Source organism: Neomonachus schauinslandi, chromosome 10, assembly GCF_002201575.2.
Source record: "Neomonachus schauinslandi chromosome 10, ASM220157v2, whole genome shotgun sequence".
NCBI lineage: Eukaryota > Metazoa > Chordata > Mammalia > Carnivora > Phocidae > Neomonachus > Neomonachus schauinslandi.
The window spans coordinates 127514591-127657044 of NC_058412.1; the positions used below are offsets into that span (position 1 = coordinate 127514591).

The 142454-nt window shown below is 49.0% G+C and overlaps 2 protein-coding genes and 1 long non-coding RNA gene across 4 annotated transcripts; all 3 read left to right on the top strand.

Annotated features, from left to right (window-relative positions):
• Positions 1–13665: 13665 nt before the first annotated feature.
• Positions 13666–27922, top strand: PARD6B (par-6 family cell polarity regulator beta). Its single transcript, XM_021685916.1, has 3 exons — positions 13666–13773; positions 18574–18796; positions 26756–27922. Exons 1-3 carry the CDS (start codon positions 13708–13710, stop codon positions 27577–27579), a joined length of 1113 nt encoding a protein of 370 aa, XP_021541591.1. The 5' UTR covers positions 13666–13707; the 3' UTR covers positions 27580–27922.
• A 23107-nt stretch (positions 27923–51029) lies between these two features.
• On the top strand, positions 51030–106561 carry BCAS4 (breast carcinoma amplified sequence 4). 2 transcript variants are annotated; one of them, XM_021685914.2, is made up of 5 exons: positions 51030–51209; positions 66084–66155; positions 75193–75294; positions 80197–80331; positions 106332–106561. In XM_021685914.2, the coding sequence occupies exons 1-5, from the start codon at positions 51030–51032 to the stop codon at positions 106449–106451; spliced, it is 609 nt and encodes a 202-aa protein (XP_021541589.1). In that variant the 3' UTR covers positions 106452–106561. The 2 variants fall into 2 exon arrangements, with proteins under 2 accessions (XP_021541589.1, XP_021541590.1); XM_021685915.2 differs by lacking the exon at positions 80197–80331.
• A 9535-nt stretch (positions 106562–116096) lies between these two features.
• LOC123325996 lies at positions 116097–121665 on the top strand. Its single transcript, XR_006540817.1, has 3 exons — positions 116097–121297; positions 121390–121475; positions 121551–121665. It is a non-coding gene; the product is annotated as an uncharacterized LOC123325996 (long non-coding RNA).
• Positions 121666–142454: the final 20789 nt, after the last annotated feature.

The window sequence follows — 142454 nt, forward strand, 5'->3', positions numbered from 1 at the left end:
TGCAGGACTGTAAGCAAGTCACTGCACTCAGCAGGCTCTCGGTTTCCCCATCCAGAAGCAGGAGACACTAATGGTTCCTATCTGTCATCTCCTGAGAAGTATATGACATCAGACCTGTGAAGGCCTTGGCTTTGCACAGTCACCTCTCCCTAAAGGGCCGCCATTACAGTGGGAAGGGAGGGCAGAGGGTTGGGCCAGGCATGGGAGAGCCCTGGTGTCGTGTGAAGGACGTGTCACCCAGGCAGCCGGCTCCGCTCCAGAGCAGCAGATCAGATTACCCCAGGCCCAAAGCTCAGACTGGGCCTCCCCAGACCTGCCTGGATGTGGTGCTTCATGCTGGCCAGCTGTCAGGAAGGTCTGCCCTGGGTGTGCTGCTGCCGGGCCACAGGGAAGGACCAGGGCACGACTTGCTGCTCATCCTGGATGAGGCAGCTGCGTGGATATGGGGAGTGAGGGGTCCAGGGTTCACAGTAGAGTTACAGTCCTGGAAGACCAGAGAGGCAGTGATGCCATGAACAGAAATGGAGCGCGCTGAAGATAGAGAAGTGAAGACAGATGATAATATTTAGAAGATGAAGAGTTCAGAGAGAAGTGAGAGCAGGGAGTGTCCGAGGAATTTTGGGATGTGGCCACTTCTTGTCCTTAAATCACCTCTTCAGAGCAGCTCACCAGTGATAAGTGCAAATGACTCTGACCTCAATTAAATCTCAACTCTGGGAACAAATTAGCACCGGGGAGCGTCTTGCAGATGCTCCTCAGTGTGAAGAACCAAGCTTCCAGCTCAGACTGCCCTCTGTTGGACGCCTCAGCCCCACATCCCAGTCCTTAAACTCCACAAGAGAAGGAAAACAAACATCCCGAGCGCCTCCCAACCCTTCCCATAAAATTACCGTTTTACTTTCACGACCGTCCTGTGAGAGGCTCCTGTTTCCAAGGTGGGGACACTGAGGCACAGAGAGGCTGAGCACCACACCCCAAATCCCAGTCGGAGTGGAGCTAAGTTTGGAGGCCATGTTCTATGCTTCACTCACTACACTCAGCTGTCCCTGGACGTGACAAGAATGACTTGGTCAAAAGGGACCAGATGTTCCCCCCCAAAGGGACTGCCAAGGCACCCAAGTCAGAGTCCCTTTCTTAAGCAACTTAAGACACGATCTTAAGGACCGAGGTTGAAAGGTGACACGAATATGCTCATTCAAAGCCTTTACTCCTGGTTCTGGGCAGGGCACGAGACCAGTCAAGGTAAATGACCATAGCGCTGTTAGGAGTTGATAAGAACACAAGGAGCTCCCCAGACAGAGTCAGGAGGCCGTGTTCTTGGCTGTGTCTTGAACTCACATGTGACTTCCATCAAGTTCTTCCCCCGTTCCGCCTGTTGATCAGCAAAAGGAGGCGTTAAGTTCAACAGCACATTTTCCAACTTTCAACTCTGCTGATGACTGGCACCATCCCTCAGGAAGACAGCTTTGGCAGTACCTGCACATTTAAATGTGCACACCCAGTGATTTCTTGGAATATGACTAGAGAAATACACACAGAAGTGCACAAGACAGATGCACAGGATGTTCACTGAAACATTGAGTAATGATGAGTTGAATGTCCACCATCACAAGACTGTCAAGATAAGTTACAGCATACCTTGGAAAGCAATGTAGCCTGGAGAAACGAATGAAGAAGGAATGTAAGTATTGAAATGGAAGTATCACCATGGTATATATTTTTTTCTTAGTGTGCGTGCGGCAGAGGGGGTGGACAGAGGGAGAGGGAGAGAGAAAATCTTAAGCAGGCTCCATGCCCAGCACAGAGCCTGAGGCCGGGCTTGGATCTTATGACCCTGAGATCATGACCTGAGCTGAAATCAAGAGGCAGACGCTTGACCCACTGAGCCACCCTTGCGCCCCCACCATGATATACTCGAGTGAAACGAGATATGTCCAATAAAAAATATGTATGGTATGCACACATTGCTGTATTTGTATAATGAAAGAGCTAGAAGGAAGGGTGAAAGGGAAAGTTTCCCCCTACAGAATGTTTTACTTTTTTTTTTTTTTAAAGATTTTATTTATTTATATGACAGAGAGAGACAGCGAGAACAGGAACACAAGGAGGGGGAGTGGGAGAGGGAGAAGCAGGCTTCCCGCTGAGCAGGGAGCCCGATGTGGGGCTCGATCCCAGAACCGTGGGATCATGACCTGATTTGAAGGTAGACACCTAACGACTGAGCCACCCAGGCGCCCCCAGAATGTTTTACTTTTATAATAAAAATTACTTTAAAATATTTTAACGTGTAGAGTAATATAAGTTAAGTCTATATGAATCTCATCTAAGCAGTTTGGAGTTCTTGAACTACCAGAAGAACCTGGTGATTTGAGATTTGCAGTGTTCCTCAGATTCGGTATGTCTAGTGCTTTGTGCATCAGCTCACCCACCAGCCTGTGGGGTGAACTATTTGGCAGGTGGGAAATGGAGGCCCCAAACTGGTTTTTCAAAGCTATTTCTACTATACACAGTATTGCCTCCTTTGGGTTCCTACAAACCTATTTCTGTTCCTATCTTTTGGGAGCTCATCCCTATGGGGACACTTAGCACGCTGTCTTGTAATCGTGGGCTCCAGCACAGTGCTGTTCAAAGTGGGGCCTCTGCCGAACCGTAACTAAAAAATCACGGCTTGCATTTGATAGGTCCTTGGGATTTTTAAATTTCATTTTTTTCTGGCCATTCATTTTTTATTATATTTTACAAAAATATGCATCTGTAATGATTGGAAAATTCTTTAAAAACTGGTCCTTCGGGGGTATCTCCGAGAAGCACCGGGAGGCTGGAGAGAAAAGAGTCGTCCACACCGCGGCAGGCACTCCACGTCTGGTGACTGAACGAGCACATCGCTGAATGGCTGAATGAGCAAGAGTAAGGCACAGTGGGGGCGGAAAATGCCCAGCACCTCGGTTTCTCATTCAGGGCCATGCAAAGGGTAAGAGCTTAGGACCTCAGGGTCACGGCCAGACTTGACAGGAGCATCACTAAATGCTCACTCTCCTGATCTTAAAGATGGAGCTGAGCGACCTTCTCCCCCAAGTCGTGGAGATGCCCACCAGGGAAAAGTGAGGCAAGGGCCACACACAAATAAAAAGCAACACTCACTGCTCATGATTACAAAATCAGACAAAGTTAGCAGACTAAGATAAACATTCTCCTTACCAGCCTGACCAAGGAACAGGAAACACAGGCCCCACGCACAAAGCACTTATTTGAAGCACTACTTTTTAAGAGGACGCTTTCGGACCATTTACCTCAGGGTGAAGGAAGTAAGGAGGGGGCAGGGTCCCACCCTGGGACCCAGGTTCATCCGTGAGGGAAACAACTTCAGCCTGGAAGGTTTTGCCTCAGAACACAGGCAAAAACTTCCCACTCCAGAAGGCGGCTGGGCCTACCTTTGCTCCATTTTGAAATTCCCCACAGGCACTCTGGCAGAGACAAATAGATCTTCCTAATACTTAGAGACCCGAAACGAGAAAAATGACTGCTCTTTTTGTTTTTAAGCATCCCTGTAAAGTCGTGCCATAGAAAGCAGGGTCAGAATGGACCTGAGTCCTAAGCCCTTCCCCTGTGTGTGAATCATTAGGCCATTTACCCTCAGTCCCCACATCTACAAATGGAATGATAACAGGACCCGAGTTCATGTGAGGAGTAAACAGGAGAATGTGTGTAGCACACTTAGCTCAGGCCTGACGCAGCGTGAGCCTTCCACACGTGCTAGCTCAGGGCTCTTTCTAATCACAGACCAAAGTGGAAGCCCAAAGGAGTCTTGAGCAGTGACAGGGACCATTAATTCAACATGTGGCATGTGCCAGAAGTAACGTTCAGTGACACATTTATAATCTGGTGGGATTCTTGGTACAACCTCTGAGGTAGCTACTCAGTAGCCCCTTTTAGAGACAGCACTTGGAGAGGTGAGGTCCCATATCCCAGCTGGGCCAGCTCAGAGGCAGCTGGGGGCCAGGGAACTGAACCAGACTCCCCTCTTGCGCTCCCCATCATCACCCACCTCTCGCCCTCTTGGCTTCCTGAGTCTTGCTTTCTTCTGTGTTTCCCAAGAGAGAGCATGAGATCGTGGGCATCGGAGCATCGGCTTTGGCTGGCTTTGTTGTTGTTCTCAAGCCTTCCTCATTGGTATGATTTTACAAAGATGTGGTGGGATTCCCTTAAATTAAAAAAAAAAAAATATATGTCCGGTCCTTAAATGTCTCCTGAGGGGCGAAAAGAAAGGTTTCTGTAAATGATTTCGTTCTCTTCTTCTTAATGTTGAATTTAATAAGGCTAAGTCACTGGGTCTCCACTAACAAGTTGGGTTGTTTGTTGGTTTATTTTCGTTTTGGAAACTCCTCTCCATAGTGAACCACCCTCCCTCTGCTGAAAAAAAATCCCATGAGGAATTCAGATCAGATGCCGGGGCTGTGGGGCAGATCCCCTGGAGGCTATCATGTTTCTAGAAGGCTCCTAGAAGGCAACAAGTCTTGCAACCTGACTCTTAACTGACTTCTTACCTGTTGGATTGTCTCAGGGCAAGGGGAAAAGGACATAAGCATGCTTTCTGCTTCCAAACAAATTATGTATTTTGTAAAGGAAGAAATCTTTTTTTTTTTTTTAGATTTTATTTATTTATTTGACAGAGAAAGAGATAGCAAGAGCAGGAGCACAGGCAGGGGGAGTGGGAGAAGCAGACTCCCCGCTGAGCGGGGAGCCCAATGTGGGGCTTGATCCCAGGACCCTGGGATCATGACCTGAGCCGAAGGAAGACGCTTAACGACTGAGCCACCAGGCGCCCCAGGAAGAAATCTTTTTAAACCGACAACTGACATTCACTTGACCCTATAAAAGGCAACAGAAGGGCGAGAGCCCTGGAACCTGACTACTTGGGCTTGGGCACCAGCTCTACTGTTATTGTGTGGCCCTGGGCAAGTTGCTTAATGTGTCTGTGCCTCAGTTTCCTCCTGGAAAATGCGAGTAATAACAGTATCTGAATCCATATATTTTTGTGAAGTCCAAAGTGGGTTTGCCAGACACTGAAGGATTGTCCCAGAACGCTCAGGGACACAACTGGGAAAGTCCCAGGCAAACCCACCCTAAGATGAAATAAGTGTACGGTGTAAATGCTTTAGGAACAGTCTCTGCACATTTTATTGCTCTGTAGTCTTAGCTGCTATTATTCACAGCTACCTCCTTGCCTTTGGTGGCCATGGTCCTCATTTATTTATTGTCCACTCTGTAGGGGCCTTATCCCTACAATGCCACTGATCCAACTCCCCCAAAGCCCTCAGGAAATGTTTCTCGCTGTTCACAGAACAAGCTTCCAGAGAACCTGCTATATGCCAGGCAAACAGCTTTTCTTTTTTTAAAGATTTTATTTATTTATTTGACAGAGAGAGACACAGCGAGAGAGGGAACACAGCAGGGGGAGTAGGAAGCAGGCTTCCCGCCGAGCAGGGAGCCCGATGCAGGGCTCTATCCCAGGACCCTGGGATCATGACCTGAGCCGAAGGCAGATGCTTAATGACTGAGCCACCCAGGCACCCCAGGCAAACAGCTTTTCAACAAATCTTGTGGTCTTTTCCCTCTTTATCTCCTCAACCTTCAGGCAGCATCTAACTTGAAGGTTAAAATAGAGAAAATGCCATGTGATGCCAGACTGACGTGTCCACATGCAAGGAACGCCCATGATGGCCGGCAACCCCCAGAAGCTAAGGAGAGAGGCCTGGAACCTTCTCCCTCACAGCCTCCAGAAGGAACCAACCCTGGCGACACCTTGATTTCGGACTTCTGGCCTCCAGGATCGTGAGAGGACAGATTTCCGTCAGTTTAAGCCCCCTGGTTGGTGGCACTTTGTTACAGCGGCCCTAGGAAACCGAGGACAACCCCCTTCGTGACCCGAGTCCAGACCTTCACAGTCTTGCATCCTGACAAATGCCAGGGCCTCTTCACTGGTCTCCCTGCCTGCTCTCTGTCTCTCCTCACGTCTGTCTGAAAATACCAACTCCTGACTCCCAGGTCAGAGACACCCATGACACCCAGCGCCTCCGTCAGCATTTCCCAAACTCACTTGAGGGTGAGAATCCCACAGATGATGGTTAAAATTACAGGTTCCCTGGCCCGGTTCCAGACCTCCAGAAATGGGCTTGTAGAAGGGGAGCTTTGGAATCTGCATTTTTAATGAGCACCCAAAATGATTCTTAACCTCAGGCACATTTGGGGTAGTCTGGCCCACGAGATGAAATCCAGAAGAGACCAAGGATCTTGGTTCAGTGATTTTCATACCATGACACCAACCTCCTATTCGAATGTCACTTCCCCAGGTTTTCCAGGGCCTCGGACTTCATCCCACTGTGCTGCCTGCCTTGCAGTCCTTCAGCTTGCTCATCCTCTACCCAAAGATGCTTGCATACTTTGAGAACCACTCTGGTCATGCCATATTCCTCCCTAGAACTGCTCTTCCTTTCCTCCCTCTTCTAAATCCAGAATCTGAATGATGCCACAGACCTTAAAGTTGTCTCTGATGACTCAGAGACAGCTTTTCAGTGAACTTGAAATAAAAACCAGACCCCACACCCCGGCCCGCAAAGAGCCAGCATGGCCTGGCCCTGCCCACCTCTCGCACTCAGCCTCTTTTGGAAACATTCTCCTTCAGTCTTGAAGTTCCAGGCATGGGCTTTCCTTTAATTCCCCAAACACACTGCGTTTTTCCCTGCCTGGATCCTTGGCACAAGCTCTTCTCTCTCCCCACCACCAATACCTTATAATACTTAAATATCATGTCCTCAGCGCTTTTCCTACAACCCATCCTAAGTAGAACGCACACAGACACACACACACTCTCTCTCTCTCACACACACACACTCCACTTATACTCAGTCACCACACTCTGATCAATTGCCAACATTTAAAAATCAGGAAGTGTCACATAAAAATGTCCAGCCAGACCTGCCACTACAAAGCCGGCGTTCTCCCACAGCCACCCAGGTGGGAGGTGAGCCCTGGCCTGGAACAGGAGTCCTGTGCAGGCCCCACCCAGCCTCTCACTCCCTTCCCTTACCCGCCTAGGCCATCAACAACTGTGTTTGGGACACTTCCCTGCCCCCTCCCAAGCTGGGTTCACTTATCATCTGTCTGCCTCGTGGAGAGAGATGGTCTTGGTCCCCAGTGCAACCCCAGCGTCTCGCCTGTGCCGGGCACAGAGCTGGACCTCACTAAACATGAACTGAATGAGTGAATGAAGGATGGATGGATGTCTTGCCTCCTCCCTGTGTCCCATAAGCCATACCATTCATTTTGCCTTTTAATTACACCCTTCCCCGCAACACTCATTAATTTGCTGCCCCCAGTGCCTCCCTCCTCCGCAGAGCTTATGAAAATACAAATCTGATCCTTTCATTGCCCAGTTGTAAACATTCGAGGAGTCTCCCAGCACCAACTGGAGAAAGCATATACTCCTCACGAAGGCATCTGAGGCCCTGCTCCTCTGGTTTCCACTTACTTCTCCAGCCCCCACCTCCAGAGAGAGCCCCCCCACCCGGCACATCCACGCCCCACGTGATGGCTTAGGGAACACACCATGTTCTTTCCCCGCCCCCACACCTCTGCTGCAAAGCTCCCTTTCCCTGGAATGCCTACCCCCCCCACACACACCCTGCCATGCCTCTAGCAAACTCCTACTCATTCTTCTGCCCTAGCGCTAACCAGAGTCACTTCACTGTGAAACACTCCAGACTGCCCCCCCAGGCTGACTTAGTCATTCTCTCTTTTCTGTTCCCACCCCCTCCCCTTTCATACCCCGGCCTCAGCACTGAGTAATGGCTCAAAATAGCAGCTGGCGTCTTCTGAGTACTTGCCGTGTGCCAGGCACAGAGTGAGCTTTATCGCCTTTAATCCTCACACTCATGCTGAGCCCCTGCCTGGAAGGAAGCCTTCCCCCTTCAGGGCCCCCCCCCACCCCAACACACAGAGATGCAGGAGGATCACTTTCTCACCTCCAGCTTCCCTGAGAGGCCACCCCTGCCACCCTATGTTGAATTTTCTTTCTCCTTCCATACCTTGTCCTACCCTCCCAGGCCTCCCCATCTCCCCTCCCTGCTTTATTTTATTCCATGACTCGTATCACTAACAAACTATACATTTTGATTAATTTGTGTATTCAGTCTCTACTCTGTGGAATGTCAGCTCCAGGAGGGCAGGGATGTTGTCATGCTTTCTCTACTACTGTATGTGTACCATCTAGAATAGCACCTGGCACATAATAGACAATAAATATTTATTAATTCAATGAGGATAGATATTATTACATCTTCAGTTTACTCCCAAAGTAAGTGGTCTTGAGAGAGATTAAGATGGGTTCCACAGGTGGTTGGTGGTAGAGTCAAATGTGATCTCTGGATGGTTAACTCCAACAACCCACCACCACCCTTAACTACAGTGGCCACCACTTCCTGAAGACATCTCTCCCTGGCTCTGACTTCTCAGCTGGACATGGGTTCCTCGGAAGCAAGAACTCTATTGTATTCAGATTTCTGTTTCCTTGCGTGATCCATGGTAGGGGCTCAAGGATATTTGCCAAACCAATCTAGATGTGAACTGTGAAATGCTAGATGGTAGAAATCCAGTCTTCAGTTTTTATCCTTTATCTCCATGCTAAAAACAGTGTTAAAGACATAGGCGAGCCTTTAAATACTACATTAACAAATTCTGTTATGGCAGTAGGTAATAAAAATAATTGTCAATTATGACAATAATAGGTAACATTTACAAAGTCCTGACTCTGTGCTGGGCCCTTTCCTAAATGCTTTGTACAAGAATGAAGACGATCAACTCTCTTACCATCCTCATTTTACAGATGATGAAATGGAAGCTCCGGTTAAGAGCTTACCTGAGGTCACGCAGCTAGGAAATAGCAGAGGCAGGATTTGCATGTAGGCACCTGAGAGTCACGTTCGTTAACTACTCTGGGCTGCATCTCAGCTAGGAGATGTCCATTACAAGGCCACCCTGTGTGAAGACAAGAAGATTGGTTTATTACACATTTCTGTTCTATTTCAAGGGATTTCTTGAAATTCCGCCAAAGGCTTTGGTAGGCAGTACTACTTGCTAAATAATAACCACTAGTATGCATATTGCACTTGATGGTTGGCAGAGCGGCTTCATGCACTGTTTCTCATCTGACCCCTGCAACAATGTGATGAGGTGGCCACTTCTGTCTCATCTCATAGAAGAGGAATCTGAGGCTCTGGGTGGTTAAACGAACAAGGTCAAGGTCACCCACCCAGTGAGGAGCAGAGCAAGGGCTCAAGTTAACATCTATCACTTCAAAAAAATTAAGATCTGAGTGTTTTCAAACATAAGACTCTTTCATGTCACTTAAAAGTAAGTAAGCTAATCCACGGGAAAGCACTCGGCATGGTGCGTGGAACCAGGTAGGACCCTCATAAATGTGAATTATCATCATCTTCATCAACACCTCTTAGGAACTGGAATATTTTAGCTGATGACTGCAGCCTGTCTGTTGAGCCTGATGGAAAGATTACCCTTTTCATTCTAGTTCATCCCTAGTAATGTTGAAATAATGATCAATCTCCATTATCCCTGGGGAACCATAGAATGTTAAGAGCTGGAAGGGGTTGTGGAGATGAGCTCATCCGGCTCCTGCATTCACAGATGGAGAAATGGAGTCCTAGACAGGGAAGAGGTCAGAGGGCAAACTTCTCCAGGGTAGGGCTCCTGCACCGTGCCTGGCACATACTGTCCCCCCCACGAAGGTAGGCAGTTACCTAAAAGGGCATCTAGCTTCTTAAAGGCTACAGGAGATAATTCATTAGTTTCTGAGCTTTGAGCACTCCCACCCCACCCCCACACGAAGTACCAAAGTGTTACAAGATATTAACCAGAAAACCGGTCATGTGACTTAATTCCACCTCTGCTTAAAATACTTTGGTGAGTAGTCTGAGATTCATAAATATACACTTCAACTCTTTCTCAAAGAATTATTAACCAGCTCCATCAAAACTGGAACTTGAGCAATCAAGGAGAAAAATTGCTGGCAAGAGAAACATCTTGAATAAAATCTCGCCACCAGTAGATATGACTTCTTGGCACCTCTTTTTTTTTCTGCAAGTTCGAGGGGGAAGGAAAGAAAGAGGTATTATTGTATAAGACATGAATCAATGAAACTAATCATGGAAAATTACAGCCCCTTTCCACCTCACAAGATAGATTCCAAATGAACATAACAGTCATGTTAAGTTGTAGAACTTGAAGACAGAAGTCTTGAAAAGGGGGATGCAGCACAGATGTAACCCTCACTGGCTTTTTCAGAGGGTGGAAACAGGCTGGAAGAACCTGACAGTGTGTGGGGGTGATAATCAGTGGTAGCCCATTCCCAACTAATGATTTTGAGAACCTATAATTTATCGAGTATCCGTGTCATACTCACCTTACTTATCTCACTAACTCACTGGGGACTAATTCTCCCGGGCATAGGACTAGCTTTTCATTCCACACTAAGGCCTTGATCAGCTTTGGCTTGAGGATTTGGGGGTGGGGAGGGATGACGGAGAGAAATGAGATTAGGGTTCAGTCTGGGAACTAAAGAAACAGAAATATAAACCCTCCTCTGCTGTGGCTCTGGGCTTCGTGCTTCTCAAGTACGGCTGAGATTCAGGCCCTTCCAACAAACTTGAGGCCACAACAGCTCTCAGAATGAAAAGGTTCCCCTCCCCCACAACACCTTTATCAAATTCAAACTATTTTCCACATTCCTTCCTTACACAGCTCAGGCGCACCTGTGACGCAGGGCTCAGGGCAAATTCCACTCAGGAGATCCAGGAAGCTCCGGCCTGGCCCTCCCTTCTAGAAAGGAAAGTCCAAGAGGGATACCACACCCGGAGGAGGGGAGAGAGGACATGACAATTCCTCTAGGAATGCAGGGCCCACGCAGGTGCGTTGGCATCCATGAACTTCCTCTTGAAAAGGGCCTGATAAATCAGTATGGGTAACAGTAATAAAGCTCAACCACACCATACTTGCTCCCACTGAACTGGGGCCCCGGCTTCCAGGGCATGGCCCTGGCAGTTGGGGAGTGGAGGGTCACAGCTGAGAATAAAGATTCCTAAAGGCTGTGACATGTTTTCTACTCAGCGGTTCTTCAAGTGGGGGCCCTGGGTGTCCCTGAGACCTTTTGAGGGGATTCTCAAAGCTAAAACCATTTTCACAATATTGACATGTCACTTGTTCTTCTCACCCTCATTGTCTCACAGGTATCCAGTGGTGTTTTCCAGAAGGGACATGGCATGTGATGAAGTCACCCTGATGACTCCTGGAATGTGTGCTTGTGTGTTCTTGCGTTTAAACATTCTCAGTTTTAATTCTCATACACTGAATATTAAAAGACGTAACACATAAACAAAATACTTGGGGGCCCTCCATAATTTTTAAGGGCCTTAAGGGGTCTTGAGACCAAACTGTGGAGCTGCCCCATCACAACACCACACTTCATGTCCAGCACAGCTTGAGTCACTTAGCAGGCGCTTTTGAACAGGGGGTGGAGGCCACAGCCTTATTCACCTTGGGATGGAGTCCTTTCCATCTGTACTTCCACCCCAAATGGCCAGAAAAACCTTAAATTCCCCCACAAACACTTAGTGAACTGAACCACACTCCCCGGGGGGAAAGATGGACTTCTCACCTTTGAGCCCAGGTGGGGCAAAGTTAGCATGAACTCCCTCAGCACCAGCACTGAGCAAAGCCGTATCTGAGTACCTGCTAGGAGTCAGGTACCACGCGCTCCCTGCTCAGAAGTGAGTTGATGCAGTCCCTGCCTCCTCAGTGCTTTCATTCTAGGGTGGAGGGCAGATGACTCCAAAAAAATGACAAAACTGAAACTTGTCACACAAGTGCTGGGAAGGATGTACAAGGCGTCAGGAGGGATTTGAGGTAGGCAGATGAGGGGAAGGAAGGCTCTGAGGATTCAGGTGGAATGAAGCGCCCTAACCAATTCCTCCTGGCCATCTCAGACATCCCCCAGCCCCCTCAAGCCCAGGTCGGCTCAGAGGTCCCCCCCCCCCCCCCCCGCATGGCCAATGCTAAACAGCGTCCCCGTCCCTGTTAGGAGAAACTTGACTCTGGGGCATTTAGAGCAAAGCGTTCAGGGCGCCTGGGTGGCTCAGTTGGTCAAGCGGCTGCCTTCGGCTCAGGTCATGATCCTGGAGTCCCTGGATCGAGTCCCGCATCGGGCTCCCTGCTCGGCGGGGAGTCTGCTTCTCCCTCTGACCCTCCCCCCTCTCATGTGCTCTCTCATTCTCTCTCACGCAAATAAATAAAATCTTAAAAAAAAAAATTAAAAAAAAAATAGAGCAAAGCGTTCAGTCTTGATAAGGACACAACTCTATCACTAAACTCGGAGAAAAGAACGTTATCCAGAGGCTGCCGTTGGTGGAAACAGCAATCAGCCAAGAAATGGCTGGAGGAGGGAGAGGAAGACTTCAGAGGTTAAAAATAAATACAAAATAAGCAAAGAAAAAAGAAAGCCCGGGCGGGCCGGCCTAGAAGTCCTCAGGGAAGCCGGACCTGAGGGGAGCCATCCTGGGCCTCAGCTCACTTTCCCTCCCCACTCGCGGCGCCCTCTCGACCTCCCAGGACCTGACGGATTGCAGAAAAATCTCTACGGACAAAACCAAGCCTGAAGAGCCCTGATGTTCTCCCCTAGTAACTGTTGCAGAGGCGGGAAAACTTTTATTTTGCAAACAGAGTCGCAGCCGGACGCCTAAACGACCCAACTGGGTGGTGGAGGGGCGTTGCTGCACGCTGCAGCACCCCAACGTGAACGTGGGGTGGGGGGCGCCGGGAACCGAACATATCCACCGCGCTTCTACGACCAGCGGGACAGCGCGATCCAACCCCAGCCGGGCGCGTTCTCGCCGAGACGGGCCGTCAGGCGCGTGCCTGCACTTGCGCAAAAGGCACGCGCCCCAGCTCCTCTCCAGGTGCGCTCGCGCTTCCGGCCGGCCTTCCCAAGACGGAAACACCAGAGCCCGCGCATGCGCTTTCCAGCTCTCCTGCTAGATCCAGGGAGGGGGCCCAAGGCTTCAGGTGATCCCGCCCCTCCCTCGCAGCGCGGAGCCAATCGCACGGCGGTGGGCGGGATTTTAGAGAAGGCGATCCGCCCACGCGCTTCGCGAAGCATGTATCGATTGGTTGGCGAAGCTGGCGCAGGTGCGCGCTTCCCATTGGGTGGGGCGGAGCGCGAGCCGCTGAGGCTTCGGCGGAGGCTGCAGGTGAGCGCGCGCGCGCGCCGCGGCTCCCGCCCGGCTCGGGTGCGCGCGCGCGGCCTTGCGGGGGAGGCGGACGAGAGCGAGATTGCGGCGCCTGTCGCCTCTGCTCCGCCCCCTCCTCCTCCTCCGCCGTCGCGGCCGCCGCCGAGGCCCGGAGGGAGGGAGTCGCGTCCCCGCCCGCCGCGCAGCCAGTCCGACCCTCGGTTCCGCCGCGTGAGGAGCCAGCCGAGCGGAGCTCTGCGCGGAACCCCGAGCCCCGGCCGAGCCCCTCTGCAGGTGCCTGTGAGGAGGCGTCCGGGCCGCAGCCGCGTCCCCAACGCGCCGGCCGCGCACTCGCTCCCTGCGCTCCCGAGGGGCGGCCCGGCCGGAGGAGGCCGCTGCGGAGCCCGGCCTCAGCATGAACCGCAGCCACCGGCACGGGGCGGGCAGCGGCTGCCTGGGCACCATGGAGGTGAAGAGCAAGGTGCGCGGGGCCGGGGCTGGGCGGAGCGGCCGGCTGATGGGGGCCGGGCCTGGGGGAGGCCGGGAGGCTGGCCGGGGCGGCCTGAGGGGCTGCCCGGCTGTCTGCAACGCGGGGGGGTTCGGCAGTGGGATTTGGAGGCAGGAGGTGGTGGATAGTAAACTGGCCGAGAAGGGGGCGAAGGAGGGGCCTTGTGTGTGTTCCTGGCCCAGGTGGGAAGACCAGTGGAGCACTTTATCTCCTTGAATCTCATTCCTGTTCAGGGATGGGAGGCGTCTGAGCGCAGTGGGCTACGAAAGCTTTGGGGGAAATTCTAGCTCCTGGTCTATGAGTAAAAGGTATTTGGAAGACGCGTGGTCACAAAATGTTACCCTTTTCTGTGGTTCAAGGGTGCATCGAGTGGTGAAAGGGAGAGGCCAGTGCACTAAAGAGCCCTTTTAAAGTTAGCTTTGCTTCCTGCTAGGGATTTCTTCGGCACTAACTTTGGTATGCGTTTAATCTATAAAATTAACACTATCATCTTTCGTTTGAGTAGCCCTTTACAGTTTGAGGCTGGATGCTCTTTTCATTCCATCGTGCTACCTTTTCACATCAAGTGTTTTCCTTCTTCGCCGACGGTATGCCAGTCTGCTGATAACTCTGTCCGGATCCGCTGAATTCCTAAATTGCAAGGCTCCCTGAGCAGGGTAGTCTATAGGGATTAGGTAAAGAATGCTTTCGGAAGGGGGGTTTGAGTGGAATTTGAAGGTGATCGGCAACCACAGCAACATTTTCAGCAAGCATTTCATGAGTTGAAGAGCCAAAGGAGTTTAGATGATCTAATTTGATTCTCTGGAAAATGGAGGGATCAGAAAGGGGTCGCCAGGCTCTGCTTTTATGACAAAACCTGGAAGCCTTTTTACAGAATAACTTCTAGAGGATAGAACTGGTTTTGAGAACACTTAACGTAGTTAAGAAAACCAAAGCACATGCAAGAATGGGAGAACAGTACGAGCTTATCAACTTCAAAAATGATGAAACATCATTGAATATAAGACTGCTTACGGCAAATCCAAAATCAGGGAGTGGTTTTGAGTGAAGTAGATAGAGTAAGGAGAGCTCCCTGGAGCCTGTGGGTGGAATGGCTTTATTATCTAGAGTTGATAAGCAAAGTTCTGTAAGCTGCTGTAACTGAGGTCTTCGCCTCAGGAATATCTACATGTATTTTGAGCATCATTTAAATGGTTTGTGACTTCTGTATCAGGGTAGGGGGTAGTTCCACAGAAACCATTCTGTTTTAATAAGAATAGAAATGTAATTATAGCAATTTAAGGAATGTGCTCTTCCCTGTGTTGTCCATGGAACTGCCAGAGCAAATGGAAGAGATGTGCTTGAGCTAAGGGTTAAGATGACTGCGAATATACCGGGTTTTCCCTCGAGCAGTATAGCCGCGGTAGTGGTTCTGTGCCCAGTGGTTGAACTTTCTGAGGCATTTCTGTCATAAATCTAGTTTGCATCTGTGGGGGTTGAGGTTAAGAAAAGAAAAACACTTAGGATATTGCATAATCTTAAAATTCAGTTTGTGGTCCTAATCTTGGTAGCAAGTCTTTAATTCTTCATCACGGGAAAACATGAGTAGAGATTCTAGGTGCACTGATAAATACAGTCAAACAGTAATTTATCTCCTGGACTAGAAACCTGGAGCACTCTGGGACTGGAACTTCAGGCTTTCTGCCCCTTCTCTTCTGTCAGCTGACCTGTGAATCTTCCCCACAGGTGTATCTGTACTACATGTTATGTATTTTGAGCTGCCATGCTGCACTTGTAAATAGAATCAAGGCATTTTGAGAACCTGCACTGAATGAAGTGTGGTTCCTCTGTTCCCGATGTTGGTGAATAGACAGAATATTAGGTACTGTTTTTTGTGTGTCTGTGACACTTTGTGTTTTAAATAGATATTGTTGACACGTTTATTTTTAGATTAAACAAAACACTTGTCATCTTTATCATTTAAAAAGTATTTGGACAGATGTTTCAAACAGTATTTCCCTTTGTCAGCTGCCTTGGAGATACCACAGCTTTTTACAAAACTGATGGTCCAGAGGTTGTAACCACAACCAGGTGATGTGCAGATCCACATTTCAGGATCTCTTTTTCTTCTGCATAGAAAACAGTGTCAGCTGTATTGTCTGAGCAGAGCTGGGAAAGTTCTTAATAATGAAGGTGGTATCCTTTAATAACCTTGGAACAGTCTTTGGGCTGTACATTTTCTAATTATTATTCATGGGCAAACAGTAGTAAAATTAACTTTGCGGTTTCTTGAATGTACCAACAGTGCCGGGAGAAGGGTATCCGTTGTCCCAGCAGATCCTGGGAGAACAGACACATCCTGGGTGCCCAAGACAACTAGACTGGCCTTCATAAGAGTTAGAAATGGTTCACGTAGTGAATAGTTGTTGACTGGGTCTTAATTTTGTCTCTTAGTATTTTTCTTCATGTGTAGTAAAACGTTCTCTTAATCCTATTGTTTTTCTGCAAGAAGCGTAACAGTTTCTCGTTTGGTTTTGTTTTCTGCTAACATTTGCAAAGGGCACATCTTCTGTGAAGCCACACAGTTTTTCATTGTTTTTATCATAACATTTAAGGAAGAGAAAAACATGTTGAGCAAAGGATTTTCACCCAAAAGCTTTAGCAGTCACGTTGGAGCCCTAAAATGTTCCAGTGTTAGATCGGGTACTCTCCTTGACGTACCTGGAGAAGTGGTAAAACCCTGGCGGGAATCCGAGCACTGGGAGCTTTAGGTTGTGATACCGGGATAAAGAATGTGGAGGAGAAGCTGTGACTTTTGATAACATCATAAGACTAGCTGTGATGTGAAGGGTGTTGCCGAGTTTTTATTTACTTTGAAACGTGAAGGTGTGACTAAACTTTTTTGAGAGTTTTAGGTATGAATCACCTTATATTCTTGACAAGTGTTGTTGTTTATGTTTCAGGAATGGGTTAATGGAAGCTCTTTTATTAATTAGAAGAGGTGGTTTTAGTGAATTTTAAATTTAATACTGATGAGTAGTGTGGGTATCAGCAAGGCAGATGAACTTCTGCCGTGTAACAGATGCAGTGACTCCAGATATCCCATAGGTCCTTGGGAGGAGAAACGACACATTTGTAACCTGCTCAAATTATTCTGATGGGGACTTTGTCTGCTTGATGCTTAAGGCTGTGTTAGTATTACATTAAAATACATTAGTATTTCTTTTTTTAATTTTTAATTTATTTGCGAGAGAGTGAATGAGAGACAGAGAGCATGAGAGGGAGGAGGGTCAGAGGGAGAAGCAGACTCCCTGCTGAGCAGAGAGCCTGATGTGGGGACTCGATCCCGGGACTCCAGGATCATGACCTGAGCCGAAGGCAGTCGCTTAACCAACTGAGCCACCCAGGCGCCCAATACATTAGTATTTCTTGTTAATAGTAGATATTTAGAGGAAAAACGAGTTCAGTGGTTGAGCATATTTGGCAAACATTTGTTTAAAATTAAAAAAAAAATCAACTGGAGGACTGAACTGAGTCTTTAATATCTGGTCTCAACAGTGATTCCTAAGAGTGTGATTATAGTTTTGTAGCATTTCCTAAACGTGGGTGGGACACTTTGTGAGGAAGGCTGATTAACCTTACCTAGGTTTGCACCTGGAGGAAATGCCACGCTGGGCCCATAGTAAGTCATAGATCCTGTTTATCAGGGAACAGATGAAGCCAGTCCTGAGTGCCACTTGAATAATCTGGCATTTGGAGAGCAGAGGTGTGATTCTAGAGGAGGAATCAGAATGGGGCATGATAGAGGTGTTTCTGTGGTCCCTTAATACCTCTCTGATGTCTTTGTCCTCTTTTTTTTTTTTTTTAAAGATTTTATTTATTTATTTGAGAGAGAGAATGAGATAGAGAGAGCATGAGAGGGGGGAGGGTCAGAGGGAGAAGCAGACTCCCTGCTGAGCAGGGAGCCCGATGCGGGACTCGATCCCAGGACTCCAGGATCATGACCTGAGCCGAAGGCAGTCGCTTAACCAACTGAGCCACCCAGGCGCCCCATCTTTGTCCTCTTTACCCACTCATGGGTGAGCTCCTGCTGTGGGCCTGAGCCTTTCCATCTGTAGGGCTCGGCTCAGGCACTGTGCCAAGCACACAAACACTTCTTGCATTAATTGGATGGTTGTAGGATGTATATTTTATGTATTAATAAAGCTTTTTTCCAGCATTCATAGGGAAGATGCTCCTTATCTCTAGACCTATTTCTTGTATGATCTACCTCCCGTTTGTAGTGTGCCTTAATGCGAAGAAGCTCAAAGTCCCTTTTTTATATGTTGCTATTAATTCTTGCCACTTCCTGTGAAATCGTAATTGCTTTTATGGGGGAAGAAACTTAGGTGCTTTTTGCTGATGGCCAAAATAAAGACTTGGGCACATCTTTTTTACCCCATGGCCTGAGGTGGGAGAGGACTGCTGTCAGGATCTGGGCTCCAGACAGGTTTGAGCTGAGTCACTGCAGGGCAGTCCCCAGTGAGGCCTGGGAACCCCAGGGATTGAGTGGAGCCTGCGTCTCTTGAAGGGAATGCCCTTCCGAGAGGTAGCAGTGAGAAGGCACATTCCTGTGTCTCTCTTACGCTGTTTTATCTCCGATAATGAGATTTCTGACAATAGACTGTGTCACTGCAACTGTCTTTTTTATTAAGGGAAGTACTACGCCTGTTAATTTTCCTGTGGAGTGCATTTTCAGATTGGGTCCTGTTACTTTTGTTTTGTTTTTAATTAATATGTTCATTGTATTTATAGTTTGGAGCTGAATTTCGTCGGTTTTCCCTGGAAAGATCAAAACCTGGAAAATTTGAGGAGTTTTATGGATTACTGCAACATGTTCATAAGATACCCAATGTTGACGTTTTAGTAGGCTATGCAGACATCCATGGAGACTTACTCCCTATAAATAATGATGATAATTATCACAAAGCTGTTTCAACGGCCAATCCACTGCTTAGGATTTTTATACAAAAAAAGGGTAAGTACTACTATGTGGAAAAATTGTTTTAGAAATAAAAGTAGTTTATTTTCCTCATTGATAAGAATATGCATTGAATCCTCACTTTGCCGAATAGAATTTTGTCCATTCAGAAATACAGGACAGAAAGACTGTGACTTCGGAATCAGAGAAAGATTCTCGTTTTTTGGTGGCAAGTGACTTTCAAGTGCCATATTTACTACTTAATAACTACCTGAAGGAGAGTTGACTTATTTAGAATGTTTTTCACAGAAATAAAGTTAGTTAATTATTTGGAGAATTAGATATCAAGTCATTACTGTGGAGGAATTTAAACACTGATATTAAGTCTTGCAAAAGAACATTTGAAATAACCATTCTATATGGCAAGCATTTTCAAATGTATTTTGAGTTTTAAAACTTTTTTTTTTTTTTTTTAAACTTCGTGGCCTCCTCCGTGTTGCCTGTCTGCACGTGGGCCTGATGTGTGCCATTTATTTCTTTGTCTTTGGTAAATGAAGAGGTTTAAGAAAGCCAGCATGACGGCAGCAAGCTCAGTATTGGTGGGATAATGAAAGCCTTAACTGTGTTTATAAACCAACCCAGAAAGCAGTTTGAGAGAATGGGTAGGGATTACCCTTGAAGGTGAAACTTTATTTCCAATCGGTTGATAAACCTTAGACCACTCCCAGGGCTTTGAAATTCCACTGATTATATAGCTTTGCTTTTCTGGGTTTGGAGGAACTAAAGTCCACCAACAAAAATAAACCTCCAAGGGTAACATGTCCATATCACTTGACTATTCACAGAATACTTAGAAACACACAAATTGATTTTCCCAGAGACCCCTGAGGTGGATTTCATAGATATGTAACAGTGGTGTGGTACAATGAGAGTGTTAATCTAAGGAGATTAATTTGGCTGTTGGGGATGAGTTGGAGTGAGCAGTGGTCTTAGAGGAGAGGGCCAGGACCCGGCGGTGAGGGGACAGCTGGGAAGCTGCCCCAATGGAGGAGGCCGGTGACGAAAGTGGCAGTGTTAGATAAAGAGGGCATATCTGATATTTGAGACTCACTGTGCTCCCCTGTGGATGGCGGGGAGTTGAAGAGGGACTCCAACAGAGAACACCTTTCTGGGTTCGAGTCTGATGCTGGGACAGTGCCATAAACAAGCAGAATTTGGAAGAGGGACGTTAGCTTGGAAAGAAAATGGGTTTGGTTTTAGGATATTTGGCTGGTGAGTTTTAACCATGCCACCTAGGAAATTAGAAATGGTAGACAGGAACTTTGGATCGAAATCTAGAGGCCCAGTCAGAGAAAATTGAAAGTCTGTGGGAAAGTGATAGTTGAGAAATTCTCTGGAGGAGACCTAAGTAAGGCCTCATAGGGATGAAGACCAGGGATGGACCCTTGGAAAGCTGTGTACAGACTGTTGGAGACAAAAGAACATCGGTAGAGGAGAGAAGACAAAGCATTCATGTGGAACTTGTCACTTTAAGCAGAATAATATCAATAATTATTGATGAGTAGGCCTTTCTTAGCAGTTGTAATTTTCATTAAAAACTTTGTTGCTCTTTGGAATGTGTATTCAAGTGTGGAATGACTATTTTTAAACTGCTGTTGTTGGATTATCTTTTTTGTTATATGATAGAAGTTGATTATACCACTACATGATTTTATTTATTATTGGCTTTGTAACACTTCATGATGGTGGGATTAACCCTCACATCTGTTAAGGGTGGTTATGTTCTGTTTTTTGCTTTTGAATATGTTTATATGTGAACAAAAGTTTTCTATGTCTTAGAAATAAATGTCCAATATAGTAAACAGCCCTTAGAATTTGATTTAGAAAGGGGTGCTTGGTGACTCAGTTAAGTGTCCAATTCTTGGTTTTTGTTCAGGTCATGACCTCACGGTTGTGAGATCAGGCCCTAGCCCTGGGTCAGCTCCCCACAGGGCGTGGTGAGCCTGCTTAGGATTGTCTCTCCCCTGCCCTTCCCCCATCTTAAAAAAAAAGTTTTATTTAGAAATAGGCGGTACATTCAACAGAACATTTTTGTTTTTAAAAATACAAATGTAGGGGCACCTGGGTGGCTCAGTCAGTTAAACGTCTGCCTTCAGTTCAGGTCATGATCTCAGGCCTTGGGATCGAGCCCACAAAGGGCTCCCTGCTCAGTGGGGAACCTGCTTCTCCCTCTCCCTCTGCCTTTCCCCCCCACCACTCGTGTGTGTGTGTGTGTGTGTGTGTGCGCGGCATACACCCACTCTCTCTCAAATAAGTAAATAAAATCTTTAAACATATATATAAACGTACAGGCGCCTCGGTGGCTCAGTCAGTTGAGCTTCTGCCTTGGCCTGGGTCATGATCTCGGGGTCCTGGAATCGAGCCCCACGTTGTGCTCCCTGCTCAGCAGGGAGTCTGCTTCTCCCTCTCCCTCTGCTCCTTCCCTTCTTTTTTTTAAGATTTTACTTATTTATGAGAGAGAGAGCACAAGGCCGGGAGAGGGAGAAGCAGGCTCCCTGCTAACATGGGGCTCAGTCTCAGGAAACTGGGATCATGACCTGAGCGGAAGGCAGATGCTTAATCGACTGAGCCATCTAGGTGCCCTGAAATCTTTAAAAAAAATAAAAAAAATAAAAATATAAATGTAATACAAATATGACTTAAGGAAAGCATAAAAGTAAACTGGTCAAGTCATTGCTGTTTAATGCCCCCCCCCCCAAATCCAGAATAAAATCACTTCACAACCTCATCCTTCTCTCTTCCCTCACTCCCTCATCATAGCCTACCAGGCTGGCTTGCTTTCTGTCTCAAACTTGGAAAGGGTGTTGCTGTCTTTCTCCTCGATCCTCCCCCCAGCTCCCTCCTCATCCTTCAGATCTTATCACACGGAAATAACTTTCTCAGAGGGGTCTCTTTGGACCACCCTAGCCAAAGCCCCTTGACCCTCCCACCTTTATCAGCCCTGGAATTACCTTATGTAAGTATGAGTTATCTTGTTTATTGTCTCTCTTAACAGACTTATGTGGTGCCCTGTGATTCACAGTGATACTTCTTTTAAAGCTCAACTGATGGCTTGAGCAGAAAGCTGATTTTAGGTAAACTTTAGTGGACATTAAATTCAGGAAAGTAATATAAAGCATGACATTATAGTAACATTTTACTGCTTAATTACAATACACTTTGTTTTCTTGGCTTGTTGATTCCAGTTTAGGAATCAGTAGGGCAGCAATTAAACTTATATGGTACCAAGTGATTTTAAAAAACAAAACTTTAAAATCATTTTCAATTTTGAAATCATGTGGTCTTTTAAAATCTGATACATCTACTAGAAGTTTCTTTGAAGTGAAAGTTCACAGTTGAATGCGTGAACTATATAGTGTGAACTCAAAAATTGTATCATTGCATATCTTGAAAGGTTTTATGTCTTACAACAATTTATTGTTAGAAGAAAAACCCATACTCGAGGGCTGTTATCACGGAAGCAGAAACCAAAGAAAACAAAATCCCTGCTATCTGAAAAGTTAGGTTCACAAAGAGGATTCCCAGATCTTTTGCCAACCCCATCCCCTGTTGGAGTTTAGAGGCTTCCCAGCTAGTCGTGAGGGGCAGCCAAGTCTGGGATCCGTGGAGGTGCATGGCCTCCTCACCAGATCTGATCAGAATACCCGCACCACAACTTCTTGTTGTGTTACTACCGTCTGTTTCTGTATGACATCAGACAAACGCATTCACACCTTGGACTTATTAGAAAGAGTTTGTTGGAAACCCTGGAAGGGCCTTGCTTGCTTCACACGTTGTTGTACTTCAGACATGGCCTGTGGCCCAGACGCCCGGCAGGCACCTCAGTCCCTAGAACTGTGCAGTGGACATTAGTTGGTAGGTGGACTTGAAGATTACTTTTTAATGAATCCGGGTTTGATTTAGAAATGCTCTAAGAGGGGCGCCTGGGGGGCTCGGTCGTCAAGCGTCTGCCTTCGGCTCGGGTCACGGTCCCGGGGTCCTGGGATCGAGCCCCGCATTGGGCTCCTTGCTCTGCGGGAAGCCTGCTTCTCCCTCTCCAGCTCCCCCCCGCTTGTATTCCCTCTCTCGCTGTGTCTCTGTCAAATAAAATCTTAAAAAAATAATAATAATAATAGAAGTGCTCTAAGAGATGCATCGTAATTGTCAGTTGAAATTTGAAGAACAGCATATGATACCAGTTGCTCACGACAGAAACGTGGGTGTCACATCCCTGTGACACATACCTGTTGTTCAGTCAGTCACCAGGCCTCTTGGAACCTTTTCTAATTATTTTTCGGATTTGTTTCCCCATCAGCACTGCCTTTTCTCCAGGCCAGGCACCATCCAGAATGACCTCAGTAACCCCCAATCGTCTCCCTCAGGGTCACTCTCCAGTTTACAGTCAGGGTGAGCTTAATAGAAAAACCCAGATCTTCAGTTTTCTTCCCATTGCCCTTAGGCTGAAGTCCATAATCCCTAGCACCCCCACCCCCCAGGCCCTGTTTGTCTGCATGACCCCTGGCTGCCTCTAACTGGGCTCCTGGCTCCTCTTCCTCCCTCCCCTCCCTCTCTCCCTAGTGGATTTCCTCATCTACCCCAACCTGCGCTCCTCTGTGTGTGTTGGACCCTGTGCCGGGAACATTCTTCCCTCCCTTCTACCTGATTAGCTACTGGCTGCTTTTTCAAGTCTCAGCACAAACCTCACTTCCCCTGGAGAACCGTACCCTGCAAGCGGCTAGGCTCCCACAGTGCGGTGTATCTACACCACGCCTCCTTGGCCCCTTTGTAATAATTTGATTGCAAGTGTTAATTGCCATCTCCTCTTGTAGACTGTAAGCACCATGAAAGCAAGCACCCCGCTTATCTCTCTTGTTCACCGAATCCGCAGCACAGGACACAAGGCCTGGCCCAGTTGCAGTGCTTCTGAAATGTTTGGTGGTTGGTTTTTCTTACATTAGGAAGTGAAGGGACTTGCATACTTTGAATATTGCTTTAGGTGATGTTTAATCCTTTTTGAAGTTGCCAGTTCAGTTCATTTAACCATTTTGGATTAGAACAGGGGTGTGCAAACAAGGCTTGCTGGCTGTTTTTGTAAATAAAGTTTTCTTGGAACACAGCCCTGCGTGTTCCTTTCTGTATCGCCGGATGACCTGCTGTACCCAAGAGTACTTACCATACAGCTCTTCGGGGAGAAGGTTGTCAGCCCTGAATAGAATAATTTCAAAAATTACTTCATTCTTCCCTGTCTTCTCACTGAACTTCGAATGGGTCATATTCTTGAACTTTCTTGATGACCCTACCGTGAACTGTTACTGTTCTGTTACTGTACAGGGATGATGATGGGGTTTATATGAGGGTTAGGTTTTTGGTGTCTTTTTTTTTTTTTTCCAGATTTGCTTTAACACTGTAGGCTTTTACTTCATGTATCTGTGCCTGCCACTCAGTAGTGGACCCTTACCCCCTGCTCTGAATCTGTGACTTGCAACTGTGTGTGTGTGAGTTAAGGAATGAGATAAACCAGGCTTTTCGGAATTAACTGTTGAAAGAGTAAGAGGTCCAGAGGGAGTGGCTGCAAGGCTCCTCTGTAAGTAAAGCACAGGAGCTTTCTGCTTGTAAGGAATTGAGACATGCAGTTTGGCTCCTCAGAGGCATTCCGAGTGGATCCTTGTTGATTGCAGTCCTCTGAGATTGTGGCTGAGGGACAGGCTTGGGATAAGGGAGGGATTGCTGTCTAAGCCTGTATCATGCACTGTTGCATAAGCCTGGGTTTTTACAGTTGGGGAGGTTGCTGTGAACCAGGTTTGCAAACTTTTCATCTTAGAATCTGAGTTTAGGGCTTCGACACACAGACTCAGGTAGAAACTGAACTCCCAGTTCCCTGTGGACACTCACCTTTACACTTTAACACTCTGCACCCTGGCTTTCTGCCAAAATACTTCTTTTCCCAGTGGCTGGAAACTGATTAGCTAGATGGGGGAACAAAGGTGCCTTTGTGCTGGGGCATATTGCTTTTGAGAATTTAGCAGAGAGCATTCAAACAGTCTGGATGCGATGCCAAATTATGCAGATTGGGGGTTGTTGTTGTTGTTGGTTTTTGGTCAGGTTTCCCATGTAGGCAACTTAATTTTGTTCTCAAGTGTGTATGGTCTGGAATTTTCCTTATAAATCTTATGTGGGTTTTCTTAATTGATTGTTTTAAAAGGAAAATACATACTTCTGAGAAAACACATTCAGTAGAAGACTATCGTTGATAGGCTTTTGGTCAAATGTTGCCAAAAAGATTCTTGTATCAGTGAGTTAATTTCCAAAGCCAAATTATAAATTTGTCTCTGTAAGAACAGGGTATACATACTTCATAAATGAAGAAAGAATTATCCCCAGAGGGGAAAAAATGCCAAAAATTAAGGTACCCCTAGTCTTGTACGTTTCTCTGCAACTAGCTTGTGAAGAATGTTGAAGCAGCATGAGAAGAGAAAGTTCTCCATACTCACACACCTGACACTTAATACTCATTCTGTGAATGTGTAAGGTATTGGCCTAGTAAGAAAATTAAGGTCCAGTCTTTTCTCTGTATTTTGTACTCTTAACCATTATTTTGTACCCTTAATTTCCTGGTTTTTATAAAGATGATAATATTTATCAATAGAGTGTGAGAGTCAAGGGAAAGAATATAAACTGAACCCTTGTACAATCACAGTATGGTCATAGTACTATTATTCTGGAGCAGGAGCTGAGACCAGGATTTTGAACTAGTTCTTTGAGGGAGGGGGTTTTTGTCTCCTTTGTTCTTAGGAAATATATTTTTATCCTTGAAGATTCTGACTTCTTCCTTTCTCCTCCTTTGTTATTTTTGAAACATGATTTCAAGTTTTGTGCCTGATGTTAATTTCATTTTTTTTTTTTTTACCTCTCATTCTCTAATGAGGTGTTTTGTTTGTAGGTATTTTCCTTCAGCAGTATGATTTCAGAAGGCGGATCTGGTTTTAGGTGCCCTGTTTTCCCTTAGTTTACATCAGATTATAGATTGCTGGCTGGAAGCATGTCTGTAACCCTCGCTTGTTGTTTGACTCAAACTGGTTTTTGTTGTTATTTAATTAGGAGTCAGCATTTAAAAGCGAGAAAATTTTTACTTAAAAAACAGGGCTCCGTGGCAAATGGGATTTGGCCACACAGATTCCTATAGTGGAAGGAAGACTGCCTGGAGCATGGCCCGCGGTGCCATTACGTGAGGCCTGAGCACTCTAGTTGGCCAGTCCTCCCGCTCCGGGTTGTCTGCGGTACCACCGCTGAGAAAGGGCCCTCTGCACTTCTTTGTTTTTCACACAGTGAAGAAAAAAGTGAAATCTTAGACTTCAGCCTCTTTCAAAAGTGGGGAAATGGAAGAGTAAGAACTCCCCCGGAAAACTGAGGGAGAATGTTTATTCTCAGAAGACCAAAATTCCTAAGTTGTAGATATACATTCATCTAATTTACATTATCATTTCATGCATACTGTCTGTTTCATTTAATTGCATTATCTGCCCCGCCAGCCTGTAGTAAGGTTCGTTCCTTTGATTTACCTTGGGAATCAGGTGTCCCATTTTGTATCATTGAGTTAAGAAATAGGCAACCTGGAGTTTCTTAACAAATGAAGGAAAGATAGTTTTAAGTAACTCATTTGAAATGATGTTTAAAAATGTGTGTGTAAGCTTATCAGAATTTCATTTTCCCCTCTTAACTGTTAAGTAGTCCTTGAGCTTTATCAGATTCGACATTTGGGATTTTATGACGTGTGCTTGAGAGGGCCACCTAGTGGTTTCCTTCTGGTACAGCAGATCTTATTACTGCGCTACATTTTGATCTGATTAGAATAAGCTAATATTTAAATTGTTTATGTACCAAATACATGTGAGTTACCTCTTCTGTATAGATTCAACTGTAGATAAAATGGGTGTTTTTACATCATTTCCATAATTACTTTATTTTATTTTTAAACAGAAGAAGCAGACTACAGTGCCTTTGGTACAGACACACTAATAAAGAAGAAGAATGTTTTAACCAATGTATTGCGTCCTGACAACCATAGAAAAAAGCCACATATAGTCATTAGTATGCCCCAAGACTTCAGACCTGTGTCTTCTATTATAGACGTGGATATTCTCCCAGAAACACATCGTAGGGTTCGTCTTTACAAATACGGCACTGAGAAACCCTTAGGGTTCTACATCCGGGATGGCTCCAGCGTCAGGGTCACACCGCATGGCTTAGAGAAGGTCCCAGGGATCTTTATATCCAGACTTGTCCCAGGAGGCCTGGCTCAAAGCACAGGACTATTAGCTGTTAATGATGAAGTTTTAGAAGTTAACGGCATAGAAGTTTCAGGGAAGAGTCTTGATCAAGTAACAGACATGATGATCGCCAACAGCCGCAACCTCATTATAACAGTGAGACCAGCAAACCAGAGGAATAATGTTGTTCGGAACAGTCGGACTTCCGGCAGCTCTGGCCAGTCCACAGATAACAGCCTCCTGGGCTATCCCCAGCAGGTAGAACCGAGCTTTGAGCCAGAGGACGAAGACAGTGATGAAGATGACATTATTATTGAAGATAACGGAGTGCCGCAGCAGATTCCTAAAGCTGTTCCTAATACCGAGAGCCTCGAATCATTAACGCAAATAGAACTCAGTTTTGAGTCTGGACAGAACGGTTTTATTCCTTCGAATGAAGTGAACTTAGCACCTGTAGCAAGTGGCACAAATACAGAAACACATGCTCCGGATCAAAAACTCTTAGAAGAAGATGGAACGATCATAACACTATGAAACTTTGTCTGAATGTCTTTGGAGTGAGGATGCCATTGGGACTTGTAAATCTGGCTAGTTTATTAAAGCATACATACCTCTGAACCAGTGACCTGGAGTAGGCATGAGAAAAATAATATTGCAAGCTTAAAATGTTATTAAAATAGTAGTTTGATAATTGTTAATATAAACTTCAGTTTGTCACAGGTGAGTTTAAGTCTAAAAGGGGCCTTTGCTAATGAAATTATGGCTTTTGCTATTTTGTCTCTAGAGAACTGGATGTTAGAGCACATTCTCAGAACTATGAGAGGACCAGATCATTTCCGTTCGAAGTGGTTGCATATTTAACCTGCTGTGCAGAGCCCAGTTAGCTTTTCCTTTAACTATATTTTTTTAAATTCTAATGTGAAGAAGTCTGATCTGTCCTTTGGTACCTTGGGGACCTCAGCTCCTATGTTCCCTATATTTTGATTTTTTAATGTTGTTCCTCTGTTGCTAATTGTTACAAGTAACTCTTTCAAATGTTTTTTTTTTTCCCTCTAATACCTAAGAAATCAAACCAACTGCCTGTTTTTGGGAGTTGCTTCCTATGTCATAAAGCATTGAAACCATGTTCCTGAATTAAGAAACCGTAACAGTTGTTCAAGTTCAAAGCTTGTTCATCCTATAGCTTTCACATTTACAGACTCATTCCATACGCATATAACTTAATGTTGCAAAAGGCAGTTCCATCAGCTCGTAATACGTGAGACTCCCTTAATCTCCTCTCACCCACACTCCATCTCATTGGAAATCATTCCTTTTGTTGTTGGTGTGTGTTCTGTTGGTGTGCTTTTATATTCCGCTATTATATTTGAGTAGTAGGAGTCATTTTGGATTAAAAAATGCACCCAAATTAAGAGATTTTTACACACAGGACAAACTTGTGCACTTTTTTACATGAGGTAATTTGGTTTTTCCTTAAAGGGATTTTTAGGAACACTGCCTACACTTTATGAAAAAATATAGAGTATTCACCTTGGACAGGTAGAGTTTATTGCTATAAATTTTATGAGGCTATTTATTACTTTCCAATGCATCCACTTAGAACAAGTGAAGGGTAAGGCTGCTGACTTCCATTCCTCGCCTGATTTCCCTGTACAATGTGCATGAGCACTGCAGTATGCTGTATATAGAGACCCAGGATCGTGTGAAGCACGTAAGTTCCCTGTGGCTTATGGCTGTTTCTCTCAGAGTTATTTATTAATTTTATGATAGGGCTAGAATGGGTACCTTGGTAACAGTTGCGTGCTATAGAAACAATGAAGAATTAAGTGACTCCGTTTTGAAGGATATTTTCGCTCTATGGTAAAGATATATGAAGAAGTCTTGGACTGAAAGAAGGTCACTTGACTCAGAATACTTAATGTGTTTTGTTCACTTTACCACCAAACAGATTATCACTGAACTATTAACTGCACAACACTACGTAATGCAATGTACTTTTTTGTTGACTTCACCCAAGTTCTTCCACTTCTGTACCACTATTTGTTAAATGGCATTCCAGCTTTAACCTTCTGTGAGGTAGAAATTTGAGTCTAGGATGGCAAAATGTTAACATGTAGGTTAAATTTCATTTATATTATAAGTGGTGCAGGGGTTCAACATTTTAAGTAAAAATCCTTTCACACACTACCTCTCTCTCTCTCTTTTTTTTAACAAAGTTTTAACATCCGAAATTTTCTCTTGGGGGAACATACTTCAGGGCTTGACTTTTTGTACAAATTTTAACTCTAAAGTACAGATTTGTGTTGCATGTACTCATAAAAATGGGCATCAAAGCTGCTAGTGCTTTTTATTTTAATTATCCTGCTAAGGGTATATGTCAGTGATGTTAAAACTAGATTTCTCATTTAAATTATTGGTGAAATAATTGATTACTAGACGTATTGTAAAACCAATAGATCTTGGTTATACAATAAAATGTCAGTTCATTGGTAGTCTGAATCAATTATTCCCAGTGTACCTTATTAACAGAAATACCAGTGGATTCAGCATAAAATTTTATAGTACTAAATGTCAAGCCTAACTGTGAATTTTGTTCTGTATCTTGAGTAAATTTATGATAATGTTCTCATGAGCTGTCAACAAAATATATGTACTTTTGTGAACTACGAATTTTCTAATTAAATTTTACATGCGACATTTTTACATGAATGATACTTTAAACTATCAAATGTCAGTATTTTACTACAATTTTATTATAAAATGTACATTATCACTAAATGAACTTTGATTTTAAAAATCAAATTAGCTCTAGTTGTATATTATTTTTTACAAATAAAGATAGACTTGTATAAAGGCTACTTTCTTGTTTGCAAATACATGCAAAGTCACCCAACAAATATTTACCAATCACCCATGATACAAAATGAGTAGGAAGAAAACTGCTAAGTTACAACAATATCCTGGCTTCCTTAACTTTTAATTTTTAAAAGATAAACACCAAATTCTGTATACATTGACTGCAACTCTGTATGAGCATATGATTATGTACAGGAAGATAGCATTTAAATGTAGTTACTCTGATTGTGTGAGAGGTTATGTGTGATGCTCATGCAGAGTTCATTTGCAGTAAAACGATTTGCAACATAACAAAGTAGTTTGTAGTGGCACAGTTTATCTTCTGAGATTCAAATTCACTTAGTCCTGCTATTTATTACCACCCTGTGTGGCATTGCCCGTACAGATTGGGTTCGGTTTATACTGGACGAAGGAAAAGCCCTGAGATAGATCAGACCCTCCTACTGAGCTATTTCTAATCCCAAATTCATCACTGTCATTGGCTTAGCTGATCTCTGCACTAACTCCGTCAACCAGGGTGGAGGATAATCCTGATGCCTTCCTCCAATTTAAAACCAGATTGAAAATCCTCAGAGTAGGGCACCTGGGTGGCTCAGTTGGTTGAGCGACTGCCTTCGGCTCAGGTCATGATCCTGGAGTCCCTGGATCGAGTCCCGCATCGGGCTCCCTGCTCGGCAGGGAGTCTGCTTCTCCCTCTGACCCTCCCCCCTCTCATGTGCTCTCTCTCATTCTCTCTCTCTCAAATAAATAAAATCTTTAAAAAAAAAAAAAATCCTCAGAGTAAAAATTCAGTGTCATCTACATTGAACTCTTCACATCACTGATTGGTACAGATTATGTTGCATTCAGTACCTGATACTTACCTCTGGGTTTCAGGATCCATGAAACAATGGTATGGAACTAAAACATTCCATTCACCGCCCCCAATGGGGTTTATCTGTTTAGATTCAAGTTAAGTGTTTTGGGCAAGAATACCGCATATATGATGTTACATCTTCCTTGTACCATGTCAGGGGGCACAGCATGTTGGTTTATTTCAACACTGCTGATGTAAAAACACTTTTTTAAGTTTTTATTAGCTCGAGAGAGCAAGCGGGGGCGGGGGAGCAGAGGGAGGGGGAGAAGCAGACTCGATGCTGAGCACACAGCCTGATGCGGGGCTCGATCCCACGACCCCGAGATCATGACCTGAGCCAAAATCAAGATTTGGAGCCTTAACTGAGCCACTCAGGTGCCCCAAAACACATTTTTTAAAAAAGATTTTTATTTGAGAGCAGAGCAAGTAGGTGAGAACACAGGGTGGAGGCAGAGGGCAGAGGGAGAAGCAGGCTCCCCGCTGAGCAGGGATGACCCTGGGATCATAACCTGAGCCAAAGGCAGCCGCTTAACCGAGTGAGCCACCCAGGCGCCCCGCACATTTTTTTTAAAGTTGATTTTTTTTCTAGTAACCTCTACACCCGACATGGGGCTCGAACTCATGACCCCGAGATTGAGTCGCATGCTCTTCCGACTGAGCCAGCCAGGTGCCCCGTAAACTTGCTAGTGGGGGAAACTGCTTTCGTTCTAAGTCGTCCATGATGCTAATTATTCTTAGGCTGATAAACACGGACGGGTGCTTAGAAAAGACATCTGTGTCCAACATCCATCCGTTCTACATCTTTGCTTGTCTTCTAACTGAAGAAATGTTGGGAATGGTGAACCGGCAAGAGTATTCCTGGGTGTCATCTGCCTAACCACGCTTCTGGACCCAGGGAGGATTTTTTCTGGCGCTGACTCCAGGGAAGGAAAACACCCCAATGAAACCTAAAGCATGTGCACGGTCATGTCTGGAGAGTGCTAATTGGACGCTTCTGCCTTTGGATTCTGTGGATTATGAATAAACCCAACTCCAGTTGCTGAAATACAAAGCTTTATTGGCCACATAGCTGAAAAACCAAGGCTAGAACTAGGGCACAGATACGATCTCGCAGTGCTGTCCGATAGAACTCTGCAGTGATGGGAATGTCCTATATTTGCTCATTCCAAACAGTCATCACTAGCCTACACTCGGCCGCTGCATGTTCCCCGTGATTTACACGTAGCCACATGGAGCTAGTGGGTACCAGATTTTACAGCACGGGCTAGAATCTCTCTCCATTTCTTGCTCTGCTTCCCTCTGCTCTTTTCCCAGGCAAATGACCCACTTGTCTTGGCAAAAGCGGCCTCCAGTATCTCCAGTGTACTTTCCATCATAGGAGCAGCTCACTCGGGAGGGAGCCTCTCCTCCCCACTGATCACAACCAAAGCCTCAGAGCCGACTTTCACCGGCCCTGGCTGGTTCATGGGCCCAAATCTGGCCTGGGTTGGCGGTTGTGGTTCCTCAGGGAAGGAACCAGGGTGCTGCCACCTCACAAAAGAGGAAAGGCCCCAGGAAGTGAGCGCAGTGATTACCCCTTGCAGCTTTGTTTATAAAATATTTGGGTTGGGGTGCCTGGGTGGCTCAGTCGGTTAAGTGTCTGCCTTCAGCTCAGGTCATGATCCCGGGGTCCTGGGATTGAGCCCTGTATCGGGCTCCCTGCTCAGTGGGGAGCCTGCTTCTCCCTCTCCCTGCCCCCCTACCCATGCTCTCTTTATCCCTCTCTTTCTCTCAAATAAATTTTAAAAATCTTTTTAAAAAAGTATTTGGGCATCCGGGTTTAGTAAGGGAGAGAGTCAAAAGCATAAAGTACTGGGGCACCTGGGTGGCTCAGTCGTTAAGCGCCTGCCTTCGGCTCAGGTCGTGATCCCAGGGTCCTGGGATCGAGTCCCGCATTGGGCTCTCTGCTCTGCGGGAAGCCTGCTTCTCCCTCTCCCACTCCCCCAGCTTGTGTTCCCTCTCTCACTGTGTCTCTCTCTGTCAAATAAATAAATAAAATCTTAAAAAAAAAAAAAAGCATAAAGTACTTTGCAAAGGTAAATGGGGACAGAGAGCAGTCCTCTATCAAAGGGAACGGTAAAGGTGAAATTCTATTTGGGGTCTAATGGCAGTGTTGTGAATTTGAAGGACAAGTTTAAATCTAATAATGACAGCATCTAGACTTGTGTTTTTGGTACTGTTGTTTACTTTGATTTGATTTGATTTAAATCTGATATTAATCTCATATATAAAGAATACATAAATCCAATAGAAACTTCAATCTGAAATGGCAGAAAGTTCAAAGTTGATTATTTTTGAAATATAGAAACGAGAGAATCATGGTCTTAGAGCAATGGGTAAATTCAAATGCCCAAGGGCCCAGGGTGGGGCAGGGCCGGTGGGCTGGTAAATCACAGTTCCCTTTTACACATGCGTGTGTGTGTGTGTGTAACACTCCGTAATTGCCATGTGGGTATGTGTGGCCCCAATGTCGCCAGCTCTTTGAACTTTGCAGAAGATGCCAGAAACCCAGAATTTCACATGAGACAGTCTGCCCATTCGCCAGCCCTGTCTCAGAACCCTCAGCGACCGCAGACCTACCAACAGCTCTGTTCCCTCTGCTGTTTCCCCCTTCCCTCGAAGGTCACTGTGAGGAGGGACCGAGGTGATGTGTACCAAGGGTCTGGAACGGTACCTGAGGGTTAAGAAGCACTCCGCCAACGTTAGCTGTTCTGTCCATTTCTCGGGGCACTGGCCGAGGCCCAGAGCGGTTGAGTGAGTGGCCCAAGGCACTCTCCTAGTTCATCGTGACTCCAGAGCACGGCCCCTGGAACAGCATCATCAGCATCCCCTGGGCACGTGTTAGAAACGCAGGTGCTCGGGCCCACCTCACGTCTACTGACTAGAAGCTGCACTGGTGGGGCCCAGCCTTGTGCATTTCAACCCGATCCCCCCAAGTGCTTCCTGAGCATGTTAACGTCTGGGGAGCTCTGAAATCCCGCTCATTCCCTCTGTCTCTCTCCTTCCTGCTTAGCACTGCAGTTAATGCCCCACACAGATCCTTACAGGTGTGCCCAGAATAAGCCTCTGACAACTCCAGGCTGGATTTCTGTGCTGGGTTATCTGCTGAAAGAAAGGACGAGAAAGGCTGGAATTTGGCTTGTGGTGCAACCCACTGATTCTATCTGTGCAGCATTCCTCGCCCGTTTGGTCTCCAGCAACGCACGAACCACAAGGATATGGCATTCACCCATTGTTTCTAAGAGCAGGTTACACTCCAAGGAAACACGGTGCTGTTCTTAAAGAACATAGGGGTTCTGTTCCAGAGCCTTCGGCCCTGCCAGCCAGGCTAGCCTTCCATTTATGGGAGCTAGTGAGTTGCAAATCAGGTTTTCTCCAACATTCCCAGAGGCCTTCAGCTGCTGTCTCAGGTATGTGCCCGCGGTGACTCAGGCAAAACCCTGTATGCTCAGTGATTCAGAAATGAAATCATTAACTTGGGAAATGCCTGCAGAGCGTGGGTACAGGGAACCTGGAGAGGGCTTGAGAATGTGGGTCTTCTGGTAATGTCAAGGAGGATGGCCGCATGGGAACAGCGATGCCGAAACACGCTGCCTCTCGGGTGGGCCAGGGACTAACCCCAAAATCCCCTGGAGTCAGAGGGAATCTCCAGTCAGTCCGTTCGAGGAGCAACAACCCACGAGGATTACAGAATGGACGCACAGAAATGAAGACTCCATTTGTCTGAGTTCCTATCTGGTAGAGCAGAAAAATGTGCAAAAGCCTTCGTGACTTAAAAACACAGACAACTTTTGACTCGTTGATTTTAAATCGGGTAGATGCATGTCCACACACACACATCTGGTCTGTCTGAAGGTGAAATTAAATTTCTGGCACACACATACACAAAATGCCAGGCAAGACTTGAGAAGGGTTTCCAAATAAACCTCACCCCCAGATGGCCATCGTCATAATCTTTCAGTCCCCCCGTGGAAGGCAGCCGTGAAACCTTGGCCATTCAGTTGCGACACCAGAGGGTTTTTCTAGTGAGCCAGCCTGGCTGTCCTTACCGTACCCCCAGGGTGTCTTGGCTGGAGTTCTCGGGCCTGTGCCCAGTGGGGCTGGCACGGGCCTGGAGCAGCCAAGCAGCCAGGCCCAGAGGACAGGGAGGGAACGGTGAAAGGAAAGAGCCAGGAGAGGAGGCAGAACTGCTGGGGAAGCTGGCCAAATGGCCAAGGGCTGAATGGGTTCCATCAGCTCCTGACACCCCCTTAAATCTCTTTCTTGTCCTTTTCCACTCACTGCATGGATACAGAGGAACACAAAACCCCTTCACATGGGCACCACCAAGAGCTCATAAACATTCATCCTTCAAACAGTATGTTAAGTCGAGCAAAACGTTCATGGTTTTGAGGGATGACAACGCAGGAGGTGAGGTCAACTTGACATCCCTTAACCACGCCGTGAAGTTCCAGTTGGACCTGCCGAGTCATCTCTTATTTTAATCATGGTCAGAGCTTTTCCTCTTTAGAAGGGCTTGTGTTTGAATGTTGGTGGCCATTCTAGGATGGAGGATGGATGACCGGACCGATAATGCTTATGATGTCTTTCCTCTTTTAGCCATGCGAAGACAAATAATGGTTAAGGACGGATGAAATATTTAACAGTGGCCATGCATAATTTATTTCTGAGTGGATGCTCATTTCCAGCCCAGTGGTTGGCTCTCAATTAGGGCTTCTCAGAACATCAAACCACTGTCTCCTGGGCAAATAGACATTCTGCTTATTTTTACTCCTTTCTTCCTAAGGTTGTTTTTGCATTTTTCTTGTTGAAGGACTCATTCCTAGATGTTGTTCCCATCAACCAGAAACAAAAGTAAAAACTGTAGGCAAAGTTTTTTTTGTATATTCATTTCTGGGCTCAGAGCTTCTCCTACCCAGGAAGGAGAAACACGTATTTGTGTATGTAACTTTGCTTCTGAAACGTAGACTGTTTAAGGAAGCCGAGGGTCCACCGAAGCGATAGAAGATTTCAGGAGAAATTGTAGAAAAAAGGTGCATCTACAAAAGAAAAAAGTCACCTCCCCCCCAAAATCAGTTTTCAAAGATAACCTCTCTTAAGTTTTTCGGTGCATATGTACATCAATATATATATATTACCTGGTATGTATTTTGACAAAAACAGGATCATAGCAACATCTAAATTATTCTGTAGTTTGCTTTCTTCAGAGGACAATATAAATGTCTCTGCTCTGTCAAAATAGCTTTGCATCATTTATAATGGCTTCATCGTATTTCATTGTATAGATGATGCATTGTTTGGTAAAACCAATACCCTATCGTTAGCTGCTTTCATTTTTTCTTGATTATAAAGATTTTATTTATGTATTTATTTAAGGGAGAGCACACACAGGGGGAGGTGCAGAGGGCAGAGGGACAAGCAGACTCCCCGCTGAGTGTGGAGCTGGAAACGGGCTGGATCCCGGGATCATGACCAGAGCCGAAAACAAGAGTCAGCCGCCCAACAGACTGAGCCTCCCAGGTGCCCCCATTTTTTCTCAATTATAAACAGGGCTGTGGTGAACAGCTTTGTAAATATATCTTTTTGTTCTTTGTTTGATTATCTCCTTAGGATAAATTCCCAGAAGAGGAATCATCAAGTCAAAGCACACGTGTTTTTTGGAAAAGGAGAGGATTTGGCTCAAGAAAATATCCACCTTTCTTTCGGAAGGGTTGTTCTCCTTTACATCCTTACCCAGGGTACATGTGTGAGTCTTTTTCCCTCCAAAACACCAGATTTATTGTTTTTATGCACTGCCTTTTTTTTTTTTTAAAGATTTTTACTTATTTATTTGACACAGAGAGAGACAGCGAGAGAGGGAACACAAGCAGGGGGAGTGGGAGAGGGAGAAGCAGGCTTCCCGCTGAGCAGGGAGCCCGATGTGGGCTCGATGCGGGGCTCGATGCGGGGCTCGATGCGGGGCTTGATCCCAGAACTCTGGGATCATGACCCGAGCCGAAGGCAGATGCTTAACGACTGAGCCACCCAGGAGCCCCTATGCGCTGCCTATTTAGTAGGGGAAAAAAGCATTTCGTTATTTTACTTTGCAGATCTTTGATTATTAGGACAAGGGTTTTTTTTTTAATTGTTTACTTGTGTTTTGTTTATTATCTTCTTTATTTGGGCCCGTTGCATGACATTTAACAATTTGAGGTACTGGCCTTCTTTTTTTTTTTTTAAGTAGGCTCCATGCCCAACATGGGGCTTGAACTCATGACCCTGAGCTCAAGAGTCATGCACTCTACTGACTGAGCCAACCAGGCTCAGTCTTTTCTTGATATATACAAGTGTTTTCTATGTTCAGGAAGTCAACATTTTGGCTCTCACTTTTTCCTAATTAGTCATTTGCTTCTTACTGTGTCTATCCTTGGTTTTTGTATTTATTGCATAGGAATCTTTTATTTCCTATAGTAAAATCCTTTATTCTTCCCTCTTATAATTTCACTCTCAAATTATATAAATATTTACCCAGATTGTATCCCAAGTGTTACAGTACTTTTATGATTTTTTTTTTAAAGATTTTATTTATTTTTTGACAGAGAGAGAGGCAGGGAGAGAGGGAATACAAGCAGGGGGAGTGGGAGAGGGAGAAGCAGGCCTCCCGCGGAGCAGGGAGCCCGATGCGGGGCTCGATCCCAGGACTCTGGGATCATGACCTGAGCTGAAGGCAGACGCTTAACGACTGAGCCACCCAGGCGCCACCTTATGATTTTTTTTTTAACATTTAAATATTTAATCCACCTGAAAATGATCTGATGGTCAGGTGAAAAAAAGAGGTCTGGTTTTTCAATGCTCCGTCAGTTATTATAACATAACGTATCGAATAAGACCCTACTTTCTCACCGAATTGAAATTTCACCTTGATCATGGACTCACTTCTTCGATGTTCTGAATGGGCTTGTTTTGGCCAGATCATTCTGCTTTACCGATCTCTTTGTCTCCTTTGGAAGCATTTCATGCTGTTTTGATTCCTGAAGCTTTAAAATACACTTTAGCATCTACAGGGCAAATCCTCTCCTTCCTACAACTGTTCTTTACTTCTTACATAATTCATCGTTGGAATGGTAAAGAAATTCACGTGGCTCAAACCACAAAAAAAGCTTTAGAAAGTACACAGTGAAAACACTTTCTCTTTTTTTTGTCCCCAGTTCACCCACGGTCATCCCCATCTCTGGCATCTCTTATCAGGACACTAAAGACACTACTGCTATGGGATCAGGGCCCCACCCAATGAGAGGTTAGGTCTTCAACATATGAATGGGGGGAGGGGGGAGACCACAAATATTCCATCCATAGCATTACTATTGACTAAACTTTAGACTTTATTTGGACTTTACCAGTTTTCCACGAATGTCTGTTTTCCTGTTCCAGGATCTAATCTGGGATACCACCTTGCATTTAACCCCCACTCACTTTTACAGCTCCATGATATGTAACCAGTTTCATATATTAAACAATCCCCTAGGGATGATGGGCCTTTCATTTACATCAATTCTTTTGCCATGGCAGCTATGTGGCAATCAATAATTGTACTCATAGGTCATTTCGCATAGATGGAAATATACTGATAAGGTAAATTCCTAGAAAAGGAATTATGGAGGGAAAAGGCACGTGCACTTGTAATTTTGAGAGGTACGGCTGGTTTGTCCTCCTTGGGGGTGCGTCAATTCATACTCCAATCAACAAAGGGTATCAGCACCTGGTTTCCCCAGAGCCTTGCTAATCCTGTGCATTTTCACCAATCTGGTGGTTGAAGAATGTATCTCATTTATCAATGAGATTTTCATAGGATTATGAGCTTCTTGAATTAACTTTTCTTCCAACTATCTTTTCTTATACTTTGCCCATTTGGTGTTTTTCTTATCAATTTCCAGAAGCCCTTTGTAGATGACGGAGAGTACCCTTCGACTATGATATGTGGTAGGGACAAATAATTTTTCCCAGCTGGTCATATTACTTTTCCTAACAACCAACTTCATTGAGGTATAATGTATTTCAATAAAATGTACTTTGAACATACAGTTCAATGATTTGCAACAGATATACTACATCCATATAACCTCCACTACAGTGGAGATATAGGATATTTCTAAGGCCCTTATATTATTTTAGAATATGTAGTTTTGACATACAGAAACTTCTAATTTTTCTTTTTTTTTTAAGATTTTATTTCCGTACCATTTTTTTTTAAAAGATCTTATTTATTTATTTGAGAGAGAGAGAATGAGAGAGAGAGAGCACATGAGAGGGGGGAAGTCAGAGGGAGAAGCAGATTCCCTGTTGACAGGGAGCCCGATGCTGGACTCCATCCCGGGACTCCAGGATCATGACCTGAGCCGAAGGCAGTCGCTTAACCAACTGAGCCACCCAGGCGCCCTTCCGTACCATTTTAATTATTGAGGATTTACAGCAGGTTTTAATATTTGGGAGCCCTAGTCCCCTGCCTTAGTTTCCTATTGTTTCTGTAACAAATTACCACCAACTTGGTGGCTGAAAACAACACAGATTTATTATTTTATAGTTCCGGCGGTCAGAAATCTGAAATGGGTCTCATGGGGCAACCATCTAGGTGCCGGTGGGGCCATGTTCCTTTCTGGAGACCTTTCTGGAAGGTTCCAGCTTCTGGAGGCCACATGCATGCCTCATTTCCAGAGCCAGCAGGTTTCTCACGCCACGTCTCGCTGACACTGACCCCCTTCCCTCCCCCTTTCACTCTTCAGGACCCTGGTGGTTAGGTTGGGCCCTACTGGATAATCTAGGATAATCTCCCCACATCAATATCAACTGATTAGCAACCTTCCAACTGCAGCCTTAATTTCTCAATCTTTTATAAGTGTATGAAATCTTTTATAAGTTTGTTTTTTTAAAAGCAAACACCTTTAATATGGTGACATTTTGATGAGTAACAATCAAAACAAAACTACATATTCACAGGTTCTGGGGATTAGGACACAGGCATCTTTGGGGGGATCATTCTGCCGACCACATCCCCCTCATTGTGCGCCCCCCTCCGGGTTTTCCTCTTTTTGCTCATTAGATTTTCATATGAATGTGAGAATCACTTTGTCTTGTTAAAAGCAGAGACAAAAAGCTGTTGAGATTGTCACTGGGTTTGCATGAAATCTCTACGTTAATTTAGAGAGACTGGCATCTTCTGGATCCTGAGTTGTCCAAGCCAAGATGCGATAAGCATTTTCTGTTGTAGACTCCTGTCCTCCAGTGTGTGCGATTCTCCTCATGTACATCTTGCTCCTCACTGGTTAGGTTTGTTCCTAGGTATTTTTATCTTCCACTATGTCTTCTTGCCTGTTGTTGTTTGCATATAAGAAAACCATTGTATTTCTAGACACGAGAGAAAGCGTGTGTGGGTATGGCTGAAACAAGTTTGACCATGAACTGGCAATTTTTAGAACTTTTTTCTTACTTTTGAAATACTTTTATTTATGTTGGAAATTCTCCATAATAAAAAGTTTTTAAAAATCCATCAATTCCTACTATAGTGTGTGTGTGTGTGTGTGTGTGTATTTGTATTTGTGTATGTTTGGGTCTTTGGGGTATGTGTTCATCAAACGAGGATGCCAAATCTTGTCAAATGTCTTTTCAGCTTTAAAAAAATCATGATTTTTCTCTTTGGATCTATTAATATGATTAATTATCTAAGAGATTTTCTAACATTGAACTAGTCTTCCTCGAATAAGCCTCATTGGGTTATGCTATATTATTATTTGTTAATGTGCTACTGGATTCTGTTTCCTAATATAATATTTTTGCATAAATATTCATAAGAGAAAATTTTCATTTCCTCTTTGTGTAACTTTTATCCAGCTTTGGCATCAATGTTATGCTTACTTTGAAGATAATCTGAAGGAAAAGAAATTTTTATGTACTCTAAGTAAGTTCAAATAATGTTGGAATTTTTTTATTCCTTAAAGATCTTGTAGGATTCCCTTTTGAAACCATTTATACCTGGTGCTCTTGGGGCATAAATCTCTGACAACTATCTCTGTTTCTCCTGGGGAAATCGGTCTGTTTAGATTTTGTTTTGTATTTTTCCAAGTTATATTTTCCTGGGAAACTGTCCATTTGTACCCAAGTTTTCACATTTTAAATGTCAAATGTGAGCAAAATTTTGGGGGGCTTTGATCTTTTACATCCTTCTGCCTTCTTACTTATTTCTGTCTACTTGATCAGCCGTGGAACGAGAAGGGTAATTATTATAATTTTGTAATTTCAATTACTCTTATTCAAAACTTGGCTAGTTAATCTTGACACTTTAGTTCAGTCGATCTAAGATGTGTCTTGGTCTCAAAAATGTTAAAATGTGAAAGAAAAGTGTGTTTGAGGATCAATAAAATATATGTTTATTCTTGTAGGTGGACGTTGGGAACTTTTTCTTATATTTCAAAAGAAAAATTCCACTGCAGGCCTAGATCAGGATTTTGTTAAATGTGTAGATTATTTTACGGGAGAACAGCTTTATGATGTGGATTCTCCTCTTCAGTGAAGACGGTGTCTGTCCACTCATTTGCTTCCTCTTCTATGTTCCTTACTAGAGAGTGACAGTTTCCTTCTTCAGGTTCGTGCACATTTTCTGTTAAGTATCTTCCTAGGTAGTGTTCTTTGTTCTCTTAGGAAGGAGTTATTGCAACCACTATATTTTCTTTTTTTTTTTAAGATTTTATTTATTTATTTATTAGAGAGAGACAGAGATATCGAGAGAGAGCACGAGTGGGGAGAAGAGAGAGGAGCAGACTCCCCATTGATCTAACGCGGGGTTTGATCCCAGGACCCTGGGATCATGACCGGAGCCAAAGGCAAACGCTTAATGGACAGAGCCACCTAAGTGCACGACAACCATTATATTTTCTAACTAGTTATTTTTGGAGGTTTTTTGGTATAAAGGTATTCAGTAAATAGCTTGGTCACTATTTCTAATTGGGTAATCCTTCCAGAAGGATAATTCAATGACGATGCTTCCTTTTAGAAAAATGTCACCAGTATTTCATGGTTAAGAATAACTTCTTTATTTTTTTTTAAGTTTTATTTAAACTTTATTTATTTAAGTCATCTCTACACCCAACATGGGGCTCAAACTCATGACCCCCAGATCAAGAGTTGAACGCTCCTCTGACTGAGCCAGTCAGGCGCTCCAAGTATAACTTCTTTAAATAAAACATTTGTTTTTCTCATTGCAAATTTAATGTATGTTCACTGCAGGCAAAATCTAGAAGAAGAAAATTAAAATCACTGCATTACCACCCCTTGAAATTAGCCACTGTCAGCATCGTGTTGTGTGTGCATACATAGAGTTTTCTTTTTTACAAAAGTGAGATCCGACTGCACAGTCCTATAACTTGCTGTTTTTACTCAAGATATTGTGAACAGTTCTTCACCTCATTAAATCTTCATCTACAACTCCTCTTTTATGGCCGCACAAGGTCTGTATTTTTACAGGACATTGCCTGATTTATCTTCTCAGTTCCCCTGTCGGTCACCATGTACATTATTTCTAACGTTCTCTTATTGTAACTCCTCAAGGATTTGCACACAACCACGATTAGTTTCTTAAAAGGTCTTAGAATTGGAATTTCTGGATCTAGGGTTGTGCGCAAATTATAAAATGGGTATTTTATACGGATTTCCAGATTTCCCTCGGGGGAAGTTGTTCTGAGTTTATATTCTGCTGAGCAGTCCAGGTCCTTCTCCGTCTTCCGGTCAACACCAGACAGCATCCTTTCTCAATCTTTTATAAGTTTGTTTTTTTAAAAACAAACACCTTTAATATGGTGACATTTTGATGAGTAACAATAGCCGAGAAAAGGTGAGAATGAAGAAAACATGAATATAGAGATGGTCTACTAAGTGGTAATCATTGGCGCCATTAAAAAGTGATCCATAAAAAAAAAAAGAAAAGAAATTTAAAAAAGTGATCCCTAGCCAGCCCAAATGGCCATCAACTGAGGAATAAATAAACAACTGGTGGAACATCCATATAATGGAGTAGGACATAAAGGCATGAAGAATGGATACATGCCATGACAGGGAGCATATCTGAAGACATTACGCCACCTGGAAGCGCTCAGACACAAAAGGCCACATACTTCATGCTGCATTTCTATGGAAGGTCCAGAAGAGACAAGTCCAGAGAGACAGAAAGCAGACTGGTGGTTGCCAGGGGCTGGGGGGAGGGGGACAGAAGGGAGGACTGGCCAACGGCTGCTAAGGAGTGTGGGGTTTCTTTTTTGGGTGATGAAAATATCCTAAAATCGATTGTTGCACAACTCTGTAAATACACTTTAGTATATTCCATTGAATTGTACGCTTTAAATACACAAATTGAACGGTATGCAAATTATAGCTCAATAAAGCTATTAAAAAGTGATTCACAAACCTCATTCATTCCAAATGTATCAACCGTCTACAATGCGGACCCAGGTGGTGGGGTCATAGCAGTGGACAAGAAAACGCGGTTCCTGTCCTCATGGAACTAATATTCTAGTGGACTCGATATCACACTACATCCTTGGAAAGAAAATAAAAGGCAAATGCTTGAAAGAGGAAACACTTGGAGACCATCAGAAATCCTGCAGGCTTCTAGTTCACATCGCTTGAAGAGGAGCAGTCTCTGGGTCACTGAACAGACCCCTGATCACGATCTGCTCTTTCACAAAATCCACAGGGGGTGTGTCATTCACCGGGTACATTCCAGTTTGACAAGCACTGATCTACACGTCGACCCATGTCGTTGTAAGCAGAAACATCGTCTACACCACTCCCATGTCAACCCTCTACCCCCAGCAGAAACGCCATCTATACTATCCCTATGTGCCAGGGACAGCGACAGGGACATGGCAGCCCGACGGTTTGAATGGTCCCATCAGCGGAGACTCACTACTTGGAAACTTCTCCCCTCACTTCCGGGTACCCCTCACGCCCCCGCACCTGTCTCCTCTAGCTACATAACACATTCCCACAATCTGAGAGGCATGAAACAACACGCATCTGTTATCTCACTCTCCGTGGGTCAGGAGTCTGCCTAACGACGGGTTACCCGGGTCCTTGACTCGGCGGGGGCTCTCGGCAGCTTCGGGCGGCGTCCGAACGCATTCAGGCTGTAGTTCCGGCAGGTGTAGGTCCGAAGTGCGGGACTCCTGGGGGCACCCGCAGCCCCCTGCCCCGTGGCCCCCACGGACAGCGTGCAGCCAGCTGTCTCTCCCTGGAACTTCTCTCATCTCTGACCTCCAAACTCTCCTTCAGGACCCACCTGATTAGGCCAGGCCCACCCAGGATCATCTCCTTTGATTAACCGAAAGCCGACTAATCAGTGACCTAATCACAGGAGTGCTATCCCGTCATGTCCACTGATCCCACCCCCACGCGGGGGCCACACAGGGTGCAGACACCAGCGGCCAGGCGTCTTGGGGCCAGCTTAGTACCCTGCCTCCCTCAGCTGCTGCGCAGTGCCAACACCAGAGGGCGCCCTTCGCACAGTGGCGTTCCAGCGCTTTGCAAAGACCCGGCCGGCGCAGCCCGGCGGGTGGGGTTTCTCTGGCTTTTTGTCTCTCTGGCCCAATTCACTGACTCCTTCCTCGTGATCTTCCTTTCGCTAATCCAGGCCTTCTGCGTGCAAAACAGCGGCGGCTCCTTCAAACTGGCATCACATGACAGGACTATAATTATATTCGGTTTGTCTCAACAGAGATTTATCAAGTGCCTCCTCGGTGACAAAATACCTTGCTTGGCGGTTTCATCTGTTAGTTATCTGGCCATTTTCTTTGCCCTCCCTTGGAAACCCTCTACTTTGTCAATATTCCACTTATAATGTAGCATTTATTAAGCGTTAGCTGGATTCCAGACCCTGAAGCAGTTTGCATAGTTTAGCTCGTTGAATCTTTTCAGCAATAGGAAGTGGTAGCATGCCGGTCTACTGATTAGAAAACTCAGGCACAGAGAAGTTAAGAAACGCCACCGAGGTCACACAGCTTTTAGGTGGGGACCAGGATTTGAAACCGGACAGTTTGGCTCTGAAGTCTGTGCGGTTAGACACTGTGCATTGTTCCCTCTCAAAGTTACCCTCTGGACCCAGCAGCGGCCACCGGGAGCCGGAGAATAGTCCGCTTTTAGCTCTTTGCTCTGCATTTTTCAGAAAAGCATCCTCTTTCTCATTTGCCTTTTAGCAGGTGTGTTATTTCACTGTCTTAAGTTAAACTCCAAGTTAATTTTAAAATTCCCTATGTTTGTCAATTGAACTGCTAAAGACAGGGTTTCCGACATCGTCATTAAGGGAAATGCCTTTTTTCCCCCCCCAAATTTCATTGTGTTTCTTTTTGGCCATTGTTACAACCTGAGGCCCCTCTCAGCTTTTCTGTTTGCTGCTGAAATGCGTGCAGGCTTCATATAGAGCAGTTAAACCCTTTATGGAGTACCTACTGTATGCACAACGCTATACCACGTACTCCAAGCACAGAAAAGGACCTTCGAATCCTAGTGCAGAGATACACATTCCTGAACCAGAAAAGCAAATATATTCAGATGTCCCAAATAGTGTAAAGAATACTGTTTTTGCCTGGGCACTTAACTTTCTAACATCTTCTGATGTGTTCTGATCCATCTCCGTGTGTGATCCTAGGAAGCCTGTGGGTCCAAACCTCGACTCCGCTTCACCCTTACAGGTGTGGGCCTGGGCCACAGAGCCGAGATGTGAAATAGGAAAATGAGTCCACAGTTCCTTTTTTTGTAATTTTGAAAGCCAGGAAACTCTAAAAACCATCAGTCCCCTGCCCGCTCCCCATCAGGTCAGCAGACATTCATTGGCCAGCAAAGCCCAAGCTGAACTGACATGAGGTTTATTTAAGGCCTTTATTCAGCTCACTTGAGGTGAATATTCACACATTTTGCTGGGAATGCCAAGGGTGATAACTGGGTGCTGCCCCAGCTCGCCCTGGAGTTCTACCTGGGCTGTTGATGTGCTGGGCGTTAGCATCCTGAAACCCACCAAGCTCTCCTCCTGAGACCCGGCTGTCCCCAGAGCTTTAGCCTCCGGCCGGTGGGGCTCAAATAGCTGGAATGTTCGGGGCGGCTGTGAGCCCTGGATGAGAAGTCACTGGAAGCACTCAGCTCACGCCTCAGTAACCCAAGTCCTGCACTTTGGACCCCCTTGCATCTGGCAGCATCTTCCACCCACGCCTGTGGGGATGGAGCCGGAGAAAATGACCCAGGACCCCCCCCATCTCAGTAGCTAGAAGGGGGAGAATCCCTCATTCCTCCAAACCCGTGATTCTCCTCTCGCTTCTCAAATCCAGGTTGGCTCTCACTGTAGAGCTAAATGTGGACATGCACAGAGCAGTTTGAACCTTGACCCTTTCCTCCCAGGCTGTGAGACCCTTTGTGTAGCTCTGTTCTGGAAAGGAAAGAGGTAGGAAAAAAAAAAAAACTATCGAATGACTGCAGAGAATTCGAAGCTTTCCTTTGCAGGGAAAGAATGGGACCGCGTTCTTGCTGTGTCCTGCCCCTCTGGAATGACAATTTCAAAACCTGGTTTTTCCACTGTGCTTCTTTGAAGAGGGGTTGTGTTCTAAATTAGTTTGCTAGTGGGAAACAGAGACGCTAGGCAGGAGAGTGACTTCAAATTTTACATATATGTGTTTATCGAGGTCTTCCTATGTGCAAAGGCAGCCTGCTGGACCCCCACAGCGAAAAAGAAAAAAAAAAAAACAACACATGAAACATGTTCTCTGTCCTCCAGGAACTTGGTGTCTGGGGGTGGATTTACAGTTTAGAAGGTGGAAGGTCTCAGGCAGCAAGCCTAAGGGGCACATCTGCTTGCGGGTGGGAACACGGGTCCTTGCAGGCTGGCGGAGGCCGCTCCGGGGAAGGTAGGGCATTGTAGACTGGAAACGCTGGACGCAGATGGGGGGCCACGTCCAGGGGACCCCGGGGTCCGAAACCCGGATACCTTCAGGGGCCAACAGGTCAGTTAGAGACGGGGGCCGGGCGCGGAAGACTGGCAGACTGGGGCAGCTCCCTAACTGGCCAAGTACTGGTCTGCCCCAGTGCAGGCTCGTGGTTTCCTGATCTGTCCCCTCTTCTCGGGAGGAGCCAGGAATCGGAATGTCCACATGAACTGTGAAGGACTACCTGTCGGGGCGCCGGGGTGGCACGGGGCGTTAGGCGTCCGACTCGTGGTTTGGGCTCGGGTCGTGATCTCTGGGTGGTGAGATCGAGCCCCACGTGGGGCTCCGTGCTCAGCGCAGAGTCGGCCAGAGATTCTCTCTCTCCCTCTGCCCCCCCTCCCCGCACGCTCTCTCTAAAATAAATAAATACATCTTAAAAAAATACAAGTGTACCATATTAAAAGATACACATGTTTAAACATGATGTTATCCATATCAAACACGTTTGCAGACATCTTAGTCCATTCAGGCTGCTCTAACAAAATCCCACAGACCGTGACTTATAAACAACAGTTATTTCTCGTGGTTCCAGAGGCTGGAAAGATGAAGGCACGAGCAGATTCGGTGTCTGGTGAGAGTCTGCTTCTGGGTTGTGGAATTCTCAGTGTGTCCTCATGTGGTGGAAGGGGTGGGGCAGGGGAGCTCTCTGGGGCCTCCTTTATAAGGGCATTAATCCCATTCACAAGCGCTCTAGTCTCATGACCCAATCACCTCCCACAGGCCCTACCTCCTAACCTTGGGGGTTAGGTTCAACGAAGGAATCTGGGGAGGGACGGGACTCAGGTAAGACAAGCAAGACACCCAGGGCACGGAATGTGAGGACACCCCGAGAGCGAGGTCCCCTTATAGTTCGTACTCCACATGCTTCTCTTGCCTCCCCCGAGTCCTGGCCCCATGGGATCCCATTTGTCATTTCGGGTCCAAAGAGAATAGCAGTGAAAACAGATTGTCAAGGCAGGGCCAGGGGTGTGGTCTTTGAACTTCACTCGGCGGGCACTGGGGAGCCACTGAAGGTTTAAGAGCAAGAAGGGAGATGGCTAGAATGTGCTGTAGAGGGAAGGCAGTGAAGAGGGTAGGCTGGCACAGGGGCAGGGCAGCAAGGCTTTCCTAACAGGCCAGGCCACGAGTAGGGAGGCAGTAACAGGAACCCAAAGGGGTTATCTTGTCGGAGGCAGTGTGGTGTGAGAAGCAGGTTAGGAGCTGGGTTCTGGAATCAGATTGTCCGAGTTTAAATCCTGGATCTTGTTTATACTAGTTATGATGCTGGGCAAGCGGTTTAACCTCTCTGTCACAGTTTCTTCATCTGTAAAATGGGCTCACAGCAAGGCCCACCTACCTCTCAGGGTGTGGTGGAGATTCAGTGGGGCCATCTCTGTGAACAGTGCCTCAGGACACAGTAGCCGCGAGGACTGTTGTAGACACGGAGGGACCCTAAGGTCACCAGCGCCCACATAGTTAAGCAAGCACTGGAATAGGACAGATTAGAATCACTTGGGGGGATCTTTTAAATGTCCCCAAACAAAAGCCACACCCCAGACCAATTAAATCACAATCTCTGGGGTGGGGACTGGGCATCAGTATTTTCTGGAACCTTCCCAGGAGTTTCCAATGTGCAGCCAAGCTTGGGAACCATTGCTAATCTAGAACCTTGTATGCCTGAGGCCTGAACTGGGAGAATTGACCTTGAAAAGACACAGGCAACCATTTTGTAGCTGGAGGTGAAGCCAGATGGGGGGGGTGGCAGGGTGTGTGACCCTGGGGCCCAGCTAAGGGACTCCTACTATGGCTCCAGGGGGCCTCGCCGGCCTGGCGGCCACTGGTACCCCCACCCCCCAGGCTGGGAGAGAGCCCGCTGCCTGCACCCGCGGAGGACTCCCAAGCAGGAGACCAGAGGCGCAGCTCTGAGCAGGGCTTGGGCGCCAGAGGGAGCTCGTGGGGACACGCCACGGCTCCATCCCTACAGCTGGTTCAAACTGGTTTGGGCAGGGTGCGGCCCTGGCAGGCTGCATGCCAGGCCTCAGGCTTGCTGCGTGCCCCTGGGTCTCCCCAAGAGCTGGGGCACAGCCAAGCACCACTGAGAGGCCCGGAGATTTTTACAGTCAGTCCCCTTTGTTGAAAACCATTGATGTGGCCTCCCACGGGGGTCCCCGGGTAATGCCCGCAGCAAGAGAGAGCCCCTAAATAGGGGTCATTCCCAGACTTTGGCGAGCATCAGAATCAACTGCAAAGCTGTTAAGAGGCAAATGCCTATAGCTCCCCAGAGATTCTGATTCAGAAAGTTGGGGGAGGGCTCCGGGCATCTGTATTTTTAGCAAAATGTTTCTAAGGCATAATCACACATTTAGGGGGAAGAAAAAAAATCCTGACAGCAAAATGACTGTTGGCTAGCCAACTCAGCCCAGGGTAGAAATCACTGAGAGGCTGGTGAAGAGCACAGATCCTTCCCCAGATATCCCATCTCCGGGGCAAGGGGGTCTGAGCAATCTGCACTTTTAGATAATATCCCAGGCCTTTTATTTGCCTTGCTTTTAATGAGTCATTTTGGGCATTCAATAGGTTTAACTCTGACAGCAAACATCAGCAGAAGAAAGAAAACGTTACAAATATAATCGAAACCCCGTTCATAAGCCTTCTCCATCCCCTCCCCCCACCGCTTTCCTGCATGTGGCCTGCACGGTTCCCAGGCGCCGCATTATACGTGTTCTCCATATGGTTGTATCCATACACAATCTACCGTGCGGTTTTGCATGTTTTTAAAAACTTTATGTTAATGGCAGCGTGCCCTACGGAGCCTTCTGCAACTTGTCTTTTTTTTTTTCTTTCTTCTTAGCATTATGTTTGTGAGTCTCATCCACCAGGGGAAGTTTGCTGAAGTCATCTGAAGTCAGTTCTGGGCTTTTCTGAGAGAGGGTCCCAGCCCACCTGCAGGGGTGAGGGTCTGGACTTGGTTCCTGGGTGTCTGTGTGATGAGAGGCAGGGCTCTGAGCATCAGGAAAACCACGACGGTAATGAACGGCCAAATTCAGGTTCCGTGAGTTCCTATCAAGTCCTTTAACGAACCACCTGTGGCCCAAATCTTTGCCAAGATTTTTCCAGAAAGCGACCCTGACCTGAGGGCCCGCATGTTTGGGCAGAGATATGGAGAAATGGGCGGGAAGCAGATGTGGAAGTGGGAATTGTACAAATCGTACGGTGACAGCTCACCCACAAGACGGATCGAGCATGTGCTTACGTCCCCTACCTAGGGTTGTCAGATAAACTCTGCATTTAGATTTAACCGGGGGCCGGGCGGGGAGGGGGGCGAGGGGAGGGGAGCGAGGAACGAGGGGCGTGGCGTATATTTATTTACAACCCTAAGCCCAGCCTGATTTTGCTCCACGAATGCAACATAAAAAAAAAAAAAAAAGGACGTCATAGGAAAAATTAGAACTCTGGACTTCCCTATACCTCTTCACCATTTTTAGGATTTTCCTCATTCGGATTTCCTCATTGGGTCTACACAAACCTCCCAGGGGTGTGTGTGTATGCGGGGGAGGTGGGTCAAACTTAGAGCATTTACGAATTCCCTGGGGGGGGGGGGTATTTTAAAAGCTGCTCCTGGGAGGAAAAGGACCACTACACCCGGTTTCCCTAATTCCCAGGACTCTCCGCCTGGCGCAAACAAGATGCTGGAATTAGGGCGGCCTTGGGGGCGGGCGCTTTGGTCTTTAAATGAAAGGATCCCCTGGACGGCCGTTCTCTATCCTGGATGCTGGAATCACCCGCGGAGCTTTAAAACCTACTGATGCCCAAGCCCCACCCCCGGGATTCCGGCTGAATCGGCCGGGGTGAGGCCTGGCTTCCGGGCTTTTGAAAGCTCCCCGGGGCATTCTAAAGTGCTGTGGGGGCTGGGAACCGTGGCTCTGCCCGGATTCCAACGAAAAGGGGTGGTCTATACTGGCGGTTCTCAAACTCGGCTGTATGTTGGCATCACCAGGCGAACTTCAGAAAATACTGGTGCCCAGGCCCCAACCCTAGAGACTGTGTGTGAGCGGGACTTTGGAGGGTTTAAGGGTCCCAGGTGATTGCGATCTGCAGGCGGGTTCGAGAAGCTTTGCTTTACCAGGTGCTGCGAGGGCCGGGCGCAGTGAGCGCCGCGTGCCACTGGGTGGCGCTGCCCACTAGGCCCGGCGCTCGGGGAGGCGCGCGGGGCCGCGGCCGGGTGCGCACCTGCCCCGCCTCCTCCAGGCGGGCCACGGGGCATGCAGCCCGTCGGGGGCGGGGCTCCGAGGCCGGGATGCGGCCCCGGGTTCCCGGGCAGCCTCCGCCAGCTGGACCCCGTCGCGCTCCTGATGCTGCTCGTGGACGCCGACCGGCCGGAGCCCGTGCGCAGCGGGGCGCGCGAGCTCGCGCTCTTCCTGACCCCCGAGCCCGGGGCCGAGGTAGGGGACGGGGGATGGCAGTAGGGGAAGCCGGGTCTCGGGGTTGGGGGGTCTGGGCCCTCGCACCCCGGGGCAGGAAAGGGTGGGTGCGGCCTCCGGAGCGCCGGGACCCGAATCCTTGGCGTCCGCGCCGCATCCTCTCGCACCCGGCGCAGGGGCCCGAGGGTCGCCTCCTTTGCGGAGAGGTGATGCCTGGCGCCACCCCGAGATACGCGGCAGGTCGCGCCGCTCCCTCCTCCAGCCGACAAGGCCCCCGGGGACCCAGACTCGCGTCGCATCCCGACCAGGGCCCCCAGCATCGGCGGGGATGGGGGAGCGAGGCGCGCTCGGAGCTGCTGCCCTTTGCCAGGCGAGGCCCTGGGGAGGCCGGCCTCGGGTCCTGCCCCCGGCCGGGCGCTCAGCCCTCTCGGCTCCGAGCCGGGTGCAGAGGCCCGGGAGGAGGCGGGCAGGCTGCGTCTGTGCGGGGAAGCCCCGGGCCTTGGTCCTGCTGTTGCTAAGAGGGAAAATACCTCGTCTCTATCTGTACTTTCTATTTTAAAAGCACAGAATAAAAAGTGGATCTGAAACTAGGCCCTTCATCTTTCAGCTGAAGCCAGTCTGTTAACAGTGCCGTGAAAAAAGTTATTTATCCAAGTCCGCCAGGAGTTATTTAAGGCTTGAATTCAACTCATTCTCTTTTTAAATCTCAAAAGCAGGACGGAAGTACAGCCAATAAAGGGTGAGCACCCTCTCCTTTTTCTCTGCGTCCCCAACTCCAGTCCCCAGAGATAACCATCACCAACAATGTGGTGTACCTCATCCCAGACACTTAAAAAATGCATTTACAAACGTGGGTATGCATATATATTAATAATACTGTGTGTTATTTTTTGTAAAACCCCACTTGATACTGTAATACTGTTCTGCAATTTGCTTTTTTCCACTCAAAATAGCATGGACAAATGGGGAGTGACTGCTAATGATGAGGTACAGGGCTTTTCAGGGTGATGAAAATGTTCTGGAATTAGTGGTGATGGTTGCACAACTTTGTGAATATACTGAAAACCACAGAACTGTACACTTCTAAAGGGTGAATTTTATGATACGTGAATTACATCTCAATTTTACAAAATAGCGTGGACATATTTTCATGTCAGAATGTATCCATAAGAGCTGTCCAATAGAAATATAATCTGAGCCACAAATATGAGCCATTCATGTAATTTGAAATGTTCTGGGAGCCACATAAAAAAGGAAAAAGAAACAGGTGAAATTAGTCTCAATATACTTAAAGTAACAGTGCCTCCAAAATGTCAATCGTTTTAACATGTAATCAATGTAAAAAAAATTTTAACGAGATTTTTACTTTTTTTTTGGTACTAGGTTTTCAAAATCAGGCTTTTTATTTTTTTATTTTTGAAAGCGAGAGAGAGAGAGAGAGATGGGGAGGGGGAAGGGCAGAGGGCGATGGAGAGAGAATCTTAAGTAGATTCCACTCCCAGCCCAGAGCCCGTCTTGGGGCTTGATCTCTGGATCCCAAGATCATGACCTGAGCTGAAATCAAGAGTTGGACACTTAACCGACTGAGCCACTCAGGCAGCCCCAAATCAAGCTTTTATATTGAACTTACAACACATCTCTGTTTGGACCAGCCACATTCTAAGTGTTCAATAGTCCTGTGAGGCTGGTGGCTTCCGTGTGGGAGAGCGCAGGTCTCTATCGTTCTTTGTCTTCCTAGTATCCCACAAAGAAGTAACAATTACTCCTGTTTCCTGGGCACATACTATGTGCTAGCAGTGTCCCAAACCCTGTTCCCACTGACCCAGTGGCCAGGAGGTTTTTAGGTCGATTTTACAGCTGAGGAAACAGAGGCCCTCACAGGATCAGTGCCATCCGCTGGAGGGACTGTAATTTATGACCTCTGCCCCCAGGGACGGGCGTTCGGGTTGTCTACAGTTTTTCACTGGTTTAAGGAATGTGAGTGTCTTTCTCGTTCCTTCTCTCCCTTGCTCTCAGCAGAGAGATGTCATTGTGCCCAGCGGCTGAACCTCAGCTTCATTTTGTCTCTATTAGGGACAGCCTTCAAGAGAAACTGCATGTATTAACTTCATTTTCTCACTCAGGGCTCTCTTTAACTCAGACACGGGCTGGCTCACACTCATTTGTGAGGGATGTAATGAAGAGCCCAGCTCCCTGTAGCTCGGTGCAGCAATAAACCCACTTAGAGAGCTGTCTGAAGTTTATTTACCAGAAGAAGCAGAAACTGCTGGAGCAGAGTCACTTGCAACCTCTACTTAAAGATTAATTCATTAGTGGGTCCCCACACTGAGGCTGTTTGCAGCTGGGTCAATGAGCTGGAAAAGGGAGATCTGGTTTGGGAACAGGCCTGGACAGCTGGGCCCTTCTCCCGGGGCCACTTCTGGCTTTTAAATGGATCCCAGACCAGCCGACTCCAGTCCTAGGGGTGTCCTGGGGTTCCCAGTGAATGGGCCTGCTGCATGCAACACCTTGAACCTCTACTGCATACGTGCCAGGAGCTGGGGACAGCAGTGAAACATGCAGGGGCCCTGCTCTCAGGACACCATTGGACCACAGACACGTCACACACAAAAGCTCTAGATGGTGATGCGGTGGTGTGGTAGAGGGTATCAGTGTGAGTCAGCAAGACAGAGGGCGGGCAAGGTCTCTCCAGGGAAGCGGAGACCTGAGTGGTACCCACTGAAGAATGTGCAAGAAAGAGGAAGCCCAGGGACCTGACTTTTTTGGGGTGCAGTCAGGGAGGGCTTCCTTGAGGCGGCAGCATTTTAGGTTGAGCCCTAAAGTGTGAATGAGACCTGGCCAGGCTAGGAGGAGAAAAATCACCCAGGCAGAGGGAACAAAACCTGCAAAGGCCCTGGGTTGGGACGAAGCAGGGTGCCCTTCAGGATAGAAGAACAGCAGGTGGGAGGGGGAGCCATGGGAGGTGTGGCTAGCGAGGAGGGCAGAAGCCGTGCCCAGGACTGCAGTCTGTCTCCCAGGATCCAGGCGCTGCTGCAGGGTTGCATGCGACATCAGCGGGCAGGTGAGTGTTCTACTGTTTCCGGTGCCTTTAGGGTATTCTGTTCAACCAGTTTTTTGTGTGTTTTACTTTCTCTCTTTTTCTGGTTTGAACTTCCTCTTTCAGGAGGAGTTTCAGGGCAGTCTCCAGATGGCAGAGAGAGAGAGAGACGTTTGCCTCTTGGGTGCGCTTGATTTATGGGGGCAGGTCGCTCAGGGCGCTCCCGAATGGCTGAGCGCTAATACCCACCCACGGGTGAATTCCTGGCCAGGCTCTTTCAAAATCCTATTTGATTCCTCTGCTGGGACACAGGACAGGCTTGTGAGGTTCATGGCCTGGATGGAAGGAAGTCAAGTCAGCACTTTCTCAGGCCCAGGGTCTCTGCTTGAGTGAGCAGAGGATGATGGCGGAGAAAACACCTGGGTCTATTTTTTTTTTAAGATTTTATTTATTTATTTGACAGAGAGAGTTAGCGAGAGCAGGAACACAAGCAGGGGAGTGGGAGAGGGAGAAGCAGGCTGCCCGCCGAGCAGGGAGCCCGACACGGGGCTCGATCCCAGGACCCTGGGATCATGACCCGAGCCGAAGGTAGACGCCCAACGACTGAGCCACCTAGGCGCCCCAACACCTGGGTCTTTTAACTGCATGTGGACTAGATCAGTGGTTGCAAACTGGTGGCCCCCAGTGCTGAATCTGGCACTCTGATGTGATTGGATCTGTCAACGTAGGGTTTCTTAAAGGGAGGATTCTCATGAAAAACTCTGAGTTTCTGGTTTATTTAAAATATTAGGCAGTCTATTGTTTTGTTTTTAAGTAAGCTCTATGCCCAATGTGGGGCTTGAACCCACCACCCCGAGTTAAGAGTCACCTGCTCCACCAACCGAGCCAGCCAGGCGCCCCTCAGTCAGCAGAGCAGGTGACTCTTGATCTCAAGGTCATGAGCTCAAGCCCCACGTTGGGCGTAGAGTCTACTTAAAAAAATGAAATAAAACATTAGCCGGTCTGGTAGGTCTGGGTCCCTGTTTGCCACAGTCCGCACTCCTCCCTGTTGTCTTCCCCGTACCGAAGCTAGCATCAGTTACCATTTACTTTTGTGCTTGAACTTTTGATTTTTCTGTCGTCTTGTAGGGGAAAAAACGGAACGACTTCTCCAAACCATGTGTTTGGACTAAAGTAGGAAAACAAACTAGCCAAAGATGCCCTGGAGTTTCATGAAAAAAGACATCAAAGAGGCTGTTTCTTTGTGAAAGCAAAGGATACTCTATTATGTCCATCCTGAAAACACCATGTGCTTATGCCCACCCCCCCCCAACATGTGTCCTGCCCTTGTGACCTGCTGGTCCACTTTCCGGGTTCAAGTGGGGGATGTTCAGATGCCCTGTCTCCAGATGTAGTTCTGTGTTCATTTATTCCTCAGATCTTCATGGTGAGCCCGCTGTGTGCCAGGCACTGTGCTGGGTGGGGTACCAGGGAGAGGCCTGCAAGGCCGAGGGGGTGCCTGCCCTCAAGGACTGGTGTTGCAGTGAGGGAGGTGAGCAGACAGTCATGATCAAACAGAGTCATTAAATGGTGCTCAGTGCCATGAAGGAGACAGTGGAGGGACGATGACAGACGCACAGGGAGGCTTGGAGGGAACCACCAGGCAAACCTCCAGCAGCGCGTGCGTGGCCGAGGGGCAAACGTGAGGAACGGGGAGTGGGTGGACCTCGGCGGCCAAGGGCGAGAGTGGGCAGGGCGAGGCCAGGGCCTAGGGCCAGGGGGAGGGCTCTGGACTCGATCCTAGGGTCCTGGCCGTGAGCAGGGGTGCGCTGGCCCTCAGCAGGGGAAAGCCGTGATCGGGTTCCTGCCCTCACGGCTGCAGGGCTGGAATGTGTTTGCAGAGGCTGGAGCGGGAGCAGGGGAACCACAGATGCGGTCGTCCAAGGGCACGTGGCCTGAGCTGGCCATATTCCCTGAATCAGAACCTTTGGAGGTGTGAGGGGCCAAGGCCAAGGTGGGTACTTGAAGGGGGCAGCCTCTCTCAGAAGGAAGTTCCTGTCTTTCTACCCAGTGGAAGGGGTCATCCCTGGGTCTGAACATCCTGTGGAGGGAGTCAGCTCTGGGTGGCAGCGCCCGGCTCCAGGGGAGAAAGGCGAGGTGCACGGAGGTGTGCGTGGTGTATACAACAACGTAAACAGCAAAAAACCCACACCTATTTCATGCATCTATAAATAGAAGATGAAGTCAAAGCAGTCTCCAGGGGTGGGGCAGGGCATAGCCAAGGTCGAGAGCGCCGATAGAGGGCATGGTACCCAAACTTTGCGGAAGGTTGGAGTCATCTGGGGATCTTCAAAAAAATCATTCTGGGGCGCCTGGGTGGCTCAGTTGGTTAAGCGGCTGCCTTCGGCTCGGGTCATGATCCTGGAGTCCCGGGATCGAGTCCCGCATCGGGGAGCCTGCTTCTCCCTCTGACCCTCCCCCCTCTCATGTGCTCTCTCATTCTCTCTCTCAAAAAAATAAATAAAATCTTTAAAAAAAAAAAAAAATCATTCTGGTGCTTGCCACGTGTACCACCCCCAGCAGCCCCCCCAAACCCCAGGTAGTCTGATTTCACTGGTATGAGTGCCACCTGGACACTGGCATTCTGAAAGCTCTCCAGCAGGGTTTTAAGCCTGGAGTGACCTAGACTGATGGGTGTGTTGGAAAATCAGTGTGGTTGCTGATTATGGGGGGCCACCTGTGAACAAGGCCCAGGGCTGGGGGGCTGGGCTGGTAAACACCCCCCTGGGGATTCTGATGGCCAGCCTGCTTCCAGCGGCAGCGCCACGAGGGAGCCCGTCTGTCCTGCCTGCTGCTTTGTCCACAGCACCGAGTGACTTGGTCCATATCAGTTAAAGAAACATCCTTTATGGCTATGTGGACCCCCCCCCAATCCTGCTCCTGCCCAGGCCTCGTGGTGGGGTGGGGGGGGGGGCGCGGGCTCTGAAGCCACTTGGCCTGGGGTCGGACCTCGGCCCTGTGCTCAGTGCCCCTCTGCGCCTCGAAGGCTCATCTCATACGGCGGTTGGGGGTTTGGATGAGCGAATCCACAGGTGATGTGTGGCATGGGGTCTGGCCTGTGGTCAGCAGGCTGGGCACATCAGCTGCAGTTGTTCATTCACTCATTCTACAGGTGTTGGTCGAGCAGGTGCTGGGTGCAGACACCTTCCCAGGTGCTGGGAGGGAGAATACGTGAGAGATACTTTTGTCCTTAGGGACAGCATGTGTGGGGGTTGATGCACAATAATTGTTCCGTACAGTGTTGGGCAGTGGGGATTTCGCCCCTTTTGAGCGCTTCCCTGGTGCTGAAGATCCTGAGTTTTCACTCACCAGCACGGCCTCGTGGAGGCCTGGAAACCTGGTATTCACTCTTTGCCCTGTGTACGTGATTCCAGTTTTGGGTTTGCAAAACAAGGTTGCTGAGCCCATGGTCCGCATGAGCCATAAGTTTGCCTAAAGCTGCCTTGGGTTCTGAATCATTCCTTGGTGCAAGTGTGACGGAAATGTGGCCTCAGTGTTCTTTTCAAGTGAACTGCAGTTCGTTTTGCTCTTAAAATAAGTTTTGTTTTAAAAAATAAAACGTGGGGCGCCTGGGTGGCTCAGTCGCTAAGCCTTCGGCTCAGGTCATGATCCCAGGGTCCTGGGATCGAGCCCTGCATCGGGCTCCCTGCTCGGCGGGAAGCCTGCTTCTCCTTCTCCCACTCCCCCTGCTTGTGTTCCCTCTCTCGCTGTGTCCCTCTCTGTCAAATAAATAAAATCTTTAAAAAAAATAAAATAAAAATAAAAAAATAAAAAATAAAACGTGTCTGCATACATCACAAAATTCCAAGGTCCCAGTGGCCAAGGAGTGGTTAGGGAGCTTCCTCCCGCCCAGTTCCCCCGCCCCTTGCTGCTTGAGCGGAGACCACCGCTGTTCCTGTCCGTGTCCCCTTCCTGCAGGCATCACAGGTCCTTCCCCAGCCCACCTGTAGCCTTCCATTGGTGTATCCTGCTTCTTTCACTCAGTATGTCTTGGAGATCTTCCCATATGAGCACATAAAGAGCTGCCCGATTATTTTTAGCTGCTCAACAGAATTGCATTGTCTGGATTTCAGTTCAGGCAGCCATTTCTCTACTGATGGATGATTAGGTTATGTGGATTCTTTACTCCCACAAAACCTGTTGCAAGAGGAGCTCTGTCCACACATCATTTTGCATTTGTGCAAATATGACTGTCAGATAAATACCTCGTGGGGGAATTCCTGGGTCCAACGGTACGTGCATTCTAAATTTTGGTTGCTGTTGCCAAATAAACCCTTTTAGAAACCAGGGTCAGGGCAAGCGTGGTAGAGTGGCTCAAACCTTGAGGTCAAGGGTCCCTCAAGGCCTGGATAGGAACTCTTTTTTTTTTTTTAAGATTTTATTTACTTATTTGACAGAGAGAGAGAGAGCGAGAGAGGGAACACAAGCAGGGGGAGTGGGAGAGGGAGAAGCAGGCTTCCCGCCAAGCAGGGAGCCTGATGCGGGGCTCGATCCCAGGACCCCGGGATCATGACCTGAGTCGAAGGCAGACGCCAAACAACTGAGCCACCCAGGCACCCCTGGATGGGAACTCTTGTTTGCCCCGTTTTGGGGCCTGAGAGGAAGGAGTTCCCGTGTCCCCTCTTGGGAAGTGGGTTGTCTCCAGATGCGTCGGGTCTGTCCAGGCCCCAGCTCCCCGGGGGCCCTTCATCCTGCGCACAGAGACGAGGCTGTTCTTTCTGCCTCCTGTCGGGCTGGCGGAAGAGTGGACGCCGACATTAACAAGGCCTTTACTTTGCTGTCATCTGAAGGGGCCCCCAAGACTGCTTTGGGAGAAGAGGTGACATTCCTGTTTGCGTGCCCAGGGCGAGGGCAGGCCCTATGGTCCTTCATTTTGGCCCCGGCCAGTCGTGTCCTTGGGGACCCTGAGCCCACCCAGCCGGAGGAAGCCCAGGGGGCAGGCAGCAGGCGTGGTGTCGGCAGAAGCCGAAAAACCCGCCCTGGAACTCGGCTCGGCTGCAGGTGGGTGTCCTCTGGCTGGCACTGTGATTTGATTTGAAAAATGCTAAGTAGTTGCCAAATTCTAAAAAAGAGGAGTTTTCTCATAAAAAATCCAATGTCTGTCTTCTCTGAAATATTGCAACAGAAGAGGTCTTCAGTGGCCCTGTTCCTGGCCTGGCTGAACGGGCCTTGTGCTTTCCTAGGAGGGTTCTTGTGTGCACGTGTGCGTGGGTGTGTGTGTAAACCGCGTTATTGCGATATAATACATATACCATACAATTAAAGTGTGCAACTTAATGGCTTTTTGTGCAGCCATCAACCCAAATCAATTTTAGAACATCTTCATTACCCCCAGAAGAAACCCTGTATCCCTCAGCTCCTGTTCCCTGATGACCCTCATTGGTCTACTTTCTGTCTCTATAGATTTGGCTATTCTGGACAATTCATATATGCTTACTTTTTATTTATTTTTATTTTTTAAGATTTATTTATTTGAGAGAGAAAACATGAACAGGGGGAAGGGCAGAGGGAGAGAGAGAAGCAGACTCCCTGCTGAGCGCAGAGCCCCATGCGATGCAGGGCTCCATGCGGGGTTCGATCCTACGACCCTGAGATCATGACCTGAGCTGAAGCCAAGAGTCAGACGCTCAACCAACTGAGCCACCCGGGTGCCCCATATATCCTTGTGTTTTAAAGACACAAGCCAGAGGTTTAAAGGCCACACTCAGCCTGCAGACAGGTTTGTTTGGCTGTCATACTGTGTTTTAATTTGGGGGGTTTTGAATTCTCAAACTGGGAAAGGTTGCATAAATTCCTGGGTCACTGTCTGTCTTGAACGAAACAGGTTTGGCACATTCCCACCTGGTTCACTCTCTGGGGTCCAGTAGCAGCCGCCCTCTTTAAATGGGGAAGGGGTCTCCTGTTATCCACAATCCCCACCCCTCCCTGTTGTCTTTCTGCCTGGAAACTGGGTATTAGCTGCCACTCACTATCCTGTGTTTGCTCTGTGTTTCTTAGAGAAAAGTAGAAGGTCTCTTTCAAAAGTGAGAAACCGAAAATAAGCAGTGTGCAGAAAGCATATTCCCTTGTAGTCATTTCCTGCCTGGCTTCTGTGTCCACTGCATTGGAAGGCAGTAGGGTCCCAGTTACAACCGTCTTTTGTATGGGTATGGCATCTCACCGAGAGTAACCCAGAGAAGTTACTTCATTGACCCTTCTCAGCTTCCATCTCAAGACAGAGTCTGAGGATTGTTTTCCCCCAACTTTCAGATGGTAAACCAGGGCATGGAGATGTCAGAGTATAGTTAAGACCACACAGCATAACATGCAAGGGTGGGGCTGGAGCGCGGTCTGGGCTGCGGTTCTCAGGCTGTAGCCCCGCCAGCAAGGCTTGTTTCTTCCTCCTTCCCTTGCTCATTTTTCTTTTCTTCCCTCCTTTCCTGCAACAGGTGTTCTCTGGGCACTGTACTGGTTACCAATTGCCAGGTAACAAACTAGCCCAAGTCTTCGTGGCTGAAAACAGCCACCATGTTATGGTACGTGATTCTGCAGGTCTGCGGGGCTCCCCTGAGCGGTTCTGCACCCATAGTGCTGGCTGGGCTCAGGGGGCTGCATTCTGCTGGAGCCTGGCTGTACGCAACATGGCCTCACTCATGTCAGGCAGTTGGTGCTGGCTGGGGTGCCTCAGTCCTCCACGCGGCCACTCTCGTCCTGTGGTCTCTCCAGCAGCATTGCCTACACTAATTCCCATGGCCATTGTCTTCCGAGAGGGTGAATCAGATGCTGCAAGGTCTCTTGATGTCACAAAGCATTGCTTGCAGCCGTTTTATTGGTCAGAGCAAGTCACGGGCCAGGCCAGATTCGGGGGGAGGGAAGAGTGGATCCCACCTCTTCCTGGGCAGGGTGGCAGAATCAGATTGCACAAAGGTATGCAGACGGGAGAGAGTCAGAGGGACAGCTCCGCAAGCGTGAGCCACCTACTAGGTGTCAGGCATTGCTCTAGGCCCTGGGAATGCAAAGGTGAATGAAAGGCACTAAGACCCCTGCCCTGTATGGGCTTTTATTTGGGTGGAGGAAGATGACACGAAACAGGCAAAATGTATAAGATGTTAGACAGTGATGGAGGCTGAAGAGAGAAATAAATTGGTGCAGGACAGGGAGTGGTGGGCACTACAAGGCCAGGGAAGGCCTCGCTGAGGAGAGATGGTTGAGCAAAGACCGAAAGGAAGTGTGCAGTGAGCTTTGTCAATAATGGGAACAGCAGGTGCAAAGGCCCTGGGGTGAGGATGTGGTTGGTGTAGTTGATGGGGAGTGAGCTGTGGACAGTGAGGTCAGAGAGCAGATGGAGGGTCCAGATGGCGTGGGGCTGGTGAGGCATCTATTAGGTGTTTGCTGAGGGAGGTGGAGGACAGGGGAGGACTTTTTTTTTGTTTCTAATTCAGATATAATTCATGTAACAAAACATTTACTATTTTAAAGTATACGGTTCAGTGGGTTTTAGTCCATTCACTATGTTGTGCAAACATCACCATGACCTCGTTCCAGAGCATTTCTGTCCCCCAAGAAAGGAACCCCATGGCCGTTAGCACTTCTTCCCTCATTCTCCCGCTGCCCAATACCCCCTAGCCAGTGATCTGCTTTCTGTCTCTGTGGATTTGCCTCTTCTGAACATTTCACCTAAAATGAATCCTGTGATACTTTGCCTTTTGTGTCGGGCTTCTTTCACTCAGCTTCATGTTTTCGAGGACTATCCATGCTCTAACATGTATCAGGTCAACATTCCTTTTTATTGCCACATAATATTTCTTTTCTTTTCTTTTTTAAAAGATTTTATTTATTTGTTTGACAGAGAGCACAAGAGGGGCCGAGGCAGAGGGAGAAACAGGCTCCCCGCCGAGCAGGGAGCCCAATGCAGGACTCGATCCCAGGACCCCAGAATCATGACCTGAGCCAAAGGCAGATGCTTCACTGACTGAGCCACCCAGGCGCCCCTGCCACATATTTCCATAGCGTGGACGTGGCACATTTTGTTTGTTCATTCATCACTTGATGGACCTTAAGTTGGTTCCACTTTTCGGCTCTCATGAATAATGCACACGTTTTCGTAAGAACATCGTGTTCCCAGTTCCCTGGGCTATGTTGCTGGGTCATGGGGTAACTTCATCTCACCTTCTGAAAGAGTGCCAGACTGGGGTCCACAGCAGGGCGCCGGGTCACACGGCCCCCAGCGGCGTGCCAGGGGCTCCCGACGCTTAGTGGCATTTGTCATTGTCCAACTTGCAGCTGTAGGGGGTCCGGTGGCCGCGAGGCCGGACGGCGGAAGACTTCCCGCCGACGAGGGCTTTGGTTTCGACAGAGGAGTAAGCGGAAGCGGGGGCCAGCGAGCGAGGACTGTGCCCAGTTCCAGGGTGGCGGCGAGGGGGGCGGACAGAAGTGGTGGGCTTCGGGCCACGGTCCGAAGGCGGCCAGAGAGGATTTGCAAACACACCGGATGGGCCGGGCTGAGGAAGGAAGGTGCGTCAAGGATGCTCCCAGGTGCGGGCGCCTGGGTGGCTCAGTCAGTTAAGCGGCTGCCTTCGGCTCAGGTCATGATCCTAGGGTCCTAGGATCGAGCCCCACATAAGGCTCCCTGCTCAGTGGGGAGCCTGCTTCTCCCTCTTCCTCTGCCTGTCTCCCACTCCCCCTGCTTGTGCTCTCTCTCTCTCTCTCACTCTCTCTCTCTGTGTCAAATAAATAAATAAAGTCTTAAAAAAAAAAAAGGATGCGCCCAGGTGTCTGGCCTGAGCAATGGACAGTGGGGTTTCCACTTGCTGAGTTGGAGAAGCCCATGGTGGAGGGTCTGTTTGTGGGGTTTTGGGTGCCCGTCACTGGTGGGCCAGGGCTGGCCCCGTTTTGGCTCCCTGGCATGCCCAGCTGGGAAGCTGGGATTGGCACTTGGGGAGTTTGATGTAAGAAAGGAGATGCCATGATTCACGTGTGTTAAAAATGCCCACCCACCGGCCCCGCTGGCCGTGCCCTGAATGTCACTCCAGGCGAGCCATTTGCCTTCCCCTCGGAGTGGGACAGTTTATGCCCAGGGAAGTGCACAGGAGGGCGAGGGCATTCATTTCACTGACGGGCTGGTGAACAAGGCGTGTGGGCTGCTGCCTGCAGGACTCTCATTTCTGAGGCCACTTAGGGGATTATCTTGAGAGAAAATTGTCCTGTGAATGATTTGTGGGCATGATGGGGTGGCTAATCCTGAGCTCCTTCCTGTTGGTTGGGAATGTCTCCGGGCTCGTTTCTCCTTAGCTGGCCAGTCAGCAAATGCTTTCTCAGCTCTCTCCTGCACTGGGGCCCTGCCCCAGGATTGGGGGGGGGAGAGGTGGGGGATGGAGACTGTAGCTGACAGGAAGCAATAAAGGGGACACATCTCCCCTCCTCTCCAAAGAGCCTCTTCGTAGTTATAAACTTCAGCTCTTCAGAGTGCTCAGGGTCAAATCTGGCTTCAGAGTTTATTAGCTGTGTGACCTTGAGCGAGTGACTTAAGCTCTCTGGCCCTCTGTTTCTCAGTCCATAAAAAGGGGGAAATTATAGCCCCTACTGTGTAGAGGTCTTGTGAGAACCAAATGAAATAATCCCTATATTAGCAATTAGCCATTGTTTTTATTATCTAGTGAGAGAGATACATAAAGCAACCACTTATTACGCACCTACTGTGTGTCAGCCCTCTGTCAACTGATCAGACCACATTCATTATGTGAGGTTAACGTCCTAACAACCTGCCAGACCGCTGTGAAGGCAATGTCACAGGGGAGCCGACCGAAGTGCAGAAGTCACACCCTTGAATGAAGGTCCCACGGTTGGCAAAAGAGAGGATGGGATTTGAACCCGGGACTGACTAGCCTCCTTCCCGAACCCTCCAGGGTAGGGGGAGATGTGCTTCCCCTGAGCAAAGAGCTTCAAGCCCCGCAGGGGAAGGAGGTGGCCCGTCCAGCTGGGGCGAGGGCATCCGTGTCCCTCTGCAGTTTTTGCCTTCCTCGGCAGGTCTGGGGTCTGGGGTGTCTGCACCTGCACCCTGGGGGGAGCCTCCATCTGTGCCCATCTGTGCCCTTCTCCCGCTTCATCCCCCCCTCTGCGAGCAGAAGGAAGCGACCAGAAGGAAGCGACCAACCTTCCTGTCTCCCATCTCTCTGGCCTCTTGTCTCCTTCCCTCCTTAGCGCATTAAAGGCTTCTTTTCCCGTGATCTTACTTTTTGGGGGGCGGAGAGAACTTCCTGTGTGTCTCTCAGTCCTCCCTCTGCTGTGGTCCCCTTCCTTGTCAAGCCTCCCCCGTGCAGGCACAGAAATAGTCCCAGCTGCGAGATGAAGGTTCCAGAGTTTAAAATTGCAACTCAGTACTATTTTTACTCCAGCCAGAAAGATTTTTTGTTGTTGTTGTTTTTTTTTTTGCACAGCCATTGATTTTGTGGTGTTAGCAACAGCTCCTCTCACAAGCAGCGGGCCCCAGCAGGGTATCACCCTCTGTCCCGGGACAAGCAGGCGATGAGGGGAGGTGTCAGGGGCAGGTACCAGGCCTGCCCAGAAATGTCTGGGGTTGCCTCCCTGGAGTGGAACCGTCCAGCCCGGGTAAGCCCGAGCAAGTGGCTCACGTTCTCGGCGACCTTTCTTGCTAGATGCCTGGTCATTACAGAAACAAAACAAAACCGAAAAGAGGTATTTTAGAAGTCCTGAACACGGTACATACTTGAGCGGGGAGAAAAAAGGTTCAAACTAATTTTTGCACAAGTGATTTAAACGGGGTTGTAAACTGGCGGACCCTTTCAAGGTCATGTTTGGCTTGGCCCGTGCTTGGCAGGACATGAATCCATGCTACCATTTAAAAATTGGGACATTTTCCATAACATTAAAATTTCTGGCTTCTCTTGAAAAATGGAAGGCTCTGGCAGCCCCGAGTCTGTGTTTACTGATGGCTGCTGGATGTTCTAGATTTGGGCAAGCACTTTCAGATCGCCGCAAAGCCCCGGCAGCCTGCTTTACTCCTTGATGTCACTCATGACGTCACTACCCAGCCCTGGTACCTCGAGGTTTGAACCCTTCAGATAACATAAAGCACTCGAGTCTCCCTTTGTTAGACACTGTTCCCCAATTCCTACTCCCCAGGGCCAAGGAAGCACCATTAATAGGTTGCCAGATAAACTACAGGATGCCCAGTTCAATTTGAATTTCAGATTGAATGATCATTTAGTGTAAGTACATCCCCTAACTATTAGCAGTTTGGTCTGTATGGTTCCAGGCCTTTCTGGTAAACCACGTACGTCCTTCGTGTGTTGGTATAAGGATGGGTTTCTATTTCTGCCTCTTCTATCTCTTGTGTTAACTCTCCGTGGTGTTTGTTAGGGGGTGTTTCTCACGGTTTGTAAGAGCTTTGAGGCTGTGGACTCAAGCCCAGTGGGAATCCTGGCCCCACCACTTGCTAGCTGTGTGACCTCGAGCAGGCTTACCTCACCCCTGAGCCTCAGTTTCCTCTTCCGAACAATGGGATAATAAGGGTAGCTTTGTCCTGTTTCCTGCTAGTTTTCATTCTTCTCCTCTCTTGTGAAATCTGCACGGGGTGGATGGGCCATGGTGGCTTTAACCAGGCCTCGGTCCACAGGCTGAGTCAAGATTGTGGCCAGCTTATGATGATTTTAAATGAGGCTAGGAGAGGTTTTGAAAAGGGAAAGGAGGTCTGAAGGGAACTGGGCAGATAATCTTAAGATTTAGTTTGCTTTAAAAAAAAAAAAAAAAAAAACAACAGTGAAGGGCGTTTGTCTCCCTGGAAACCACTTGCTAATCTCCAGGATATTGTCTCTCTTCAGGCGAAGGAGGTGGAGGAGACCATCGAGGGGATGCTCCTCAGGCTGGAAGAGTTCTGCAGTCTGACTGACATGGTGAGTGTCTGCCTGGGAGGCGTGGATTTAGGCCCAGGCCAGACTCCAGGCCCTTCCTGGAGTTTTCTGGGGAAGCCATTTTGGTGGTGATTTAGCAACCAGAAGGAATGGGGCAGCGGCCAGCGGTGAGGGGAAAACCACGCGCACACTCTCTCTCACACTCTCTCGCGCTCTCTCAACACCAGGGCTTCCTGAGGCGGCCATCTTGATAACGCCCATCCCCCCCAGATGGCTCTTATTCCACCGAGGAGCCCGGAGTGGGCCACCAGGTGGCACTCTCGGGCACCGATGCGGGGAGCCGTTCAGCGGGGATGCTAAGACTATATTTAACTTTCCTCGGCTCTGCGCGGTCCGCCAGGCAAACATGGAGACGGCCAGGAAATGGCTTCAGGCCTGCAAGGCCTAGAGGAGCCTCTGGCCCAGGCTGTAGCCCGAGGCAGGGTTGGGCGTCAGGTTCCTTCCCGAATCCTTTTGCTCTCTCGGCTTTTGCCTCCCACTCTGTTCTGTTGGATCAAATCCCCTTGGCTGGGTGGAGAAGAAGATGGAAGATGGTGCCTTAGGCCCAGAAGACAAGGTCTCCACTCCAAATCCTGTAAAAAAAAAAAAAATCTCCTCTAGATCCTCGTGTCCCCAGAACTGTAGCCAGCCAGGTGTGGGGCCCTGAGGAGCCATGATAGAATTTTCCGGAAGCTCCCAGCAGCCTGGGTTTAAGGCTTCTGCCCGAAGACCCAAAAGGTAGAGCTCCATATTGTGATCAGGCCCTGCCTCTCCCTGGAGCAGAGGAAGCCCAGCTGGACCCAGTGGGGTAGATTTGTGCCCCTGTGAAGCACGTGTCTGGAGGCGTGTTTGTGAGAGCCCAAGGGTAAAACACTAACAGCAGACTGGACGTTTATTGAACACCTACTTGGTGCCAGACACGGTGTGAAGTGTGATGTCCGTGTCACCCCATTTCTCCTTGAAGCAGCACAAGGCAATGGGCACCGTGTCATCCCCATTCATTCAACAAGACCTACCTCGTGCCATCCTATGGGGACACAACAGTGACCAAGACAGAAATGTCCTCAAGAGAACATGTGTGTGTTTTTCTCTTGAGAACCAATTTTCTAGTTTGGGTGTGGGTCCAGGTGGGAGCCAGGAATGAGACAGACTTTGAACAGCCCAGATAGTCCTTTCTTCATCACCAGCCATTGGGCACCTTCCCTGACTGGGCGCCATGGTGAGCCTGAGGGTGCAAAGAGAGTCAGCTTTGTCTCCGTTCCCCCTGCTGCGGGAGCCCCCTGTGTGTGACCAGGGCTGTCACCCAGGGTTGAAGCACCAGCCTGAAGGTGTGTTCCAGGTGCAAAGGGAGACTGCAGAGGTCTTGAAGAGGGAGAGAGGGTCTAGAAAGAACTGGGCACATGATCCTAAGACTTAATTTGCTTAAGAAAAAAAAATGAAGAGCAGAGGCGTTAAATTCTGCCTGGGAAATTGGGAAGGCTTTGCAGAGCAGGTGGCGATTAATTTGGGGCTTGAAGAAGGAACAGAAATAATTCAGCCGCTGGGGAGGGCGAGCGTCCAGACAGAGGCGCCGACCCGTGGGTATGGTGTGCTGGGCACAGTGTGGACCCTGGGGGCCCACAGGCAGGGGGCGGATTTGGAAGATGGGTGAACTGGTGACCCAGGGACACTCTGTTCTCAAGTTCAGCCACCCTCCTCCTGGAAAGGAGACCCATTACCTGCCTGAGGGGAGAGCTTGGGGCAGGAGTCAGCCTGGATGGGGAGAGGTGCCCGGCCACCCTGCCTTAGAAATCGCCAAGGCTTCTGTGTGTGTGTCACCTGGAGGCCAAGGGGTCAGGCAGCGCTGACAAGGCCCTCCTCGAACCAGAAGCCTGGCGATGCATTTCTGCAAAGATTTTAAGACTGAGATCATGCACATGACCCATGGACCCAGTCCCGCCTACAGATATGTTGGATGTTTCTGGAAGGAAAAGAAAAAGGAATTTGCTGCTGACATTTATAGAATGTCATGCAAAAAATCAGGATTTCTGGCTTCTTTTGGAAGAGCAAAGGTCTGGCTCCCCTGGGGTGCATGGGCCCACCTGGCCGGCATCGGCCAGAGTGGTGTCGTGGTCACCCTGCTGTGGACAGCGCATGAGCTCTCCAGCGGTCGCCGTCCACTGCTCCTGTGAGGGCCTCCCCGACTCCAGGGCCACCTGCCAGGTACATCCATCACGTGCTCGTGTGTTTTATGGCAGAGTGTGTTTCTCAGTACTTTGGGCCCTACTGAAAGCCGGCAAATGAAACAAGACCAAGAGGGTCCTGTGTTTTAAGAAAGGGAACAGAGTGGGTTTCCCATGGCGGGGACAACCATTTCATGAGTGTGTATGTAAACGAGTGCACCTGCATTAAGAGAATGTGTCTGGTACGATGCTTTTGTGGCCCCCGCAACAGTGCTCAGTGCTGACGCCGTTTAGATTCTGGAAATCCTCCTGCCCCAACAGCTGAGGCTCAGTTTACCTGGTGCATCTGTGCACGTGGCACGGAGAGAGGCGTCCAGCTCTCAGCCTTGGCTTGGAACCTCCTTTTCTCGTTTGATCCAAGCTAGGGATGAGTGGGGACCTCTGGGGAGCAGGTGATGTCACACCATGGACACTGTCCCCTGGGTCCCTGCGTTGGCCTTTGGAAACACTGATCAAGTTAGAGGTCTGAGAGAGGCCAGGCTCCCTGGTACACAGTCCAGAGGGAAGCCGCTCCATTTCCGATCACATCAGGCTGTTAGGAATGAGAGTCTGGCTTCCTGTCTGATGAATTAACTCCACAGCCAGCCTGTCCTTGATCGCTCTATGTGACTGGAATTCACGACCCTGTGCCTGCCACCTGTTTAGACCTTAGATATAATGCTGGTAGCTGCCACTTTGAGCTCTGACTCTGCCTGCTGTGGGGCCTTGGGCACAGCCCGTCCCCTCTCTGTACCTTTCTTTTCTCTTCTGTAAAATGGACATAATGGTCGATTGTCTATGGCTGCATCGAACTACCCCAGAACTTAGAGGTGTGTGTTATGCGGTCCAGGGCAGGGACTCGCTGGGGCAGGGATGTCCAGGTGGCTCCTTCTCTCACTCGTCTGACATCTGGGCTGGGAGCGCTGCGTGGCCGGGGACCGGTTGGTGTAACTTCTCCCCACGCAGCCTCTCCTCGGGGCTGGCCTGGGCTTCCGTAGCGTGGCGTCTGGCCTCCCGAAGCAAGCATTCCAACAGAGGGGAAGTGGAAGCCGCCAGGTCTCCGGAGGGTTGGGTATGGAAACTGACGGTCTCACTTCTGTCATATGTTACTGGTCACAACAGTCAACACACCCAGATCCAAGGGGAGAGGACACAGACCCCACGTGTCCATGGAAGGAATGGGAAGAATTTGTAGCCCTCTTTAATCTACCGCAAACGGTATCCTTCTCCTCAGAGTTAGGGTGCGGACTCGATGAGGCGGGGATGTGCTCGTTCCGTCCTCAGACTGACCACAGTGAAGAAGACCGACGGTAGCAAGTGCGGACAAGCGTGGAGCAGCAGAAACACTCGTTCACGTGCTGGTGGAAACGCCAAATGGCACAGCTGCTTTGGAAACGGTGTGGCAGGTTCTTACGAAGTCACACGTGCGCTGACCCTACATCCCAGCAATTGTAAAGCGAGGTAGTTACCCAAGAGAGATGAAAGCGAGGGTCCACAGAGACCCGTACACAAATGTTCCGGAGCAGCTTCGTTCACGATGCCCCGAACCAGAAGCAACCCGAATGCAAAAGAACAAAGCGCCCCGAACATCATGGGTGCCTCACAAACGTGAAGCCCGGGGGAAGGAGTCAGACACAGATTTGCACGGTGGTGGAAGCCGGATCGTGGTCCACTCTGGGAGGGCGGTTGTGACCGGAGCCTTCTGGGCTGATGGGATGTTCTACACGTTGGCTGGGGTGCTGTTGATGCAGATGTGGGCACACATACACATTCGTCCAGCTGCCCGCTTAAGGCCGAGCCCTTCGCCGTCTGTCATTTCCTACATTCAAATGAAAATAACTGCTTAGCAGGGTGCCGGCTCTGTGGGAGGTGACCCATGCACGGTGCCTCGTCGTGACGCCGGTGAGGATTTGTACGGCTTCCAGCTCAGTGCCCTCTGGAGTTTGGGCACCTTGTCCGAGCCCTCAGAACCCCACCCCTGGCAGGGAGCAGACTCTTACTTTGCTCACATGGATGGAGAAAATTCTTTGTTGGCCTTGGTCCAGCACTTGCATTTGGCATTGGTGTGTGTTCTTGGGTCAAGTGCATTTGGCTCTCCTTCCTGGAGGCCCTGAATCATCCTGGACAGCCGTCTCTGCTCAGTGATAACCCCCACATCCGCTGCCCAGACTTCTGGGCTCTGGAGGCCAGCTCTGGGGAGGTGTGGGTGACCAGGCTGGGGAAGGGTCTGCCAGGTCCTCAGGCCAATAAACCTGGCTGGGCGTTCGTCCTGGCAGAGGCTCAGCCAGCATTGATTCTTCACTGACCTCTCTTTGCTCAGATGCATGTGACATGATGGTGTGAAGTGGGTGTGAGGAAAGAAATGTGTTGCTTTCCTTTGACTCCCCTGTAAGAAGCGAAGCGCCCAGGGCTGCCACGGACGCCATGCTGGGAGACTCTAGGGAGCGGTAGGGACTATGGTTAACCAAAGGGGGCAGCTGTACCCAGCTCTAGCCGATTGCTGTCACATGGGACACAGACTCAGGGCGGCCAGGTCCTCTGCTTTTTCACAAGAAGCTAGAAATCTGGGCTTCTCGGGAAATATCCTTCGTTTCCGATCGTGGCACCTGGTGTGCGTGCGCTTTGGTTTTTCTCAGGCATGACGCAGGCTGACTCTGCAAGGCCTGGCAGAACATGTGCACAGACCTCTGGTGTCACTGGTGGCCTCAGACCAACCTGGATAGGAACCTTCCATCTGCCGCTTGGTAGCCTCGTGACCGTGGGCCGTCGCCATTTCGTTTCCCTGTCCTTGCTCATTGTCCTCAGCCACGAAAGGTTGAAGACAAAATCGTTTGATTCACAGGGCCTGTTCTCAGCACGTGGCGAAGGTTCGTGGGGTGCTGCTCTTGTGCCCCTCCCACCCTATTTTCCGCCTTCCCGTTCCCAGCTCATGGGGAACCACAAGAAAGGTTTGGGGGCCTTTCAGACCCCCGGGATTACTCTCTACTTTCCCCCCACGCACGTGCAGCCTGCCATCCGGGCAGCTTTAGCTAGCTCCCCATGGCCTGCAATTCCAGTAATCGGAGAGGAGCCTTCAGAGAGGGGCCTTCTTGCCCGGCCCCAGATGCTCTCTTCCTTGGTTTCCTTCAGAGCTAGAGGAAGGGAAGGACGTGCTCCGTGAATCTCCTCTCTGCAGCATTCCCTTCTCTCTGGTCCGTGGGTCACTAGGACCAGGCCCTCCTGATTTTCTTTGTTCTCACCCTATTCGTTGTTTTAGAAATTAGCAGAAAGAAAAGATTTGCGTTTGATCCGCTGTGTCCCGACCCTGCTGTGAGTTACCTACTCTTCGTTGAGTCACTGAACCTTGGTGATTTCTCCAGTTTAGCCTTGTGGGGGGGAGGGGATGGGTCTGTCTCTAGAGATTTGGCCTTGGGGGAAGAAAGGGAAACTATTGAGGGCTTTTTCCTGACAAGGGGCAAAAATGCAGGTGCCTACAGGAGCCAGGCAGGATCTGGACCTGAGTGAAGGGGGCAGGGGGTGAGGCATTAGGGAGGGGTGGTGACTGTGTCACCAGGGAGCTCATGCCCCACCTGGAAGTTGCCGCCACTGCTCAGCCCAGCCTTCCGTGCCGGGGAGACTTAGGCGCAGTGTTGCCAGAGGGGCTGACTTTTAAGACACCTTGTAAAGCCCCACTTAATCACTTGAGTATTTTATTTATTTATTTATTATTTTTTATTTTTTAAAGATTTTATTTATTTATTTGACAGAGAGAGAGAGACAGCGAGAGAGGGAACACAAGCAAGGGGAGTGGGAGAGGGAGAAGCAGGCTTCCCGCCAAGCAGGGAGCCCGATGGGGGCTCGATCCCAGGACCCTGGGACCATGACCTGAGCCGAAGGGAGACGCTTAACCACTGAGCCACCCAGGCGCCCCTCACTTGAGTATTTTAAAGCCATGTTTATATGTTTTGTTTTGCAATAGTTTTAGATTTACAGGAAGAGAGCAGAGATGGTACAGAGGGTTCCCACACGCCCCTCAGCCAACCCCCCCCCCCCCAGGGTGAGCATCTCACGTGGCCACAGTACCTTCGCCAGAACTAGGAAGCCCACATGGGTGTGTTGCTCACTAAGCTCCACACTTGATTCTCCTTTCGCAGGCTCCCTACTGATTTCCTCTTTCTGGCCAAGGTCCCACGGTGCATTCGGTTGTCCTGTCCACTTGGTCTCCTCCTCTGTGACATTTTAGTCTTTCCTGGCTTTTCGTGACCTTGGCAGTTTTGCGGAGCTCTGGTCAGGTATTTTGTAGAGGGTCCCTCAGCTTGGGTTTGTCTGATGGTTTTCTGGTGGTTGGACGGGGGTGGCGGGTTTCTGGAGAGAATCCACAGAGGTGGCATCATGTCAGGGGCGCTTGGCCCCCGTGGTCCCCTTCCCGTGGCCTGTGTCCCGTCATTTCTTCCTGACAGACTCTCATGGATTCCTGTTGTCCTTCGAGTTATAATCCCATATCGCCTTATGTATTCTCTTGTCCAGATTATTCCCGCTACGGCCATTTGGCTCTTTCCGGTTGGCTCCTGTGTAAACACTCCCTTACAGAGCGCCTGGCTGGCCCCATCACTGGAGCAGGCAACTCTCGATCTCAGGGTCGTGAGTTTGAGCCCCACACTGGGCATAGAGATTACCTAAGGAAAAATATGTTTAAAAACAACCAAAAAACACTCCCTTACGTTCTGGAACTAGAAGATTCTCCAGGGGCTTGTTTTCCCTGCCCCACCTCTAGAATCAGCCATTTCTCCTAAGAGCCCCGCTTGAATCTTAAAGTTGGAAATCAAGTCAAATTAAAAACCTCAGACACTTTGTGAACCACACGAGGTGCATGTGTGGGCCCCATCCAGTCAGAGGTGGTCTTGTTTAACCTCCAAAGCATTCTTTCAAGAGAAGTACTGTATGGTCCCCATCTTATAGACTAGGAAACCGAGGCACGGGGAGGTCAGGGCAGAGACGGAGGCCAGGCGGCATGATGCCAGATGCCACCCTCTCAGGACCTGTCTGTACCCTTGTGGGGCCAGGACGTGGGACAAGAGTGTACCCAGGACAGTGACTTGGAGCCAGGTGCCCAGGGAGATGGCAGCACCGTGACCAGAGGAGGGGACCAGGAGGGAAGAGTTTGGTTTTGACACTCAGGGAATGGGGTCGCTTCTGAGACCCAGGGCACATCCTGAAGGACGATGGGAGCAGAATTCCAGGAGAACCACAAGAAGCCTCATGTGTTAGGCAGAAAAAGGAGGAAAAACAGATAGTTTTGCAGGCATTTTTGAAATTAAAATTTTGTGCTGAGTTGTCACTGTGTTAGTTATCGATTGTTGGTTAACACACTGTCCCAAAACTTGTGGTCCTCACTACTTGGCGGCGCCTGGGGGTCAGGTGTCCGTGCGGCCATGCTGGGTGGTCCCTGTGGTCCTCCTGGCCAGGTGTTGCTTCTGCTGGGGCAGGACCACGTCCAGCGAAGCCAGCAGTTATGTGCCTCAGCTCCTCTGTCCCTAGCCACGCAGGCCTCACTGCCATGGCAATTGGCTGGTGATGGAGAGGCCTGGTGAGAAAGAAGATGGGGGAGGGAGAGGGAGCGTGCATGAGCTAGAGAGAGAGAGAGAGAGAGAGAGAGGAGGCCAGCAAGCTGGGGGGACAGTCCTCTGGAACCCTGTCCCCAGAGTGACCGCTCTCCTTTTGGCTGAGTCGTCTCTGTTAGAAGCGAATCGCCAGGGCCGGTTCACGGGCCAGGGGAGGGGATCCCACAGCGGGCTTGAATACAGCAGGTGTGAATACCAGGAGGCAGTGGTCACTGGGGACCATGTCAGGAGCTGTGCCAAACACTGGTGCCAGATGTTCTCTCCTCACCTGCGTGCCAAGGAAGCAAGAAGCAAAGGCAGGCTCAGAGGAGTGTGGTGACTTGCCCAAGGTCACACAGCTCACAGTGGGTAGAACCGAACTCAGACACCAGGCTGAGTCCTGCGCCCAGCTCCTGGTGTTCCCACTGGTGTTCTGTGACTGTCCCCACACCCCCACTCCAGCATGGCTTTGGAGCTTAGCTGAAAACAGATTCCCAGCTGACCCCAGACATAGAAGGGCCTGGGAATCGGCATTGGAAAGGTCTCCCGCAGGGGGTCCCGATGCTCCCTAGCATCTGAGAGCAACTTTTGCCGCCTCCCTGCACCATAAGGAGATGCTAACGTGGAGATGGAATCTCTCTCTCCCACACACCGAGGGGTTAGGCTTGGTCCTTTGGCTCTTAAAGAAAATCGAGGCATAGGCGTCTGATTTCAGTGCCCAAGGGAAGGATGTGGCTTCGTAAAGGTCATAGCCACTTTCGGAGCCCTTCCAAGCAGAAGCAGTGGAAACTTAAAAGAGATGCTGTGTGGGGGGGGATGCTTAGCGCAGCGTCCACAGAGAAGGGCGCACTCGGATACAGGAAAGCTGTGGTTTTCATTCACATTATTAATGAATGTTAGTAATTATTATCGACTTATTAGTATCATTAATTTCAGGGCAGTGAAAACTTACCTCAACTTGGGTTTAGAGAAGAGATTTCGATTTCTTTCCATTTGCTCCAGTTGAGTGGTTTGGAAAATGGGTCTCTTTCGTTTGGGCCTGCTGTTGTCAGGTGTTTGTGGGGGTAACAATCGGCGGTTCAGTAAGTAACACCTGAGTAGGTCTGGGGGCCCGAGAGGCGGTGGGCTATCCCTGTGCAGGATGCCGCTCGGCCTCTTGGCCATCTGCGAGGTCTCTGCAGACCCTGGGCGACCTGAGAGACCGGCCGGAGCCTGGGGTACCAGGGCAGGGGGCCTGATGAGCTGTTTTGTTTCTTGCAGATCAGGAGCGACACTTCGCAGATCTTGGAGGAAAACATCCCGCTCCTTCAGGCCAAAGTGACAGAAATGCGTGGCATCTATGCCAAAGTGGACCAGCTAGAGGTGTGTCTGGGATCGTGAGCTTTCTTTGCGAGATCCGTGGGCTTGTTCTGGGTCTTTCATCCTCTCTTCTGAAATGCCAATCCGGTCTCGAGCACATCAGGCGTTAGACCCAGTGCAGGGGGTTGTTGGCCAAAAAGGGGCTGTGCTTACTTGGTATTTTTTTTTTTTTTAAGATTTTATTTATTTATTTGGCAGAGGGATAGAGAGAGAGAACAAGTAGGCAGAGAGGCAGGCAGAGGGAGAGGGAGAAGCAGGCTCCCCGCCGAGCAGGGAGCCTGATGCGGGGCTCGATCCCAGGACCCTGGGATTATGACCCGAGCCGAAGGCAGCCGCTTAACCGACTGAGCCACCCAGGTGCCCCTTACATGGTATTTTTAAAAATATGACAAACACGAATTTATATAAAGTACCCCACTTAAAAATTAGGGTACTTTTTAAAATAAGAATCTGACTTCTAAGCCGCTTTTGGAAATTCAGAAGCTTTAACAGCACTTAGCCCACATTTCTTTAAATACTTTAAATACTTTAATCTCAGGGTTTATTTCTCGAGGTCTAAATACATGAAGTATACACATCGTAAGTGTATGGCTCAGTGCATTTTTACACACATCAACTCCCATATGAGGATGACCCAAATTGAGAAGTAGAACATTTCCAAGCCCTGGGCTGTGTTTTTGTAGAGCTAATGGCCGCTGCCCCTCAGATGGGGCCCGTGTCCTGCAGCTTACCACAATCCCCACCATGCCCTGTTGCCTCATTGCTGACTTACTTCACCCACATCTTATTTGTGGGAGCCCCAGGCTAAGCCCAGGGCATCTCATTTTTCTCCTTGCTGCACTACAAAGTTGACACCCTCACTGTCCCATCTCCCGGAGGAGGAGCATAAACTCCAGGAGGGAAGCCACTTTCCCGGGGTCCCACCACTCATGCCTTGAAGCTGGGACTTCAGCTGGCATCCGCTGGAGCCCAAGCTCTTCATCGTTCCCGGTGCCCTCAGCCTGGGGTCCTGGCTCCTTACACAGTGAAGAGCCCGGGAGGCTGGGAGGAGCTTGCCATTTAATTGCGGTCACCTGGACAGAGGGGATGTGAGCCCCTCCGAGCCGTGGAGGAAAGGAGCGTGGCAGTCCACACTGGAGTTAGCAGAGAGTTAACGTTCTTGTCAGGAGAGAATGAGGCAGGAATATAATTAAAACTTTGCCCTTGGAATAGCTGATTCATTTGAATTTTATTCCACACGTTTGACAGAGGAAAGAAAATGTGAGGATTTGAAGCCCTGGTTCTCGCCTCGTTGGGTTGGCCCAGCCCTTCCCATGGCAGGCAGTCTGCTCATGCTGAGGGCCTACTGTGTGCCACTGCGGGGCTCTCACAGTGAGAGAGACAGGGGCCGTCCGTGGCCGTGTTCCAGCAGGAGAGACCTGGCCACAGAGCATTCCTATAACCGTAACAAATAGCCACAGACTTAGGGACTTAACACAACACGGATTTGTATCTTAACAATCCTCCTGAGGTTGGAAATCCAAGATGTGTCTTATAGGCTAACACTGAGCTGTCAGCAGGGCTGGTTCCTTCTGGAGGCTCTGGGGAGCCTCCGGGTCCGGCCCTTGCCCACCTTCCAGAGGCTGCCGGCATTGCTTGGCTCATGGCTTCCACCCCACGCGTAGCTTCTTCCAGACTCTTTTACTCTGCCCCTCCTGCTTCCCTCTGACAAGGACCCTGCGATGACATGGGGCCCACCTGGATAATCCAGCATCATCTCCCCATTTCAGGATCTTTAATCCCATCCGCAAAGTCCCTCTGGCCCTAGAAGGTAATACGTTCATAGGTTCTGGGAGTGAGGATGTGGACCTCCGTGGGGGCACATTTAGGTGCTTGGTGAGGACCACTCTACTCTTCTGGTCGTTGCTGCCACAGGCCGAGAGGTGAGTCTGGCCGGGGCGGCTGCTCGCCGCTCTGCCCAGTTGGCTGTGGACCCCGGGCCCTTCCAGGGAGCTCAGGACCACCCTCAGATCAGTGCCGCCTGCCAGGAGGGGCTTGGGGACCACAGGGTGACCACTCGGGCAGGCACTTGGGCCTTTCTCAGTTTTAGTATGAAAAACGAATGCATACAGGGCACCCGCTGTGAGCCAGGGACTCGAAGTGCTTTCCTGGTAAGAAGGTGCTCCACCTGGCACCGCCCCGGGAGGAAGGTCCCGTTATGGGTCCCCTTTGGCAGAGGGAGCAGGGAGGCACAGAGAGGTGAGGTGATCTGCCCACGGCCACACAGCTGGGCGGGGGTAGAGCTGGGGTGGCAGATGTCTGCTCCTGACCGCTCCTCAGTGCCCAGCGTTGGCTCTCCTGCCTGGACCGCGCCCTGGTCTGAAGCCGGGGCGCCTCTTGCCAGAAGTGTTCGCACCCGTCAGTACTTGCCAGCATGTTTGGGAACAAGGGGGCTTTCCTCTCTCCTCCCTGTCTTCCCTCCCTCCTCCTGATCATAAAAGTCGCACAGTTTCATTGTAGAAAAGACGAGGTAGGTAGGAGTCCCCCCTACTCCCAAGGCGCGGCCACCAGCGCGACAGAGGAGGTGGCCCTCCCGCTGTCCCCCCCCCCCCCGCCCCGTCTGTGTTGGAGCCTCCCCGAGTCAGGCCTCTCGCTGGCTGGCGGGCCCTTCGGAGGCTCTTCCAACGCCGGCAGCGCGCTTCCCCAGCGTCGCCTCACACTCCCCAGCAGACTGACGCTAGCACGGGGAGCACGGGGAGCACGGGGAGGACGGGGAGGACGGGGACCGTGGGACCCTCTGCTGTGTTTCACAAGCAGATGTGCCTCTGCTGGGGGGCAGCTCCCCGGCCCCGTGGCCCCTTGTCTCCCGTCCGCCCCAAATCTCGTGCGGCTCATCGGACCTTCCAGCTCTGCCCCCGCCAGAACCCTGGGGCGGCAGCGGCGCAACGGCATCTTTTTGCTCGGGCTGCTCGCGTCCGTGCCCTCCATCCAGCGGAGCCCCTGCGGGCCCGCCGGGCTCTGGTGTGGGCCTCGGGACCGCCTCGGACTCCGCACCTGATCCTTCAGGACCTACATTCTGGAGGCTGACGGATTGTGAATAAGCAGACAGGAAGTTCGGAGGCTAAGGAGGGCTAAGAAGAAGACAGGGAGGGCGCCTGGGTGGCTCAGTCGGTTGAGCGACTGCCTTCGGCTCAGGTCATGATCCTGGAGTCCCGGGATCGAGTCCCGCATCGGGCTCCCTGCTCGGCGGGGAGTCTGCTTCTCCCTCTGACCCTCCCCCCTCTCATGTGCTCTCTCTCATTCTCTCTCTCTCAAATAAATAAATAAGATCTTTAAAAAAAAAAAGAAGAAGAAGACAGGGAACCCGGGGGTCGCCACGGTGCCGGGGGCTGTGGTAGATGAGGCAGTGAGGGAAGGGCCTGAGAGATGGACAGAGAGCAGGACCCGGCCTGGAGAGAGCAGGTGGAAGGGCCCTGTGGTGAGTGGGGCCTGCGTTTTCAGGGAACCCAAGGGAGGCCGGTGTGCCTGGTGTGTGGGAGGGTGAGCAGGCAGGGCTGGGGATGGTGGGCTCCTTGTCGGCCTTGGCGGGGGGCGGGGGGGTGTGGCATGAGCTTCCTTCTGGTGAAGGGAGGCTCCCTCGTAGGGCCCAGCCCTGAGATGTCCTCCTTCCTCTTCCTGGTGAGAGAAGCTCTCTTCCAGTCCACTGTGGGAACAAGGCAGGTCCACAGAGGTGAGGCTTTTGTGACATGGCTCTTCGGTGGCCTTAGCCATGTATGCATGCAGCACACACACACGTTCACACACGTGACCACGCACACACACTTAAATACATGCGCATGCAGACACACACGAACACACGCAGGAACACGTACATGCACGAACACGGACACTCACGTGTGCTCAGTGTGGAGGAAGGCATGAAGAGATACCACAAAAAGGAGGCAGATGGGTGGGTTGAATTTTTCTGGGCCTACACAATATTATTTTTTTTTAATTGTGAATTTATTGCTAACATTGATAAAAACTGGAGACTTTTCATAAAATCTACAGGTTTTTGTTTTTTTTTTTCAAAATGATACCTGACATTTATTGAGGTCGATATGTGCTAAGCACTTAACTGCTTAGCAGGGTTGGTATTATTTGTCTTCAGTATAGTGGTACCATCATTATTATCATCTAATGGGTAAGAAAATTGAGGCTCGTGGAAATTAAGTAAGTTGCCAGAAAGCACACAACTAGTAAGTGACGGAGCCTGGATTCTAATCCACAGAGTCTGACCCCAGAGTGTTCTCTCCCTCTTCTCTCTCTCTCTCTCTCTCTCTCTGTTTTTGTTTTTTTTTGCACCTGGGAATTTTGTATCAGAGGCCTGGAGCGGAGTGGCCCCCATGGGCTTGGACCCAGCTTTCTGGGCCATCCTAGCCTCCACTCAGCCCTCCTTCACCTGCTGGTCACCTGCCTGCGCCTTAGCAGCCTCTGAGTTTGAGACTCTCTGCTATCCCCATCAACTATTAAAGTGAGCATTTTGGCAGTTTCTAAAGAGCTTATCTTTAATAAAGAAGGCTCTGCAGTCTGATGGATATGCACCTGACTCCTCTCTCGGCCACTTGCTGGCCGCATGACTTCAGTCAGACAACCCGACCCCTCTGAGCCTCAGTGTCCCTCCTCTGTAACATAGAGGCTAAAACTAGGGTCCCCATGGGGAGAAGGTGAGAGGACACAGTAGACGTCTGGCCAAGGCCCCCCCGGGGAGCTGTTACTGTTACGGTCAGGGCGTCTGAGGATGTCCCCGCTGAGCAGGCCCCGTGTGACCTCCCCGGGAGCACACACCGAGGCCAGCCCCTCTCCGCAGGCTGGAGCAGTGCGGCCAGGACTGTGTTCCAGTCTGTGGCAGATGTGGCATCCCCGGCTCTCCCTTCTCTCCGCCAGGCCTTCGTCAAGATGGTTGGGCACCACGTCTCCTTCCTGGAGGCCCACGTGCTTCAGGCCGAGCGGGACCACGGGGCCTTCCCGCGGGCTCTGCGGAGGTGGCTGGGCTCCGCCGGGCTTCCCTCCTTCAGGAATGTGAGTATCTCCCCACCGCCCGCCTCCTGCCAGACCCCAGAGTGGGGAGAGGGGCTCAGGAAGTGAGAGTTCAAAGGGCATGTCTCACTTCCACAGACAGGAAATGGTGTCTGGCTGGCTGGCTGAGGGACTGCTGGCCCGGCTAGAGTGTCTCCGTCCCTCCCTTGGGCGCCTCTTCTTGCCCTGAGCTTTGAGCTTTGGTGCTGTGACCGCCTGCTTATTCATCTAGCATTTATTGAGCGCCTGCTGTATGCTGAGCACTATGGTCCTTCCGGGGTTACCGCAGTGAGCAGGGACAGCCCCTGCCCTCCTGTCCTTATACACCTAAGGATGTGCTCAGGGTGACATTCAGAACTCAGGGTGGGTCCTCCTTCTGAAGGCACGAGTTAGCCTCCAGCTGACCAGAGGGGCTGGGGACGGTGCAGGGCCAGCCTGCACGTGGCCCTTTGTAACTTGCAAAGGCCTCTTCCCTCCACATCTCTGCTTCCCTGGGATCCTCCCTACAACCCCAAAGAAACCATCATTGTATCCGTTTTGCTGATGGGAAGACTGAGGCCAGACTGATTCTGCAGCGGAGACCTTCAGTGTTTAAGACACATCTGTCTTTGCAGCTTATTATCTGCTGGTCCCCTAGTCCAGGGGACACTGGGCAATGTCGAGATATTTTGGTTGTGAGCTGGATGTGAGGGGGCTGTTGGCATCTAGTGGGTAGAAACCAGGGGTGGTGGGGCCCCTCGGTGGGCCAGTCAGTTAAGCGTCTGCCTTCAGCTCAGGTCATGATCCCAGGGTCCTGGGATCCAGCCCCGCATTGGGCTCCCTGCTCAGCGGGGAGTCTGCTTCTCCCTGTATGCACGCTCTCATTCTCTCTCAAATAAATAAATAAATAGATCTTTTTTAAAAAAGAAAGAAAGCAGGGGCGCTGTTATACACTCCGCAACGTACAGGACAGCCCCCCACGACAGAGGATTCTCTAGCTCTGCACACGAGTAGTTCCGAGGCTGAGAAACCCCGTCCGAGGCTGCATTCGGTCATTTAACAGTGGTTCCTGTCAGGTCTGTTCCAAGCGCTCCGTCTGCTGGTTTCTGTGGCACCTCGATCTCACACCAGTCTCTGGAGGAAGGATCTTCATCATCGCCCCCACTTTACAGAGAGGGAGACTGAGGCTCTGGGAGGTGAAGGGACTTGTGGGAGGCCACACAGCCTAGTGTGATAAGGCAGGGTTGGACCCGTCACAGCTCAGCCAGCTGCCCTGTCCCGCCCCTCAGCGGGGTCTCTCACTGTTCCTAGGGTCTGCCTGGGGGTCCCCCCTCTGCTCTTCCAACCCTCTGCCTGCCCGCGCATCTCCACTTGGTTGACCGTGTTCCAGGCGCTGCACCAGGCACTTCGTGTGTGTGGACTCATTTACCTTTCCCAGCCATCACGTGCACTGGGCATCAGCGTGATTCCGATTCGGTAGGAGATGCAGTGGAAGTTTGGAAGGTTTCAGTGGTTGTGGTCTTGCAGCCCACAGACAGCATTTAGCTGGTGTACTCATTCTATTTGGTCAGGCAATGTTATTTCAACGGTGTGACTTGGGATGCCTGACTGGGCTTCCCTGTCTGGTCCCTGCCGGGAACCCGTTGCTCCGTCTTGTCTTACACCTGTGCTACTCACTTACCTGCCACCTGGTGAGTCACTGGCCCAAGGCCGGTAACAGCTAGACAGTGGCCTCACAGATCTCATGGTCTTGAAACTCCTGTTGATCCTTCAGAACCGAAGTTAATGCCACCTCTTCTGAGAAGCCCTCTGGGATTGCCCCATCTCCAGACAGATGCAATCTCTCTATCTTCCAACAGTGATGATGTCAGGAGCTGCTTCTCTGTCCTCCTCTCCCTTGAGCTATGGTGACTGTTCCTTGGTAAATAGGAACCTCCCCCCCCCCCCCGCCTCCAGTCACACAGTGCTGATGGTTTAGAAGCACATCGGGGGGAAAATCAGAGGACCTTGGCTGCCCATGCCTCCAGCAAGTCTCCTAACACTGGGGCCTGTTGGGCCCTTGGTCTTTGCACTTTCCAATCTTTTTCTGTGATCTGCAGTTGTCCCCATGTGGTTGGCACTAGTGTCCCCATTTAGAGGCAGAGACTAAAGCTGAGAGACAGAGAGTTGTATCTGAGCTCGGTGCTAGGTTTGGAACTCAGGCCTGCAGGCCTCTGAAACTGGGGTTCCCCTGCCCACTCCTGAAGCTGGGCATGCTGGGACCTGCGCTCTTTCATCTCTACCAGACCTCGGGAGGTGGGGCCCCCCCTAGGCCTACCTGCGGTGACTTGTTCCAGGAAGTGCATTCCAGCCAGGGGTGGTGAGTCATTCAGCAACCCAGCATGTTAAACTTGGCCCCAGGAGGGCTTTGTCTGGGGCAGGTGGTGCCCGTCAGTGTGTGCACGCGCGTGTATGCAGACCCAAAGATGTCCAGGGCTGTACCTGCACTGAGGGTGTGAGCTGGAGGAGTCCTTCTAGAATAATGATCGTCACAGCTTGTGGTGGGGCCCTGACTGCAGGCACCAGCCATTCCCACCCTGTGAGGTAGGTCCAGTCGTTGTCCTGATTTTACAGAGGAGGAAACTGAGGCACCAAAGAGTTGAATTGCTTGTCCACCCAAGAAATTGTGAAGCCGGGATTCAGATCTGCGAGTGAGGCCTGGGCTCAGGGCCGGTAACCTGCACCACTTGGCCCTGCATCATCGCTGTGCCTAGTTCTGCCCCTGGGACCACTATCTGGGAGATGGGGGTTCTCCTAGAGTGCAGGGGTGGATTCCCCCAAAGCCAGGATTCCACACTGGCTCCAGCCGATTCCTCTCAGTGAGTCCACAATAGGCCTTCCTCCCCTCCCCTGACAGTGTGAAGTGCCCCCAGCCCCAGATTCCATCTCCTGCCCTTACCCACCCTCTTCAGACTCCCTCCGAGGGTCCCCGAGGTCCCCATGGAGTGAAGGGTTGGGCAGGGGTTTCGGGGCTCCCTTGGCCCCGTGGGAATGCTGGCAAGGGATCTTGTCCACGTAGTGTGAGCTGTAGCACTCCCCTGAAAGCCCACCACCCATCACTGCGCCCCCATGACCCTTCCAGAGTCAGGGGAGGGGTGGGGACCCTCTCGTGGGGCCCAGGAGGGAGGGCCCTCAGCTTTCACCCCTGGAGCTGGGCAGGGGCCTTTTGGGGTATGTTTTTCCCCCTTCCTGCTAGCCCATGAGCTGAAGCAGGAGTTCCTGGGGAGGGCGGGGGGGCACGGAGAGAAAATTGGTCCTTGTTTTTATTAACTTGGCCAGCCCCACCTTCCCTCCTTCCTGCCCTCCTCCTTCTCCCTCCTCCCTCACTTTGCAGATGTAGTGGGAGGCCCAGGGAGGGTGCAGGGCAGCTGGGCCGGGGTCTCCCCGCACCCCAGGAACAGGGCCAGGAAGTAGTCCGCCCAGCCCCGCGCCCAGCACCAGGGACCCGGACCGGCGCCTGCCCATGTGACAGTGCCGGGCTGTGGCCTGGGCTGGCCTGGCGGGGCCTGGGGGTGCCAGCCCGAGGATATACCACCTCCTCACGAGCTCCCCTGAAACCCAGGCCTTTTCCTCTGACCTGAGCTGCCGGAGAGGCAGGCCGTCGGTCCACAGGCTGAGATGAGGGCTGGCCTGGGACCCCAGGCCCTCTGTGCCCAGGTACAAGAATGTACGTGGTCCGTGCCATGATTTTAATGCTGATGCACGTGTGTTTATGAGACATTGGTCTCTATCTTCGTGCTGTACTATGTAAAAGTTTCCCGTTACCCTTTTATATTGTTTTTTACGGTGTTCCAAGATTTTTAACTTGTAGCCTTTAAGCATTGGACTTCTCTCTCGCTGTAGCTGGACCCCATCTCCGGCATGTTTTAGTTGTGTGTCCGTGGGCAGGTCCCTTAGCCTCTGTGAGCCTCAGGCCGCTCAGCTGTTGGGTCACGGGCGGCAGCACGACCAGGGAAGCTCAGCTTGACGGGAAACGGGTTTGGTGTTTGATGCAAAGTGACGAAGAATAGTGGTGGGAAGAGAAAGGAAGGGAGAGACTCCAGAACTCTCCGAAGGACGGTTCTGATGCTGAGCATCGGCAGATCCGAAACGCCAGCTTTGCCTGGAAATGAATGGAGTGACCCGGGACAGACTGTCCAATCGTTCAGTGGTCCGCAGGTATCGTGGCGATGGTGACACAGAGCCAGCCCTGCGGTGGCAGGCACCGTTCGCAGCTGGTCAACGCCCCAGAAGGTGGGGGGAGGGGTGCTGCTTTTATCCCCTTTGCACAGGCGAGCAAACTAAGGCACAGAGAGGTTAAGTAACTTACCCAAGGTTACACAGCTGGGCATCAGGATATGAACCCGCTTTCTCAGCGCTGTCCTCCGTTGCCTTGGGAGAGAGCTGTGATCTCCTCCCCCAGAAAGCTTGTGTCTAGTGGAAGAATACAGGCAGTGACCAAATCCTAAGAAAATTCAGTACATAGGCATTTCAAAAGGGGACCCTGGCTTGCCCTGAGGGAGCCAAGGACGGCCTCCGAGGAAGGGCCCCATTAGCTGGGACCTGGATGATGAGGAAGTCAGTGTGACATTAGGAGAAAGGGTGCACAGAGGCCCTGAGGGGGGGCAGGGGACAGCACGCACGGCAGAGCAATGGCAGGATGTGCAGTGTGGCTTGGCCTAGTGAACAAAGGGGAGAGTTGGGGGACATGGGGTCACGGCCAGGTTAGGCAGGGTCTCGGGCCACACACAGGTGTTTAACACAATTTTGAGGGCAATGGGGAGCCATGGAAGGGTTCATAGCAGGGGAGTGACGTGGTAAGTCCGTTTTGCTTGGAGAACCGCCAGGCTCCTTCTCTCCCCTGAGCTTGGGCTGGCATCCAAGGTCGGCCGTGCCATGTTGAGACCTGAACAGTGTCGTGTGAGAACCGAGTGGGGTGAGTGGTACCCTCCGAGCTCCTGGGTGCAGTTGGTAGGAGTGAGAGTCCTCAGCCTAGAAACGTCCCATGCGGTATGCCCTGAGCTCGCTGGAATCCTCACCTCCCTGGGCCTTGTGGGGTTCCAGAGACCCCACCTGAACAGGTGGCTGTCGGCTCGGGTCAACACAGGGGGCCCCCCACACCTGGAGATCTTTCTAGGCATGTGCAGAACTGGAAGTGTGAGCTGGAGCCACGGGGCCTTGGGCCTCGGCAGGGCATGGGAGACCATGTCAGGTGTCCCCTTGGCCCAGGCCCCGTCACAGCCCCCTGGCCACCCTCCCTGTGTCCTGCTGACCAGGCCTTCCTGTCTGCGCCCATGCCCGGAGGCACAGAGAAGCCTCGCTAATTTGTTTGGTTTGTTTTCCGTCGAGCCAAAACGTCGTGTTCAGGAGGTGTCATTTTGATTAATTTTCTGGTGGATAAGAGTGTGATGCTTTCCAAGGAAATCTCTTTGGCTAACAGCAAAACCACTCGGGGCCAAGTGGTAACACCCACACAGAGCCAGGCTGTCCGGGTGGGCTTCAGCCCAGCCCGGCCCCCCGGCCCCCTCCTCGGCCAACAAAGGCCCACGGGCAGCCTGGCAGCGTGCAGGAGCGCGTTTGCCGCCGAGACACCGTGAGGACTAGCGGGACCCGCGGCGACTGTGGAGCCCGCGCCTCATCAAAAGGGGCACAGATTGGGACGCCTGGGTGGCTTGGTCATTAAGTATCTGCCTTCGGCTCACGTCATGATCCCAGGGTCCTGGGATCGAGCCCCACATCGGGCTCCCTGCTCAGTAAAGAGCCTGCTTCTCTCTCCCTCTCTGCTGCTCCCCCTGCTTGTGCTCTCTCTCTCTCTCTGACAAATAAATAAATAAAAATCTTTAAAAAAAAAAAGGGGGGGGGCAGATTGTCTGGCAGCTCACCGGCATCCTCGCTGGAATGAGGTGATGGCCAAGTGTGACCCGATTTTCCTATTTTGGAGAGAGAGCTGGACCTCGAGAGTCTTCTACGAACCTTCTGGTGTCTAAAAGTCAGCAGCAAATGTTTCTAAATGGTAAGCGCTGTGGGAAAAATCTGTGGCCCCTGTGGCTTGTGTCTAGCATACTCCCCAGCTCTGGACTTTAGGCTGATGGCCTGTACCTCCTCAGAGGTTTTTGGAGGCAGGGAAGAGTGAAGAGGCATCTTTTTTCCCTCTCTGCGCCGGCCCCAGCGGGGGCCCTTCAGCCCTCAGTAGCAGCGTGACTACCAGCCTGCAGTTTTCGTGAGCATCTACTATGGCTCCAACGATTGCAGTTCTGTGGAGCACATATACGAAGGGCTTTCTGCCCTGTCTCTGCTTCCCATAACAACCGCAGAGGGAGCTGCTGTTATCCCTGTTCACTGGGGAGGAACCTGAGGTTCAGAGGGGTCTATATACTTGCCCAGGGTCACTGGGCCTAAGTGGCAAAGCCAGGATTTGACCCAGCTTTGACCTTGGTCGGTGTGTCTGTCCCCTCCCTCTGCGCTCTTTCTAAGGCCTGGGACCACAGCCTCAATGGTCGCGGTCATACATGGAAGATCCTTAGGTCAAATCTGCCCTACCAACGTATGTTCTTTGCCCAGCGTGGGGTATGTGTGTGTGTTTAATCTGAATGAGTTGCCAGCATTTAAAAACCACATTTCACATAAGCATCTGTACTTGTCTTCTCTTAAAAGAACATAGGTCTGGGCTCCTGAGCAGCATCCCTGCCATCTGGCCCAAGTCGCCCATGCTGGGTACCTGCCTCTGGGCCTTTGAGGTTCCCACCCAGGTGGAGCACGTAGTAGGTGTTCAGGAAATATTAATCAGTGGATGCTCTTCAGGCTTCCATGGCCCTTGATGGCCTCCCCCGATTTCTCAGGAGGCGGTCTCCAGGCCGTGCAGAGCTGGGATGAGTGTCCCGGCCTGCCCCTCTCCCCTGCAGCCTGGGGCCGCCTCTTGGGTTTTCCTGGAGGTAATGGAGGCTGTGGGCGGAGCAGCCCTGCCCAGGCGGGCCTGTAGGAGTCAGCAGTGCCAGGCTCGGTGTCTCCTCCCCTCCAGCTCGCTTGCTCTGTGCACCCCCCGGCTCCCTCCCCACCCAGCCCAGCAGAGGGAGGGAGGGAGGGAGGGAGGCTCTGGCTGGCTGGGGACGCCTCCCCCTCCCTCAGCCCAATCCCCCTGGAGGGGTGACTCCCGGAAGGAGGCATGGCTTGGCTGGGGCTTTATCTGGCGGTGGAGGCCGAGCCAGGCACCAACACAAAGAAGGCAGAGGAGACTCCAAGGCTCCTTCTCCCCGGCCCTGAACTGGCCTCTTCTTCTCCTTCTGTCCCATCATCCCTTGCGGTGGAAATGCAACATGAGCAGATGGCAAATACTAATGCAACAGTGGAGGGCTGAGTGGCGCTTGATCCCCAGCCCCCCTACTCACCAGCCATTCCCCCCCCTCCCCATCAAACTGGCCCTCCGTGAGCTACATACTCACACGGTCATGGATCTATTTGACTCCAGATATTTGGTGGCATGTGTGCTGGGGAGGGACCGAGGCTCCTGGCAGGCTAGTTTGCGAACCAGATTCTTTTTTTTTTTTTTTTTAAAGCATTGCATTCTTGTTGAGACTTTGAGGGTGACTGAGAAGAAAGTTCCTTTCGACAAGGACGGGTTTCTGTTTCACGGGGGCTGCTCGTTGAAGCCCATGTGGGAGCATTCCAACTTCTCCCTGGTGGGTGGCGTGCAGTGAGCCCTCTCCAGCGCCGCAACCATCAGCTTTGGCGTCCACCATCGGCCTTGCTGTGACCGCAGCATCCCCGGGGCTGGTGGACACCATGCCCTTTGCACATGCTGGTCCCCTCCCTGCCTAGGATACCCTCCCTGCACCCTGCCTGGTAATGTTGATTGATTGCTCAAGGCCAAGGGGAATGTTACCACGTCTGGGAAGCTGCCCGTGTACCCCCGGGCCAGTATTCCTCGGGGCTCCCCATTTCCTGTCCATCCCCTGGTGTCCTAGCACCTCAGGGTGTCATCTGTATCTTCACCTGTTGTTCCCCCAGACTGAGTTTCTCAAGGGTGGGGACGGTCTTATCTTTGACTTAATGGTAAGCAGCCGGAGCGCTCTGGGCTCTTTGGACCAGCGGGAGCCGGCACTTTACCTGGGTTCATCCTCATGCCCACCTGTTACACAGGTACTGTTACCATTTCCGCGGTACAGATGAGGAAACTGAGGCTCAGGGGAGTTAGAACATTTGGACCTCACCAGGGATTGGTTCCTTTGGTCCTAGAGCCCCATGTTCTTCGTGCTCCAGGGGTCGAAACACTGGGGTCAGGTGGCCCTAAATGCGGCCCGGGGGCCGGGCAGGGACTGCCGACTGAAGAGGCAGCTGCCCTCAGCACCAGCCCGGGACTAAGGCTCCGAGTGGCCTGACGTTGGCCTTCTTTTAAAAAAAGAGAGGTTGGAGGGGCGCCTGGGTGGCTCAGTTGGTTAAGCGACTGCCTTCGGCTCAGGTCATGATCCTGGAGTCCCGGGATCGAGTCTCGCATCGGGCTCCCTGCTCGGCAGGGGGTCTGCTTCTCCCTCTGACCCTCCCCCCCTCTCATGTGCTCTCTGTCTCTCTCATTCTGTCTCAAATAAATAAATAAAATCTTTAAAAAAAAAAAAAAGAGAGGTTGGGAATGCAGATTTTGATGTGAAATCGATTGATTTTGAAAAGAAATCTGAGGAGACCTATTGGCTCCCAGGCCTCCTATGGAGCCTGGCCAGGTGTGGGGTCAATGCCTGTTTACTGAGGGAGTGGGAGTGTCCCCCTCAAGGTCACCCTTCATAGATTCTGCTCTCCCTGTTCCCATGTTATAATGCACTGCCCCCCCCCCCGACCCCCAAGTGTAGACCAAACCCCTGTGGTACTCGGAGGGGGCTAGCTGAAAGCATGGTTCAGACCAGGGCCCCGCAGCCTTGGCACTGCTGACACTCAGGGCCAGATCGTTCTCTGCTGCGGGGCCGTCCTGCACATCGTATGATGTTAGCAGCGTCCCTGGGCTCTGCCCAACAGATGCCTCCATTTATGACCATCATAAAAGTCCAGAAATTGCAAAAGTCCCTGGAGGCAAAATCGCCCTGGGTTAGGAATCGCTGACCCAGATGAATGACGGTTCTCAGAACCGGGCGGTCGTATGTGGGGCTCATCATCGTCCCCTCTTTGCTTTCTTGTGTTTCCGGTAAATACGGAAAATTTCCAAATTAAGGAGTTTATTTTTTTTAAAGATTATTTATTTATTTATTTGAGATAGAGCAAGAGAGGGCACAAGAGCATGAGCTGGGGGGAGGGGCAGAGGCAGAGGGAGAAGCCGCCTCCCCGCTGAGCAGGGAGCCCGATTCCCAGGACCCTGGGATCATGACCGGAGCCGAAGGCAGACACTTAACCAATTGAGCCACCCTGGCGCCCCCCGAAATAGGAGTTTAAAAACATGAAAGCATGGGTTCTAGAGCCCAACAGCCCTGGGTTTGTGCCTTGGCAGAGTTGCTCACCAGCTCTGTGGCCTTGGAACGGGGTCTCACCTTTCCCCTCTATGAAATGGGGGAGCAGTGCTCAAACCTCATGGAATCGGGTTGAGGGTGGCAGCCTGCAGGATTCCCTTTTTACTTGGCAAACTCCTGTCGGGCACCTGCTCGGATGTGAGCACTGTTTGGGTGCTGAGGCTCATACATCACTAGGTGGGGGAGCCAGGTGAGGACGTCCTGCATGGCAGGCGCTGTGCTGGGTGCCCCGGACTGAACTCGGGCCTCAGTTCCTGCTTGTTGTAGTGAGGTGGGCAGCCATCACTGGCCCATTTTATAGAAGAGCAACCGAGGCAGGGAGAGGTGGAGCCGCTTGCCCGCAACCAGCCAGAGGAGGGAAGAGAAGCAGCCCAGGTGCCCCCAGCCGCCTGGCTCCAGAGCACCTGTGGGGTCACACACTGCCTCCGGGGACCGGGATTCGTGTGTGCGGCACTCAGCACGGGGCCAGCACCCCGCAGCTGCTCTGAGTGTGGGCTGCTGGGATCCGTTTTGTAGAAACTTCCTTTTGAGCGACTGGGGGTTCCACCTGCACCCCCAAGAGCTGGTGCAGAGCTGCCGCCCATCCCACCGGTGGGAGTTGAATGGGGCAACCCCCTCTTCCCCGAGCCACCGTCGCCCCTGGGCCGGACTCCCCCCTGCTCATGCCAGGACTGCAGCTCACCGCTGGCCGAGGACATGTCCCAGGTGAGGCTGGGTCATTGGGGGACAGGCACCGGGGGCATCTGGGGTCCGCCTCTGAGTCCCCGCCACTGTCAACACATTGGGGGCCAAGCTGGCCACCACGAGGGGAGGTCAGCCCCTGTCAGGCTTGTGTCCATCTGGATGCCATCTCCGAAGCGTTCATCTGCCCGTCTCTGCCTCTCTCCATGTGTCTCTGGGCTTCTGTTTCCTCGTGTCACACGCACCACACAAAGCCTCACCGTGCCCCCTGGCCCCCCTCCCTCTTCCTCCCCTCACCAGGACCCCTCCCTCCTCAGATAGAAAGAGGGGTGGAGTGGAGGGGCCCCCAGGTCTGAATCTGGTCCTATGTGCACCAGCTGGGCTCCGCCGTGGACACCCACCGCCCCTCTCAGAGCCCTGGTGTCCTTGGGGACGTGAGCGCCCCGTAGGGGGGAGTCCTGCAGTGACACGCGGTACGTGGGAGCCACTAGTAATACCAGCTGTGAACTGAGCACCAAAGGGTGACGGGATGATGAAGCCGGGTCCCCGCCTAGGCTCCCGTCTCCCCAGAAAGTACAGCTCCCGGGCGGGTGCTATTAGCAGCTAAATCTGAAGAGGGCTGCATGCCCCCGACGCGTGACAGAGAAGGAGAGGGGGGTCAGAGCAGTGGCTGCCATGGGAGAGGGAGGACTGGCTTGGCGCTGGATCGCCGACGGTGGCCAGCTGCCATCGGCCGTCCTGGTTCCGAGGGATGTGACGCGTGCAGGTGAGCCCTTCGTCAGCGCAGGTACTTGCGTGATGCCTGAAGCTGGGGTTGGGGCTTCTGGAGGAAGTGCGATCCCTTGGATGCCTGAGGGGCCTGGGAAGCTCTTGAACTTGGCTCTGTTCAGCTTTCTTCTGGGAAAATAAACCACGTCTCATTAAGCAGTAAATTCGTCCAGGTACCTGCTCCGGCTGATACCATCGCACCTGGTCTTGCTGCCAGACCTAAAGTCAAGGCCAAAGTTCCCGTTACTTGGAGAGTCCTAATAATTAACCTGGGAGCCTCAGTCGGAAGGGGGTAATGCTGGCTTTTAAATGTAGTGAGGAGCCGGAGCAGCGAGGGGCTGCTTCCAGGCCTGGATGTTGCTGAGCACTGGTGGGGAGGTGCCCACTGGGGCCTGGGTTGGGGGTCTCAGCACTGTGGCCCCCGCACCCCCTCTTCCCCTCCTGTGACCGGCAGCTCACAGCTGGCTCGGACCTGGCTCCAGAGGCCTCAGGCGATACCCCGAGGAGTGGGTGTCGGTGGGGGGGGGGCAGGGGGCGGGTGGGCAGGAGTGGCCCAGCTGGCATTAGTCGTTGGTGTGAGAGAAATGGGAGGCCACAGGCGGGGGGCTGCTGCTGGGGCTGGCTGCCAGTGTGTGTGCCTCCCGTAACTTGTCACTGATCAGCAGGTGTTTATCGAGTATCTACTGCGAGCCGGCTGCCTTGGTTGATAGATGAGCCATGCCTTTTAGTGGCTGGGGAATGTCCCCACACTTACAATTTTTGAGGCCCCTTGTTATTAAAAATCAAAGCAGTACCAGCACGCGTTCCCACAGCTGTGGTTTAGTTTAAATGTTCATGTTTTGAAACTGGAATGCATTTAATACTAAAAGTGCAATGCTATGAAATTGTACGCTTGGGCTCTTTCTGAGCTACTGACGGTATTTAAAAAGAATATGAATTCAGGGGGCCGTAATAGTAATGAAATTGGTCGGCAACCATCGGGCACTTAGCGCTTTCTAAGCACTCCGCAGTTACATGGGCGTAACACCCTGCAAAGTAGGAACTATCATTAGCCCTGTTACCAGGTGAGGAAACGGAGGCACAGAGAGGGTAAGTAACTTGGCCAGGATCGCACAGCTAGGCAGGGGGACCACTGCTGTCCGAGGGATGTGGGAGTGGGACGGTTTCCTGTGCTGGATGAAGGGACCGGCTGTCAGCACTGGCGGCTCCATGTGGGGCATTGGAGAGCATGTCAGAGCAAATCCAAGGCCCTCGGTGACCCCCAGGCCCCCACGACCCCCGCCTTCACGCACATCCTCATTCCCCGAGCAGTGAGCCACTTTGGAGGAAATGGGCAGATTAGGTAGGAAGCCCCTTAGACTTGGCCCCTAGATCCTCAGGAGGCCCCAGAAAGTGAGCTCAGCCTCCACCCAAACCCTGTGTCTGGTTTTCTTGAAAGAGTGTTGGGGTGTGTGTTGGGGGTGTGGGCACGTGGCCAGCCTGCAGGGTGTTCTCTGTGCCCTGGGCTTTTGCTCCTGGAGCTGGCCCCGCCCACCCCCCCTCTGTGCTGAGGCACACAGTGGCCTCTTCCTCCCCCGCATTCCCCTGTAAGTCCTCCTGGGCTGCTCCAGACCCCAGCCCTTCACCCCCTCTTTCCCCAGCCCCCGGGCCAGACTTAACTCCTTTGATGCCAAATCTCCACGGACCTCCCCTCTGTTCTTCTGTTCATTCTACATTCGTTTCTTCATTCGTTCATTCAGCAAATACTTAGCCACCCACCTGTATGAGCTGTTCGGTCTTTCAGATCCTCAGAACCCAAGGAGGACAGAAAATACTCCTGCCCTCCAGCAGCTGACAGTCTGGTGCCCCAGGGGACAGAGAGAAGCAAAGAAGAAGCATGCAGGGAGTTGGATGAGGGCAGGAGGTGGTCAGGGAAGGCCTCCCTGAGAAGGGGATGCACTGGAGGAGGTGGGGAAGGGGGTGTGCAGGTGTCTTGGGCAGCTGCAGGAGCAGTGAGACCTGAGCAGGCAGCCCACCGGAGCAGGGAGGGGAAGGTGGAGGGAGCGGAGGGAGCAGACCTGGGCCCAGGGCTGGGACTCAGCTCTACAGGATCCAAGATGGCCTGCGTCTGGCCTGTGGGTCCAAGTGGAAGCTAGGAGTTCTGAGCCGTTGGGATGGTCCAGGGAGAGATGCTGATGGCCTGGACCAGGGTAGAGCAGTGTGGGGCTGTGGACACAGGGTCCATTCTGTGTGTGTGTGGGGGGGGGGAGCATGGTATTTAATTGAAATTCCTTATGGAGAAAATTGTAGATTCACACACAGTTAAGAAATAATACAGAGAAATCCCTTGTACACTTGGCCCATTTTCCCCCAGTGGTAACATTTTGCAAAACTGTAGTACAGTGTCCTGGCCAGGTATTAACATTGAAACAGTTGGTTCTCTACAGTTGTATTGGTTCTGTAAGACGCTGAACATCTCCCACATTACAGGGATCTCTGGCTATCCTTTCATGACCACCTTCACCCCTGCTCCATTCCCAGCAGCCACTAATCTGCCCTCCGTTTCTCAAATTTTGCTATTTCAAAAATGTTCTATAAATGGAATCCTACACTGGGTAACCTTTCAGGATTGGCTTTTCTCGCTCAGTATCATTCCCTGGAGATTCGTCCAAGTTGCCGTGTGACTCAAGAGTCGGTGTGGATGTGTTTGCAGGTGGAGCCCCAGTTGGAGATGTGAGTGTGGGGTTCAGGTCTGGAGGTGTCCAGCATGGAGCCAGTGGCTTTGGCCCCGAGGCTGAATGAGGCCACCCAGGGAGGCAGAGGGGCGCCAGGTCGATGACTGAGTGCGAATTGATTCAGCATCAAAGTGCACCAGGCACAGGGATATGGCCAGCCCTGGACAGACAGACAGACAGACGAGGTCCTGGCAGGTGGGGTGGGGCTGCCCCCGGGCTGGGTGTCTGGGGTGGGTGTGAGAGAGGGAGCGAGCTCAGGATCTTTCCATCCTCCGCCCTTCTCTCTTTGCAGCCAGAGGGCTGGGCCCCACTGGCTGGGCTCCGAGATGCAGGGTTTAGACCAGGGTTTTCAGGAGTCCTGAACCACATGGGAAAAGAGCCAAGTATTGCCTCTAAGATGAGATGGAGTCCCTTCCACAAAGACTAACCTGTCTTCTGAGACGGTCTCTGTCCTTTGGGAATATTATTTCTTTGACAAAGGGGTGGGGCCGGCAGGTGGGGGCTGGTGGCTGGCCAGTGTTTTCTCATGGCCTCTGGCGCAGTGACCTGGCTGGGGTCTGGAGAGGTCCTGAATGTACTCTCATCCCCATCTCCTCCCCTCCGGGTCCTTGTCCCCAACCTGCCCCAGCCACCCACTTCCTGGCCCCCATCCTTCCCTCTCCTCTTCTGTCTTACTTCTTCGTGTCATCCCTCTCTCTCCATTTCCCCCACTTCCCCTCCTGCATTCCATCTATTTCTACTTTTTTTCAGTCTCCCCTATCTTGTTTCCTCATCTTCTCTCTCTTTCCCGGGTGTGTCTCTGTCCCCCTCCGGCTCTCCCTCTCTTTGTGTCTCCTTCCCTGTCTCCGGTTACCTCCTGCTCTGCCCATCTCGAGGCCTCTTCCTTTTTTTAAAAAAAGATTTTATTTATTTATTTGAGAGAGAGAATGAGATAGAGAGAGCATGGGGGGAGGGAGGGTCAGAGAGAGAAGCAGACTCCCCGCCGAGCAGGGAGCCCGATGTGAGACTCGATCCCGGGACTCCAGGATCATGACCTGAGCTGAACGCAGTCGCTCAACCAACTGAGCCACCCAGGCGCCCCATCGAGGCCTCTTTCTTTCTCTCACTCTCAGATGTTATTTTCCAGACCTTGAACATCATCCCTTGTCACTCTCAGGGGGCCCAGTGGATAAAATGTCTTAATCAGACCGGGACAGCACGGGGGGCGAGCTCCTGGAAAAGGGCTTCCCGAGGCGAGTGCCAGGGCTTTGGGGATGGCATTGATGCGGTGGCTGCAGCCCAGGCCGCCTGCTCGGAGGAGGCAGGCCCGGCCGAGGTTTGTAAGCCCAGACCAGAGCTCTGAGGACAGCTGGGTCTGAAGAAAGGGTGGATTGAGAGGAGGCTCCCAAGGCTGCCTAGATGCCTGGGACAGGGGACAGTCGGGGCCGTGGCTCTGAGGCAGGCTCCGTCAGCTGTCAGGAGGTGGCTGCTCAGCCCGGGGACAAGAGTCTTTCTCCACGCTGGGCAGGGACATGGGGCAGGCATGGAGGCGGCTTCCCAACACCTGCTGGTTCTGGTGGATGCCTCTCTTCTTGCCCTAATGGCTTGTTTATTTGATGGAGAACCGCTATCCACGTTAGGGACCCTGACAGAATGGTTGATCGAGTCTGTGTTTGCTTTCTGCTTCCCAGAGCTAACTGGTGCTATTTTCAACATTCTTTTGTGGAGCCAACCACGTTTGAGGCCAGCCAACAAAACCTCCAAGGATTCTATTGATAACCAGCATCAGAGCGAGAACGTACGGCTCGCACATGACAGTAGCCGGCTGGGGACCTTGGCCAGCTGTTGACAGAGGCCACGGACACTCGTCTGGAGGTGGACCACCGCTGGCTGGCCTCTGGGCATAAGCGTGCCTCCTGTCGGGCCGCGGAGTATCTGACAAGGCGGTTGCTGAACTGAGCAGACCCCTGGGAGGGGGTGGCTGGTTTGATGCTCTGGGCTGGGAAAGAAACTTCCTTTCCTTGCTGTGTCGAGAGTGGGTCAGTCCTGGCTCCACCCGAATCCACCCGCCGATGGCCCCCCTCTAACTCACCACTGCTCCTGCGGCTACCCTTTGCCCCGTGATGTTTCCTCGGCCAAGGGTACTGGCCCCACGCTCCCCATGGAGCCACCCGTGAATGACCCTTCTGAGGCGTGAACACCTACCCTGGGAGCCCAGAGACCCTAGGACGGGCTGCAGAACTCACAGAGCCCCTTTGTTAGAGCTTATTAAGAATTTCCAGGTAGTGACAGCGAGCATTGAGGGAGAGCAGGGCCCGTGTGACTGCACGGGGAGGGGGGCACACCCATGAGGCCAGCCCTGTCACCTGCAAGAGTCACACCCTGAGTGAGGTCCTGAGCCTGCTGAGTCTCAGCCCCCACATCTGCGTAGCGGGATTTGCAGTTAGAAGCTCTGCACCGGGTTGTCGTGAGCCGTGATTTCAAGTAACGCAAGGTTTGGCGGCTGTTATTGTCACGACATGCGTGTTATTATTTAATAGCTCTTATCTGTGTCGTTGGCTCAGTCCTTTGCAGATGCTGCTGTGCGCGCACTTGATTTATTTATTTGTTTTTCAGTGACGTTTCTCTTTTGGGTGACTGTAGATTTACAGAAAGCTCGTGAAGGCAATACAGAGTTCTGGTCGGCCCCTTAATCACTTTCCTTCACTGTCATCTTACGGCACGAAGGCACTGTCATCAACACCAACACTCCATCCTAGTCACTAAATTTCTGGCCTGGCTGGGATTTCACCAGAACTTTCATAGACAACCGTTTTCCGCCCCAGGCTCCCCTCCAGGCCAGCACATTGCTTTGAGTCTGTTTTATTTGTTTTTATTTTTATTTTATTTTTTTTAAAGATTTTATTTATTTGTTAGAGAGAGTGAGCGAGAGTACAAGCAGGGGTAGCTGCAGGCAGAGGGAGAAGCAGGCTCCCTGCTGAGCAAGGAGCCCGATGCGGGGCTCGATCCCAGGACCCTGGGATCATGACCTGAGCCGAAGGCAGCCGCTTAACCGACTGAGCCACCCAGGCGCCCCAAGTCTGTTTTATTTTTAACAGGATTGGTGTTCCAGTAGTGGGGCACGGACCTGGCAGGGCAGGGGTGCCAGCCTCGAGCCCCTTCAGGTGTCCCCATCTGGAGATGATGCTCATCACCATTGGTCTCGGGCTTCTGAGCCCTGACTTGGCGAGAGGCCGGCCCTTCCTGCTCTGCCTCAGCTGTCGAGCACATTCAAGTTCATTCACTTCTCGCCTGAGTCTCGCCTCCCTGGGGCTGTGGCCCTGAAGACTGACAGAGGTCCCATCCCCATGGAGCTCAGCTTGGTGGGGAGACTGAGGAAAGAGGCAGACAGGATACGCACCTTTGTGGTGCAGCAGGGGAGGGAAATTGGGGGTCCCTTAGGAGGGCCAGAAGGAAGACACCAGCAGGAGAAGACCCCAGTGGCAAAGCCTTGAGGGGGACAAGCAGGTGCAAGGGTCCAAGTCAGGACAGACCCTGGGGAAGTCTAGGAACAGATTTCCAGGCTGGAAGGTTCTGCGTACTGGGAGGTAACAGACTGTGAGGCTGGATCATAGGGTTCTGGGGTCGCAAACCCCAGCCTGAGGGCCAGCCAGGTGGCTGAGGTGAGAGCACGGGTCCCCCCTGAAAGGGGCTGGCCAGAACTCAGCCAGCTCGTCATCACCACTCCGCGCACCAGAGCTCTGGATTTTTTAAACAAGAAGCTGGAGATCCATCTTTTCAAGAGAAGTGGCATTTCATTCAAAAACAGGAGGATGCAAACGACTGAACAGAAGCAACAATACTAGTAAAGACCCTCAGCCCAGTGGAGGCCAAGCGGCACGCAGCTGTGGTCTGGGTTTGGCCAGACGAGTGACCTCGGTGGCAGGGCCTGTAGGCGACGGTGAAGAGTCGCATTATCTTCTAAGTGTTGCACTTACCAGAGGATCAGATTTGTTTCTTAGGACAATCCCTCAGGCTGCCATGTGGAGACTGGGTTAAGGGCGAGAGCCTCAGCTGGGAGCAATGGGACGACAGCGGTGACGGGGAGAGGGATCTGGGAAGAGTTAGCAGAAGGGACTGAGGACAGGGGGGATGCGGTCGTCCAGTTTGGGCAGTGGGTGGGCCTCGCAGTGAGTCACATAACTATTGAGAGCCTCAGTTTGCTCATCTGTAGAAGGGCTTTGTGATACCTGTGCAGATTTGGGGTTCTGGAACATAGCAGGTGCTCAATTAAAAATACACACGTAGGGATGCCTGGTGGCTCAGTCGTTTAAGCGTCTGCCTTCTGCTCAGGTCATGGTCCCGGGGTCCTGGGATCGAGCCCCGCATCGGGCTCCCTGCTCGGCGGGAAGCCTGCTTCTCCCTCCCTCTGCCTCCCCCCCTGCTTGTGCTCACTCTCTTGCTCGCTCACTCTTTCAAATAAATAAATAAAATCTTCAAAAAAAACCCCAAAAGAATATTTTAAAATACACATGGAAGAACATGGCAGTCAGACAATTCCATGAGTGGCCATGGGATGAGAAGCAAAGCCCAGGGCCCTCGGAGTTCAGACAGGAGGACTCCAATGCAAAGCATCAGCTGGAGGGGGAGCCAGGACTCGGGGAAGAGGGGCCCTGAGGGAGGAGGGGCCAGGCTTGCAACAGCAGAGTGTGGGTCAAGGGTGGAGAGATCCGACTCTGGGTCTGGAGCTGAGGCCCCCAGGAAGGTCTAGTTCTGGAGGAGGCCGTGACAGGACTCCTACCACCTGGCTGTCCTGTCTTCGCTCCCAGACCGTGTGTGAGTTTGGATTTAGTAGCCGTATCTTGGCAGGACTTCCCGGGGCTCCTCCTCTGCTAGTTTCCATGTTAACGCTTTTCCTCCAGCTAAAAGCAGAATCCTTGGGGATCCACGAACCTTCTAGAGCTGCTGCCTGGGGTCAGCATCCACCCATAGCGAGGCTGCACCAGCTTGTCCCTGCTGCTAGGATCCTTCCGGGCAGGGGCCGCGCGCTGTGGGAGCCCCCAGCCCCGTTCCTCTGTCACCAGAACCTCAGCAGCCTGCCCCAGCTGCTCCGGTCCCTGGGCTGGCGGAGGTTGGGGCTGGTGGCCCAGCTGGGTGGGAGCGTTCGGAGAGGAAGGGGGACAGCTTTCGGGCAGGCACAGCGAGGCTGGCCAGTCCAGCCCTTCAGGCAGGATTGGACACGCAGGGGCTGCTTACAGAGAGATGGGAGGAGCTCTGCTCACAGCTGTCAGAGCATTCTAGAAGACTTGGGGCCCTGGAGCAGACACAGAACGTTGCAGGCAGAATAGCCAGGCGTGGCCTGAGGTGCAGAAAGCCCTGGGCGGGGCCGGAGCAGGGAGGCTGGGACCGAGGGGAAGGTCCCGTGGGCTGGTGGTGGCGGGGGACAGGGTCCAAAGCTCACGAGAGCCCACTTTGATTCCTAGCTCGGCCTTTTCCCAGCTGGGTGACCCTGGGCATGTGACCTACCCTCTCCTCTCCCAGGCTGCCTTGTCCTCCGCGGTCTCAGTGCCTGCCTCCCGGGCTCTGGTGCGCAAGGGAGCCAGGGGGTAAGGGAGGCAGCCGCTGGGCTTGGCGGGAGCCCCAGGCTGGCGGTTCCCAGCCCATGGGGCCCAGGGTCAGGGACGGGAAGCAACGCCTTCTCCATCCAGCTCCTCGGGAGCCCCGTGTCTGAGTGATGTGACTTGAGCCTGGGGCCACTGCGGGCTCCGATGTCCACAAGGCCCGGCAGGTCCCGCGGACGAGTGAGTCAGGCCGGGCGGGGACGGCGGCAAGCGGGCAGCCCAGTAGAGGGGCCAGCTCCCTGCACCCCACAGGAACGTGGGCCCAGCATGGCCAGATCGCTCCTTTCAGGAGAAATAGGAACTCCGTATTTATTTGAAACACCCCAGTTCTTCCATGATGGCAGCTAACTCATGTTTAAATTTACATGAGCCAAACCAGTCATGTCTGCGGGCCAGATGCTAACCAAAGGCCACCAGTCTGCGATCTCTGAGTTGGCTGGAAGGTGGGGCAGCGGGCAGCTCCTGATGTCCCTCAGGTTGGAAAGCCGGCAACGAAGGGACACCCCGAGCCCCGCACTGAGAGCGCACCCCCAGCCCCACTCAGCCCCAGGGCTTCCTGGGTCCTGGCTGGAGGCTGGGGCTGGGGCTGGGTGGCCCTGGTTTCCAGTCCAGCTCTGGGCCATTTCCCAACAGGCTGATCTTGGGCAAGTACCTCTCTGACCCTCAGTTTCCTCTTCTGCAAAATGGGATTAAGGATACCTGCCTCTCTCAGCAGCTGTGAGAGCAGATGGGCTGTGAACCTTCAGGGCCCATCCTGACCTGGGTGCTCAGAAAGTGCTCAGTACTCAGTCACTGTGGTTGTAGAGAGGCTGGGGGCTCGGTCTATGCAGATAGAGCTGTTTCTTCTGTCTGCTGCTTTTCTCCCCGCCTCCCCTCCTGGCCCGCCCCAAGCTATGTTTTTTAAATTTTAGAATTAGGGCAGGTTGCTGTGATAATACAGAGGGATCCCATGTACCCCTCACCTGGTTTCCCTCACTGTTACGACCGTATTTACTGTGGTGCATTGTCCCAGCTGGGGGACCAACCTTGATGGATTGCTAGTAACTAAACCCCACAGTTTGTTCGGATTCTGCTAGTTTTTCCCTAATGTCCTTCTCTGTTCCAGGATTGCATCCAAGATACCAACCGCGTTGTTTAGTTCACACCTCCTTAGCCGCCTCTGGTCTAGGATGGCTTCTCAGACTTTCCTGGATTTTGATGACCTTGAAGCTTTGAGGAATATTGGTTAGGTATTTTGTGCAATACCCCTCTATTAGGGCCGATCTGATGTTTTCCTCGTGGTTAGACCAGGGCCACGGGCTTGGGGAGGAAGACTGCAGAGGTGAAGTGCCTTCATCACATCCAGGGCACAGGCTGTCAACAAGATGTAGCACTGATGGTGTTGACCTTGACCACCTGACTCAGGTAGTGTTCGCCAGGTTCCTCCTGAGCAGTTCCTTTTCCTTTTCATATCCTGCTCTTTGGAGGCCACTTGCCAAGTGCAGCCCCATCAAGGGGAGGGGCAGCTAAGCTCTGGTGAGGCTCAAGGGGCAGAGAAAACCCGACCTTGGAGAGGGCTGGGAGGTTCACTGACACTGCATTGAGCCTAGGGCACAGTAGGTATAGTGATTGAAGTGGGGGGAGCCTCTCCCAAGCCCCAGAGAGCTGGGGGTGCTTGGTGACCTAGGCGAGGAGTGTGGGCCTCTGGGCACCCGAGCTCCCCTGCACAAAGTCAGCCTGGGGCCTCAGTCCCCCAGGGGTTGACCAGGCTCTGGGGCTGACCCTGTGGACCTCAGAAGCCAGCCCACGAGTGGGGCTGCCGCGTGGCCTGCTGGGTGAGGCAGGACGGGCTGGAGCTGGAGTGATGGCCCAAGGGCAGCCAACCAAATAGCACTCGGGCCCGGGACAGTCAGCACAGTGGGCCTGGCGCGGAATCCTCCAGCCCCGGTCTGGTGACCTATCACCCAGCGCCCATTATATGGGAGATACAGGGAAGGAATTTTGTCCTGATCTCTTTAGGAAGACAGATTTCATTCAGGGGCAAACCGTGGCCGGGGGTCCAAATCTGGCCTGCCACTGTTCTGTGAAGTTTTCCTGGCACACGGCCGAGCTGCTGGTTTGCATATTTATCTGTGGCTGCTGTGGGCCTTCAAGGGCAGAGTTGAGTCGTTGCGACAGAGACCTGTGGCTTGCAAAGCCTAACGTGTTTACTGTCTGGCCCTTCACAGAGCAAGTTTGCAGACCCTGGCCCGAGCAGAGAGCGGACCAGGGTTCAGGATGTGTGCTCAGGGCTTCCCAAGAGGGAGACACGAGGCGGGCCAGGACTTCCAAGGAGGGGGTGGGGATTTCTGGAAACAAGTGGGCAGGTGGCACAGGGCAAAGCCAAGACCCTGAGGTGGGTGAGCTTCGCTTTGGGAAACAGTGATCCGCCCTGAACGCAGTCCTGCGGTGGCCCTGTGGGGACTTGTGTGAAAGCTTCCTGGTGGCGCAGATGACCAGGGAGGCCAGCCGTGAGGGGTCTCCTGGCAGCAGCAGGCCGTCGAAATGGCGAAGTGGCTGGGAGGGATCTGGAACCCCAGGAGAGCAGCCCCTGCTCCCCAGCTCGGCCACCTGGAGCCCATGAGATGCTGTGGGCCCGGAGCTGCCAGATCGTCTGATTTTCCAAGGGAAGCTGGCAGTCTGGTGTTCATGAGAAATCTCCTGATTTGTTGCCTGTTTGCAATTAATTCCATTTTTTAGACATCATGAAGCAGACCGAGCACATCCGTCTGGTGTGTGGGCTACAGGTTTGAGAACTCGGGTGTCCAGGGTGGGAGTGAGGATGCGCGGATGTGGGTAGACAGGGAAGAGCAGGCCAGGCCCAGCACAGTAAGCCGGCAGGCGAGCTCTGGACTGGGGGCAGAGGGGGAGAGGGGACAGTGAAGGGAGACTCTGAGAGAGGGGGTGCGGCAGAGTCCGGCACCTGCAGGGTCAGATTGCCCCGTCTCCCAACCAGTCCCAGGCCGGTGGAACATTCCTGCCTGCAGGCTGGAGCTGGGGAGCCCGCAGCTGGACACTCCTCCTTGCTTACCTGGCAGCCCGCTCCACCCCCCACCCCCAGGGGAATCTGTAGAAGGAGGGATGGGAGGTAGAGATCTCTGAAGTCCCCTCGGAGATTCCCAAGGGTTTGGGTTTGTTGTTCTGTCCCCAAAGACTTGGGCCCTGTCTGGGGATGGGCAAAGGCTGGGCTTCGAGCTGGACAGGCCTGGTGGACTCCAGCTCCCTGGTCCCCTGGCTCCTGCCACTTCAAAGACACAAGGAAGACCCCAGTTTTGCAGATTGCCCGGAGAATCCAGGAGAAAACGGGTGTGGAGGACTGGGTTTCCATGGTGTCCTGACGTGCCTGTGATTGGGGCCTGGCTTCCAGGATGTGCTCTGTTCTTCCCAGCAGCAGCTGGGGCATCTGGCTATTTTCAGCCTTGCACACCAGCCCTTACCTGCTGATTCAAGCCGCTGGTTTGCAAGTAGTCAGTGGCTGCACTGTGGGTTTATTGTTTTAGGATGCCTGGTTGCAAGTGACAGCAACCCAGGTCAACTTGGCTGAAGCAAACAAGAGAAGTCCAGGGCTCATGGACAGGAGCCGGCCCAGGGTAACTCCCGCCTCAGGCAATGATGGATTCGGCTGCTCAAATGATATCGTTAGAACTTTGTCTCACTCCGTCTCCCAGCTCTGCGTCCCTGTGTTGGCTTCAATCCCAGGCAGGCCCTGCACTGTGGTGGCAGAGGTGGCCCTCAGGTTCATGAACCATCCTCCCCCACGCCCCCGGGTCACAGCTCCGGTGGGTCAGGCCTCCCACCCCCCACAGCCCCCACCTGAGCCATAGCGGGTGGTGAGGGCGGCCAGGTCCGGCACAGGCACGAGTGTTCTTTCAAGATCAGGATGCCGATCCCAGAGGGCGGTGGAGGCTAGACAGGCCTGTGTCTACCGCACACCCCCCACTCTCTAAGAGCAGCATGTGTGCCCTTGAGGCCACATTTGGAGCCCCCTGGCTCATCAGAGGTCACCCCTTCCTGGCTGACTTCAGGCTCAGCTCTCCAACCAGCTATGAGTCACCATCCCACATTTCCCCACGTGCTCTAAGATGTTGGCGGGGGTTTGGTCCAGGGCCACTAGGAGGCTCTTAGGATGACTTCTCCTCGGTTCTGTTATAATTATATTGATTTTCTCCCTTTTTTGGAAGTCTCTCTCCTTGAAGGAGGAAGCAGAAGCCCCGTCCCTGGGGGGTGTCTTACCCATTCAGAGCCACCGCCTTTTGAATGGTGGAACTATTTCAAAAAGAACAGGGGGTCAGGATGAGGCCACACTGGCCCCTCATGGGCCCCTTCCCTTGTCTGGGGACCTGATGGTCAGGAGAAGGGACCTATCATTTCAGGATCACAAAATGTTCTTTGATCCCCATGTATCAGGACCAGGGAACTGGTCTTCAAGCTGTCATTATTTGCTTGATAGTTATATTTTCTAGATTACTACAATGACCAATTTTCAGGAGAAATGGGGTGAAGAGATCCTAAGCCTATGGGCTACCCACAGATTGCATCCCTTAGGCTATGAGGTATATCTTGTGGCTCATTTCTCAGTTGTGCTCTGGTCATGGAGCTATTGGAGGCCTTGCATCCCATCCATGGTGGCAGGGGGCAGCCCAGGAAGGTGCTAGAAAAAGGGGGCAGGTGGTAGGCCTGGGCCCCAAGTACCCCCAAGTAGGCTGAGCCAAGAATGGCTGACCCAGGGTTGACAGATGGAATGTTCTGTTGCCCTTTCATGAGGCTGGCCCTTTGCCATGATGAATGGCTCATCCTGGTTTTCCAGCTGTGGGATGGTGACACGGGGAGGTATGTAGTCCTCAGACACCTGAGCACATTCTGTCTTACTTGAAATACTTTGATGGTTTCCTTCTGTGGGGCAAAATTCAGGGCTCTGGGGCTCAGACATGAGAATCTGTGCACTCCCGCCCTAAACCTGGCTGCTTCCCTTTAGGGGATCCTGGCCACAGCCTCCTCCCTGCTCCCCTCTTTCCCCTCAATTCTGCTCTTTCTAAAACTCCTAATTCCACACACATACTCCCGATTAGTGACTTCAGTGGCTCCCTGGTCCCTTGGGATGAAGCTCTTCAGCACGGCCTCTGAGAGCCCATGTGATCTGGCCCTGGTTTATAGCCTCATCTCTGTCCACACAGTGACCTGGCCCCAGTCCAGACTGAGCCGCTGGAGTCCCCAAGTGCCCCTCCCTCCCCCGCCACAGCACTGTGACGTGCCATTCCCTCAGTCTGGAAGCGCGCCCTGCCTGCTCTAGCCCCGGGAAACCTCCCTGACCCGCCCCCCAGGGGGAGTTGGGCCTCCCCCAGTTTCCACAGGTCCTTGCACCTCCCCACCATGAGCCCTCACATAGCAGTTCTGTTGGTTCCTTTGTCTCTCCTGCCAGTGAGCCCGGGTTGTCTGGGGCTGCCGCCTTGCGCGCAGATGGGCCCTGGCTGGCGCCGGCTCTCAGGACCTGGTGGTGGAGTGGGCGGAGGCTTGGAGGACGTGGGACGTGGGTCAGGCACCCCCGCTGAGCCTTGGTTTCCCCCCCTCCACCATGGGGATGGTGGTCAGGGCGTCGCTGGGGGGAACAAGTATTTGGGGAGGCCAACTATGCACGCAGCGCAGTGCGGGGCACACGGAGGTGCTGGGCTTTGGGGGAGCTGTTGCTGGCCATGGGCCAGAGCCCCCACCCCACCCCTGCCCTGGCACCTGCACCTGCAGGCCGCTCAGAGTGGGTCTCAGCTGGAGGGGGCCAGGGGGTGGGAGAGTCAAGGGAGAGGAGTCAAGGGAGTGCGGGGAAAAGAGGAGGGTGGCGAGAGGGACGCCCAGTGGAGACCTGCAGAAGGACCTCGTCCCTCTGCACCCCTGAGCCCCACATACCTCCCATCTCCCAGCAGGGCCTAGTGTCCCTCCTCCAAGAGGGCCGTAGTCATTGGGGTGGGATCAGCCGTGGCTCTGCATGAGAACCATCTGGGGATTTTGAAATACCCCGGGGCCGGGCCACACCCCTGATCAGTGTCCTCAGAGGCACGGTGGGGCTCCGAGGCGTTTCCTAGCTCTCCCGAGGGGAGGGGTGGGGGGGCACCGTGCAGCCAGTTTGAGAAGCCCTGCTTGCCATGGTCCTCTGTGAAACTGGTTTCTCCGCCAGAAAGGGTCTCAGCAACCGGAGCTCGGGGAGGGCTGCTGGATGGCAGATCTCTTCTTGCCAGCCTTCTCAGCAAAGATGCGCACCAGATACAAGTGAGCACTTCTTAAATTGGTTTTTGATTTTTTTTTGAAAAAGTAACACATTCAGATGGCACCGACTCGAGGCGGCACAGATGGGGACCCGGTGAAAGAACGCTCAGCCCGCCCCCCAGTTGCCCGGCAGCCGGTCTGGTGCGCGGCTCCGGGGCCCCCCCCGCGGAGCTCACGTGTGCGCGCACGCACACGCACGCACACGCGGGCGTGCGGGACACATGCCTCCTCGGTCCGTCTCTATCAGACCTGTGCGTCCCCACGCCGGCAGCGCTCCGCCCTGGACGGGGACCGGCGCTGGTGGCCCGACGCCCTCGCGTGTGTGTGTGTGTGTGTGGGGGGGTGGCCTTGGCCCTGCCGGGCAGTGCCACCAAAGGGCCGTGGCCTCGTTGTCGCAGGGGCAACACTCCCCGCGGGCTGAAGTCATTCCTGCGACTGGAAATCCTGGGTCACAGAGCGAGGGAATTCCGGAGGCTCACGGGGCACCTCGCTTTCTGTCGTTCCAGAAGCCGCCGGCGCCCCTGCCCTTCGAGCTGCCCGCGCTGTACCGGACGGAGGACTACTTCCCCGCGGCCGCCGGCCAGGCCGCTCTGCGGACCCCCGGCCCCCGGCGCCGGCGCGTGTGAGCCCCCGCAGCCGCGGGGTCGGCCTGTCCTCCTGCTGTCCCTTCCCGCTTTGAATCCCCTCCCTCGCTGCACGGGAAGCCACGCGGTTCGGAGACGCGTTTGGGGCCCACGCAGGGCGGGGCCCGAGCGCCCATCTGGACCAGGAGCTTCCCGCCGGGGCTGGGCCTGCCGGGTGTTCTGGGCCCCGGGCGGGCGGGTCCGAGCAGCCACCGTGGCTCTAGACCCCGGGACTCGGAGCCCCCCCACCCCCCCACCCCCGTCTCTCCGTGAAGGGCTCTGCGTGGGAATCATGGGGGGCCCGCTCGGTGCCACCGGGCGCACGGCTCCAGGTTCGCCTGCGGTGGTTGACTTGTCTGCGAACCCCAGTGCCCGCCGGCCTGTGAAACATCTCAATAAAGGTGTCAAGAGGTCACGTGTGGTCTGGGTGCAAATGTTTTCTCGAAGGGAGCTCCTGCCACCGAGGCAAGCCTGACCCTCCGGATCTGCTCGTCGGGAAGCCCCTCACGCGGCCTTTAGATTCCCAGCAAGAATGGAGAGATCGTTAGGATTTCCAGGGGTCTTCAAAGGTGGGTTGGCCTTCATTTCATTTCATGCCGATGAGTTTCCTGCTCTTGTCCTGGAATTCCAGATTTCTCACCTTGGTGATGAATAATTCTGGGTTTTGTGAGGTTTTTTTTGGGTTGTTTTTTTTGGAATTCCTCACAGAGCCAAGAAAACACACGCGCACATCTGAACTGCAGACCTGTATTCGAATTTCAAGGAAATCTAACATCATGAATCGAGAGAGAGCAGTAGAAAAGCAAGGAGTAAAGCTGGATCTTGACAACTTTAGGACACATTTTTAGAATTAAAGATACAGGCCAGAGGCTCCTGGGTGGCTCAGTTGGTTTGAGCATCCAACTCTTGGTTTGCGCATAGGTCGTGATCTCATGGGTCATGGGATTGAGCCTGCTTGGAATTCTCTCTCTCCCTCCGCCCCTCCCTCTGCTCTCACATTCTCTCTCTTTCTCTAAAATAAATCAATCAATCTTAAAAAATAAAAAAAGATATAGGTGGACACCTTGTTTCAAGAGAAGCCAGCATTTTCCTGTGGAGATTATTTTTTTTAGTAAAAAACTTGTTCTAAACTTGTATTTTATTTTTTTGATTTTTTAAAAAGATTATTCATTTGAGAGAGGGAGAAAGCATGAGCAGGGGGAGTGGGAAAGGGAGAAGCAGGCTTCCCGCTGAGCAGGGAGCCCGATGCGGGGCTCTATCCCAGGACCCGGAGATCGTGCCCTGAGCCGAAGGCAGACGCTTCACCGACTGAGCCACCCAGGCGCCCCTTGTATGCGTTATTTTAAATGATCGAGGTATAATTTACATACAGAAAGGTTCACCTAGGTGGAAGGTCCAGTGACTTCTCACAAACCCCGCCCCGGGCTACCAGCACGCTGACATCTGTCCGTGCAGACGGCCATCGCAGGCGTCTGTACTTCGTGTAACCTCGGATGGGTGGACGGGGCCCACGTGGTGCCATCTGTGTGTCGGCTTCCCCGGCTGACACTGTGCCTGTCGCTACATGTAAGCGGCAGACTGTTCATCCTCGTGGCCGTGCTGTATTGATTGGGACGCTTTTAATGAAGGAAGCTCAGATACTCCCTGGGCCCTGTTGTGTCCGCTCAGGGAGAGGGAAAGTTATTTTTCAGACAAGCGGTGAGGAGACCAGTTTCCGGAAGGCCGAGTATATGTGGCTTGCTGGCGACGCCCAGGCTTCTTTCCCTTTCGGGGCCTGAAGCAGGGGCCAGGGGGAGGTGAAAGGGAACGCCATGTGATCAAGCCACAGCATCGTGAGTGTCCTAAAATAGAGACCACAGGACTGTGGCTAAGAGCTTCTAGGCTCTGAGGTCAGGCTGCCTGGATGGCTCCAACATCTCTCAGCCCTGTGGCCCTGGGCTAGTTGCTTACCCTCTCTGAGCCCAGCTTCCTTCTCAATGAGAATGCAGCGAACAAGGGCACCTGCCCACTGGGGGGGTGTTTGTGTGGATGATATGAGGGGACCCGTGTGAATGCTGACCTCAGGGCCGGCAACGGGCACTGCAGTGGGTGGCGTTGCTATGGTGATTGGCCTGGCTGGAAGAAGGGCCAACTTTTGTGCTGTTTCTCAGTTGATGGGTGGCATCCAGGAGCGTCAACAGCGAGTGACTTAGGGACTGCCCTTAAATTTCGGAGTAAGAACAGATGGAAGCATGCACTGGCCTTCACTGTGTTTCGCTGTCCTTGGATCCTTTCAGGGACACCCGCTTTCCCCCAGGTCAGCAAGGAGGGGAGAGCTTGCACGAGAATATCCGTGGGAAAGCTGACTCGTGGCCATTCCAAGTTTGCTGGGAGTCCTGATGCCAAACAGTGAACTTTGAGGGACATTTGGGGACACCTTGGGGGGAGGGAGGGCCAGGACACAGACCCTGCCAGCGATTCTGACCTCAGTCCTTGCTGGTATTCTGGAGGCACTGCCCTTGTGCTAGGTGAGCTGATGGCCTGTCGGGTAAAGGAAAGCCTTGACTGCTGACTCAAGCAGGCCCCATAGCCCTTGCCAGGGTCACTTTGCTGCCCAGGACAAGGTTCTTTTGTGGGACGCCCATATAAAGGGCATTGCAAATTTTCAGAAGAGCTGGGCTCTTCTTCAGGCAACCACCTCCCTGCTTTCCCAGTGGATGTGAACTTCATGTCTGTCAAAGCAAGAGGTTTCAAGAAGGTGGCCCACGCGTTGGCAGAAATGTGTGGTTTACCCTGAACTGTTTAAAAATGTTTTCGTGTTGAGACAACTGGGTAACCATCTGGAAAAAATAAAGCGAGTTCCATACCTCATTCTGTACACCAGGAACATTTCCAAAATTCCAAATGGATTAAGGACGAGTTAGATGTATAAAATGAATTCATATAAGAAGGCAGAAACATTGGAGAATCATTCAACATCCAGAAGCCTTAAAGATACATTTGATTATATATAAAAAAGTTAAATCCTCTGAATGGCAAAAACAAACCGAAAACTCAACCAAAAAAAAAAAAAATCCAAACAAAACAAGAAATCCTAAGCAAATTCGAAAGACAAATGACCAAAAAGACAAGTGATAAATTGGGAAAAATCTATGTGCAACTCATTTTATAAAGGGATAATCTCCCTAATATATAAACAGCTCCTACCAAAAATAAGAGACAAAGTAGAAGAATGGGCAAAGGATATGAACAGGCATCTCACAGAAAAGAAAATGTAAAAGGCATTTTAAATACATGAAAAGATAATCTCTACCAGTAAGTATGAAAGAATATTGAAATTCCTCTGTTTTCACTATGTGAGGCTGGCAAACATGAAATGTTTTTGATGACACTGTCAGTGAAATTCTGAAACAAATGTTCTCATGCATTGCTAGTGAGATTCCATGCTCGTGGAGGCCTGTGGGCAGTACCTATCTGAATTAGAAATGTTTATGCCTTTGGACCTAGTAATTCTACCTCTAGGGATCTCGCCTCCCAATAGACACACACAGGAGAGAAATGATAAACGCAAACGGTGATTCTCCACATGTTGAAATAACCCAAGACTGGAAGGAGTCTAAATGTCCATCAATAATGGGATTGGTTCAGTTCTAGTATGTCCACACACACATAAAGACGGGTGGAATCCTATGAAGTTGTAAAAATCGATTAGGAGTTCCTTATGAGCTGGTAATGGAAATGTCACCAGCATATGAAAGCCAAGGTGCAGAGAAATGCACACGATATCCTACCATCTGTGTGAGAAAGGAATTAACATTCTGTGGAAGGATACACAAAAATTTGAGCACGGTGAATCTCTGTCTTGGGTGAGAAGTCGACTTTTCATGTTTCAGGTTTTTTTATACTTTTTGGTATTTTGGTGTTTACCTCTTCAAAAAAATTAACCCAAATCAGTTGCCAGCAATTAAAAATGAGGACAAGTCCATAGAAAGAACTGGATTTCCAGCTTCTCTTCAAAAATTGGAACATCAGGCACTACTGGGCTCACACTGTTGCTGGAAACGATGAGCTAAAGCTGAGTTGCTTTAGAGGGCCATGCTCTTCCAGGTTTCTCTTGTACCCCAGCTGTTTCACTAATTTATTGATCTGCCTGGCCCCTGTGGGCATTTGGCATTTGAGAGTCTTAGAACCAGAGGCCCTTAGACCATGGAGAATTTACTCCAAGGATATGGGGTATGTGAAGAAATGCAGCTGGGGGTAAGCGACAGGCTGCCTGGCCATTATGTGTAGTTAGCAACTGGCCTGCCTGCAAGCATCTCTGTGCCCTGATTCCGAATTCCCTGGGGACAAGGGGGTTCGGTCTTACTGCAGAAGTGTGTGCTTTCCATGGCCCTCCTTTTGGAAGTGACTGATTCCAAGTCAGACGAAGACCTAAGAAAACTAGCGACCAGTATCCCTCGCGAATATAGATGCAAAAGTTCTCAACAAAATATTAGCAGACTGAATCCAGCAACGTAGAAAATGGATTATACCCCATGACCAAGTGGGATCTCTCCTAGGAATGCAAGGTCGGTTTAACATCTGAAAATCAATCAGTGTAACACACTGTATTAATAAAGGTCAAAAACCACACAATCATTTCCACAGATGCAAAGCATCTGCCAAAATCGAACATCTATTTGTGATAAAAGCTCTCCTTCTTGGGGCATAAAGGGGAGTTCTCAGAGAGCAGGGTTAGAGGCTGAGTAGAATACCCCCAAAGGTGTTTACTGATAGGATTACCAACTCTCTGGAGATGATTTGTTGACCCAGGAAGCTGGAGGCAGCAGGGCATTTTCCTCCCCATCTTAAAGCAAAATCCCACTTAATTTTTTTTTTCCCTCCTTCTGCAGAAAGCTTTATTGTTTCCAATTGGTCCACAGCTTGAATGAGGGCTGAAAAAATTGCTTAAAGAGCTGCCTGGTGGGGGCACCTGGCTGACTCAGTTGGTAAAGCATGCCACTCTTGATCTTGGGGTCGTGAGTTCAAGCCCCATGTTGGGTGTAGAAGTTACTTAGAAAGCTGCCTAGTGGAGGCAGAGAGAGGCTCAGGCAGAAGCTCTGATACCAGGGGGTGGCAGAGGGGTGCTCAAAGGTGGCTGGGCTCTGGGAGGCACCTAGATGTGCTTGGCCCGCTTCGTCTTTTGCTCAAGAGCACAGCTGTCTTTGGCTTTGGAAGAACTCAAAGCAATTCTGACTCGGGGGCGCTTTCACAGAATTTCCTCTGTGAGGCCTGTGGGCCCGCTGGGGCCTCAAAAGCGTCCAAGTTCTTCTCAGGGATGGTCAGCTGGGCGCGGTGGAGGCTGCGTCTGCCTCCTGGCTGGGCCTGGAGCCAGGGCACCTGCCGGCTGCAAGTGGGGCGGGTGTGGGGAAGGCCTTAAGGGCAGGGCGGCGGCGGACCCAGGGCTTCGGTGGGGACGGACCGCCGGGGCCCCCGCGGAGCCACACCTGAGCGCGGCAGGTGGGCCCCCCCACCGGAAGGACTTGCTCCTGGGGTTCCCGGGGCTGCTCCGCGGTAAGTGGAGCACGGCCTGCCGTCCCCACCGCTGTTCTGGGGAGCCAGGCCCCAGGCAGAGGAGAGGGAGCAGACCCGGACGTGCGCCGGAGGACAAGGTTTGTGCGTTTCTTCCTTGGAGGGGGGGCAGACAGAGCCCCACCTGGGGGGCCCACGGTCTCCTCGTTGCCCCCCACCGTGACCCCAGGGGATGCTTGGGCATTCGCTTGCACGTGTGATATCGGTTTCTAAGGGGCACCTAGCTGGCTCAGTCAGTGGAGTGTCCGGCTGTTGATCTCAGGGTCATGAGTTCGAGCCCCACATTGGGTGTGGCCATTACTTAAAAAAATTGGGGGCGCCTGGTTGGCTGAGTCCGTGGAGCATGTGATTCTTGATCTCAGGGCTTTGAGTTTGAGCCCCACATTGGGTGTAGAAATAAACAACAACAAAAAATTGGTTTCTACACACAGGCCGCCTCTCTGAGTGTGGGGTGGGGGTTCTTAGGCTGTCCAACCGGTATTTGTTGAATGGGGAAAACAAATGGTCTTACATAGGAAGCCCCAGGCAGCAAGGGTATTACTCACGCGAGGGCTCGGGCTGTAGGCCACATTCTCGTGTGTCTTTAAAAACAGGGCTTCTCAGTCTTGGAGGCACAGAGGAATCAGCTGGGCGCCCGACCAACTGCGTCAGAAGCCCTGGGGTGGGGGAGGGGCCTCGGTAGACCTCCCCAGGGCATTTCAGTCTGCAGGCGCCCAGCCTTGGAGCTTTCGGAGACTGGCAGTCAGGAGATTTTCAGCGATTGGCTCCCTGCCTTGCAGCAACCACACCTTCTTCTGTTTTACATTCTGCACGAGCTTGCTTTCCTTTGAAGGGTGCAGGGACCTCAACGTCCGCCTCCCACCTTCCTGAGTGTGGTGTGGGATTGGGTTTGAGTTGGTTTCTGGTTTGTGTTGAACTGATTCCACCCCAGCTCCAGAGATGGGTGCGGACTGATCTAAGCCCATCAGGGTCATCTGAGCTCCCAAGGATTCACTGAGATAGCTCTGACCTAAGCCCTCCAGCCAGAGACTAGCTCTGGAATGGTCCAGTTGGCTCCAAGGTCAGGACTCTTGCTCACTAGAGCGGGAAGGTGAATGCGAAGCACCCTGTGGACACCAGGGTGTCGGCCTAGGATGAGGGTGACCATGTGGGTGGGCAGGAGGACAGAGGACCTGAGTCCTTGCCTACACCCCTGAGCATAGTTGTTACCTGTGTGTCCCCTTTATCCAGCACAGTCTGACTTGGAGTTCCTGTTCCCTGCCAGTGACAGTCCCATTCATAAAAAAAGGTGTCTGAAGCTGGGTAAGGAGAGTTAGGTCATCGCTGATGGGGAAGACTTCCCTGGGAGGCCCTCTGAGCCAGAGCCGCTTCTGGGCTCTTTGGTGCCACTCGGCATGCATTAGGAAACATAAGTCACACCAAGACTCGAGGCTCCCCCGATTCTTTGTCTTGCCTGGGCCAAGGAAGAAGTCTCATGTTGGTGTTGGTGTGCCCTGAATCCCTCCGATTTTCCTTTTTAACAAGCAGAGCCAGACTCAGGCTCACAGCCCTCAGCAAGCGGTAACAGGTGGCGAAGTTTTAGTCTCATGTTTTGTCTTGAATTTATTTTTACGGACGTCTTCGTTAATGGCAAATTCTGCTGCCTGTCCTTTTTTGTAGAGACAAAGTTTTCCTTTTTAAAAAGGGCAGTTGAGACCTAAGTACATAAAGCAGTTGTTAGGCAGATGACCAAGGCGGCAGTGTGAGTGAGGAGGGTGGGAGACGCTGTGCCGGGGAAAGCATGACGTGCTGGTTTAGAGACAAGCCTCGTGTGTCTGCGTTCACAGCAGGGAAAGCCTTTCTTACGGGTCGGGCTTGTCTTTAGCCAGGATCAAGGCTGCATGATGCAGTTGGAATGCCAGTGGCCGGGGACTCAGATGTCCTGGGTCCGAGTCAGCCTCTCTCTCTCTCCTCTGCCAGCTGGGATCTTGGGACAAATTAGCTTCTCAAACCTGGAGCTGATACTCCCTTCACAGGATTTTTTTTGTTTGTTTGGGGGTGGGTGGGTATTTGGGCACTAGGGCAGGGCTGTTTTGAGGATTCAAATTATCTTGGAATTGAGTACCCTACTAGTCCCAGGAACACTTCAGGGATGTCTGGAAGGTACCGGAGTACTTGCAGTGTGTGCCGAGCTCCTAGGAAAGGTGTAGTCATGCCCCTAGCCTGAAGGAGGAGGGGTCCTTGGAGGACAGGGCTCTGTGTTTGAGCCTCACTTGGTTCCCTCTTCCTGGGGAACCCCGTTTAGCTAGCCTTGGCGGCAGAGGCAGCCACCAGGAAGTTGTGCAGGGCCTTCACCATTAATCTCTAGGCTCTCAGTCTGGCGACTTCACGTAGTCGGTACAATGTAGCGTCATGTTCAGCTCTAGTCCAAGTCACAGCCAGCACAGTGCTTGCAACTACACTGGGAAAACCCTTTTATTTCTAGCCTCTTATCAGTTTCCAAAAGGTGAACAATTGGCTTATTAGGAGATCCATTTTGCCTCAGTAATAAAACCTTAATAAAGGTCCAGCAAGATTCAGGCAAAAGCCAGCTGAGGTTTAAATGGCCTTAATGGTGTGCTAGGCAGTGGTGGCACTTGGCCTCCATCACAGGTGCAAGAACATCGTATTCCGAAAAACACACAGCTGCAACAACTCGTTTAAATAGTGAAGATTCCGGGGGCGCCTGGGTGGCTCAGTCGGTTGAGCGACTGCCTTCGGCTCTGGTCATGATCCCGGGGTCCTGGGATCGAGCCCCGCATCGGGCTCCCTGCTCGGCGGGAAGCCTGCTTCTCTCTCCCCCCTTGCTTGTGTTCCCTCTCTGGCTGTCTGTCAAATGAGACTATGGACCTTCCAGACATTCCTTCCTCTGTCCTTCTCTTACTTGCACTTTGAAGTCACGACTGGAGCATTTCCAGGATATGCAACTTTCACCTTATATGCAGGTTTTTTGAACACAACTCCCACCTAATTTGCAATTCCACTCATTTAAGTTCTAGTGAACGTTAAAGTTTTTAAGTGGAGTACGTTGATGGGAAGTAGCAGGATGCAAAGAATTCCAGAACGGTGACCCTCCTTCGGTGCACGTTTGGATCTGTTTTCAAGCTCACCTAATAGTAGTCGATAGAAAATGCCGTATTTCCTAACTGGATGCACCATCAAGAATTTATGTCTTTCTAGACCACCTCATGGTGGCCAACTGATAACTGGTGTGTTGCAATGCCATTTCAGAACAGCACAAGCAACCTCTTCTATTTCGTTTTCTGGGGGGGGGGGGGCGTTCAACACTTTGGTGAGACATGCTTGCAGTTGCTGCTGATCCAGTGAGCTACAGGGTAGGTTAGAAGTTAAGGGTCACAATGGGTAGAAAAGACCATTGCCTAAGAAAGGGGCAGAAGGCTGACCTGTAGCTCTGTGAAATCCACGTATTTGATATATTCTAATTTCATTAGTAGAGAGTGTTATCTTCCATCTCGCAAATGAAGTGATTCTCAAGCTTTAGTAGCACAGAATCCCTGAGAGGATTTTGGGGCCTCCATCTCAAGGTTTTGATGCTGGCAGTCTGGGGTCGAGGTAGGGAAACACCCCTGTATATAGCAGTACTCACTTGACAAAAGCAAGTTTAATGGCTTCCAGTGGTGGTGTTTCAGTTGGGGCACCCCCCAATCACCGATAGGTTGTTTTCACATCTGGCACTTACTTTGTTCTCTTCTGAAAAGTATCTATCTTTACAAATGGGCAGGCATTTGGATTGGATACACAACTACAGGGCAATCAAAGGGGTAAATCCTTTTCTGCTTAGATCTTAAGAGAGGGACAAAGAGCTGTTTGATGGAGACCAACGATGGGAGAAGAAAGTGCCTCTATGTGCTGAAAAGGGAGAGAAATCATGCTCATCAGTCTGACTCTCGAAGTCAGGGCCACAAGAAAATCGGAAGGACATAAAGAAAGTCTCCTGGGAAGAAAATCTACAGAATTGTTCGGTCTACAGTTATAGACGTTATCTAATTAGAAGGTGGCAGGTTGCCACAGCTTTTATTTCCAGATTATTCCAAAAGCAAACAGTAGCAACGACATTCTTTTAAAATGGCTTTTATTGAGACACTTTTAGGGCTTCTGCTACATCGCTAGTTGGGGATCTTCTTTATTTCCAATTCTTAGGTGGCTAAATTCTTCTCTGAATGCCTACAACGCCCATTCCCACCACCTTAGCGAGGAAGCACACGGTCTCTGCTTAAATGTTCAATCAGGAATGTATGTCCCCCTCCGCTATTCTATACAAGTCTCCTTAGGCCTCCTAAGCCCAGACTCCGTTCTTTCCCACCTAGTAATTGATTAGGCAGACTAATTTCAAACCAAGGGTGAGAGGGCTTCAGTTCAGCTATTACTATCCTTAAGAGAAAAGCTTTCTCAATGCCAGTTCTTCTGATTTGATAATCCGTGGCATCTTAATTTAGGGACATCCTGTCCCAAACATTATTAGCTGGTGTCTGTAGAATTTATAATCTCCTTGTAGAACAGACTTAAAATAACTCCATGCCAGCCCCGAACGCCCTAAAGGTCCTGCCTGGTCTATTCTTACACTTTCTCCTGTAGTTTCTGAGAAGCAGGATGTTAACATTTTAGGAGGAGATTGGTCAACTTTCTTTGGTCTTGTTAATGCTTTTGTCACAGCTATCTTTGGGAAGGAGTCTTAGAAATTACGGATGCCAGCCACTGAAGACCTCTTTAGACCAACGTCCCCGAGAGGTGCTTGCTAGGCTTCTGTCCTCTGCATGGATTGGCACTTTCCATCATTGCTGTAATTACTGAAACAGTGGCCTAATACCGCCTCCTCGTACTCTTCCATTCTTTAGTCCAAGCTGCTCTTGGGAATCTATGTAGTAAATATACTAGCTCTTTCCATCTTAACAGCCCTTCAAGTGTGTGATCTCCAAAGCCTTTTTAATAGCAAGATGGTCAAGAGAATTACAACAAAAGCAGAGAGTAGTTGCCTGTTTAGTACAATTGTTCCCATTATAAGGTGAAAACTAACATTTACTTCCTTTTATAAGAAAGAACGCCAGGGTATTAATATTCTGCTTGCAAATTAATGCCAATTTGTTTACATCCTTTTATCATTGAGACATTTACATATATAAGCAGGCTCTGCTCCTTAACAAAAGGGGAACTGAAAAACTCATGAATGTTTATTTTTGCAGTTAAAAAGGAAAAAGACAAAACCAAACCAAAAGAATTTGTTAACAGGTGCCTTGAGAGAAAGCATTCTTAATGCCAGTGGCACATCTTGGTCTTCTGTAAGTTTCCTCAGTGGCTGTGGCTTCCACCTCTGATGAAAGTGAGCCATGGCATCAGCTGGTACAAGACATAATGGACACATAGGACTGTAATGTGTAATAAAGCAAGTATTTACATTAAGCACAATACAGCAATTTATTTAGATGCTTAAAATGAATACAAAGGGAAATAAAGATCACAAAATTATACATACTACAACAGTGTGTCATATATTAGATGGTATAAATGAATACACCAGGGTGGTGTTTAACTAAAGATAAAACTAAATATCCAAAATGCAGCACTCATTGGTTTGCTGCTTCAACACAACACACTTTCATACAGATCTAAAAGGTGTCAAAATTAGTAGCTGCAAAGTCAATTCTTGCATGTGATTTTTTAGCTTAAAAGATTTCAGAAAACAGATCTGAAATACCAGTTTTTGTTTCTGTCAGCTGTAATGTCAAGGATATTCAGAACAAGAAAAATTCTATAATACAAGAGAGTCCAGATATATATCTTATGTGGCTGGCCTCTGTTCCAAGATTGTACAAGGTTATGTGCAAAAACTAAGTCTGTCCAAAAGTCCATACTAGCGCAGTTTCAAGCTTTTGCTAGGTAAACTAGATAGAGCGTTTATTACACAGCAAGGGCAACACTAAAAAAAGAAATCTAGGATGGGTACACAATAACAATATCATAGGCATCACTTGAATAGGTCTAAAAGACTGTACAAATATACATTTCAACTATTCAGAATGAATACATGAAAAAAAATTGATTTTCCCCAAAGTCTACTATACACATTGGACTGGTAGCTTGAATGTTGGCCCTACACTACCGTGTGAATCAGGGTTAACGCTTCCCAAGAACATCCAACCAAACATTTTACAGAGGGAAAGAAATGTCGAGAAGGCAGATAAAATAAACCTCTGCTTTTCCTCATGTGCGTTCGTGAGCCACCAGCTTATTGGTTGTTCACATTTATTTACTGTGTCTGTCACAGCAAGTTCTGAAGCAAGATCAGCCAATCGTGTGTCACAGACTTAGAAATAACCACTGGGATTAGCAGTGGCCATGTATCCCTACAGCCCGATGACCCAGCACTCAAAAGGCAGTACCAGTCAGAATACAGCTTTGCAGTCCTACCGAAAGGACAGCAGAGCTCCAGGCTGCAGCAGGTCACCGATGCCTGAGAACCTGGTACTTAGGCCTGCTGGCTGCTCAGTTTCACTCCGGTTAGGCTGCCATGCATTGGCTCAGCAACCCCATCAGTCATGTTGTCAAACTGCTCCCCATCCTCACTGTCAATTGTGCTATTCTGCCACTCAATCTGTGGGTTAGATAAGCGCTCATCATTTTCAGATGCGTTCTTCCACTGTGACTGGTCCTTGGACCAAAACCCTTCAACTTTTCCATAGGAACTATTCTTCCATTTCAACTGCTCTCTGTCACCTTGCATGGTAGCCTTTTTTTTTGGCAGCTGGCTTACTGCTTCTTGCATCTTCACTCTGGGAAGACTCATCAGACCAGGTTCCTGCTTTCATTTCACATGTGTTGTCCTCAAAGTCTGACACTTGTTGGGAACCAGGGCCACTCTCAGATGGAGAAGCACCATCTTTCCACTCAACAACATCATCCTGGTCAACCTCACTGTCAGAAGCATCATGCATCAGTTTGGTTGGTTCCTCAGTCAAATGAATAGTTTCATATTTTGAACCATCCTCCTCTTTTTGGTCTAGCTTCTCCTCAGATTCTAAAGCATCCTCAGAAATGACCTTCGGTATGTGTTCCTCTGGGTTATCGTTAGAGATTTTAGGCTCAACTTCAAACACAGGGTCAAAAGGGCTACCACTTCCATTGGATTCTTCCTCCAAATTTTCAAAACTGTCTGAGGAGCTGTCCTCCTCCTTCCCAAGGCTGAGCTTTTTGTCAGCAGTTTTACTAGCATTGACTCTGGAATCCTTCTCGTCATGATTCTCAAACAGCCACTCAGCATCAAAATCCATCTCGTGCTTCACTTTGTTTAGTTCTTTCATGTTGAAGCCCAGTAACACACCAGGCTTGTACTTTTCACAGTCTCGGACACACTTCTTCCTCTTGTTACTAAAATGGGAAGCAATGTCACTCTTCCACAACCACAAACTGGCGGCCAGCTTCTCAATTTCTCTCCTGGTGGGATAGGGCTGTTTGTTAAAATACTTCGTTAGGAAGCTTTTCCTGGCTTCATAGGAATCATCTTCATGACCCTTGGGGTCTAAAGCTAAAACAACAGGCTCCTCAGGCTTCTCTTCAAAGAAACTGGGTGAATCGCTATCATCGTCTAACTTTCGCTTTTTCAGCAAGGGAAATTCCACTTGCTCGTAAGTGCGCTTGACAGGTGCCAGGCCCGGTGACTGATTAAGCCGAGAGGGTGCATTTGTCTTATCCTGGCCATTCTGGGTCTTTCCAACACCCCTGCAGTGAACGAGATGCAGAGTGATAGTCGAGGCGGTCATGTTGCTGGTGTACACACCAAGGCAATGGATGCATTTGTAGGTGAGCTTTTTTTCCACGGGATGAACCGTCTGAATAACTTGGTGCCTCTCTCGTAGGTGATGTGCAAGTGCATCAGATATGGGTCCTTTTAGGATTGAAAAGCAAAGAGGGCAAAGGGTTTTCCCAACATCTTTTTTATAGGGTACTGCAGCTTGAGGTGAACTTTTAACAGGGATATCTGCCTTTTCCTGAACTTTTGGCTGTGGCTTTGGAGGGACTGGAGGGTTATTTTGGGCATGGTAAGCAACAGATTCAGCCGGGGCATCCCTCAGGTTGTATGTGGTTACCAGGAGATGGATATTAGTGTGACTACCCTGCTGCAATGTCAAATCAAAACTCAAAGTGGAATCTGTTTTAGGTCCCATCTCTTCATCAATGTGAACCATCCGCATGTGTGCCGCCATCTTTTCCACATCGTTGAAAGTTGAACGGCAATATGGACAAGACAGACCATGAATTAACATATGGTTGAGCAGGGTATCTGTGGGCAAATAGCGATTACAGTAGAGGCATTTGCTAGTAAAATTGTGTATTTTCATAATGTAGTTGGCTACTGCTGGGACTTTCTCAGCTTTATGTTCTTTTTCGAAGTGCACACTATACACATTTTCAGGAAAAAGCTCATTACAGATTGTACATATTTTCCACTTTTGAGTTGAGGAAGTATTGGCTGGGGGAGGGCCCGTGGCAGCTGCAGTAGGTTTGGAACTGGACTGACCTAATACTCTGGATGCCTGTGACTGGGAGAGGGAGGGAGACTTTAGCTGGCCTGCTGAGAGAGAAGAAGCATTAGCAGCCTGCAGGGAGTATCTTGCTGGTGCCTGGGACCTCTGCTCTGACCCAAGCCCGTAAGATCTTCCATTTCCACTTGGAAGTAACTGCTTCACAGACTGAGACTGCTGAGGGATGGAAACTGGTGCGTTGCCACCTAGACCCAGTCTCATTGACTGACCAACGCCATAGCCCTGGCCTACAGATTTGACTCCATAGTTATTTTGCTGTAGGTGAACATTGGACATCATGTTGACTCCTGTAGAATTTAAGTTAGGCTTTGGTATTGAGAGTCGATTTACCATCTGCTGTGATGGCAAAGACCGGACATTTCCAGAAGCAAGGGAACCAATTCTTGACTGGAGTCCCATGCCCTTCTTCTCTTGAGGTTTGGGAGCAATTAGCATCAAGGGTTTGGATCGGGGAACCACCACATTTGTGTGCCCAATCATGGCAGTGACCTGATAGCCTATACGTTCATGGTCTTCGATGACGTGTTGTACCAAAGCTTCGTAGGACTTTGGCATGAAAAGGCATCTCTTGCAGTGAATACTACTCTCTTCCCGGGCATTTGAACCTAAAGGGACTGCACCGTTGAGTGACTTCTCACCTGCCTTTGCTATGTAAGGCGCTGCCACGTGCTGAAAATGTTCCCTGTAAATGTGCTTCCTAACGATTTCATAAAGAGGATCTCGGTAAGTGCACTTCTTACAGTAATAAACAGCTTGTTCTACACTGTCAGCCTGCTTAGGTTTAAGGCCATCATTTTTGCTTTTATCTTTGAAAGTGCTGAGGCTGCTACTTGGTGCGCTGGCATTTGGAGCATGAAATATTTTAATGTGTGTTTCCAAAGTCTTTTTGTCTGCATTGAAGGTACAGTAGGGGCAATTAAGGAGAATCCTATTTTCAAAGTCTTCACTATGGACATTCCGGAAATGACTTTTGTAGGCAGAGAAGAATTTTGAAGAAAATGGACAAGCACTGCAGCAAAAAGGTTTCGTCCGGTAGTCCTAAAGAAAAGACAAAAACTGGAATTAGAATGCCACTTCAGGAAGGTAATAACAGGTTCTAGATTTTTTCCCCCAGATGTTCTCTATTTTTAATAGAGATATAATGCTATTTTTAGAACTGAAACTCTGTAATGCACTGATATAATTTTTTTCCTTTTGCAAAACTAATTTGTAAAATATAAACCCAAATGAGAAAGCTGTTTTAAACCAAATTTTTATTTGGGTCCCAGAGTATTAAAAAACCCCTCAATTCTAAGTTTCCCCTCAATGCTTAAAAAAGATCAAAGTCACATTTGCTGACTGGTTTTAGAGAAGCCAAAGACAAATGGCTTCAAAGATAAACATTTTACAGTTAGAAACGACAAGAATAAACACTGTGAAATCAGTCACTCCATGAGAATCAGTAAAGTTGCGAAAGGTTGTTCAGATTTACTGTTTGGTAAAACTCAGGGCCCAGAGTGCTGTAGTGCAATTAGGCAGTAAGATATAAAGATAGGCCCTTTGTCCCTCCCATCATGGAAAATCTTCAAAAGTCTCAAAACTTTTTCCCTCTGATCGAAGTACAGTGTAGTATTTAGATTTCATTACTGATCAAAAAGCTACTGATTTGAAAAGTTGGCTTTCTTCTATAAGCCATGATCTCTTTTCTCAAGCAAGAGCAGTTTCAAAAGAACTAATGAAGTGATAGCTGCTTTGATTCAAATTAAGAAGTTAAATAAAAATTTCTTTCCTACAGACTATGAGGAGTGCATGATGTTAAAAATCCAGTAAAGTATTGCAGAATATACTGGTATCAAAGAGCAACTTCCAGAATTATGCTCATTAGCACTTGGCAGTTTGTCCTTTGAAGACCGGTGAAACACAAGCTGGGCAAGAGATTATCTTTCCTCCCTAGAAACCTACTTTGTTTCAGATACTGGTTTGACACAAAATAAAATACTCCGCTTCTCCTTAAAGCTCAACCCCCTATTTAAATGTGTTAGAATGTAAAGCTTTGGGATTCGTAAAAACGAATTAAGTGATATGTCCCACTGGAAAGCTTTTACATTCAAAGACTTCTAGTGCATACCTTTTTTCCCTGGGGTATGGATAAGAAAAAACGAGGTAACTATACTCTCAAATTTCTGAGGCAGAGTTTAAAAGTACTGCCAACCTTTAAAATCCCTGCCCAAATATATTCTGATAAACAGATCAATAATTACAGAACTACAATCACTACTGAAATAGGTAATAGTAAAGTCTGCAGTGACAATCACTTCTCCCTGTAAGACAGGAAACACCACCTACCTATATCACCTTCTCTGTCACATTTTTTCACCTGCTGACACTTGCTGGCATCACTGGTGCCTTGGACTACCTAATAGTGTTTTTAATACCACTTTGTAAAAATTTAAGTTATACCTTTCTGTCACTACTGTCCTATAAAGCCACCCATCCCCTTCCCCATGTGCTGGCTTAGCAACCCCAGGGGTTGGATGATACCAACACAGAAAAAAAACACCCTCTCCAGAAGTAACATGAATTGTGACAGACACAAAAAAATGATGGATGGCCTAGATGAACAGAATGTTGGAGGGTACATTTCAGAAACAGAAGAGCCAAAGTACTGCTGATACATTGTTGATATACAGGAGACCTTAGAACATTTAAGTAACAAAATTTCCTATTCTTACACTTGAAGTTTCAGTCCAACAACAAAAAAGACAAATTCTTCCTAGTTTTCCCTGCCACTTAGGAAAACAAATAATCAATTTTGACATTTTCCATACAAGGTTGCTGCCCACAAAACAATGCTTCACTATGACAGGCTAGAGCTGAAAAGGGAGTATACCAAGGATGTAGCCATTTGGGGAAGTCCCCTGTGCTACTTACCTGATTTTTTGTAAGTGAAGGGTCCCACAGTCCTACATCCTCCCATGTAGTGTTTTTCAAATAAAAGTCATTAGGTTCAAACTGTTTAAAATCCTAGAAAACAGTGAAAAAAGTTTACAAAAACACAGTGATACTAACTCTAGCCCAACCTTACTTAGAAATCCCATCTCTTAACTAGAGCTAAGACACACAGGAAAACCAACCCCACCAAGAACTAAACTAGGAATGATAAGGCTCTTAGGAAATACAAAAAGGCATATGGAAGTTGCATTCTACATTTTCTAACAACCAAACATTCCCCTAATGGTCAGCCAGGTTTCCAAGGAAACTACTGGAAGTTCTAATTAAGTAAAAAATTCAGACACACATTAATACCAAAGCTCCTTTCATTAGAGTATTGTAGCTCATCAGTTGTAGTATTAGAATGGAGTATAAGCTAGCAATGTTTGCTTACAGCACCATGGATGCGATATTCTGTTTCTGAGGGGAAAAAAAGGGGTCGAAATGGACTGGGAAGAAAACTCAGGATTTCTGAATCCGCAAAAGGAAGAAAGCAAGCTATTCGAAGAAAAGTAAGCAGTATTACGTCAAATTTATACTCTTACGTAAAAATTTAATGGCCCATTTTCCCCCCAGGCCAGGAAGATAAAAAGTCTTAGGAGAAAATTCCCCTTGGCTGCTAAAAGATTCACAGTTCAGTGTGGCAAAATCAAATACGTATAAATTCCAGAGTATGTAATGGGTGTAATAATGGGAGGAACACGTCAAATGCAGGATAGAAAAGGTACCTTAACATTTGCATTATTTATCCTTGTGCAGATTACTCCACTGAGTGCAAAGTGGAAACAGATGGACTGTTTCATCGGGCAGATCTACCTGAATCTGAGGGGCTGGAGAGGCAGTGAACTTCCACACTGGGGATAACATAACTAGAGAAGCCCACTTTTGAGAAGCTTCAGTCTTCATGATATACCCCTCAAGTATTATTCATGGGAATCAGGAAAAGAAAACCTGTTGCATGAAGGAAATTGTTTAACTTTTAATTCCATCCAAACATTTACTGAATGCCTATTACGTACCCAGCACTGTGCTAGGTGCTGGTTATACATGGATGGACAAGGTGGTTATGGTCCCTTGCCAGCTGGAACTTAGAGGCTAGTGGGGAAAACAGCTTTAAATATTTCAGTCAGAGGCTTTGACCAACTAAACCGCAAGACCTGGAGCAATGAGATCTGGAAAAGGAGACCAGTACACTGGCTATCCCACAGGGCTGTTATAAAGCTCATAGACAAAAGGTTAGAAAAACAGTTTTCAAAAGTCCAAACTGTTATACAAGGGGAAGATAATAGTGTATGATGGGTCAGAAGGGCCAACAAATGCTCAAATCCTAAGCAAAGAGACAACAAGCACCCAAACCACCATGCCTCAACAATCAGAAGGTCAACCAGAACACTCAGGCACATCAGAATGAGAACAGGCTCTGGAGTCCCGCAGACAGACCCTGCCATATGCTTAGCTGTGAGGTGGACCTAGATCTTTACTGGTTCTTCATTGTAAACTGGAGATAAGAATTCCTACATCTCCCCCAGGGGTTGTTCTAAGAATCTGAATTTAGAGACAATTCTAAAGCACCTGAAGTGTCTGACATGATACATCCTCACCAGTAGAACTGCTTTTGCTTCATGATGCAAAGATGAAAAAGCCCATTTTAGGGAGAAGGGAACAAGTTAAGTCAACTGAGAAAGCTCTGGTGAAGCTAATGCTGCAGTTACAATTCAGAATCACAACTAAGAATTAACCAATCCCGGCTGCTGACACAAAGTAATGGATCAGAAGCTGAGTCATGTTAAAATTAAAAAATGGCATGCTACTTACTTCTATGTGTTCTTTACAGTATTCCAACCCAATGTCACTAAGTATTTTTTTCACAGTTTTCCGGGCTTTTCTTAAACTGCCAAGATTGTTGACAGGAAGTTGGAACATAGTTTCTATTGGAAAAAAAAATTTAAGTCAAGTCAAAACACGTACAACTTGTAATATTTCCTAGTTCCACTGACGGTAGGACCACAAACCCTGGCCCGCTGACCAAGAAGGTGAGTGGATACCCTTATCTAGTATGTTCTGATTACTTAAAGCAGGCAGGCAAAGTAAGTGCTCTCTGATCTTTTCTATTTTTAACAGGACATTTTATGTTATAGATCAACTATGAGTTTAATCTGGCACAATTTTAATTAGAGTTTAAGTTCATCACCAAACTGGTTTTTTTAAAGTTGAGAATTAGGTTAATAATACCAACCGATTATCTTAAAATCGAGTGTGAGTGCTTTTCTCCTTGTGTTGTTGAACCTCTGAAAATAGAAAAATGTTCACCATTTCAGCATCATTATCACAAAATTCTGAGTGCCAGGGAAAAGAAGTTTTTGTTTTCTGGGAACTGTCCTGCACATTACTGTGATGATCTTAAAGAAATATCCTTCAGTGTTTCCAAATACTATCCAAACTAAAGACACTCCTGGTTGTGTACCTCGCCCCCCCAGCCAGCACCACACCTGGACAAAGGCACTCAGCATCAGGGCAGATGATAACTGTGTTACAGACTTTAGGGGCTCCTCTTGACAAATGAAAAGCTAATATGTATGTGTGAACAAACTGAAAAATTATTTAAATGACCTAATACATTAAAGCACAAATTTAGATCCACTTCCCCAAGTTCCTTAACAAACAAAAGTTAAAATAAAATTAGTATTTGTATGGCTTCCATGTGACCATAAATGTATCCTATAAAATACGGTAAGAATTTATCAATGTAATAATCCAAATAAATTTCGTAGAATATCAAATAGTTCCAAAAACCAAAACCAGAGGCAAAAACCCAAAAGCCAAAGCAATAGGAATTAAAGTTTAATACACACAAATCTGGTGTTCTAATAAAGGCTGTTACTCTATAATACCACTACCATTTGTAAGTACAACCATAAACAACTAATCTAAATGTAACACAGCATCATGTTACCTCCTTTATTATTCTAATCCAAAAATCAATATTAACTATGAAAAGTGGAAGAGTGAAGCCTACCAAAACAAACAACTCCTACAAATTCTGAATTTGGCTGTCATCAGAACTTAGAAGTTTCAAAATACTCTACAGGAAGTATGAAGTATAATTGAGGCCAAGAAAGAATGCATTTCACTAAAAAACACGGATCAGCCTTCCCATCCTCAGCAGCTAAGAAGCATGACTGTGTCCTCTACATACTCTGCCATCCAACAATCTGCATATGACTTAATAAGCGGACTCAGAAGTCACTTTGGTTACTAATTAATGTGCATTCAAAGCCAAATCCATTATTCCTTGTGGAAATTATATTGCTAAACTGTTTAAACCATCTTTCTGAAAGTTTTAAATCAGTTGCTTAATAAAACTGTTCCCACAACCACGTCAGTTAGAGAGAACTACCTGACAGCAATGTTTCAGAAATACTGAAAATGTTACAGGCTAATTGTGAAGAGACCGGGCATCAAAACAGATGCCCACAAATGCCCCAGCCTGAGAAGAGACAGCTTGTTTCTCTATTCATTTCATAAACTCTCTGTGGGCCCAAATTCAGCAGTTCTTTTGGAACTTCCCAAGTCAGTCCGGCTTCACTTCAGAGGAGAGATAAGCCCAGAAGACAGCCATTACTGCTTTCCCCCGCCTCCTGCTTATACGCAGCTCAACATCTCAGCAAAAACAAATACACAATGATTTGGAAATGTCACCACCACTGAAGTCACCAGTCTATACAGAAAACACCCAGGGAATTAAATTGCAGCCAGGGATAAAGGAAAACTCATTCTCCTATGGACAATACATCGGGCATTCTAAGTGCCCACCACCCAGAGCTAACCAAGTGGTTTTAAGACCTCCAACTGAAGCACCTCACTGCATGGTAGGTACCCAATTTATACATCTACAGTTCTGAAAATGTGAGTATGCTCATAAAGGAGCTTAGTTACAAGAAACTTGTAATTTATAAAATGTGGGTATTTCAGCCATGGAGTAAATCTCAAGTTTACTTAGGCTGAATTAAATAGGCATATAAATAGTGAACACTGCTTACCAGAAAATGTTGTACAAAAATGTAATTTTTTTTTTTTTATGATTAGCAACTAGGAGGGAACCTAAATTAAAGTTACACTGAAAGATGTAGAATACTCTAAGATTAGTGGCATTGTTAATGGATCTGGGGGAATTCTATCTGCCCTCTTCCCCAGATGGAGGTACCCTCTATGTATTTGCTTATGGAGGTCACTTAAGATTTCGTCCATCTGGAGCTAGAATAACACATTCATTCATATGTGTTAGCATCATCAAAAGCATTTACAAAGACTCTTGTTTAAGTTAAACATTCTTTATAAACAGGCATACAGTGTAAAAATATAAGCAAAGAAGGATCCCTCCTACTCCTCTCCTCCAGCCACGGAGCTCCCCTTCTGGAAGGCGCCACTGTTATGTCAAGCTTTTCTGCAACAAACCAAAGATTCCTTCAAAGAACATCTCCAACAAACTCTGTGCATGTTAGGATTATTATGGGTGACAAGATAAAGAACTCAAGGACTCTATGTTGTTTTCCCCAGCCTCTTGCTTGCTGTTAAGAAAGAACTTCAAAGGGTACCTGGGTGGCTCAGTCAGTTAAGCATCTGCCTTCTGCTCAGGATCCCAGGGTCCTAGGATCAAGGCCCACATCAGGCTCCCTCAGGGAGCCTGCTTCTCCCTCTCCTGTTCCCCTCCGCCTCCTTGTGTTCCCACTCTGTCAAATAAAAGCTTTTCTTTTCTTTTCTTTTCTTTTTTTAAAGGAAACAACTTCAAATCAACAGCTGGCTTCAGGGTTCATCAATGTTATCTCTTTGATTCATACTTGAAAACCTTTACAAGAATTACTCCTGGCCGCCTCTGCACCACTCAAAAGTACTGTTTAGAAACCTGGACAAGGGGTCCATACCATAAAAGTGACTGGGGGGCATGAACAGAGTAAACAGGAAATCAACTGTCTGAGATTAAGGGCTGATTCCTCACTTTTGAACAGAGAGAGAGCTAAAAACAAAATATTGACAATAATTACTCTTAGGAAGCAAGATGCCTTACAATAAGGTCAAAAACTGTCTAGAGATGGGCTTTCTCTCCAGATTTGTCCCCAGGTGGCTAGTCCTTTCTCTTGAGCCTCCTTGCCTGTCAGAACGGCCATTTTCACCAGGTCAGCACCATTATCCCAACACCAAGGAGAGCTCCTTCAGTCAAACCATAAACCTTTCAGCTCATAACAAAAAAGGGGAAAATATCCAATTTAACAGAATGGAACCACTGTTCACCTGTTTATCAGTCATTTTTGAAGAACCTATACTCTGTCAATGTGCTGGGAATAGAGAGATGAACCGGACACAGTTCTTCCCTGCAACAGTCCATCATGTCTAAGGGACGGGACCTAGAGCACATAGCAGGCACCTGTGCACTGGAGTAAAGAAGATGGCTGTTTCTGCTGCCAAACTGCTTCTTGGAGCCACCCCTGGTGCAAATGATGTGCTGTTAGGTGGCCCTTCCTCCATTACAGCAGAGTGTCTATGAGTCAGGTCCACCCATCAGAGTATTCTACCTCTACAGACACTGACCAGAAGAACTGGGTGTGTGCCCCAAACAAGGCTGACAGTGATGCTGAAAAGGACTCAGGACCTGCTACTACATGGAGAAAGCAGAGGGAGGGGAAAGACTCCTATTCAATAACACTTGAAGTCCTCAATCCAGCTGTGCCTGACAGCCCCTTCCAAAGACTTTTCCTAAACAAGAGCCAAGTACATGACCACTTTTGCTTAAACTTTGGTTCATGTTCCTTGCACCCAAAAGTCTTAGTAGACCCACTGGGCAGTGGGACACAGAAGAGGAAGTGAACACGAGAAAAGATGGAGAACTTTATGCTAAGTAATTACACTTGTGAATCAGGTCTAGAAGAATAACAGTTTGTTAGGAAGACATAGTTCTTCTGAAAGATGCTTTGGCCCCTGGTTTCATTAATCAAAAACAAAAACACTGTATGAACAGTCAACCCCCCCCCCGCCCTTTTTTTTTTTTTTTTTTTTTAAAGATTTTATTTATTTATTTGAGAGAGAGAATGAGAGACAGAGAGCACGAGAGGGAAGCGGGTCAGAGGGAGAAGCAGACCCCCCGCTGAGCAGGGAGCCCGATGTGGGACTCGATCCCGGGACTCCAGGATCATGACCTGAGCTGAAGGCAGTCGCTTAACCAACTGAGCCACCCAGGTGCCCCCCCCCGCCTTTTTTTAGAGACAGGGGGAAGGAGACAGGCAGATCGGTGTAGGCGGATGGGCAGAGGAAGAGAGAGAATCCCAAGCAGGCTCATGCACAGTGCAGAGACCGACATGGAGCTTGATTCCACAACCCCAAGATCATGACCCGAGCCTAAATCAAGAGTTGGATGCTTAACAGACTAAACCACCCAGATGCCCCTCCCCTAAATCTTTTAGAATATTAGAAAAGGGGCGCCTGGGTGGCTCAGTCGGTTAAGTGTCGGGCTCTGCACTTGGCGTGGAGAATGCTCAAGATTCTCAACCTCACCCTCTGCCCCTCCCCCACTCAAAAATAATAAAAAAAGAACCGTTAAAAGATTTGGGGGAAAGCTCAATGACCTATTAATGATAGAGTTAACATTTGCAAGTATTTTATTAACTGAAAATAAGTAGCATTTGGGTAAGCATATGCCATCTGATGAACTAGACTTAAAAATACCAGTTTTTGAGAATGATTTAAATTCACTGCTGAATGATTCAGCCACATTCCTTCCTATTGATCTTTGAGAATTATACCCACACCTACTGACGGGGTCCAAAACATTAAAATTTTACTAATAATCCTGGCCAAACTGCTACTCATGTGCTGTCTTAGAAAGCAAGAGTCAGATAGCAGAAATGAAAATCTGAGATCTGTAGCCCCAGGCTAGAGATGAACTGAAAACACATACAGAAGACTGATCAAACACAGGTTTCTCTTTCCCCTCCAAATTCCAAAACCAAAAATACTCCTTTACTCCACATACGAAGAGAAATGAGGCAGGATGAGCCTGTCTTATGAGGAAATATCTATAGGCTGAACCTGTACAGGCAAAGGAGAGCAGCACCTCAATGACAGTGAACTTCATTTAAGCAAAGAAGTCATTATCTGAGGAACATAATTATAATCATTTATGAAACAACAGCTCTGCCAAAAGGCTTGGATCAAGTCAGGTGTTGTACTGAGGCTCTTCTGGGTCAGGAAGACAGAGGGGAACCCGAGAGCAGACGGTTCTAGTTTAGACGGCTCAAGGCAAGGTTTGCAGGACCTGATGTACCAACAGTCAGTGAAGTTTGTCTATGTATATGATAAGGTCCCTTGCAAAGGGATCAAGGATGACATCATTTAGTCTCTGTTTTTAGGGGCAGAAAGAAAGCAGAAAAACATTTATAACTGTGCCCACAGAAAGTTAAATCAAAAAAACAAAAAACCCCATAAAACCTAACCTTAAACCTTTGACCTGGCACAGTTAATCAAACAAGCCAGGAGAAAAAAAAGCCTCCAGATCAAACTTTTCCAGATTATATTTTAAGCTACTGCAAGTGTGGATGTAACATGGCATCTTCCAGGATATAATTCTTCATATTTTTATGTGCATTCTTGGGTTTCCCAAGTTCTTAATAAGAACATACGGTACTAATTTAACATGCTAGCAAGTACAGAAGTAAATATGATAGCATGCCCTAATTTCCATCACCTGCAAGTATAACTGCAATTTTCTCATATCTGGGAACTGAAATCTGAACGTATACCAGAGTGACAACTAATGCATCAGTTATTTCAGTGAATACAAATTTACAATTTTCATAAGAAATCTTACACTGCATTGAGAGCTAGACAGGAATGGTTACTTCTTCCCAGTAACACCTAAACATAAGCTGCTTAGTCTAAACCAGTGGTTTTCAACACTCTCCCACCCCCTTTTAAAGAGGAAACCCTTGTTTCTAAACAAATCTTAGCTGAATTATAAAAAAGATAAAAAGTGGAGGGGCTCAGAGGTTGAAATGGAAAGAGGAAGAAGGAAAAGTTCTCAGTTCCTAAGTATCTCCTTGAAATAGTTACTTGTCTAAACTAAGCTTCTAATGCAAATTTATGCCAAGGTGACAGTCGTCTGAAATGGAGAATCGGGACCTAGTGGACAATCAACCAAAGCAGGAAGTTTGATGGCTATAGCAGAATTCCAAAAGTTTACTGAAAATCTCCCCTAAGTAAAATTACAGTCTGATCAGAGTATGGTTGTCAGAAGCCCACAGTAAGCCTAAGGATTAGAATACAGTTTATACTTTGGTGTTGTCTTTTAAACATTTCTACATTAAGTTGTAAAGAAAAACACACATCTGAGAAAATCTTTTACTGGGGGTGGGGGGAGGGATCAAAGGCTGGAAATAATGCCATTACCAGTGAAGAAAAAGAGCAGTTGTATTTTCTATGTTAATAAAAATTGGGAAGACATTCAAACTACTACAATATAGACAGTTTCATTTTTGGTAACATCATAAATACAAATTTACATGTAAGAAGAAATTCAGATCCTTGATATTAAATCAAGAAAACAAAGTATTCTAATGTCATGCAGATGCAAGTAGTTCTATAAAGACCTTATAAGCCTGCACTGGGGTGTAAGGGTCAGATATATTTGAAGTTTCTTTAAACCACTAACTAAAAAGTACTGTTTTGTTTTTTAAGAGGCACAGACATTTTAAGAAGATTCTCCTAAATCTTCATGCTATCCATGATGGTACTTTTTTTTTTTTAAAACAGATTTTGTGATGTCTCTGTGGAAACATTTAGGATCCATTAAAATAAAAACTAGGCAGAAAGAAAACATTTCCTTACTTATGTGCTCACTTTTCCTCCTACCACCGGCTCAGCAACATATTTAATACCTGTCAATATCACTGAGTAAAACTGTGGTCATTGTAAAACACTGTTTCTTTTTATAATCAGTGAGTGCTTATCTTTCCTGACTATTCTGGGATCAGAAGCAGTGACCAGAGATACCTTATTTGTTTTTTAAGGGTGTTATTAAGTCCTACATTTAAACTAAACCAGTTGTAAAGAGGTTTTTATGTTTGCATTTTGAAAAATAAACCCGTAAAGTCTTTCTAGAACCCTCCAATGAGTGAGCAAGTTCAGAGCCCAGCGCCTACATTTGATCTGGAAGCATCCTACTCAATCTTTAAAAAACAACAGCAGCAGCCAACAACCACCACCACAGTCCTAAACAGAAGCAGCTAATCTTTCAATTTCCTATAAGCTCGGGTAAAAGACCTTGCAGATGCCACAGGCTCTCCACAGAAAGGCAGCGCTAATTGTCTCCTCTCTTTCTCAATCCCAAATACCACAGAACAAGTAACTGACAATCCAGAGGCAGAATACTCTTCTGGATTAGCAGATAAAACTGTGCAGCATGACAGTGGTAAGAAAAGAAAGTTCAGACTCCTTTCTCTTAAGTAATGGAAAACGTGCAGTAGGGTTGAGGCTCAAAAGGGGGGCTTATTTGGAAAGCCCAGGAGGATTAGGAAAACTACTTTGCAAATGAAGACACACATGTACCAAAAGCCAAATTTGAATAATGAACACCAATTATTTTGCTTAGGTTAATCATATTAGAGCACTGTTAATAAAGACAAGAAGCCGGCAGAAAATGTAACCAACTTCTGTTTTCTTCTATACTTATCTACTAACTGCACTGACTTTTACTATTCTCTAATAATAAAAAAATCCCAATAGAGTTAATTGTGTCAAATACAAAACTGTCTCCAGAAAAAGACACTCTGATTTTCTTCAAGTTTTCCCCAAATCAATGATTAAATTCCGTAAGTTTTTATACTATTTTTTTTTTTTTGGTAAGTAGACTTGTTATTTATGAAAGGCAAAATGAGTACATTTACCTAAATATAGCATCCAGTAAAGCAATGCTTGGTCATAGGAATACTTTTGGCCACAGTCTATAAACAATGTGTGAATCCCTTGCACAAGTAGCCCTGCTCATAATCTAAGACTCTTTCTCTGCCTGATCACCTCAAGTGAGTGGAGCACAAACCCCGCCAGGCAGCTTGTTCCACACTGGACAGCTCTGTTCACAAGCCCACAGTTCTCAGTTCAGCTACAGAAATCGAATTCCCTAGCCACAGAACAGCCTTTCACATTTTTAAGACCCTTCCTCCTTCCCTCCCAAGTCTTCCCGCTTCTCCAAGTTAAGCACGCTCAGTTCTTTCCACCATTACTTCTGTTATCACAGGAGCCAATCTCCAGTGGATGGGCTCCATCCAGTCTGTCAATCTCTCTGGTGCCCTGAATAAACTTATTCCAGATGTGACACAATCACAAGGTCAAGTGGGACACTTCTCTAGTTCTAGATATTTTCTTAAAAATTTTATTATTTTTTAATTATTTTTAGAGAGAAAGAGAATGTGGGGAGTGGGGGAAGGAAGAGAGAGAATCCCAAGCAGGTGCTGCGCCGGGTGGAGGGCCCAATGCGGGGCTTGATCCCACGACCCTGAGATCATGACCTGAGCCAAAATCAAGAGTTGGGTACTTAACTGACTGGGCCACCCAGTTTTATTATTTTTTTTAAAGTAATCTCTATGCCCAACGTGGGGCTTGAACTCATGACCCAGAGATCAAGAGTCACATGTTCCACCTACTGAGCCAGCCAGATGTGCCCTGGGTATTATTTTTAAATTAATGTTCCTGAAAGGTGCACTGTTTTGGTGGCAGCCACTTTACACATGACAACAATCAACCAAGATCTCTTTTTTTTAAAAAAATAAATATGTGTTGCGTTTTTCAGTATTAGGTGGTTCAGTTCGTGGGAACAAAAATTTTCTGTACTGAATCCACGTCTGGTTAAAAGGGAAGTTAACTATCAGGTCTTTAAATATCGTCTCAATTAAAGGGGCATGAACATTGTGATTCCAAAATGTAGCACTGTGAATCACTGAGAGAACCAAAGGATTGCCTCATCTAAACTCTTCTCATTTTACAGATTAGCAACTGAGGTGAAGCAACTGGCCTAAGGGTGATCAGCTTGTCTGTGACAGACCTGGGTCTCAAGGTCATCTCCAGATCTAGGATGCAGCGCTCCTCCATTACCGTTGTAGATGAAGCTCTGATCTCAGACATTAAAGGTAAACAAGAGCATGTTAAATACATACATCTGAAAGTGCCACAACTTCATACTCAAGGTTGAAATGACCTTAAACAAGTTCAACCAAACTAGTTCAAGAGATGAAACAGATTAAGAATACATACACATCTCAGGTCAGACGGTCCCATCAGATCCAGAGCTCTGAGACCACTTGCCTGAAGTGCTCTTAACCATCACTGGATGCCAACAGTCAATAGATAGTCACAACAGAAAGATATCCAAATTGTAATAATACCTTGCAATATGAAAACCACAACCTTGGTATCCCTAAATAAAACAACAGCTTTTCAAAAACAGATGTATCCTATGTCTCTCTTTTATCACCTTCCCATTATCAATACTCAAAACATGCTATTCCAAAAATTGCTTGGGAAAACAGAGGCTTCGGTGATCCTTCTTTTTCTGGAGAGTAGGGTTAGGCAGGAGGCTAGTCTGCTTTCAACTACCTTTTAGACTCCTTTTTGCAAATAAAGTTCCATTTGTTTTTATTACAAAAGCAATTGGGAAATAAAAACCTACATCTACACAAAAACCTGTACACGAGGGTGCCTGGGTGGCTCACAGTCAGTCAGGCGTCTGATTCTTTATTTCGGCTCAGGTGGTAATCTCACGGGTGGTGAGATCTAACCCCTTGTTGGGCTCCGCCCTCAGCTTGGGAGTCGGCTTGAGATTCTCTGCCTCTGCCCTTTCCCATGGGCTCACTCTCTCTCAAATAAATAAAATCCTAAAAAAACCAGAAACACCAAAAAAACCTGTACACGAATGGTCTCACAGTAGTCATTAATACCCAAGAAGAAACAACCCAAACTCCATGAACTATTAAATGATAAATAAAATGTGGTATATTTATACAGTGAAATATGATTCAGCCATAAAAAAATGAAGTGCTGATATATGCTCCAACATGGATGAACCCTGAAAAATTATACTCAGTGAAAGAAGTCAGTCACAAAAGACCACTTACTGTATGATTCCATTTACATAAAAGGTACAGAACATGCAAATCTACAGACAGAAAGAGTAAAGCTGCCAAAGGCTAGAGGAACTGGGGACAGCAGAGGGCAATTAACTGCTCATGGGAACCGTTTTTTTTTTTTTTTTGTGGGATGATGAAAATACTCTAAAATTGACTGTGGTGATAGCTACACAACTCTGTGAATATACTAAAAAACATCAAATTCTACACTTTAAAGGGGTGAATTTTATGGTGTATGAATTACATCTCAGTAAAGTTGTTGCAGTTGGGCCTAACAGACTATAGATAAGGCAAGGAACATAAATAATTATATGTAAAGAGTTAACACTGGGTATATTTATCCTTCCAGATTTTTATGCACATGTAATTTTTCTTTTAAAAGGAAATGAATCTTAGGTATCTCAGCATTTAGTCATGCAGCAAGAAAACCAATGCTGCCTGAAGTTTTTAATTTTTAAGAAGTGCTTTCCTTCCAACAGGTAGGAAAGCAGCTCTTCATCACGTAAAATGTGGCTAGTCTGAGCTGAATGGAGATATGCTTTTAAACTAGTTTATTTTTATTGTGGTAAAATGCACGTAACATAAAATTTACCATCTTAAGAATTTTTAAGTGTATGGGCGCCTGGGTGGCTCAGCTGGTTAAGCGACTGCCTTCTGCTCAGGTCATGATCCTGGAGTCCCGGGATCGAGTCCCACATCAGGCTCCCTGCTCGGCGGGGAGTCTGCTTCTCCCTCTGACCCTCCCCCCCTCATGCTCTCTCTCTCTCAAATAAATAAAATCTTAAAAAAAAAAAAAAGAATTTTTAAGTGTATAGTTCGGTGGTATTTAGTCATACTATCATGCTACCATCACCACCACCCATCTCCAGAAGTCTTTTCATGTTGCAAAACTGAAACTCTGTACATTAAACAATAACTCCCTTCTCTTCTGCACTGGACAACCACAATTCTACTGTCTCCATGATTCTGACTACTCTAAGTACTTCACGTAAGTGGAATCACAAAGTACTTGTCTTTTTGTGACTGGCTTATTTTACTTAGTATCATGTCCTCAAGGTTTATCCATGCTGGAGCCTGTGTCAGAATTCCCTTTCTTTTAAAGGCTGAATAATATTCCACGCTATATGTACACACATTTTGCAGGTGATGGGACACTTCGATTGCTTCTACCTTTTAGCTATTGTAAATATTGCTGTGAACATGGATGTACAAATATCTCTTCACATGGTAATTCTATGTTTCCATAGTGGTACTACCATTTACATTCTCATCAGCGCACAATGCTTCCTATTTCTCCACATCCTCACCAACACCTGTTAATGTTTTTTTATAATAGCCATCTTAATGTGTATGAGGTAGTATTTCATTTTAGGTGTGATTTGCATTTCCCTAATGATTAGCTGATACTGAGCATCTTTTCATTTGCTTATTGGCTACTTGTATGTCTTCTTTGGAGAAAGGTCTATTCAAGTCCTTTGCCCATTTGAGATATGCTTTCACATGTAAAATATACTTGGGATTTCCAAGGCTTAGTATTAAAAAATGCAAAACGTCTCATAAATACCTTTTCAAAATATTGGCATGTTGAAATAATACTTTGGATGTACCAGGTTAAAAATATATTAAAATTAATTTCATCTTTAAATTAAATGTTAACATTAAATGAAATTAAATGTTAAAATGTGGCTAGTAGAAACACAGCTGAACCTTGAAGACATATGCTAAATGAAATAAGCTGGCCACAAAAGAACAAATACTGTGCTTTTACTCATATGAGATACTGAAAGTGAAATTCAGACAGAAAGAAGGTGGTTGCCAAGGGCTAGGTGGAAAGAAGAATGGGGACTTGGTGTTAAATGGGTGTAAGATTCAGTTTTGTAAGACGAAAAAAGTTCTGGAGATGAACAGTGGTAATGGTTGCATGACAATGTGAGTGTACTTAATAACAAAGAACTTTACACTTAAAAGTCGTTAAAATGGTAAATTTTATCACAATGAAAAAAAATTTTTTTTCAATGTGGCTACTGGAAAATATAAGGCAATAGTACTGAATATGGAACCAAATAAGGTTTGCTCGTAATTTTATCAGCAGGATAGTGTGGGTTCAAAATTAGAGGCATTTATCATTGATGACTCTCTGCCAAAACTATGAATATTAAGCATCTGTTAAGTTTTTTTTTTTGAACAGGACAGATCCTCTAAGAGCAAGTCCTGGATGTAACATAGGAACTTTGAAGGACTTTAGAAATAATTTCCAGACCATTTTGGACAACAGTAAATGGATGACTCTATGGTAACATTATTAATGCTCCCCACCCCTCTCCCCCAAATCTTAGAATTCCCTTTCCTAGCAAAAATGCTCTACTCCAAGAGGCCAGGAACAGAGGAATATATCCCTTCTGTCAATGTCAAAGGCTCCAATTCACTCTGCCTTAACTAATAGATTTAATCCAGCTGGGGTTACTTTAATAAGTTCAACTATTTTTTGTTTTGCAGAAGTGAAATGATTCTAGAGCGCGTAGCAGTAAAGATTTTCAAAGAATTTCCATGTATTAAATTTTTAAATAACCTTAAGTTTCTTTCAAACAGTTATAAGGATAGAACTGCCAAAGAGGAGAGGTCCTAGGAAAAATAAATTAAGAAACCTTTTCAAAGGTAACACAATGATGACAATTTAATCTTGGCAAGTTTTGTTTTCTTTCATGTGGTGTGGCTCATTAATATCAAACCAAGAATCTAATGGGAAATAAGCAGCCCCATTCACCACCTTATCAATCTCCAAAATTATAATTACACTGTGACTTAAAATTTGTTTTATTTTAAATGCTCATCACAGGTGACTTCAGATTTAGGAAAGTATGACCTGAAATTATAATTGATACAGTATGGTAAAGAGGTATTTATGTCTGTAAATTACCACTATGAATCATTTTTCAGCAGAGATTGATTGTCCTGATCTCAAATGATGGAATTACGAACCCTTAAAATATGCAGGAACACAAGGGTGCCATCTCTTGATCCAAACCAAAGAAGTTCTATTAAGAAGATCCTCCTTGTTGTTTTTTCCCCCTTGCTAGGTATCTAGCATCTACAGCAGTGGCTGACACATGGCAGGCACTCAGTAAATGTAGACTAAGGAAAAGCCCCTTCCTAGAAAGAACTTACAGAGATGACACCCCATAAATATCTACAGGAAAAGAAGCAAAGTGTCAGATGTGTCACAAACTGAATGCTCTGAGGTTTCATAAGAGGGAGAATTCACTCTCAGCAGGGGAGCTCAGGAGAAGGTGGAAGTAGATGCTAAGCTGGGGCCACTACGTTAGTTGAGAATCTGCATTCACTGCAAAAAAACAAAACTTGCTGGCACAGTTCTAGAGGTGGGACAGCAAGAAGTTCTACAAACAACATATAGAGTCCAGAATGGCTGCTATGCCAAGCTTCCGAGTAATAATGAATGACAGGGTTGGGAGGGTAGGTTGGGGATAGGATAGAAGCCTTGAGTGTACAGCTAGAGTCTGGTAGGCACTGAGGAGGTGCTGCAGACACTGAAGGAGAGAAAGGATACAATTCTAACAGCACTTTCAGAGAATTAATCTGGCCCGTATGGCAGGTCCCATTACAAAAGGCCTAGAGGAAGTCCATGTGGAGTGGAGTACCTGACCTAGGCAAGTGTCAGAATCACCAGAGCTGAGTTTACACCCACCTCAGACCCACACAATCTGAAAGGTCTGCAAGATCACCGGAGCAGAGCCTTAGGTGTAAGACAGTAAGATGCTGAAGTGATGGCAAAAGGAAGATGAAATTCAAGGGTGAAGCCTACAGCCTACAGCCACATTTGTGTTTCCCAGTAAAGCTATATTGTTTTCATGAATAAAAATTCAGCTGACCTATCAGCTACATGTAAAATTTTTACCTCACAACTTCAAATTTCTGTTAACAAGTAGGGTGACACAACACAGTAAAAGCTTTCCTCTGCTCAAAAGACAGACGGTACGATGTAGTTATTAAGAACACAGTTCCAGAGCTGGGCAGATTTGTGTCCTTACTTAATCCTTACTCTGCCACTTACTAGCTTTGTGAACCCAAAAATGTTACTCAACCTCTGGAGGTCTCTTTCCTTATAGTATATGCAGAAGAACACAATTCCATTGTTCAACTCCAATGCCAGAAAGATTAAATGAGATGCTGCCACAGTTAACACTTAAAGCAGTTATCATTATCTTAAACCAGATCAGATACTAGAATAGTCACTTTGAAAATTATGAGCTCACGCTATGGTATAATCTTTTAAAAAATATGGACTATTAATCCTGATAATCAGATGTGGTTGCCATATATCTGTTCCTAGACACATCATAATGTGCATTCACACACATAATGGTGTTTTCACATAATACTTTACATTTGTGAGTTAGCATAATCTTAACTTTATAAACTCTGTGGCACTTAAAACGCTTCTGCAATAGAGTATCTTCAAGTACCTACAATAAACCTAGGTGACTTAAAGTCACACAGAAACATCAAGGTTATGATCTAGATTTTGCATATTCATTAAAAAAAATATGTGGGTCACTTCTAAGATTTTCAGACTAAAAGACTAGTGCCTACAACCGGAAACTATTATGTTGCTGTTTATCCCGTTACTTGGGAGTATTCAGATTTTAGATGAGAATCCTAGCTGTGACCACCAGAATTTACAGAACACTAATGGAACCAATGGCTTTCAGGGTGTTTTGAGAATGTGCTGAGACTATGATAGAATATATGCATGGAGGAGAAGATGACGCTGGAGGGACAAGATGAAAGCTGAGCAACTGAAGGTGTGCTCCCTAACCCTTTATCAATTTTACATACTGAAGTTCACAAAGAATTTTACTTGAAAGGAAGAAAGATGCCTCACAGCTTACCAAAAAAAAAAAAAAAAAAAAAGGTTTGAGACTATCTCTAACACCTTAATCTAGCTTTAAAGAGTATGAGATGGGGAGCATTTCCTAATTTGCTGTTTGAAGTAGGCATTCCAGCAAGGCAGGGACATACCATGGGGAATGACCACAACACCTTGCCACCCGTGTAAGAACTCCATAGCGGAGCACGGCTGTTGTCAATACAGGTGGACAACCTGGCTAAAGAGAAATGTGAAAAAGGGAAATCAATTCACAAGTGGGGACCTAAGAAGACATCCAGATATGTCCACTTACAATCATTTCAGTAGCACGTCACTGGTCTGGTCATCTAAATGGCATAAGACACAAAGTAGGTTATTTTTAATTCCTTAATGAGAAAATTTCCATGCTCTATCAAAACTACTCCGAAATAATTTTCCCAGAGTAAGGGAAAGGTTCTTTTCTCCTCATTCATGAATAACAGAATAGTTTACTTGAATCACCTCAAGTTTTTCTGAGTGATCTCCTAGGAGTTAAGGCCTAATAGGCAAAGCTTTCTTTGTAGCAGAAGCATTATTCGTGTAGCAGGCTTTGCCACTTGGTGGCTCAACTCTTACACTTTCTGCAGAGAAGTTTTTCTTGGTGTTGTTTTTAAGCCTACCTGATTGTGGACCAGGACTTTGAGCCGACTGCACAGGACACTCCCCACCGCTTTCATAAGAGCAAGAATTCCAACTGTTGACTTACGTTTACAAGCCCCAATTTAAAATTTTAATGAATTCTTCCATATTTCCGCTAGATAGAAGTTTCTTCAGATATACCAGATTTCAAAAGAAACCATTCATTCAGGTTCTCATTTGTTGCCAGTTCCCACCAGAAAAAGCTGCATGTTTCAATGGAAGCACAGCCTTCCACAAACTCCTAAACAGAGCCCAGAGGGTTCAGAAAAAGGAAAGGCAGAACGGCAAAAGCCTGCAATTATCTGTCTAAGCAAAAGTAACTGTTCAGAGGAAAGAAAGAACAAGACTGCCCTAAACCAAAACATTGGGAAAAGCGACAGGACCCTAAACAAACTTTCTTTTTAGATCCTTGTACAGGCAACTTCAAACCAGACATGTGCTGCTTCAACTAACCACCCCTAGCACAATTTTTGCCGGTACTCTCTTGTTGGGGGTGTGGCCAGCCTCTGACTGTCAAGCCCATTTAGGATCCTTGGGTATTCACGGACACACAAGCACAAAACAGCACTACCCAGTTATGAAGCATTCATGTGACCCCCATGAGCCAAAGAGCACAAGGGAACCCTACAAAAGCCTGTGTTCAAGCACAGGCCTGGCATGAACACATTCTGTGGCTCACTTCATCATTGCATGTCACAGTGCCTTAATTTCCCCACTTGTGAAACAAGGACAATCCTAAGAAAATTGAGAATGGTTTAAAAAATGCTTGGCAAATAAAATGGGCATGCCATTAATATTACCCTAAAGGCCAGCAAAGAGGCCTTTACACTTACAGCTCACCCTTCTTAAAGGCATCAACCAAGTCATCGGAGAAGTGACACATAAACAGAAACAACCCACAGCTGAGTGACTCAATTACAAATCTACACCCTTACTGGAGAGGGAGTTAGGATGGTAGGGATTTATTTTTAATTCTAAGGGATGGTCAAACAATGCACAAGTCTCCAATCTTAAACCGCAGTACGTGTTCAGGGCAGTCTTCCTTAGTAAACTCTATCAAAAGCATTTACGCTCTCCTCTTAATTTCCACACCTTTATTTCTGGAACTCGGCTGCAATCCTGGAGATTTCATTATTTCTCAAGCTGTGGTCTTAGAACTAAGCTAGGGATCCATAAAAGC

Coding starts and splice junctions, on each gene's coding strand:
- PARD6B (XM_021685916.1), top strand. CDS start 13,708: ATGAACCGCAGCCACCGGCACGGGGCGGGCAGCGGCTGCCTGGGCACC. Junction 13,774..18,573: donor CCATGGAGGTGAAGAGCAAG/GTGCGCGGGGCC, acceptor TTGTATTTATAG/TTTGGAGCTGAATTTCGTCG. Junction 18,797..26,755: donor GATTTTTATACAAAAAAAGG/GTAAGTACTACT, acceptor ATTTTTAAACAG/AAGAAGCAGACTACAGTGCC.
- BCAS4 (XM_021685914.2), top strand. CDS start 51,030: ATGCAGCCCGTCGGGGGCGGGGCTCCGAGGCCGGGATGCGGCCCCGGG. Junction 66,156..75,192: donor TCTGCAGTCTGACTGACATG/GTGAGTGTCTGC, acceptor TGTTTCTTGCAG/ATCAGGAGCGACACTTCGCA. Junction 80,332..106,331: donor GGCTTCCCTCCTTCAGGAAT/GTGAGTATCTCC, acceptor CTGTCGTTCCAG/AAGCCGCCGGCGCCCCTGCC.